The 138,842-nt window shown below is 40.0% G+C and overlaps 16 protein-coding genes, 2 long non-coding RNA genes and 1 pseudogene across 34 annotated transcripts; 12 read left to right on the top strand and 7 right to left on the bottom strand.

Annotated features, from left to right (window-relative positions):
• Positions 1-4,369: 4,369 nt before the first annotated feature.
• On the bottom strand, positions 4,370-5,340 carry LOC139192970 (uncharacterized). Its single transcript, XM_070815914.1, has 2 exons — positions 5,203-5,340; positions 4,370-4,801 (listed from the first exon to the last, which is right to left on the bottom strand). The coding sequence occupies exons 1-2, from the start codon at positions 5,338-5,340 to the stop codon at positions 4,370-4,372; spliced, it is 570 nt and encodes a 189-aa protein (XP_070672015.1).
• Positions 5,341-9,731: 4,391 nt separating this feature from the next.
• Positions 9,732-11,475, bottom strand: LOC103403008 (transcription factor WER-like). The gene is made up of 3 exons (XM_008341803.4): positions 11,171-11,475; positions 10,892-11,021; positions 9,732-10,261 (listed from the first exon to the last, which is right to left on the bottom strand). Exons 1-3 carry the CDS (start codon positions 11,286-11,288, stop codon positions 9,856-9,858), a joined length of 654 nt encoding a protein of 217 aa, XP_008340025.1. The 5' UTR covers positions 11,289-11,475; the 3' UTR covers positions 9,732-9,855.
• Positions 11,476-18,875: 7,400 nt separating this feature from the next.
• On the top strand, positions 18,876-27,661 carry LOC103403009 ((R)-mandelonitrile lyase 1-like; annotated as a pseudogene).
• A 2,204-nt stretch (positions 27,662-29,865) lies between these two features.
• LOC103403010 (2-methylene-furan-3-one reductase-like) lies at positions 29,866-32,355 on the bottom strand. The gene is made up of 4 exons (XM_008341804.4): positions 31,830-32,355; positions 30,877-31,200; positions 30,612-30,771; positions 29,866-30,259 (listed from the first exon to the last, which is right to left on the bottom strand). Exons 1-4 carry the CDS (start codon positions 32,310-32,312, stop codon positions 29,994-29,996), a joined length of 1,233 nt encoding a protein of 410 aa, XP_008340026.3. The 5' UTR covers positions 32,313-32,355; the 3' UTR covers positions 29,866-29,993.
• A 121-nt stretch (positions 32,356-32,476) lies between these two features.
• LOC103416545 (uncharacterized protein At4g28440-like) lies at positions 32,477-35,381 on the top strand. The gene is made up of 3 exons (XM_008354791.4): positions 32,477-32,670; positions 33,165-33,398; positions 34,858-35,381. The coding sequence occupies exons 2-3, from the start codon at positions 33,176-33,178 to the stop codon at positions 35,046-35,048; spliced, it is 414 nt and encodes a 137-aa protein (XP_008353013.1). The 5' UTR covers positions 32,477-32,670; positions 33,165-33,175; the 3' UTR covers positions 35,049-35,381.
• An 11,004-nt stretch (positions 35,382-46,385) lies between these two features.
• On the top strand, positions 46,386-49,008 carry LOC103403011 (polygalacturonase 1 beta-like protein 3). Its single transcript, XM_008341805.4, has 2 exons — positions 46,386-46,751; positions 46,910-49,008. Exons 1-2 carry the CDS (start codon positions 46,680-46,682, stop codon positions 48,746-48,748), a joined length of 1,911 nt encoding a protein of 636 aa, XP_008340027.3. The 5' UTR covers positions 46,386-46,679; the 3' UTR covers positions 48,749-49,008.
• Positions 49,009-57,393: 8,385 nt separating this feature from the next.
• LOC103431860 (protein NONRESPONDING TO OXYLIPINS 2, mitochondrial) lies at positions 57,394-59,944 on the top strand. The gene is made up of 3 exons (XM_070815532.1): positions 57,394-57,663; positions 57,977-58,095; positions 59,598-59,944. The coding sequence occupies exons 1-3, from the start codon at positions 57,488-57,490 to the stop codon at positions 59,615-59,617; spliced, it is 315 nt and encodes a 104-aa protein (XP_070671633.1). The 5' UTR covers positions 57,394-57,487; the 3' UTR covers positions 59,618-59,944.
• A 773-nt stretch (positions 59,945-60,717) lies between these two features.
• Positions 60,718-63,218, top strand: LOC103431859 (uncharacterized). Its single transcript, XM_008370030.4, has 4 exons — positions 60,718-61,646; positions 61,826-62,038; positions 62,127-62,218; positions 62,309-63,218. Exons 1-4 carry the CDS (start codon positions 60,879-60,881, stop codon positions 63,030-63,032), a joined length of 1,797 nt encoding a protein of 598 aa, XP_008368252.4. The 5' UTR covers positions 60,718-60,878; the 3' UTR covers positions 63,033-63,218.
• A 1,751-nt stretch (positions 63,219-64,969) lies between these two features.
• On the top strand, positions 64,970-68,489 carry LOC103431858 (uncharacterized). Of its 2 annotated transcripts, XM_070815455.1 has the most exons (2): positions 64,970-66,972; positions 68,173-68,489. In XM_070815455.1, exons 1-2 carry the CDS (start codon positions 65,207-65,209, stop codon positions 68,177-68,179), a joined length of 1,773 nt encoding a protein of 590 aa, XP_070671556.1. In that variant the 5' UTR covers positions 64,970-65,206; the 3' UTR covers positions 68,180-68,489. The 2 variants fall into 2 exon arrangements, with proteins under 2 accessions (XP_070671556.1, XP_070671557.1); XM_070815456.1 differs by lacking the exon at positions 68,173-68,489 and having other exon boundaries at positions 64,976-66,976.
• Positions 68,490-69,101: 612 nt separating this feature from the next.
• On the top strand, positions 69,102-72,118 carry LOC108173010 (uncharacterized). 2 transcript variants are annotated; one of them, XM_017331341.3, is made up of 9 exons: positions 69,102-69,452; positions 69,556-69,632; positions 69,779-69,881; positions 70,013-70,110; positions 70,281-70,423; positions 70,524-70,632; positions 70,748-70,939; positions 71,051-71,187; positions 71,387-72,118. In XM_017331341.3, the coding sequence occupies exons 1-9, from the start codon at positions 69,209-69,211 to the stop codon at positions 71,673-71,675; spliced, it is 1,392 nt and encodes a 463-aa protein (XP_017186830.3). In that variant the 5' UTR covers positions 69,102-69,208; the 3' UTR covers positions 71,676-72,118. The 2 variants fall into 2 exon arrangements, with proteins under 2 accessions (XP_017186830.3, XP_028951305.2); XM_029095472.2 differs by having other exon boundaries at positions 69,103-69,452; positions 69,559-69,632.
• A 1,350-nt stretch (positions 72,119-73,468) lies between these two features.
• LOC103431856 (uncharacterized) lies at positions 73,469-75,155 on the bottom strand. The gene is made up of 2 exons (XR_003769810.2): positions 74,799-75,155; positions 73,469-74,187 (listed from the first exon to the last, which is right to left on the bottom strand). It is a non-coding gene; the product is annotated as an uncharacterized lncRNA (long non-coding RNA).
• Positions 75,156-75,640: 485 nt separating this feature from the next.
• On the top strand, positions 75,641-81,535 carry LOC103431857 (uncharacterized). Of its 2 annotated transcripts, XM_070814986.1 has the most exons (20): positions 75,641-75,791; positions 75,913-76,056; positions 77,220-77,257; positions 77,347-77,369; positions 77,701-77,807; positions 77,895-77,943; positions 78,030-78,114; positions 78,425-78,515; positions 78,765-78,803; positions 78,959-79,026; positions 79,130-79,192; positions 79,399-79,454; positions 79,538-79,611; positions 79,717-79,809; positions 79,893-79,994; positions 80,128-80,208; positions 80,302-80,393; positions 80,532-80,547; positions 80,990-81,109; positions 81,202-81,535. In XM_070814986.1, exons 2-20 carry the CDS (start codon positions 75,943-75,945, stop codon positions 81,301-81,303), a joined length of 1,413 nt encoding a protein of 470 aa, XP_070671087.1. In that variant the 5' UTR covers positions 75,641-75,791; positions 75,913-75,942; the 3' UTR covers positions 81,304-81,535. The 2 variants fall into 2 exon arrangements, 1 of the variants encoding a protein (XP_070671087.1); XR_003769809.2 differs by lacking the exons at positions 75,641-75,791; positions 80,532-80,547 and having other exon boundaries at positions 75,798-76,056.
• Positions 81,536-81,572: 37 nt separating this feature from the next.
• On the top strand, positions 81,573-93,823 carry LOC103404817 (serine/threonine-protein kinase 54-like). Its single transcript, XM_070814987.1, has 7 exons — positions 81,573-82,274; positions 82,371-82,492; positions 82,618-82,805; positions 82,929-83,103; positions 83,329-83,463; positions 83,574-84,023; positions 93,445-93,823. The coding sequence occupies exons 1-6, from the start codon at positions 81,953-81,955 to the stop codon at positions 83,754-83,756; spliced, it is 1,125 nt and encodes a 374-aa protein (XP_070671088.1). The 5' UTR covers positions 81,573-81,952; the 3' UTR covers positions 83,757-84,023; positions 93,445-93,823.
• Positions 93,824-96,641: 2,818 nt separating this feature from the next.
• Positions 96,642-101,884, top strand: LOC103404818 (RNA-binding motif protein 25). 6 transcript variants are annotated; one of them, XM_070814982.1, is made up of 8 exons: positions 96,650-97,291; positions 97,639-97,721; positions 97,914-98,800; positions 98,942-99,094; positions 99,277-99,688; positions 99,792-100,466; positions 100,573-101,174; positions 101,300-101,884. In XM_070814982.1, exons 3-8 carry the CDS (start codon positions 98,588-98,590, stop codon positions 101,549-101,551), a joined length of 2,307 nt encoding a protein of 768 aa, XP_070671083.1. In that variant the 5' UTR covers positions 96,650-97,291; positions 97,639-97,721; positions 97,914-98,587; the 3' UTR covers positions 101,552-101,884. The 6 variants fall into 6 exon arrangements, with proteins under 6 accessions (XP_070671085.1, XP_070671081.1, XP_070671083.1 ...); XM_070814984.1 differs by lacking the exon at positions 97,639-97,721 and having other exon boundaries at positions 96,642-97,291; positions 98,355-98,800; XM_070814980.1 differs by lacking the exon at positions 97,639-97,721 and having other exon boundaries at positions 96,649-97,291; positions 98,562-98,800.
• Positions 101,885-102,058: 174 nt separating this feature from the next.
• On the bottom strand, positions 102,059-104,166 carry LOC103404819 (equilibrative nucleotide transporter 1-like). Its single transcript, XM_008343787.4, has 2 exons — positions 103,409-104,166; positions 102,059-102,915 (listed from the first exon to the last, which is right to left on the bottom strand). Exons 1-2 carry the CDS (start codon positions 103,947-103,949, stop codon positions 102,185-102,187), a joined length of 1,272 nt encoding a protein of 423 aa, XP_008342009.3. The 5' UTR covers positions 103,950-104,166; the 3' UTR covers positions 102,059-102,184.
• A 1,113-nt stretch (positions 104,167-105,279) lies between these two features.
• Positions 105,280-123,728, top strand: LOC108170676 (wall-associated receptor kinase-like 6). 2 transcript variants are annotated; one of them, XR_011577019.1, is made up of 6 exons: positions 105,280-105,961; positions 106,147-106,424; positions 106,508-106,626; positions 120,131-120,332; positions 120,415-120,975; positions 121,062-123,728. XR_011577019.1 is itself a non-coding variant. In XM_070815192.1 (5 exons), the coding sequence occupies exons 2-5, from the start codon at positions 106,346-106,348 to the stop codon at positions 120,669-120,671; spliced, it is 657 nt and encodes a 218-aa protein (XP_070671293.1). In that variant the 5' UTR covers positions 105,280-105,961; positions 106,147-106,345; the 3' UTR covers positions 120,672-123,728. The 2 variants fall into 2 exon arrangements, 1 of the variants encoding a protein (XP_070671293.1); XM_070815192.1 differs by having other exon boundaries at positions 120,415-123,728.
• Positions 121,314-123,662, bottom strand: LOC103403006 (U-box domain-containing protein 19-like). The gene has a single exon (XM_008341800.4). It carries the CDS (start codon positions 123,660-123,662, stop codon positions 121,602-121,604), a length of 2,061 nt encoding a protein of 686 aa, XP_008340022.3. The 3' UTR covers positions 121,314-121,601.
• A 4,583-nt stretch (positions 123,729-128,311) lies between the features above and the next one.
• LOC103403007 (probable xyloglucan endotransglucosylase/hydrolase protein 33) lies at positions 128,312-130,098 on the top strand. Its single transcript, XM_008341802.4, has 4 exons — positions 128,312-128,778; positions 128,888-128,988; positions 129,172-129,380; positions 129,620-130,098. The coding sequence occupies exons 1-4, from the start codon at positions 128,553-128,555 to the stop codon at positions 130,005-130,007; spliced, it is 924 nt and encodes a 307-aa protein (XP_008340024.3). The 5' UTR covers positions 128,312-128,552; the 3' UTR covers positions 130,008-130,098.
• Positions 130,099-130,863: 765 nt separating this feature from the next.
• LOC103403309 (uncharacterized) lies at positions 130,864-133,429 on the bottom strand. 8 transcript variants are annotated; one of them, XR_011576910.1, is made up of 8 exons: positions 133,259-133,429; positions 133,067-133,146; positions 132,491-132,972; positions 132,088-132,353; positions 131,856-131,996; positions 131,621-131,747; positions 131,479-131,525; positions 130,864-131,385 (listed from the first exon to the last, which is right to left on the bottom strand). It is a non-coding gene; the product is annotated as an uncharacterized lncRNA (long non-coding RNA). The 8 variants fall into 8 exon arrangements; XR_011576908.1 differs by having other exon boundaries at positions 133,067-133,428; XR_011576904.1 differs by having other exon boundaries at positions 132,491-133,146; positions 133,259-133,428.
• Between the last annotated feature and the right edge of the window lie 5,413 nt (positions 133,430-138,842).

Here is a 138,842-nt window from a genome sequence, read left to right as displayed (position 1 = left end):
TGTAAGGGAATGTGTGTTGTTATCCCTCCTACATTGTGCCTTTATTTATAGTAATATAAGGAGAGAATATATTCCTTCATCCCCAAGGAATACAAAATACAATAGGAAATGATAACTCGAATCAATCTAATTTAGGATTTACACAATCACATTTAAATCAGGAATGTTTACAACACTCCCCCTTAAGTGTGTAAATACCCAAGGTAGATTTAGCATCATGCAGAAGTTGAGGAAGTCGACTCATTGGTACTGATTCTAATGAACAACGCTTATTCTCAATAAGGTAGGAACTTACATAAGTAGTAAGTCTCACTAAATAACCCTAAGGCTATGGTAAAAACCTAAGTAGGGACAAAATCCATAGTCTAAGGAAAAATGCGTGAGAAATGCAAAGTCAAAAGAAATGTCTAGATGACGTCATCAGGGATATGACCAGCCCAATGTGGGTGCCTCGTTAAAACCTAGTTAGGTAGCAAAAACTCAGTGGGAAAAATGCTTCTAATCGTAGGGAAAAAGAGTACATTAAGATCAAGCAAGTATCTGCAAGATACTCCCTCTGAGTTTGACATAATTCCAAAGAGAAATAACAAAGTTACAATTCAGAAAGTTTACGCATACCAATTTCATGAACAAGCTTTTGAAACGTCGTCTTCAGTAGTGATTTGGTGAAGAGGTCGACCAGATTGTCTTGTGAACGGATTTGCGTGATTTCAATATTCTGATGCTCTTGTTGTTGATGTGAAAAGAAAAACTTTAGCGCAATGTGCTTGGTGTTGTCTCCTTTGATGTAACCCTTCTTGAGCTGTTCGATGTAGGTTGCGTTGTCTTTAAAGATCGTCATTGGGACATCAATGACAGGATAAAGATCGCAAGAGCTTCGAATATGGCCCACTACTGCTCTCAACCAAAATCATTCCTGATTTGCTTCATGTAAGGCGAGAATTTCAGCATGGTTAGACGAAATGGCAACTAAGGTCTATTTAGTTGACCTCTAAGAGATTGCAGTGCCTCAAACGGTAAAGACATAACCCGTTTGAGAGCGCGCCTTATGCAGATCAGATAAGTATCCTATGTTAGCATAACCAACAAGGCGAGAATCGACTCGAGAAGCATAGGGTGTGGCACCATTCGAGGATTCGTAGGGATAGAACAAGCCCAAATTCGTAGCCCTTAAGGTAACGGAAGATGTCTTTCATGCCAATCCAGTGTCTGCGTGTTGGCGCATTACTATATATTTCCAAAATATTAACGGCGAAAGAGATGTCGAGTCTAATGAATTAAGCTAAGTACAAAAAAGTGCCTATCGCATTTAGATTAGGAACTTCAGGCTCCAAAATCACTTCATCATTCTCCTTCGGACGGAAGGGATCTTGTTTTGCATCTAGCGAACGAATGACTATAATACTCAAAGACTTCGCTTTATCCTCATTAAAGCGGCGCAACACCTTTTGGGTGTAGTTCGATTGATGTACTAGGATTCCATCTGAACAATGCTTTATCTTGAGACCGAGACAGTATCGAGTTTTACCTAGATCTTTCATCTCAAATTTCGACTTCAGGTGCGCAACAGTTCTCTGCAACAATCGCAAATCTGGAATGTAACTTCTTAATGAACACACAAAGGCATAATTCATTGTTCACATATCCTAACTAGTCAAATACTCACTCAGATGGTTATACCACATTCTTCCAGATTGTTTCAAACCGTAGAGTGAACGCCTCAGCCGAATTGAGAGTATGTTCTGGGGTTTGGAAATATTTGAACCAGTCAATATAAGTCATTCGGGAACTTTCATATAGATTTCCGTATTAAGATCCCTATAGAGATACGTAGCTACTACGTCTATCAGCTGCATATCTAGTTTTTCTGAAACTACCAAACTAATAAGGTAGCGAAAAGTAATCACATCCATAACAGGTGAATAAGTTTCCTCATAGTCAATCCCGGGGCGTTGTGAGAAACCTTGTGCAACAAGACGAGCTTTGTAACGCACAATTTTGTTATTCTCATTACGTTTCCGAACGAAAACCCATTTGTAGCCAACATACTTCACATATAGAGAAGTAGGAGCTACAGGTCCAAACACCTTACGTTTCGTAAGTGAATCGAGTTCGACTTGGATTGCTTGTTTCCAGTTTGACTAATCAGTTCTACGTCAACATTCATTAATGGAATGTGATTCAATGTCATCGCTCAACATGATCTTAGTAGCTACTGTAAATGTTAATGCATTGTCGACAATCATCTCATTTCTACGCCACACATCATCTAAGAGCATAATAGACTGAAATCTCTCGATTCTCTAGAGGATGATTTGTCTCTTCAATGACGCTTCTATAATCTAGAATTTCCTCATGAGTTGGGCAGAATCAGTAAGGGATAGTCAGATTCATGGTAGGTTCTTCAGGACCTTGTGCCGTGGTTTTGTTCTTTTGGGGGTGTGAATTCTTTGAACCAAGGGGTCTGCCATGCTTTTGTGTAGGGGCAGATGATTGGCTAGCCGCTAATGTACATGGATTACCAAGATTCGCGTTCTGAGCTTCTAAGAGGGCAGTCCGTTGTACATTTGGTACATCCATCTTTGCAGGCGTATTCGCAGCTGGAATATGTGATCTTGTCATGCGCACTAGATTGGTGAAAACATCTAGCATGCTCTGAGCTATGTTATGGAGATCTAATATACGCTTCACTTCAATTTCAAACTGAGCGGTGCGGGGATCTAAATGAGACAAAGTGGGAGTCATCTACGATAATTCGCGTCGTTCTTCAGGAACGGTGACATTCTTATCTCCCCTTAATGACGGGAAGACTGTCTCATAGAAGTGACAATCCGTGAAATGAGCGGTAAACCGATCGCCTGTCAAAGGTTCTAAGTAATAAATAATCGAAGGAAAATCATATTCGACATAGATTCCCATCTTTCGATGAGGCCCTATTTTTGTACATAAGGGCAGCGAGATCGGCACATATATCGCACAACCAAATACGCGCAAATGCGATATGTCGGGTTCGTATCCGGTAACCAACTGAAAGGCACTAAATGGTTGTGTCGCAGCAGGCCTCAGGCGAACTAACTTTGCTGCGTGAAATATTGCATGGCCCCAAGCAACGATCGGGAGCTTGGTACATATGACCAACGATTGAGCAATCATTTGTAAGTGCTTAATAAAAGCCTCTGCCAGGCCGTTCTGGGTGTGAACATGGGGTACATGATGTTCAACTTCAATCCCAATCGACATGGAATAGTCATCATAAGTTTTAGATGTGAATTCTCTAGCATTATCCAATCGAATATATTTGATTGGATAATCAGGGTGGTGAGCCTTGAGCTTGATAACCTGAGCCCACAGTTTTGAGAATGTAATGTTCCTTATGGACAACAAGCACACGTGTGACCATCATATGGAAGCGTCAACCAAAACCATAAAGTATCTAAATGGTCCGCATGGAGGGTGAATTGGTCCACAAATGTCCCCCTGAATCCGTTGTAGAAAAATTGGAGGATTCGAACGAATCTTGTCATAAGAAGGCTTAGTAATAAGCTTTCCCATCGAACATGTTTGATATGTGATTCCTTGGAGCAAACCTAAACTTCAGGTTAGTGGATGCTCGTGTGAAGATTTGAGGATACGGCGCATCGTTATTCGTCCAGGATGCCCTAAACGATCATGCCAAAGTGTAATTTAGTGTACGGTCCCAATAGTAGGGCCGGCCACATAGTGGCATTCTATGGGGCGCATGGTCGTAATATACAGACCACTTGGGATACACTCCATCTTTTTTAGAATATGTTTTTGGCCATATTCGTAGGAAGTCACAGAAATTCAACTCCATTTTCTATGTGGGTTTCAGCATGGTAATTGTTATCTCTAATGTCTTTGAAACTTAATAACGTTCTTCTGGAACGTGGAGAATAAAGTGCCTCATAAATGGTCAAGATTGTACCATTTGACAACATTATACGTGTCTTACCGTATCCTTCAATCAGGTTGGATGGGCCTGAGAGGGTTGTCAGAGGTGTATTCTTAGGTATGAAGTTAGTGAAATATATGCGTTCACGCAAAACAATATACGTGGTTGCACTATCTGTTAGACAACTAACTTTCCCACTATTCATACGTAGAATGAGAAATTAATTTGAATCGGTCACATGCATAAAAGTTTATAAAAACAAATATCAATTCAAAATAATTTCATTTATTCAAGGATTAAAAAACTTAATATCCAAAACAAATCACCAACTAATAATCCAAACATAAAGGAAAATTGTTCAAAAATCAACCAAAAACAAAGGAGGGGTTCGGCCATTAGGTGGAATTCGGCCCCAATTGTTTTATTTCAACTAAAAATAAGTCTATGTCTAAGATTCTAACCTTCCCTAGGGGTGCTATCCTCCTGAAAATCAGAAACCTCCATCTTTGTAGTCTCCGATTCGTCCACTTGCATGAAGTTTGATTCAAACTTCTTACGACGAGAATGATATTCATCTACAACCTTCTTGGGAGCTCGGCAAACATGGGACCAATGGCCCTTTGAACCACAACGATAACACATGTCCGCATCCATGGTTTCAAGTGCTTTGTCCTTATTCTTGAAGTTTGGGGCCTTGGGAGCGAGATTTGGGCGCTTATGGGCTTTGTTTCCTCCCTTAGATGGACCTTTACTCTGTTGACCTTGGTGGGATGGCTTCTGGCCGCCCCTACCACGCCTCTTTTGGCGTTGGTTGGTGCTATAATATGTTTCAGGTACAACAGTCGTCCTAGTAGGTCGAGCTTGATAATTCTTCATCAACAGCTGGTTCTACTTTTCAGCGAGAAGTAAAACAGAGATCAAATCCAAGAACTTAGTAAACTTCTGAGCTCTATATTGTTGCTGCATGACAATATTAGAAGCAGAGAAGGTCGAATATGTATTCTCCAGAAGATCCTCTTCAGTCAAAGTTTCATTGCAAAACTTGAGAAGTGATCGGATTTGACAAACTTCATAATTATATTCATTCACAGACTTAAAGTCTTGGAAGCGCAAATGATGCCAGTCGTGTCTTGCTTCAGGCAAGAATATGTCATTTTGGTGATCAAAACGATCAGCCAAAACGACCCATAATGCACGTGGATCCCTTAAGCAAGATATTCAATTTGCAGAGTGTCATGAATATGTCTTCGGATGAAGATCATAGTAATGGCTTTTTCAGCATTGCCAACAGGCTTGTCTGTTGCTTCTTCAATGGCAGGATGCAAGTTCTTTGCAGTGAGGTGGAGCTTCACATCTTGGACCCACTTGAGGTAGTTGTTTCTAAAGACCTCCAAAGCGGTAAAGTTGAGTTTGTTTAAATTCGACATGTTCCTATTACAAAATAGATGAATAAAATGTGTTTAATGTAATGGAGAAAAATCAATCAATTCACGTAAGAATATAACATACAGGTTCTAATAGACATGATTTGGTTTAATTTTGCATGAAAAAACTTCGAGTTTTCATGGGTGATGTGTTTAAATGAAAAACTTCAGGTTTTCAAACAAGGCATGTATAAGAAACTTCAGGTTTCAAAATAATTATGAACTTCAGGTTCATATATTCCTACAAGCAAACACAAATATTTATGCAAACAAATATGCAAAAATATAAAATTTAGGTTTACAATTATAATTATTTGGACTTCGGGCCAAATTAAAGTGTGGGTGAAAAAATATAAAATCCATTGGGCCTAAAATAATTAGGCAAATAAAGTTCGGGGCCTAAAAAAATAAAGGCCCACGGGTCGCTTAAAAGAAATTGGTTTGTGCTTCCTCAGGTTGGGTTGCTGCAGGCAAGCCCAAAATTAAAAATAAAAAATAAAAAACTAATACGGGTTGCTTCAAGCAAGCCCAAAAAATTGTTTTTTTTCTCTTTTCTTTCAGGCCGGGGGAATGGGCTAAGATAGGTGGGCCCAAAGGATTTATGGGTCGCTGCAGGTGAGCCTAAGGAGGAAAGAAAAACAGGCCGTGGAGGGTTCAAACCCAAAAAAATCATGGGTCACAAACCCAGTCGTGCTACATGTGTGTACTACCAGGGAAGAACGCCGGGTTTTGGTTGACGACGCCTCGTTAGGCGATTGACGTTGGGACAATGATGCTTAGTACGAGTCCGTGGATTGCCAAAAACCTTAAAAATAAGAACGGAGATTTGAAAAAAAAAATCTCGACATTGGTTGTGGAACCCTAGAAATTCTAATCGGATTTTCGGAAAAAAAATTCAATGAGTTTCAATTGAATATCGGTCAATTAATGTTAGGGACGAGCTTCAGGCTGTCAAACATGGTGACCCTAGGTGTGATGATGGGCTGCAGGCCATCCTACGATGGTGGAGACGCCATGAAGAGCGTCAGGTTTCTAGGTTATCGGTCTTGGAGCGCTCATGAGGACTCGATGCAGGCTGCAGGCCTGGTGGCGAATGGATTTTGATGTTTGGGTTGGGCCATCGTAGGCTGCTGGCCTGGTGGCTTGCGGCTTGCATAGTGCAAGGGTACGGGTTTGAAAAACCCTAGGTTTCCCGATTCCAATTTTTGCTTTTTTTTTTCTTTTTCAATTCAATTTGGTTATATGCATATAGAAAGCAATAATATGTTAAGTGAATTCAATTTTGATGCATATACAAATATATTTGATGCATTTCATGGCAAATATCAAATTCACATAATTCAACAATTATAATTATGAGGCATACACAATTTAAGTAATCTAAAATTCGTAAAACGTAAAGTTGGGTCATGCATCATGGTGAATGTTTATGCTATCATGGCTGTAAAAATATCAAGATAAAAACCGTTGTTTTGAAAGAACCTGATTGCGTGATGATATGGATGAACTGGTTTGATGCAGAAAAAAATTCTCTAATGTCAAATTCCTAAGCGCAGCGGTAGGAGCGTGCTGATAATGTTTTATGATCTATTTTATCTGATAAGGAGAGAGAGGGCCGACGGCAAGGAGAAGAAAGAGAGAGAGATGTATTTGTAGAATTTTAGGGGAATGTGTGTTGTTATCTCTCCTACATTGTGCCTTTATTTATGCCAAGGAATACAAGATACAATAGGAAAAGATAACTAGAATAAAATTTAATCTAGGATTTACACAATCACACTTAAACTAGGAATGTTTACAACAAATTTTTTAATTATTGATTTTTTTGGCTAAGAGAACAAAATTTGGTGTTGGGTTAATGTAAACGGCAATCTTGGAATTTTAGAATTAATTGAGGGTATAAGGGAGAGGAAAAATCCGTTTCGGTTCCCCAATAACCAGGAATTCAATTAACACCCAATTGTAGTGGGTCCTATCAAAATTTTGATTACCCAATATTTAGTAAACACCTAGTATCCCGTAATCAAAATTCGTGTAAACATGCCATTTAAGATTAAGTAGTGTTGTTTTATATCCATCAGCTGCAGTCGAGCTCGGTTTCTTAAGGGTTTCATGCGGCAAAATGATTCACGTTCAAAGTGATTGGGGCAACCATACTTCCATAAAAACCAAGACTAGAAATACAGCTTCAACTTCAAGACTAAGAGTCTAGGCATGCTTACATGGACCGGAACAAGGGAAATCATGAATGGGAAGGAAAAAGAGAAACATTGGGTATCAGAAATTGCCCCCTCTGGTTGATCCAATTCATGATTCTTAAGGTGAGGGTAAACATTTACTTGTAATAAAGCCACTTCGTATTACAGTTTAGTGATATTCTTATTCACTTATAAGTGAGAAGTTTTAGATTTGATTTTTGCCAAAGACGAATTTGAACCATATTATCGCTAGCGCATTGTGAGGCTTAGCCCACTTCCCCATCTATTGGTGTAGATTGTGTCGTTTATTAAAAAACAAACAGGTGGTAAACAAAATGGAAGTCACGATATTAGGATAGTTCAAATTCTCATGTTTTAGTAAACGTTGGAAAAAAAATTATGTATACATTCAATGCTCATACCATGTAAATAAACATGACATTGAGATTATTCAAGGATTAATGCAAACTTCTTGTCACAAACAAATCTATACAAGCGCCCTATATGACTTCAAAGAGAACCGAGTGTTGCCACAGATAGGAATTCAAGAAAACAATATGCGGGATCCCCTTGTGTACGTGATGGCACGACCACGTAATTCGGCTTTGGGGAAGGCGAAAGGCGCGATTTTTTTCCCCACTTTTATATATAATGAATAATGATGATGTATATTCAAGTGAAATTGAAATATTAGAGTTTTTTAATTCTTTTTTGTTTGTTTGCTTGTTTAAGATTGATCTACTTATGATTATTAAGTACAGGTTATGTTTATAACTATTTTCACTTATTATTTAATAATATTTGTAAACTCATAATCAGTGTGAGTATAGTTTATTTTATGGCATATTTTATTTAAGTTATTATTTTCTAGCATCAATACATTGTCTTAGTTTTTTAGGAATACTATACTAAAAGGGAGATCAATATCTTCTACAATCAAAAGGGATGTGGCAATTTTTGTGGCCCCAATTATTGTTTGACACACATTGATTTATGACAACAAAATTAAGAAAAGTTAAGTTCATAAACATGTGTCAATCAATGAATGATGCTACAGAGAAGCCACACACCATGTCAAGTGCAAAAGATTTAATCTCACTAAAAAGAGACCATTTGATAAATTTTGCATAAGACCTCAAAGTCTCAGATACCACATTGGATAATTTGACCAACAAGCTTTATAATTTGCCTAAAAAAAACTTAACCACAAAATATTTCAAAAGTGAAGCCAAGACCAATGAAAAATCAAAATTGAGAGCCGTAAACCAACCGTACATTTTGCGTTTTCGTTGGAAATTATGGTGATTTGGTGGCAAGAGCCCAAAAACACCCAATGCAACACAAGTAGCTTCAGTAAATGCATGGAGATAAAATCTTGAGAGTAAATTACATTTAGCATTTATTTATACCATTTTTTTAATCGAGATAAGACTCGTCAACGCATATGAACCCAATTTTTATTAAGAACATTGTATAAATATATGTTAAAAATAACATTTTTGAAATTTTAATGCAGCCAGAAACTATTTAAAAAGAAAACGTCGGTGCCTATGGCACGTGGACAACCCAAAACGAGTCCAAGCAGGACCTTTAAGCTTGAGTCAATGGATCACAGTTCCAAAAGACAAAAATCCTTAATCCAAACCATGTAACATATTGTAATGGACGGTACCAGATTCTAAGGATAGTTTCCAAGACTGTTTTCTTTATCATCACAAGTGCAACTCGTGCATTTTTTGGCAGACACTTCATTAGATTAGGTTCTATCCTGGGATGAGTCGTATAAAAGAGGTTTTGACTTTTGAGTTCAATTGTTTCCTCCATGTATTGCTTATATATAAAAATATATAAAGACATTATCTTACCAACACTTTTTAATTTCTTAGACACTCATTTTTATTCTTGTCATCATATTAAATAAATGAAACGAAAATATCAAAATTAAACAAAGGCATATGAGAAGCAAAAAGCTAGAAAGAGTGGGTTTGTCATTTTCTTTTTGGTCAATAGTTAGGTAGGTTTCCGTGGGGAAAATGGGAAAATGAGGTGGGAAAGCCTCCAACATGGGTGAAAAGGACCATATGAGTGCTTGATTTTCACTAAAACACTATCCCTCGTCGAGGATGTTTATCATTTCTCCTTAAATATATAAAGTTCATGCGTATGAAATTTCTAAATTTGGATGAAAGAGTCCAATTTATGTCTAAAATTACATCTTATTTTTTGTGGCACAAAATTCAGATAAGTGAAGATTATTGATCATAACAAATCATTTTGTCAACTCAAACTTGTGATCAACCAGAACAAGTTCGAATTCTGATTAATTATAATTACAATAGTCAAGAGGGTATCCTTGCAGAATATTGACCATGCCCCAGCTAATCAAATTATCATAATTAGAACAAGAAAGCGACTCGGTACAATGCTTGGCCATCCATTCTATCTTTTCTTCTTCATTAGAATCCAAATTTGCTGTTTGATTATTACTTTTCATACCGGAAGTTGAGTCCGAGTCCCGCGCTTTGAGCAGTTTGTGTTGGTGTACTAGTTTGTCTCCTGGCAGTTCTTGAGTAGCACAAGAGTGAGCTTTAGACGTAGAAACAACAAATTTTCTAGGTGTATGCTGCTTTTTTATGTCGCCAAGCTTTTTGCTCAAATGAGCGTTCCAGTAGTTCTTGACTTGGTTGTCAGTTCTTCCTGGTAAACGCCCCGCAATCAAAGACCACCTTTACACAAATTAAGTAGTTAAACCAGTGATTCCTTATCAACATCGATCGACGAAAGAAAAAAATAAATATAATTATGGAAGATTTCAGTTTTATCTTGTTCACCACATTATAAAGAAAATTAAGGTTCTACCATAAAATCAATTGGCGATATGGAGAAAGTTACTTATAGGCACATGCAATATCACTCATTTCTCCAATGTGGGATTGATACTCTCAACACACCTCCTCACGTGCAGCAAATTTCCAAGACTAGCTAGCACGTGGGTAACACATAGCGGGTGAAGTGGAGCACGTGTGGCCATTGGGCTTAACACGTGGGACAACCTACTTTAATACCATAAAGAAAGTTAAGGTTTCCTCCGTAAAACCAATTCGCAATAATATGGCAGTGTGATCTCAAGTACCACTAGCAGTACTAAGACACTGGACTCACGCTACCTTCTATGGACTAACGCTACCTTCTATCATGGGATCTACACAAGTAACACAACACCTCGTGCTGTGTTTTATCCATCACTGAGTTAATTATATATAGGTCTTACGAATACTCCAAAACACAAAGGGAGAAAAATGGAGAAATGAAGCTAAATAAAGTAGGGAGATAGAAGAAATATATATCTCTGAAACCTGTTTCCAAGGAGATTATGAAGTCTGATAATGAGGTCTTCTTCCTGCTCAGAAAAATCGCCGCGTTTCACATCTGGGCTGAGATAGTTGAGCCACCTCAATCTGCAGCTCTTTCCATTCCTCTTCAGGCCTACACAGATACAGTATCATCATTATTAATCACAATTAAGCTCTCAACTTCTACATATATTCTTTCTTCTTCATGAACATTATACATATACAATATAATATTGTATACAAATTTAAGTTACCACTACACTTTCGTAGCATATGTCTTACCGGTAACCTTAGGAATGCGGTTCCAGCGGCCACTTCCATGTACCCTTTTGTAGTCTAGCAGAATCTCATCTTCCTCCTTTGTCCATAACCCTTTCTTGTACTCATATTCTGCTTCCATTTTTTCCGTTGCAAACTCGCAATACACAAATTAAGAGACAAGCGAAAGGGCTCTGAGGGCTTGGATTTTTTAGGAAAGTTATAGCTTGCGTATTATATGTATATTCAGGTATGTATATACATACACATTATTATGTAGTACTGAACTTGTTAATTTCCTGGTTTGCAGTAGTACTGCAGACTGCAGTGGAAATCTTTTGCATTCTAGTAATAAATAAGCCCATACAAGTTCTATTCTCTCATCAATATGAAATTCATTCTCAACATGTCATTTCTCGTATGGCAAATTTTCAAGCCTAACACGTGGACAACACAACAGAATGAGGTGGAGCACGCGTGGCCGTTGGGGCTTCGTACGCAAGACAACCTACTCTAATAACATGAAGAAAAATGTGGTTCCACCATAAAATATAGAGAGTAGCCCAACTTACTTATAAGTCTATGCAAGGTTCCTTATTTAATTATAATATACATAATATTAGCTAGCTAGCTTGGCCGTGAGTGGTCCACCCACCCATGATCTTGTGTCCAAGGACCAAGAAGAGAGCTACCCACTTGGGTGGCCTAGCTGTTAGAAAATGCAGCATCTACAAACGCGTATGTTCTTTCTCGATCGTTGACCTTTTGCTAATTTTCAAATGATGTTTCTTGTTTGTTTGGATGAAATACCTAAACGAGTTTTGTTGATGTGCTCGATTGTTGTTTAAATATGTGAGCTAGCTAAGAGTCACGCTAATTGAATAACATGTGTCATGTAGAACATCATTGCCTTTTGGTCAAATTTCGTTTTTAGTTTGAAGAGTTTAAATAGTTTAGTGTATGTATCACAAAATTAATATTTCACATGCGTTCAAGTATGACTGCAAAAGTAGAAGGACAAACCGCAAATTAAGAATTTTTCAACCCTCCCGCCTTACGTGATGTGTCCCCTACGAGATTAGAAACCAACCGTGCAAGACTTATGTAGGATTCACTTCACACGAGAAAGTGGGGATATATAAGACATAAGAGTTGGAAAAGCTGTAGTTGCATATAGTATTATTACTTAAACTAGAACATAAACGCCATAAAATGTTTTCCAATATGAACATTAATTTGTTTGATTGTCTAAAATAACGCAAGTGCACAAATGAAATTTCAAGAACATGATAACTTAATTTGGTTGCTTAATCGTACTGCAGCTTCACTGAAATGACCAGTTTTCAGGAAGAAGCATCATGGCAGCTCCGTATATGGTCCATGCAAGTGGCTACAGATACAGAGGTATTATTGAAAATTTGAAATCGGGAAGAAACAATATTATTGTTTCAGGAAGAAACAATAATATTCAAGTCCCTACAATTCATTTCCACTGCTGCATATGTCCTTTTTTTCCTCAACGGTGAGAACCATGCATTGCATGCGAATACTTCACAATGCGCGGATATATGGGGACGTATTGGTGCAGTACACGACTGAATTTGCATGGCTGAATTTTGATAATTATAATCTAACAGTTCAAACATCAATGTATCTCATGTACCGTATAAAAACCCTAATGCATATAGTAACAATAATTGTACTGACCTGCTGGTTAATCTAAAGGGCAAGTTTCACGTGCTACGCCACAGCAGTTGTTTTCCCTCACCTCTGATAATAGTAGTAGTACTGTCTGCTCGATCTGTTTTTTCCACAGTAAAAAACTTGGCAAAAAATTTCCCAAGAAATCATAAATTCGTTGGTCGGGGTGCCTAGTTTTGGAGAAGTTTTTGCTACAAGGATCACATTTAGAAAGCATATATCATAAACCACGTAAACTAGTCCAAGCAGAGGTGGATGCACATTGGGACCTAGGTGGTCTCAAGATCATTCGGAGTTCATAAATTATACATGTGAATATCTTATGAGGACTCTCTGAATATTTGTATGAGTCCCTTTGTACCTACTAAGTGTTTGATGTGATACCTGCTAGGCATATCTCGATAGGTTGCATGGACAACACTCGAAACATTCTCTCGATATCACTGATCAAGTGTTCGACGAAATGCCTAATAAATTGAATTTTTTTTTCTTTGCACACTTCGCGCTCTGTTTCTATCTAAAAAATTGAACATTTAACATTGTGATCACTTATGATTCAAATCCTGAATCTACCACTAAGTACAAGGTGTGACTTGCTTGAAAATGTATTACAAATAGCTCTACCATTGAAGTTTAATTTACTGAGGCGAGACCAAATACCAATTAATTTTGGATTGATATTTACACGCGTAGTATGATTATTGTAGTCTAAGGATAATTGGCATCCGGTATTAAAGAATTTTTTCTCCCTTTTGTTGCTTTCATATGTTTAGTTGGTTTTTATTATTTGTTAACCTGATTTCTACAATCCACGCTAGCACAACCTTGAAAGTTGAAAGAGAGGGAGGAATTGCCAATCCAAATATGCTAGAGTCCTCCTCATAGCTTAATTATTGGTGACATTTCGAACCAATAATATAACACTTTAGAGCATTTATAAAGAAAATGTCAAAACTGTCATGTAAATATATAACTGTAAAAAATGGCAACGAACTCTTTCCAATTGAGCCTTCAATTTTTTATGTGGCGTTGAATTATTTGAAGGAAAAGTCTTTTGATGTCAAATTTGACAGCCGATGTCAAATTTATTAAATAATTTTTTATTAAATTAATATAATATATAATAAATTTTGTTATGTTTTTCAATTATTTGATTAGTTGCCTTAATAATTAGAATACATAAAAAGATAAAAAAAATAGTAAATGACATTATTATTATCGAATGGAACAAAATATTGTACAAAACATATAAGCCATCAAATATTATTTTGATATTTAAAATTTAGCACATCTTTTGGGAGTGCTCTTAAATTTCAAATTTTATACATAAATTGTGTGACTAATTAACAGTCACTTTTTTTTATTTGGTCGAAGAGATACGTCACTCTGGTTGGTAATGGTGACCTCATTTCATACATTCTTGTCAGATTATAAACTGCGATTGATATATATTGGATGTCGATCATTGTTAAGTCATGATCAATTAACGCACAGTAAATTGTTGTTCAAACAATTAGCTGGAGCATCATCAGGAGACTAATCATAAAGCCATATACCGTGCATGTTTCTGGTACAACATTTATGTTCTGCTGCCCAGAGATTGATTGATGAAACACCGCTGTAAAACTTCCACTGTTATATCGCAAAGGATTAAAAGAAAAATATATATAAATTAACTATAAAAAGCAAACTGTCCAGCTGATGTGGAATAATCAATCACCGTTTGAGAGGCTTCAGAGTAGCTATTCATGGAGGAGGATTTTCCCCCTTTTAATATTTCATTGCTTTTTATTCTTCTTATTGGAACGATTACGTACAGTTAAATCATATTAACGTTTTGTATTAATTTTTTAATAATCAGAAAAAGACAAAAATAATCTATAAGAAGAGAAGAAAGAGAATAAGAATAGAATAGGAGAAAATCTTACTCCGTCATTTATTTATAGCAACAGCTAACCGAAAGCATGCATATATTTCAATATCTATCTTACAAAACTACCCAGTTACAGTGGACCAATACGTATATAATATGTGGATATCATCGATCTGTTTTGGTTTCTGAATTGCAATGAATTCTCGTCGTACATCCCTTAAAGGCTAAAACACAAATCATTGTACTCGTCCTGGCCATGACTGTTGCCCACATTTTTCACAATGAATTCTCTGGCTGTTAAAACAGAACCATTTTAGTACCAAAATAAAATATAAAAAATTCACCATGTATTCCAGGTCTTATATATGATGAGAGCGTTCCAATAACACTAGTATTAGGAACACACGCGCGCACACACACAAAAGTTGTTTGCTTACCATTTTCGTTCTTATTTTTTACTAAAAATTAAAATATTGTTTGATGACTATTTGGTTTTTCGTTTATGGCGTTGAACTTTTGATTCTTCGTGCTTTAGATATAGAGAAAGTGTGGTTGAAAGAAGAGATAAAGAAGAGTGGAGGAACAATTTTAAGAGAGATATAGAAGAAATGTACAAGGCGGTACATCAAAACCTATTCCACGCTATTTTTACTTTCAACGTATAAGACCTGTCCTAGTTAAGCAAACATGTTGACGGTCCAAAAGTTAAATGATTTGGGTTTCTCCAACTGCCCATCCTAGTGACACGGCCAGACACTCAATGTAAAGTTGCACACCTTAGGATGTATTGCCACAAATGTAGGATTGATTGTTGGAAATTCAAACCAAAATATGCAAACCAGGGCATTTGTAAGAAATCCCATTTTCCAGTTGAAATATTCAGCAATCAGAGTGTTCTTTTTGGCATATAGTTTGTGAATTAAACATCAGCACTTGAGAATTTAAAATCAGAACAGTCCTGTAGGGAGTGAGAATTATAAAGCTGTGATATATATGCAGCTGTATCAAACGGACCGTAACATTCCAAAAGTTGTGCACATTTTCGATTATTATTTGATCTAAACCTTGTCAGTAATATGGTTTTGTAGTAACGGGGCTGCGTCAAGGCCAGATGGCGATTCTGGGCTATCGGGAACATCGGCGTATTCTTCACCTGCAGCCTCCTCTTCTTTTGTTTTTCCCCACATTGCGGTATAAAACCCAACAGCTATAATTGCTGCTCCAACTATGTGTATAATTAGAATCAAGGTTCTAAAAGGCGCTAGATGCTAGTCGGGCAATGGGATAGGGTCTAGCACCTAGGCGAATTTAAATAAATATGTTATATTTCATGTAAATAAGTGTCTGTTTATACTTAAAATATATATAATAAATTACAAAATAGAATGAGATATATATTATGAAGTATTGAAACATAATGAAAACATAGAGAACAAGCATATAATTTGTGTTCATTTTAGTATTTAACAAGTTTCTTACAATTTATTAAAAAATAATAATGCAAAATGAAAGTTATCTATTTTCTATCCAAGTGAGTTGCAGTCAGGCAAGTGTCTAGACGTGTTTGGGCGGGCTAGGCAGGTGCCTAGGTGGTCTAGGCGGGCGCCTCATCAGGTCTAGGTGTCATTTCTAAATTTTCAAACACCTAGTCATTAATCGGGGCGGTGGCCAACCGTCTATCGCCTAAATAGGATTTAGGCGGCGCTAGGTGGAGATTTTTAGAATAGTGATTAGAATTATTGAGGTTTGTGAATGGCAAATTTTTGATACAAAAATTTAGTAAATTAGAGCTTACATCCTCTGACGTGGCAAAATCTGAGACATCAAAAAGCCATCCAAAATTGTGGTCTTAGTTACACAAGGCTCGTACAAAAGAGTGAAAATTTTGCCTGTGGGTGGGTGTTCACTACTACGCTTTGCACAAGGCACCAATTTAAGAAATTATACGTACAGTTGGTAACAACGTTTTAGACGTATGACTACCTTCCCAGTGGCACTATTATAGTTTGTTTTAAGTTAAGAGAATGCCTCAACAATCCTGAAAAAAAGGGAAGGGCGCCCTTCGGGGTCAGTCACTTCATAGTGGTACTTCATTCTATTTGTTAAGATAGTTCGATATGGTGGCTTATCTATACTTATACATAACTTAGAAGAGATATGTACCTAAAGTTGGACTGGATCGTGGTACCAGTCCATAACAATCAAGGTCGAATCATGAGCCTATTAATAAAGCAAATACAATGAAGCAATAATTGATACCATTAAAACCGAAACTCCCGGTGGATGGCCAATAACCGAAGGAAAGGAAAGAATCGGTTACATATTTCATTTCACCATGCAAATAACACCTTTGGGAAGGATCAAAGTTTTTCTCCTCTGCAGGCAGGAGAGAAGTTAGTTTACGAGCCACCTCATGCGTTCGCCTCGCTGGACCTCCCCACTGAGTTTTGGCCAACTACCAAACTTCTGGATCCCATTAAAGACTCTCTCCTAGAGTTAGGCACCGACTTAGGCACACTTAAACTAGGAAAGGAACCGATAGGGATGGATTGTTAGACGGATATAGCAATTTAGACACATTTTTTTAAGGGAGTCTTAATTAAATATTTCTGGTACTGTTCACTTTTAACGTTAAGGACATTTTTACTCTAAAAAGTCACTCCTGAGCTATTCACTTACAACACTTTTTTGTCTTGGTTAAAACTCAAAGTTTTCAAGCTATTTTCATTATTATTATTTTTTTAACACCTACATCTTTTTGTTAGTTTTAGTTTTTTGATTTTTTTCAATTTATTCTATTTGATACTGAAAATTAAAAAAGTTGTATGAGAGGTAAAATTAGGTGTATGGATATATAGTACCACCATCAGCGGCGGAGTCAGGATTTTATGTGAGAGATGGCCTTTCATACACGTATGGAAAAAAATTTGAACTCATAACATGGGAATTGAAGCAATCTTCACAAAACTGAAAGACCTATTAAATTTAATGGAGAGAATCAAAAGAATTGTGCAATACAACTTAATAGGAGGTAGAGGGTTGGGTAACTAATAAAAAATATAAAAATATAGAAAAAAACATACAAAAAAATTCTGATTTAAATTGTTTAATGGGAGGGGGCAAAAAGGAGGTCCGCAAATAATAGATGATTAGGTTGGTTTATATGATATTGAAATCTACTTAAAAACTCCCATCTACAAACTCATCATTTTATTAAACTACAAAGATAAAACAACAAAACTGCTAGAATCATAAGAAGACGAAGTGGTCCAACTCAACTTCTTCACAAGAAACAATCCATCTTCCTCATGTCTCACAACAACTATAGGTTTAAAACTGCTGGAAATTTTCTTAACTGAAGTCAGGATAGGCCCAGAACCACTTTGGCTCTCAGTGGCTTTGCCCCTGACCACCCTTGTTGGAATACTAGAAGAAGATAAATATAAATTTTGAAATTTAGAGGTTGGCTTCAATAAAGTCCAGACTTGTTTCTATTCATTTTATGATTTGGTTGGTGTTTTTGAAAACTCAAGAGGCTGGCTCAAAGTTTAGAATAGTCCAGGCTTGTTTCTGATAAACCATGTCAGCAATACAAGTCGCAAAGTGTGCCAAGTCAGCAATCCGGGTTATCTATGTTTGAAATCCCAGCTCCCGCTATTCAAACAGATTGCCACAGTTCAAATATCAGTCAAAGGATATCTGAACAATCCTAGCTTATCTATATCTCTTTGTAATCTGCTTATCTATATCTCTTTGTAATCTGTTTAGTTGTTTTGTAAATTTGAATCCTTGTAATCTGTCACAAACGTATTCATGTAATCTCTATATATATGAAGTCAATGACTCACTCATATTAACTGAGTTGAGCTTATGCAATTCAGATTTTCATACCCTACTTTAGTTTCTTTCAGTTTCTAACTCTACACACTTTTACATTCCTACACACTATCTCATATATAGACAAAGCACGTGGTTGAAGATACTTTCAACCACTCTCTTCTTTTAGATGGCTTATTTACTTGGAGGGAGATTAACTCTCTCTTCCCAACTAAAGCTAGCAGTTGTGGCCTCTTTTACACCGAGCATTCGTCTTGGTGTTGTATATTACCATTAATACAACTTTGACGTTAATATTTCAATGTGGATATGGTTGGAGGCATTTATAGAGAGGGTTTAGGCCTTTTAAGTCCTTTGGATTTTAGGACCTCCATCCGTCCCCTTCCTTAGCCTCGCCTGGCCTTATACAAGTCGATGAAGATCAGTTGTAAACTATACTGTGATGCAAAATGAGTCGTTTGGCTATAGAAAACAAACGTTTCTGTTTGGTCTAAGGTAATCTCTCATTCCTTCATATATGTTTAATTATGCATGCTTCACATAGCGAATGTTATATCTCTTTCTCTTTTCAAACCTTCTTCTTTCTTTTTTTTCCTTATCAGTGACGATAGAGCATTCGAAAACATAGGGAAATCAATAATGTCAGCAATATCATCGGTGTTGCTCCTTCTTGTCCTCTATCTCCAATCAGAGGTTCATTCGTTGGCCACCCCTTCTGATCATGGTAAATTACTTCACCTATAATTCAAAAAGATAAAACAAAAAGGAAAAATGAAAAACGTGCGTAGGAAAAAAGCAGCCTACAAATAGACGTGGTGTGTGTGTGTATCAGGTCCTTTATGAAAAGGAATTCTCTTTTTTTTTTAATGGAGATTAGGTGTAGTGCTTACTCCACATCGAATTTCAACGATCCGAAGGTCTATTTTGTTAGTCTCGATTCATAGATCATCCTTGCAAAAATTCAATTCAATCCAAAACCATTTGTCTATTTAATTATTAAGATCAAAGTTCATTGTTTTTTATATAACAAAGTATTCATTCATTTCTTTGAACCCAATTAGAAGTCTTAAATATTTCCGATTTGGCTAATATTTTGCAAGGATGATCTATGAGGTACAATTTGAAAAATAGATGATTCGGACTGTTAAAGTTCGATGTGATGTGAACACCACAACTAATCCAATTTTTATAAAAAAATGGAGATCCCTTCCCTTAAAGGCCTCATATATATAATATATATATATATATTATCACTGCAGACAATTTATTCTCCATGTATGCGTGCAAATTAAAAGTTCATCTCTTCACATTTTTTTTCAGATTTTAGCTACTTGAAATTCGTACGCAATGCCACTGATTTTTCATTGGAAGATGAATATGACTACATCATAGTTGGAGGGGGCACATCAGGGTGTCCATTGGCAGCAACTTTATCAGCAAACTACTCAGTGCTCGTTCTAGAAAGGGGAAAGTCTTCCTACATCATATCCGAACGTCTTGACCCAAGACGGATTTGCATATAATCTCCAACAAGAAGATGATGGAACAACGCCGGTCCAAAGGATCATGTCTGAAGATGGTATTCCTACTGTAAGAGGCAGGCTCCTCGGTGGCACGAGCATGATCAACGCCGGAGTATACGCCAGAGCTAACATGTCATTTTATAATCAATCAGGAATTGAATGGGACATGGAATTGGTTAATAATACTTACGAGTGGGTTGAGGACACTATTGTATACAAGCCAAATTCATTCCCATGGCAATCTGTTATACGAGAAGCATTTTTGGAGGCTGGTGGATACGATCCGGACAACGGATTCAGTCTAGATCACATAAAAGGAACTAGAGTCACCGGTTCAACTTTTGACAATTATGGAACGAGACATGGAGCTGATGAACTGCTTAATAAAGGAAACCCTAACAACTTGCGAGTTGCAGTTCATGCTACAGTAGAGAAGATCATCTTCTCTTCCAATGAATCAGGCATGTTGCATCTTTGATAATTGTAAAGTTTATTTTAACCCAAAATTAAACCATTTGACTAACATTCCATGATAGGATCGAACCAAGGGGAAAGCTACAAGAGGAAAGGAAAGAAGAAATAAACTAATACATTCTGATTTTCATTTCATAACCTCCCCAAATGGTAGAAGCTGCTTCATATACAACCCTAAAGCAAGAGTGCGTGCGATTGTAACACATCATCACTCAGAGACCGTTGGATGCAACCAACATCATACAATTCAAAAGACCATAACACCCTAAGGATAAGCATTGTATTACTAATAACCCAGAGTCCTAACAACCCTCCCCCCTAAGAAACAGCTTGTCCTCAAGCGTGGAAGTCCGAAAAGCGTTCAAGGATGGAGTCGGCGTCCTCCCAGGTAGCATCGTGGTCGGGCAGGCCTACCCATTTAATCAGCCAGCGAGTGACGACACGGTTGCCTCGTTTGAACATGCCGCGCTGCAATATAGTTTCTGGAGTCCGTGCGACCAATCCTGTATCAGACAGGGGCGGAAGAATGGTGGATGGAATCACATGAGAGCCCAGCTTGGGTTTAAGGAGTGAGACATGGAAGGTAGGGTGAATGCGGGAGTTTGCGGGGAGGTCCAATGTGTATGCCACTTTACCGACACGAGCAAGGATTTTGTATGGCCCATAGAAGCGGGGTGCCAATTTGGGGCAGTTAGTGTGGCTGACAAAGGACTGGCGGTAAGGTTGTAGCCATAAGAAAACCCAATCGCCCACCTGGAACTCGCATTCCGAACGCTTCTTGTTGGTGAAGTGACACATTCGTTCCTGGGCAAGATGTAGATTCTCACGCAGCTGGCGGAGTAAGGCATCCCGATCACGGAGAGTAGTGTCAACCAGGTGAACTGGAGAGGAACCCGGTAGGTACGATGGAACCCGAGGTGGGGGATAACCATAGACAGCTTCGAAATGGGACATCTTGATGGCCGAATGGAAGGTGGAGTTATACCACCATTCAGCCATGGCAGCCAGTCAACCCAGGATGTTGGTTTGTCACCCACAAAACTGCGAAGATAATGTTCGAGGGTGCGGTTTAATACCTCAGTTTGCCCATTGGATTGAGGGTGGTAAGCCGAGCTGCGGCAGAGTTTAAAACCTTGCATTTTGAAGAACGAGTCCCAAAACTGGCTGATAAACACAGGATCCTGATCACTGACCACAGTAGCAGGCATGCCGTGAAGACGAAAAATCTCCCGGACGAAGATGTCAGCAACTTTGGCAGCAGAATATGGGTGTTTAATGGGTATGAAATGGCCATACTTGGAGAGACGATCGACCACAACCAATATGGCGTTACGACCATGAGTGGAAGGAATACCCTCTATGAAGTCCATTGTAATGTCTGTCCAGAGTTGAGTGGGGACTGGAAGTGGTTGTAACAAGCCTGCGGGTTTTAGAGTCTCATAGTTGATGCGCTGACAAGTGTCACAGGCAGCCACATAAGTCTTGACTGCCTTCTTTAAGCCGGGCCAATTGAAATTGTGAAGAACCCGTTTATATGTACGAAGGTACCCGGAGTGGCCTGCAGTAGGAGAAGAGTGGAATTCTGCCAAAATTTGATGACGCCAAGGAAACGACGAGGCCACGAAGATACCCTCCTTATAATATAAGAGATCTCCTCGAAGAGAGAAGTGAACACGGGTAGGCTGATGATGTTGTAAGGCTTGGAGAATCTGTGCAGCCTCAGGGTTCGTGTTGTACTCGGCTTGGATCTCAGAGATGGAGTCAAAAATCGGCTGGGAGAGACCCATGAGTGCCAACCCTTCATGTTGCCTAGATAAGGCATCCGCTGCTGTATTTGCTGCCCCCGGCCGATACTCCAGCGTATAATTGTAGCCTAACAACTTTAAAAGCCATTTCTGTTGAGTAGGGGTGGTGATGCGTTGGTTGAGGAAGTGTTTCAACGTTTGGTGGTCTGTAATAATCTTGAAGGATGTCCCAAGCAGGTAGGGACGCCATTTCTAGACAGCGAACACAATGGCGAGCATTTCTTTATCATAAACGGACAGAGCCTTATGTTTGTCGGATAGTGACATATTGAGGAAGGCGATAGGGTGCTGGTCCTGTGAGAGCACAGCGCCAATGCCGGCGTCAGAATCATCGCACTCCACGGTAAAGGGGCGGGATAAATCTGGCAGAGCTAAGACAGGGGTGGAGGACAGAGCTTGCTTGAGATCCACAAAAGCCTGAGCAGCCGCTGGAGTCCACACGAAATTATCCTTTTTCAGGAGATCCGTGAGAGGGCGAGCGAGATGGCCGAATGACGTATAAATTTCTGATAATAACCGGCAAGGCCCAAGAACCCACGCAAGGCTTTGAGAGTGCGGGGTTAAGGCCACTCCATGATGCAGTGCACCTTTTGAGAATCCACAGCGACACCGGCGGCCTAGATTATGTGAGCAAGGTAGGCCATCGTAGGTTGGCCAAATGAGCATTTAGATTGCTTCACTTTCAGAGCATGTGATCTCAGAACATCAAAGACAGAGGTTAAATGTGAGAGATGAGTAGGTAAGTCTGGGCTAAAGATGATGATATCATCGAAAAAAACCAAGACAAACTTACGTAAAAAAAGCTTAAAGATAGAGTTCATGAGGGCTTGGAACGTGGAAGGCGCATTACACAGGCCAAAAGGCATGACCACAAATTCAAAATGCCCATCATGGGTGCGAAAAGCTGTCTTCGGAATGTCCGGTTCATACATACGAATTTGGTGAAAGCCCGAGCGAAAATCTAATTTAGAAAAGACCTTAACACCCCTGAGTTCGTCAAGAAGCTCATCGATGATCGGAACCAAAAAAGGAAATTTGACAGTTACTTGATTGAGGCCCCTGTAATCCACACAAAAGCGCCAAGTCAAGTCGACTTTGTGAACCAATAGGGCGGGAGAATAGAAGGGGCTGGAACTGGGTCGTATGAGGCCTGCGGCAAGCATTTCCTCCACCTGTTTTTCCATTTCTGTTTTTTGAACATGGGCGTAGCGGTAAGGTCGAACATTGACTGGTGGAGTACCCGGCAGCAATGTGATGCGGTGATCAAATTCCTGATGAAGAGGGAGGTCCGTTGGAGCAGCAAAGAGATCTGAATAGTTGTCCAAAAGGGTGGTGAGTGGTGGCGGTATAGTGTGGACCACCTCGGCTGGGGAAGAAGCACGCAAAAGAGAGGCCAGAAGGGAGTCGATGTGTGGCCTGGAGGATGTAGACGGTGATGGAGAATCCGAAGAGTGGAGTCCCACCAAGCGATAATTATGGCCTCCAATTTGAAACTTCATGACTTTGTGCTTGAAATGCCATCCAATAAGACCCAATGTTTCTAACCACTCGGCCCCGAGAATCAAATCACAGCCTTGTACCGCAAGCAAGCGGATGTCAGAGGAAAATGTATAGTCCTACAGGTTGACTGTAAAGTTATAAGCGATGTCGTGGGTATAACATATATTCCCATTAGCAACAGCCACGGGTTCCACCAGAGAGCGATTGGTGCGCAGGCCCAGATGCCTCGCAATCGAGGGGCTGAGAAAATTAAGGTTCGCACCGGAGTCGACAAAGACCCGGATGGGCAACATGTCACTGTACCCCACAAGGCGCATAGCACGTCCTTGGGTACGTTTGGGTGAGACCAGGGCGTTGAAGGCAATGGGCTCCTCCTCGGCGAGCAAGGGTTCGGCATGAGCGAGGGGAATGTCGTCGAGGACCTAGTCGGAGGTAACTTCAGAGACGGCTGCAGCATCTAACAACAATAAGTGGGGGGTCGTAGAAGTGTGGCCAGGAAAATACTTCTCTGGGCAATAAAAACACTGGCCCCGAGAATGGCGCTCACGGACTTCGGCCGGAGAGAGGCGTAGCGGTGGTCGGCCCGGTGAAGAGGGATGTGGTTTGGGGGAAGAATGAGCCACCGGCGAGGAAGCTGCCGAGACCGCTGGGGAAGGGCTATGAGAGAATGGGCGGAAAGAAGTGTGGCGCCGTTGTTGCTTGTTGTCGTAGATACGGGCAAGTTCGATAGCGCGGGCCAAAGAATGAAGGCCCAGTGCGAGGACATCATCTTGTAAGTCCGACTTAAGCCCACTAAGGAAGACCCTCAGGAGCTGTGCATCAGTCCATCCTTAGGCGCGGCAAGATAAACAGATGAAGTCATTCACATAGGCCTCTAAAAAGCCTTTTTGGGCGACATGAGAGAATGACATGTTAAAGTCCAATTGATCACCCGGCCCAAAGTGTTGGATGATGCATTCGGTGAAGGTGGCCCATAAGGTTGACCCCACATGCATTTTATACCACTTGAACCATAAAACCGCATCACCCGTGAAATGGAAGCCCACCACTGTAACCCGGTTGTGGGGTTTGACCCCATGGAAGTCCATGTACTCCTCAGCCAACGTTAACCAGCTATATGGGTCGTCGCCGGAGAAACAGAAGAGTTCAATTTTCATGAATTTGGAGGGAGTGGAAGGGGAGAGTGTATCAGGAAGGGTGGGGTGAGGTGGGTGTGGGGGAAATGGAGGGGGGCTGAGGGCGGAGGGCGGTAGTGGAGGTGGCGAACTATGGAGAAACATGGGGGTAGCCGGTGATGGGGGAAGGTAGGTAAGGGAGGTGAGGGGATTTGGAATAAGTAGAGCCCCAAGTAGGGGGAGGTACGGCTGCGGGAGGGTGGGGTATGGGGGTGGATGCATAGCCAATCAGAATGTGGAGAAAACTGATTGGGATCTGAGAGACTGGGGTAAGTGGCGGCTGTGGTGGACAGGAGGACCGGAGCTCCTCCATAAGATGGGATTAAACAAGGCTGATGTTGGCCAAGGTTGCCTGAATATCCATCAAGTGGGATTGAAAGGACTCCTGGCGGGTGGCCAACAACGACACGGGGTCATGGAATCCGTTGAGCTGCTCAAGGATTTGGTGTTGTTGATACTCGAGCTCAAGATCGGCATCCGTGACGTCGGCCACGACCACGGAGGCTTTGCTTTTGCCCATGGAACAACACAACCTTGCTCTTGATACCAGATGATAGGATCGAACCAAGGGGAAAGCTACAAAAGGAAAGGAAAGAAGAAATAAACTAAGACATTCTGATTTTCATTTCATAACCTCCCCAAATGGTAGAAGCTGCTTCATATATAACCCTAAAGCAAAAGTGCGTGCGATTGTAACACATCATCACTCAGAGACCGTTGGATGCAACCAACATCATACAATTCAAAAGACCATAACACCCTAAGGATAAGCATTGTATTACTAATAACCCAGAGTCCTAACATTCCACGTAAGAAAACATTCCTTTTTAAGGATGATGAGTTGAGTAGGGCATAGTCAAAATTTGAGTGAATTTTTCATTCCTATTTTACCCTCCACAACTAGTAGGCACGCATTTTGCACCTCATTTATTGTATACATTTAATTTTCTTATTTATATGAGATTTAATGAAAAGCCCTTAAGATTAAAAAATAAAAATAAAAAACACTTAATAGAAATTTATTAATAATAAGGAAAAAAAAAAGCAGTGGCATTTTTATAAATAAGTTGAAGTTTAGTATCAGTATTGTAAATAAATTGAAGTTAAAAAATAGGCAATGACATTTTCATAAATAAGTTGAACTTTGGTGACACTTATATACTTGATATCTGAAATAGAGGTCAATGGACCTTCGATAGAGACAGTGGCTTTAACCTTGGTTTTCTTCTTGAGGTTGGTGCCGTGTGTAAAAGATGATGATGGACAACATTTTGAAAATGAATTACTTTGGCTAGGGAACTTACCATTTTGTATAGTGGCAATGCTTGTAATTCGATTAAAAAATGTTATCAAACCACCTAGTGTAAATAGGAGGGCTTTTCCTAGAATATATATGGTTGATTGGGCCTAAAATAAAAAGAATGGTAAGTTTGTCATGTGACTCATGTTGCACCTCAATATGTGAAATAATATTTCCTATTTCCATTCATTTTTTCGATATTAAGTATGCACTATTCTCTAATGCAGGTTTGTCAGCTACAGGAGTCATATACAGTGATTCTAACGGGACATCTCACCGGGGTATTTGCAAACGCAGAAGTTATATTGAGTGCAGGAACACTTGGGACCCCTCAACTTCTACTACTAAGTGGCATTGGCCCAGAATCTTATCTATCATCTTTGAATATCACAGTTGTTCGTGATCATCCTTTCGTTGGGCAATTTGTTTATGACAATCCTCGTAATTTCATTAACATTGTGCCTCCAAATCCAATAGAAGCCTCAATTGTTACGGTTCTAGGCATTACAGATTATTTCTATCAATGTTCTCTCTCGAGCATGCCACTTACTACTCCAGCCTACAGCCTTTTTCCCACTCCATTGGTTGTAAATTCAACTTTCACCCACATTCCTAGCAAAATTCCAGGACCTTTTTCTCATGGTTCTCTCACGTTGAATTCATCCTCTGATGTGAGAGTCGGTCCAAATGTCAGATTCAACTACTTCTTAGATCCAACGGACCTTGCTCATTGTGTTAGCGCCATGAAAAATACGGATGATTTATTAATGACAGACGCATTAAAACCATATAAAGCCCAAGATTTGCCGGGCATGGAAGGCTTCAACTTTTTGGGACAACCATTGCCAAAGAACCAAACAGATGATGCATCCTTCGAAACATTTTGTCGACAGTAGCCTCGTATTGGCATTACCACGGTGGATGCCTTGTCGGGAAGGTGGTTGACTGCAGTTTCCGCCTTAATGGGATCTACGGATTACGCGTTGCTGATGCCACGCTATTTCCTGCTGCACCAGCAAGCCACCCTCAGGGATTCTATTTGATGTTAGGAAGGTATGTGATACACTTTTACTTGCAGTTGTCAATATTTTTTTTGGTTGAATGGCTTGCTTAATAACAAACTCTATGCCACTGCTGCTCGATTAGTTCTTTCAATTTTTCTGCATTTGGGCAGGTACGTGGGACTTCAAATTCTGAAAGAAAGGTCAACTTAGGGAAACTCACTAACTCGGCATCATCCTGTGCCTTTTAAACTTAAGTAATAATAAACCCATGAGCTGTGGTTCAACTGGGATTGGGGTTTGCCTCTTTCCATCTCCCCATGCTATGCCATGCACCTTTTTATTGGATGCCAATTTACGATTAGGCAACTAATTATATCTTTTTTCTTTGGGAAGTGTTATTGGCACTCCAAAAATCTCATTATACAATCATCACAAGTGTATTTTTCTTTCTAAATATAGAAAGTTTGGAGTGTAGAATGAGAATTTTGGAGTGCCAATAACAATTCTCTTTTCTTTAAGTGGAAAATAAAGGGAACGACCCATGGTCTGTGCGCGTCAGCTGTCAGGGACACACCTGTGGTATGTGCGTGTGCGGGTCAACTATCAGGTTTTTCTATATATTTTATCATAGTAATGTTATTCATACCATGTTTTTGTACCACATTTTCATACCACCTTAGGTGGCATTTGATGTGGACAGCCATATCATTTAAATTAATCAGATTTTTAAATTTAGTTCATTATTTAATAAACTAATAATAAAGAAAAACTAGTTAATTAAATTATGATTGTGGTATTTGATGAGTTTTTCTCCTTCCTTTCTTTGGGTTTTGCAAATTTTTCAAATGATATAGTTATCCACATCAGATGCCACCTAAGGTGATATAGAAATGTGATATAAAAATATGGTATGAATAACATTATTCATTTTATCATTATTTTGTCATTATTGCTAATAAAAGTTAAGTAATTATATAATTTGTGTCCTTTTTATTATATTAAAATATTAAAAATTTGATTCGAACTCATATAATGACAAAAATTAAAACGCCCTTAATAATACGTTGCGGTTTAATCTGTTTTGTTTATTTAGAAAGTTATAATCAATATCCCAGTGGAAAATGGACCAACGGTTCGATATTGAGCTCAATACTGAAAAATTCGTTAATATATGCGTAAAAATCGATATTAATCTAGGTTACATCGGTGGTGAGAAGTTATATCAAGTTCAAAGACAATTGGCACCCCTCAACTTCTACTACTTAGTGGTGTTAGCCCAAAGTCTTACTTATCAATTATGAAAATCTCAGTTGTTCCTGACTATCCTTACACTAGGGAGTTTATATATGACAATCCTCGTAACTTCGTTAACATTGTGCCTCCACGTCCACTAAAACCCTTAATTTATTGTAATCGAACTAGGAACCTTAATATATTGGAGTGTCAAATGAGATTTTTGAAGTACTAATAACAATTTCCATTACAAATGATTTCTTCTATCTCGAGCCTGCCAAATTCTACTCCAGCCTATAGCCTTTTTACTTGTCCGATGGTAGTAAATTCGACCTTCGCTCACATTCCTACTCCAGGCTGTAGCCAATTTCTAGCATTGCTAATTGTGTTAGCGTCATGGAAAAAATTGGGGATTTATTAAGGACTGAAGCATTAAACCATACAAAGCCGGTGAACATTTGCCGGGTATAGAAGGTTTCAACTTTGTGGGAGTACCATTGCCAAAGAACCAAGCAGAAAATGTATCCTTCGAAACATTTTGTCAAGATTTAGTAGCTTCATATTGGCATTACCATGTTGAGAATGAGTTCTACATTGATGGGATGAGGGACTTTGCATGGGCTTATAAGAGATTGGACTACTCCACGTATTGCTAAATGGTAAAACTCCAACTTTCTTCATGGTATCAGAGCAAGTTGTCCCACGTGTGAAACCCAACGGCTACATGTGCTTCACATCACCCCATTGTGTTGTCCACGTTTTAGGCTCGAAAATTCGCCACACATGAGAGGGTGTGTTAAGAATGAGTCCTACATTGATGAGAGGAAGGACCTTGCATAGGCTTATAAGAGGTTGGGAAGGTGGTTGATGGTGATTTACGTGCTATGGGGATCAGAGCACTGCACGTTGTTGATTCCTCCACATTCCCTTCTACACCAGCAAGCCACCCTAAGAGATTCTACATGATGTTTGGTAGGTACGTGGGACAAAAAATTCTGCAAGAAAGATCAGATCAAGACGAAGCAGGCATATGGACCTCGTAATCCCGAATTCAGCATCATCCTTTACTTTTTAAGCGTAAATAATCCACCGGCTGAGTTCTAGTTCAAGTCGAATTTGGGACTTCGCTGGCTCTTTCTATTACTCCTGCTATGTGTGCCTCTTTATTTCACACACAATAAACTTCCCTTGTATTGTCAAGGGTATCTAAAGTCTCTTCACTTTCGACAGACTTTGTTAATTTTCTAATTGCTTCAAGCGAAGAGGGTAGGCAGTAATCTGCTTTGGAGTTGGATTTTCTGCATTGATAAAGAACATCTACTTATTTGCCAATATAATACAATACATATTACAAAGAAAGAGAGAGAGAGTACATTCATAATACACGGCAAAAAATGGCTCAACTTTTTTCTGTTTTCCTTCTCATTCAATTGGATGTATGACTACCTTTCCAGTGGCCCGATTTGTTTCAAGGTAAGAGAAAGCCTCCACAAGCTTGGAGAAAGGAAAGGGCCCTTTGGGGTCTATCACTGGCTTCACCTTCCCACTCTCCAAATACGGGTTTAATTTCTTCAGAACTGCACCGTTAGAAGTAACTACAAATCTGAAACCTGGAGGTGTTACTGCACCTGTTAAGGCAACCACACTGCCACCTTCTTTCACCACCTTCACTGCTTTATCACATTGACCTGCCATTATAAAACGGGGAATGAAGTTGCTTTCAGATCTAGGTTCAAAATGAACAACTATTGCTATTAGGTTAGTACACATTTTTTTCCGATCAAACTTCAGAAACAATAGCTGAGCTCGATGATTTGTCAACGGACCTGAATCAATGACCAGAATTATAAGGACTACTGTACTAGTAGCCATCGTTTTTTGGATTGATATCAAGTTATACGAGGAAAAAAATGACATTTTCATTTGAATGAACCGAACATTGTAATTCTAAATTTTTGTCATCTTTTGTTGTGGCCATAATCATGATAACACACTCATCTACTGCAATTAAAAAGCCCTTGTTGTTATGGAAACTCTTACCAATAGCATCATAGACGACGTCAAATTTTTCTGGCAATTCTTCAAAATTCTCTTTAGTGTAGTCGATTGCTAAATCAGCGCCCAAGCTCTTCAACAACTCCAGCTTTCCAGTGCTCGAAGTGGCTGCTATTCTTGAAGCTCCAAATACATGTTTTGCCAGCTGTTTCGAGTTTAAACCAACAAATGTGACTCAAAAGGAAACATATGATTTTGTCAAGCAATGCTTTCACTTTGGAATCACGGGCGGAAGAGAATGAATTGGTACCTGAATCACCAGGCTTCCAACTCCACCAGCACCATTTAAAACAAGCAAAGATTTACCGGCAGAAAACCCGGTCTTTTCAAGACCCTCATAAGCTGTCTCGATTGCAAGAGGAAGGGAAGCAGCCTGAGCAAAATCCAGATTCTTAGGCTTAAGTGCCAATAACCTCTCTTCAACAGCAGTGTACTCTGCAAGAGAGCCAGATTGTTTAGGCCCTTCCAAAGCTTTCTCGTGTATGTCTCCATACACTTCGTCCCCCTCTTTAAAGTCCTTCACTTTACTGCCAACCTTCGCCACCACGCCTGCGACATCATAGCCTGGAACAGTCTGCAGGGAAACAAAGTGAATTAGCCCTAGAGTTTATAGCGTCATTCGAATGAAGCTGACACAAGCAGTATCATATAGAAAATTAAGGGAAAAGTAGTAACTTTTCTTCTTTATCCACTTCAATTGACAAGTAAAAATAAACCATAATTCCAGTCACTCTTCCTCAGTATCAATCTTCCAATCTCAATAATCACAACAAACATTCTGAGAGCAACACAAATTCCAGATATCAAAACACACAACCACAATTCACAGCTTTATGGGATCTTCTGGTTCTTAGGATTGGATTGCCTAACTCATTAAATTCGAGGGATATTGCAGGTAGAGGAGAATGATTTTTCACTTTGTGAGAATTGAAAGTGATAAATTTCCTATGTGTGTATTCCATCAACTTCCTGCAAGTCGGACAAAGTTTATTCATTTCTTCCTTCGACATACCTTGAATATCGTGACTTTTCGAAATCCAGTCACTCCTAAACACCAAACCAACCCTACATACGTTAAAAAAAGTTTTCTTGTTCGTCAAACTTAACAGTCCAAATTCAAATTAGGATTCTTTCTCCCATATTTTCTCAGCATTCAAAACAGACGCAAATGAAAGAAAACCCACACCCAGAAACCGAAATTACCGGGAGCGGAGAGTCAGTGTTCTTGAATTTTCCCTGCCTCCTCTTGAAGTCAACCGGGTTGAGAGCCGCAGCGACAACCTTAACCAGAACCTGGTCCTCCAGCAACTCAGGAACCGCAACCTTGCTGTCGAATTTCAAAACATCAACACCCCCGTATTCCCCATATACCCACGCCTTCATCTCCGACGGCACAACCGCGACCTTTGACGCCTCTGCCGAAGCAGGGGCTGATTGGGAACTGGCAGACACTCTCAGAGCAGGAAAACCAGCAGAAATCTTGGATCTTTGGGTAGTCGAGCTTTTGGGTACCGCGATTCTGTTGTTATTTTCCCGGAATGTGAAGGAAAATTTGATAGAAAATTGATTTGGGGACGTGAGCTGAGAAGCAGTGGAACTGAGAGCGGAGGTGGTGGTTAACATTGTTGTTTCCGACCTCAACCTTAAACTGCTTATCTCTTTCTCTGCTCCCCTTCGTATGGCCATGTTTTTAACTTGTTTTTATGTCCGTGCTGGGTAAAACAGAGTACGGATAAGGTGTGGTCAGGAGCAGGATTTTAATATACAGCCCACCAATAACGTCGAGCCAAAAAGTACGGAAGTCGCGACTCGGAAACGCGACTTAAGGGAAAAAAGTAAACTACGTGGACGGCCAAGATATCTATTGATGGGATTAGAGATCGACGGTCAGGAACTCAGTGCTGGTAAAGCATAACCCTTTTTTACTTGGGAGTTTGTAGAGAGCCGGCTGAGAGTTGTGGCGACCGCGGATTTCTATTTAGTTAGATCTTCGCTCTTTTCTCTATCTCTCTCATTCGTAGGTTGTCTCTCTGCTTTCTCGGAGGTAATTTACCCGATCCTTGTTTCTCTTACGTTAGACTCAATGGATCGTTTGTTTTTTTTCCATTTTTTTGTATTTTTGTTTGAAAAGTTATGATTTTTTTAAGACTAGTGTGTTTCTGACCATTGTGGGGCAATTACCGTTCCGATCCGTTGTTTATCGTAGATATTCTCTCTGATCTGCTTTGCAAATCGAGAAATCTTGGAAATTTATGATTTATCTTTACTTTTTGTATTTTTTGATTGGTTGTTGAAAATCTAGACGAAAATAGGATTTGATGAAGCTTCATCTTTTCGTAACAGTAGATAATGAAAATAAATTAGCGATTTTTATTCAGATTGTTTGAAGGAAAACCCTTGTTGAAACCAGATAAGAAATTAATTGATTTGGAGTCATATGAATCTTGTTTGAGTCATATAATTTTCGAATTTAGATTATGCTTATTGAATGTGTTGGTTTTAGTGATTGAGCATTTTGTGGGTGTGGATTTTGGGTAGGTTGTGCTGCAATGGCCGAAGCAAAACCAGGATTGAGGAAACCAGTATTCACCAAGGTTGCCCAGCTCCGCCCAAGTACTTCTGGGCACACTCTGACAGTAAAGGTTGTCAGTACTAAGATGGTGTTACAGAAGGGTCGTGCTGATGGCCCTCAAGGACGCCAAACGCGAATTGCTGAATGCTTGGTTGGTGATGAAACTGGTTTGATTATCTTCACTGCTAGAAATGATCAAGGTGTGTATTTCAAGTTTACTTATTATTCTTACTGGTGAACACAAAATCTACGCACAGCGGTTGCTGGATCAAAATCCTTTGTCTCCTAATCAAAACCCGTAGTGTTTTTCCTTTCTTTTTTCTGAAAATATCAGAAGTTGGATTTGAATCTCATGGTTGGTAGGCATGGATTTTCAGTTCCTGGTAACTAAGTTGGCCAGTGATTGCTTGCATCACTCCGATATCAGTTTTCAGTTGATGTTTGATGATGTGATTAGGAAGTTAGTGGTGTTACTTGATGTCTTTTGACAATAGTGCTTTTGATCCTGGGTAACAATATTTTAGATACAGGATGGGGATACAAGTGGTTGCTAGCTGGATTAACTATAAATTGGGTTCCAAACCACATGCATATTTTTTTATTGAAATTGTTTTGGGGCAATATGTCTTCTTAGTCTTAAACATGCGGTAGATGGATATGGTTGTGATACCATCTACGAGCATATATTTTACATACATTTCAGTGTGTAGTTTTTGCTTTTGCTCTTAGCTTGTTTAGTCTTCATAATCTGTGGTTTTGGGTATTGAATTGCAATTTTCTTAAGATGCTAGAGTTCTGTACATTGAGAATTACGTTGATCCTCTTATACATGTGTAGTAGGTGATGGCCGTAATTTCTGAGTGTGCTCATTAAGACATAATGCTTACTACTTCTGCATATTTCAATGTTCCTCCATGCATATCTTGTGTCCTACTGGGAGCAATGGTTTGGATCCATGGAATCCTAAACGCATACCCTATGAAGTAGGGTTTGTTTCTTCAAATTATATTTTGAAATTTGAATTACTTACTCGATCTATATGTTTTTCTTAAGAATACCAAATTAAGATTTGAATGATCAACCTTCCTGTAATGTCTGAGCAGGGGTGAGCGTCCATTCAAAACCTATGCTTTTTGCTACTGTTTCAGTTGAACCAATCTTTTTGAGTCTATCTTGACATCGCAAATCTAATTCACTTTGTGATTGGACGGTGCCAGTTTTATCTTTGGTTTTGTTGGTTCTAGGTCTAGTAGTAATTCAAGAGTAAAAACTCCATTAAAAGATTTAAAAACTCCATTAAAAGATTTAACACAGCTCACTTCAAGAAAATTCTTGTAATGGAATCGAGGGAAATCCAGACCTAAGATAAAAGCAACAAATAAGCATGAAGGTGGCTGCCTGGGCGTTGAAAGAAATGACATCCAGGAAACTGAGAAAAAAAATCTTTAAAATTAGGAATAGTAACGTATATTTCTCAAAAGCGTGATCAGTGGTGAACAGTTTTGAACCCTTTATAAATTTTTGCACAGCGTACGTCTGAGAATTGATGTCTTAATGTTGGGTGTATATTGTATCTCCGCTCATTTTGATTTTGCCTCTGCATTATATACAGTACACATTACCTGTTATTAACTGATATGTCGTGATGATGTTGTGTAGTGGACTTGATGCAAGAAGGTTCTTCCATAACCCTGAGGAATGCCAAGATTGACATGTGGAAAGGATCAATGAGACTTGCTGTGGACAAGTGGGGCCGTGTCGAAGTTGCTGAACCTGCCAGTTTTACGGTTAAGGAAGACAACAACCTCTCCCTTATCGAATACGAACTTGTCAATGTTGTTGAAGAGTAACTTGTCTGGTGGAGTTCGGTTCTCTACCTTGTCTTAACCGAAAAATAAACACAACCGGAAGCAAAAAGTTATGTGCTTATATGGGGCATCTGATCTCCAAAATGATCCCGAAAGTTCACTTTTAGGAAGAGGAAATCTTTAAACTTGTAGCACCCGAGTCTTTTCTTACGTTTGCAGCTAATTGTGATGGAGCTTTGGTTGGATTGCCAATTAGATGGTGATGGCTGTAAGTTTATGATCATGAGGGAACTGGCTTTCTCTGTTTTACAATCTATTTACATTTGGAAAGTACATATGGGATTAATATTATGCAATGTCTAATACTTGTTGTAACTTCGCCTGGTTTCGCCGCGTTATTTCTGCATTATTTCGTATGTTTTAATTCGTGTATGCTATGCGTCGAAAATAATTTTGGTATTTGTGAAAGTCCTTGAAAACATTGGTTTTAGTCCCTATGATCTGAAGAAGTTATAAAACATGATGGATCTCCCTGGTGGGTTTCCGACAAGGAACGAAACATGGCAGAAAACACGCTCCTAAGATGGCGGGGGTTTTCGTTGTGACTTGTAATTGCTTTAAGAGATGGAATAAAGTGACGGCGATTATGATACATGTTATCTAATGTAACCCATGCAGAAATTTTGCACTCAGTACTTATAGGTTGTCAACTTCTGATGTTAATTGAAGTCGCATTTTAATTTGTTTTGTTACATTGGAGGGAATTGATACATGAGCCCGTCTTATGACACTGTAGACATCGAAATTTCGGTAAATAAATGTTGACCGATAAATCAAAGTGTCAACGCTCATGTATTACATAAATTTTACACGTAGCGTGTGACTCAACGAAAATTGAAATGAGTTGGAAAAGTCATCAAATATGACACGTGTCAACACCTGGCAGAAACGACTTATTTCATCTGGGATATTATATTCAAAATTAGGCCTTGATAAATTCTATAAATACAAGCCCATTTCATTCATTTGGGGGGGACCAATTCATATTACACCTTGAAGCTCTGAAGCTCTGAAACTCCGAAGCTCTCAAGCATCCAGGTTCCCGAAGAATCAAGAAAGCCTTCTTCGTTCTTCGTTCATCGTTCTTCCAAGATCAAGCCCCAACAGCCCTTTGGATCAACAATCATCCACCAATTCAAGATCAAGCCCCGACGGCCCTTGAAGAAAGTGTTCTTCGTTCTTCGTTCATCGTTCTTCCAAGATCAAGCCCCGACGGCCCTTGGATCAACCATCCACCAATTCAAGATCAAGCATCGACGGCCCTTGAAGAAAGCACCATCGTTCATCATCCGTTCATCCAAGATCAAGCCCCAACGGCCCTTTGGATCAACAACGTCGACAAATCCACACATCCAACCGTTCTTCAAGATCAAGCCCAAAAGCCCTTGAAGATCCGTTCATCACTGTTCTTCAAGATCAAGCCCAAAAGCCCTTGGAGATCCGTTCATCACTGTTCTTCAAAGATCAAGCCCAAAAGCCCATTTGAAGATCCGCTCAAATCCACCTTCAAGATCAAGTCCACGGCCCTTGAAGAACGTTCATCCTTAGATCAAGCCCAACGGCCCTTTGGATCAATCGCACATCCACAAATACACACCTTACGGAGATCGAATCAGATGATCAAAATAGAGAGAGATTGTAACCCAAAATCATCAAATACATAATATTTGTTTGTGCACGTCGTTCTTGTCTCTTTCGTTTCAGGAATTTTCCGTGTTCACAGACACGTTTCAATTATTTTAATTCTCGACTTCTCCTATGTTATGTCATGTACAATTCCGTAATGTAATATATAAAACATCAGGAATTAGATTATTAAGGGTAGTTGATCCTTTATTCTGACTTCTCGGATTCATAACTTCTTCAATTTTAACCAAGTAAAAATGCTAATTTTATATATTGCATTATTCCCTATCTCGTCATGCTTATTGAATCACATTTTTGGTAATGCTCAGTGTTTTTTTTTTATTTTATTTGATGAGGCAGTTGAGAGGCCAGCCGTGAGTCACAGCACATCACATGATTGGCATTAAACTAAACTAATGTTATACCAACATTTAGGCAATCAGAAGCAGGTGGATCAAGCATTAAACGTATCATTAACTAAACATAAACTTAGTTAAAGGTTCTTAATCCATCCATTGGATGACAAAATTATCAAATAGCTCCAAACAGAAGAAACCATGACAAAAGCTTATCCACCTTCTGATATTCTGCAGGCAGTTGGAGTTGTAACTGCCCTACAAATGCAACTAGAAGTCATTGGTCTTTAGTTGTTAGAGAGAAAACAGGATTTCGAGGATTACAAATAAGTGGGAATGAGTTGCCCGACACTTTAGGGGGATGTCCTACTCGGACTCCTACTCACAAATGGTTGTCTTTGCCTTAGTGGAACTTCGGCTACATTCCACATTCCAATTCCATCTAGTAATTGAGAGGACCACTCACATCACATGACACATAAATTAGGGTTATCATATGAAGATATAAGTGTGTGCATGGCATTACGATTGACAGACATCACACATGCATTTACACACACACACACACACACACACACACACACACACACACACACACACATACATACATACATACATACATACATATATATATATATACGTGTGTGAATTTTGGAAGATTTGGGGTCAGTTTTGACCAATAACTGTTTGATATTTGATGATCCTAAGAGATTTGTCCGTTGTTGTCTAGTTTGTTTGATGTTCTCACTCTTATCTTCTTGTTACGTGCAAGAGGAGGACATTTTCATTTATAATTTACAATTCTGATTCATAACCTAACAATATCATATATTAGATATATATCTTACACAAATAATAAGCGTATTTTTAGGATGTGCTAATTTCTGTTTAATTAAAGGATTGACCATGTACTTGCAACCTCAGCGATTGGAATAATGTGATCATTTTGTACACATTGGTCGCGTCCACGTCTAGTGCTTAGGATTGGATTAGGTAACTCTATCTTATTAGATATATTCAATGTATGTTAAAAGAAGAAATGTAAGGTGAATTAATTATAAATCCAACTTATCTATTTTGATCCTACCATTTTGTTGGATTTGCAGTTGGTGATAGTGTCGGTTAATTAGTGCGCCCATGTTTAATATATCATTCTTCTCTCCTCTTTAGACCAAAGTTATAGGTGGCCATTTTAAAATCTCTCAACGGATCATTTGGCACATTGAATCCACACAGATTTCTTCAATCCATCGTTCTTACAGAAGAAAAATAAAAAAGGCACACTCACGACGTCGTCTGGTCTTTAGTAAACCCTAAGGTAGTAAAGTCCATGAAACATCTTTAGCAAACCGAAGATCTTGCTTTTTCATAACCACAATATATCCAGATCCCATTTTGCATTTTTCATTTTAATGGTTCATATATCCTCAAAAATCATACACTCGTTGGAACGCACAAAAACTAAAAGCTAACATGTCTGTATATATATTGCATTAAAGTATCAAAGTTAGGTTTTATTGGGTTTTTTTGGCACTTTGATGTGAGTTTTCTCCTACCCTCGTTCTCGTTGTGCTTGTACGCATGCCATTTAAAAGACTTGTCAATTTGCTTTCTTTATGAGCAGAAAAAGTTGGCTCCGTTTCTGAGATCACTGCATTTGGGGAATCAGATCATGGAGAGAGAGAGAGAGAGCGAGTGAGAGAGGGTCCATGCATGCAAAATCAATAAATTTCAAGCCCTCAATTTGATCCATATGTTCACGGTCCCAACTGTTTATAGCTAGTTATTGAAATTTGTAAATTATCTTCTGCGATGGGTAGTTTGGCATGAGCATGCATATTGTTTTGATTAAGAAAATTTTAGTAACACAACATGATCACATTGATCACTTTCATATAAAAATATATTTTTTCTATATATGCAAATCACATCTTACTTTAATAACAATCAGACTACATATGTAATGAATTTTTTACGTCACGACATTCGCCACCTAGTGTGTAACATAATGTATAAGGTGACGTTTTGAATGTTCCACGCCTCTTGTATATTTTGTGGCTACCATTTGTCACGTTCTCCTTGCCCAAATGGTCACTAGCATTATACCAGTATATAACGTTCTACTTTTTATGAGAGTGCCTAACCTACCAAGTTATCATACTCCCCTACTGCAATTTTATGATGCCATTGTGAAGTCATCGGGATTCTGAAATTTGTTTTGATCTGTCAATTACATAGTGGCTGAACTAAAGCTTGGCCTTGGATAGACAACCCTCGCTTATTAAAATGGGCATGAGCTTTTTTTTCAGTCAAACCTCGGTACAGCATAATGTTTGGTCGAAAGAACAAAGAAAAAAAAAATAAAGAAAACTAAAGTGATTTGTCTTTTACAGTAGCTTTAGTTTTTCTTTTCAGAAAAAGAGAAGAGCAACTTAATTACAGAGACACTCTTCTTAAAAACAATATCATTATAGGTGGGGTGCAGCGCAGAAGCAGTTGGGTAGAATATCATACTTAAGATGACTGCCACTTTGACTTCAAACTCCCGATAACCATGAGTTGTTTTCTCTGCTGAAAATGTCCGTCCATGTGAGAGCACATGATGATCGATCGGCTCAAGAGTTTGAATTAGAGATCCAAATTTCTAACCATGATGCTGCTCTCCTTAATCCCTAATTAACAATGGATTAATATGAAAGTTTATGATTAATTTTTTCGTAATGAAAGACAAAAATAATCGTCAAGAATAAATTAATCTTCTCTGGAACTATATAAAATTGTCAGCCACAGTGGGAAAGTAGAAATATCTTTCTAATTTGATCTGCAGCTTTATTTTATAAGATTATCGCTCAACTGCAGGAGCATAGGTCAACCACTTCAATTAAAAAATGATCGCTTTCACTTGAATGTCTGTCTGATCCATGAGTATGGCATGTGGATCATGATTGACGGTAGGGTCTGAAGAACTAGGGTTTTTTTTTCTTTCCTTCTTTTGTTTTTGCTTAAAAATGTATGCGCGCGCGCGCACATATATATATATATGCGAACGGTTCTTCTGGGATTTAACAGAACATGAGTCTGCTTCAAGCCCTAGTGTACATTAAAAAAATCGTATTCAGTATACGATTTTCCTGAAATATGGGGCAATGAGAACGCAAGAATATTAAGGGTTATTCCTCTTTATCTCATTTTCATATTTTCATACCGATGCAAGAATATTATCTTGCGTTCATATTTTCATCACTTGTTGAGAAAGATAAATAAATGAGATCATGTATATCTAAAGCTCTACCCATACAGCAATTCGAGATATTGATTTATGACGTGGGACATATCATACACCATTTTTTTTCAAAGGAAAAAAGATGCAGAAACAAAGGATCGATGTCTGTGTAATCGTAATGCGGGAAGCAATGAATATTAATTCCACGTTTCTTACATCAAACACCGACAGAGACTTTGATCAAATACATAAATAATAGAAATAAAAATTTCCGCTAGGATCTGGCCATAAATAATTAGAAACCAAATGCGGTTATGTATGAAATGTCATCTGGTGCAGAAGAAGTATATACAGTAAAAGTCACACCAGAAAACCAAAGTTGGAACATGGATTAAAGTTAGCCCTGTTCTATTTCCCGATGGACTGAAATCAGATATTCGAAACCCTATTGTGTAGTGTAGGCAACAAAAAGTTGACTAGCACATGCATTTACCGGCTATTGATTAACTTCTACCTCTAGTCTACACAAGAGAGTTAGAATCAGTCGTCTCATGGATGCATGAGCGGATTATGTCCGTTCTTGTTTCACTAAGTATGGATGACCAGAATCGATCCACGTATGTTTGCAATAGATTCTATCATTTATCATGATCTATAATCTATAAATTAACTTTAAGGGAAAGATAAATAAGTCGTATATTCTAAGTATGTTACATCACATAGCTGATTAATGTATATTCTTGTTTTATAAAAATTTAAGTATGAATGAATTACAATAGTCCACGCTCGTACATGATTGATTCTAGCATTAGAATGTTATATTGCAGAAGCTTTCGGAGTTTAGAGAAGTGGTTCGTTTGGTGTAGTTTTGTCTATCATGTGTAAAACTAGGTTGACAAAACTAGGTTGACAAAACTAGGTCATAAAATTATAAAACTCAAGTAGAAAATCTTTGATGGAAGTTGTGCCGACTACATGTTACCACTTAAGGGTATCAAAACTACAAGAGTTTTCTCTATGGATTACGCGTATTTGGTCGCAGTCATGACTACATTTGCTCAAAAGCTAAAAACCGACAGACAAATTACAGACAGGGGTTAAAAAATACCCAGGATCCTCTCCAGATCTTCTTTGTGATGATTCTGGGATCTTCAAATCGTGTCCGTTCAACGTATATGGTGCGGCTAATTTTCGTCATATACTATTCATATTTAATTTTAAATAAAAGTATTTAAAATGATTTCTGGTTGCACGATGTACGATAAACGGACATGATTTGAGAATCCCCAAGATCCTCAGATAGAGGATCCTCATTCTAAAAATACTGACAAATTTTTTTGGTCGAAAAGTAAAAATTTCTTTAACCAAAAGAAAAAGGTAAAGTAAAAAAATCCTAAAAACAAGAATAATGCTTCAAGCATGCATACGCTAGAAAATGTAAAAACAAATTCAAAGGAGATTAAACTACGAGGAAATACAAACAAATAAATGATAATCAATAAGAAATTCATGTCAAATGTGTGTTATTCTAGTTACAACGACGAGACTTAACTTGTTTTCTATCATTATCTTTCATTCGAGATATTTAAACTCGTAATCTCATCTAATAAAATAAAAGAGAATCAAAACAATAAGGTTGTAATAGATGGTGGATATCGAATACCAAGCATAGAGTATGCATTGCATGATCACGACGATATTTCTATTAGTAACTGTAATTCGTAAGATTTGAACTTAAACCTCATTCAAAAAATAGAGTATGAATGGATTGCATTTGCATGTCCATCATGCAACCTATATCATCTTAAAAGCCAAACATACCATGTTCGTAGAATCGAATAGTACCACAAATGTCAATCATGCAAACGATATATACACATCCATCAATCATTCAAAATTTACGTTTCTTCCTACTACTTGATGAAGTTTTTGTAGGATATATTCTGAAAAATACAACAACAAAATATTAGAATACGAAAGACATGGCTCTTACAGATGAAAAATGAGTCTTCTACTCTAAGCAACTAAAAGTGTTATCGACCAAGTGAATAGGGTTTTGGTATTGTGTATGAGAATAATGATTGTGAGAGTAGAGACAAGCCTTTATATGACTAGGATTTCATCCTTTCCATCCATCCTATTATAGGACGGAGAGGTTTACCAAATCATAATCTAATTAATCAATGTCCCACTATGATACATATTATCTAAGCCATATTAAATATTTGGGTTTGACAAAATTAGTTGTATGATATTAAAACTTCACGGTTGTCACATCCCAGTCCGGGGTGGATCACTTTCCGGGCCCGTTCCACCACCATAGCACAATATTGTCCGCTTTGGGCCCCGACCACGCCCTCACGGTTTTGTTTATGGGAACTCATGAGCAACTTCCAAATGGGTCACCCATCATAGGAGTGCTCTAGCCACCTTCTCACTTAACTTCGGAGTTCCGACGGAACCCAAAGTTAATGAGCTCTCAAAAGGTCTCGTGCTAGGTAGGGATGGGAATATGCATTTAAGGATCACTCCCTTGGGCAATGTGGGATGTTACAATCCACCCCCCTTAAGGGCCCGACGTCCTCGTCGACACACTTCCGGCCAGGGATTGGCTTTGATACCATTGTCACATCCTGGCCCGGGACGGACCACTTCCCGGGCCCGCTCCACCACCATAGCACAATATTGTCCGCTTTGGGCCCCGACCACGCCCTCACGGTTTTGTTTCTGGGAACTCACGAGCAACTTCCCAGTGGGTCACCTATCATGGGAGTGCTCTGGCCACCTTCTCGCTTAACTTTGGAGTTCCGACGGAACCCGAAGCTAGTGAGCTCCCAAAATGTCTCGTGCTAGGTAGGAATGAGAATATACATTTAAGGATCACTCTCCTGAACGATGTGGGATGTTACAACGGTTCTTGCTCTATTAAAATTTTAAAATCACTTAAGTATCGAGTAACTTGGATCAAGCGACGTGATCAACAATCCATTGACATTGACAATGAGTTTTACAGATTCTTCCTTGCCTTTGTCTTCCATGCTTTTATATGGAAGTTGACCAAAGCACTCCAGCAGCCTAGCTCCATTCTGCACATCTTTTGTAGAGGCTAGCAATATTCTTTACTCTTCTTTATATTTATATGTTTTTTCTCTTCAGTATTATAGATGTGCCTAGGTAACACCAAAACTGATGAAAGCACATGATTTTCCACGTCGAAATTATAACGCGATATAATTGTTGAATTATAAAGTCCCACATTACTGATGTAGTTTTGTCACGCATGTTCGTTCTCTACCAATTAAAAATATTAATGGGGCCATCCTCATCCACTCTCATTTGTCAAAAACCCTAGTACCAGGTCCAGTTCAGAGAAAAGTCTTCATTGTTCACACAAAATTCATATCTATTAGTTGGAAAGCCTGTGTCCGTTCACATGTGTATACAGTGTATTGTTTTGAGCATGAAATACGAATAATTCAATAACTTATGAAGCATGCTGGAAATGAAAGATAATTAAATATCAAGTGACACAATCACGTACATTCTTGATAACGCATGTCGAATATTGTTGAGCCTTTACAAGACAACGTAGGTTTGAACTTTGTCGGTGGCTAATTTAACATCTAATCTAACAAAATCTATCGTTGTCACTTAGTATTGCAGTCTAGTGATATTCCTATACACTTGTAAGTGTAAGGTCTTAGGTTTGATTCTCGTCAAATACGATTTTGAACCACATTATTGCTAACCTATTATAAAGCTTAACCCAATCCCACCCCTTAGTGTAGATAACTTGTTCAAAAAAAAAAAAATATCGTTTGACAAAAAAATAACAAAATTACAAACTAATGATCGAGACACTGATTCACAAGCGATCATGATACTTATGGTTTGGTTTTCAGTATGGAATTACACTTCCATGTTTGTCTTTTCTCATCAAAAACACCAAATATGACATGCGTCGTATCTACATTGTTGAATTATCCCTCGTAATTAAGTTTTGACGTTAAATATATAAGTTTATTAAGTTAAAATAAAACCGAAGTAATTATTAAATAACTCCTGTTCAATTTCCATAAGACTCGTGATAGGTTAAACGTCATTATAGCTGAGACTAATCAACAAATTAGTGCAAAACATCCCCGATCACATTCGATCCAAACTTGTTTTCAAGTGCTAATAGCAAGTTAGACAACACTCTTTTGTAACTCCGAAAACACCCCTAGGACTCTTTCTGAAACTACAAAACGTGCCATCCTCACGAGCTTTGGCACTGTCCATGATGTAATGCGGCTCGTGTTAAATCAATTCTAATAATGCATGCATTCCCGTTGGAAAAAGATGGATCACGAAAAGATGCCGGATTACAGAACAAAAACTTAAGCGGCTAAACGCGTCAAAAATTTGTTTTCACAGCGACCCCACAATACCAATCTTGTCATGACACGTGTGGTCTTCACGGTTCTAAGCGCTGCCACACCACCAGTGCACTCACTCTTTGCGCCTTTTTCTACTAAAAAGTCAGAGCTCAGTCTGCAGCTCTGGACTCGTGGACTAATGACGTGGTCTTTCCTGATGTCGGTTTGTCCAATTAATTAGATGGATTTACATGTTATGAGTATACTGATTAAAAAATGAAAATTAATAAAAAAAATTGAAAATTTTGAGTTTTAACGATAATAACAAAATAAAGAGTAAAGTGAATAATACCATAATTGACTTTTTAATGTAAAAATTTGGTTTTTCATTAAAGTGAGTAGTACTGTGAGCTTTTCGTTATAACTCCCTAAAAAAAATTCGAGAGTGAGATTTGTTATTCTCACTATATAGTTATAGCATAAGTTGTTAGAGAAAATGTAGAAATATGGAAATATTCAACACACGTACAATCTCAAGTTGGAATAATTTATGTCTAGCATTTAACTGTCAACTGCTACTAGTATAAATTTACATGGAATTTACAGACCGTACAACAACGAGAATGCTGATAGCGGAATTCAAACCTTAATAGGACAACACACAACAAGAAACCCTGTTTTTTTTTTTTGAATTATTATATTACAAACAATATTGTTACACTGAACTATAAACCATAAGAGGAGAAAAAGATTAAATTACAAATTATATTTTTAGTTTTTTGAAGTGGGGTCAAATTCTGTACCGTCGAAGCTCTTGTATTTTTCAATTTTAGACAAAAGCTTTTGTGATTTATTTTGAATAAACATTTTAATATTGTTGACGTGTACATGTTATGCAAGGACAAAATTCTAGAATGTTTATTGACTGCCGTCTGATCAAATCAAATTAAAGTGGATTGTTATTGATTACAGCTAGATATTCTCCTTATGGGAAATTTAAGTTGCCCTAGTAAATTGTAATCTTTGTCTTTCGTAAATTTCACGGACAATTTAAGAGGAGAATGTAAAGTTTTGAAGACTTCAAGTCCAAGTCATGCCATAAGATTTTCTATTAAATATATGACATTCCTCCTCCTCAGCATTACACGAGAAATTTTTTATTATACAGAAAACACGGTTTGATATACTTATTGATTCAGAAGTGTTTTTGATGCGTTGAAAAATTTTTTGTAGAGTTAATTAATTTGCTCCTTAGGATTTTTAGGTACTGGATTTTACATTTTTGTATATGGAAAACCGCTTGTTTTTTTTTCTTTCTATATTGTAGGAGGAGAAATGTTAAGTAAACTCTCCATGAACTCTCTGACACTTCATATTTTTGCCACAATATTTTATAATGTTAGCATCAGAATTAACGTCAGATTGTGAGATGACATAATCTACAAATTGTGAGATGACATAATAACAAGTTGAAAATTAGAGTACACGACGGACAAACAAAATATAAAACTTTATTAACTAAAATGAAACAGAAGACTACAAATTGCTGAGACGGCTACATAAGCTGTAAAGACTACTGTTTATAATAAACTAACACTAAACCCTAATAAGTAAGGAAACGAAAACCTAATTCTAATGCGTTAAGTCCAAATCTAAACACTAAATTAAATAAATAATTATTTTCCAACATAACAACTACGTTGGATATTCATTTATGTTAAAGAAAAAGGGATTCTTTTTCATATTCATTCATCATGCAAAACTCATCGTGCCATATTTCGTGTGGTGTGTTAATTTCTATTAAGTTGTATAGCCCTAAAATTTTGCAGGTAGGCCATGGTAGCAGCCAAGCACAAAGCAAAAGCCCAAACCCTCACACTCTCTCTCACTCAGTCACACATCCCCTCCTCTTTCTTCCACACCAATATAAATACCTGCTTAAAACCAAACAAATCCACCAACATAACATTCTCAAGCCTCCCTCTCTTTCTCTCTCTCACACACATAGATCCCCCAAAAAAATAAAAAGAAAAATAAAAAATAAAGAAAAATGCAGCAGCACACACAACTCAGCCTTGTGACTCCTCTCTCTCTGTTCTTTATCTTCTTCTCATCTCTCAATGTAAGCCATCTATATTTCTCTACCCAGATAAAATTTAATCCTTTTATTTATTTATGAATTAATTCATACTATTTGATTAATGTTCGTACTGTCATTGTTTCTGGGTGCTTTAATTTAACTTGTTCTGAGCGATTTGCCATTGTTATGACACAATGCAGGTTGCTCTCGCCGCCAACGGTGGCAGCTCCGGCGCGGCCGAAAACCCATTTTCGCCAAAGGCGTATCTGGTTCGTTACTGGAGTAAGGAGGTCCGAAACGACGCGGAGAAGCCGTCGTTTTTGCTCTCCAAGGCTTCCCCATTGAACGCGGTGGACTCGGCGGCTTTCGCGAAGTTAGCGGCTCAGAACGGCCTCTCGACTCGGCTGCCTGAGTTCTGCTCCGCAGCCAATCTCCTCTGCTTCCCCGATTTGGCACCGAGCCTCGAAAAGCACGACAAGAACGCGAATTTCGCGGTCTACACAGACAAAAACTTCACCAACTACGGCACGGATCGGCTCGCTGGAGTCGACTCGTTCAAAAACTACTCGATCGGCGAGAACCTCCCAGTCGACTCTTTCCGGCGGTACAGCCGCGACTCAGTCAACCACAAGGACCAGTTCACCAGCTACGCCAACGACGGGAACGTGGTGGACCAGAGCTTCAACAGCTACGCAGGTGGATCCACCGGCGGAGCCGGCGACTTCAAGAAGTACGCCGACTCGGTGAACGTTCCCCACCTCGGATTCAACTCGTACTCGGACGATTCAAACGGGCGGTCCCACGGGTTCACGGGCTACAGTGAGAACGCCAACGCTGGCGACCAATCGTTCTCTAGCTACTCCAAAAACGCCAATGGGGCCCCGAACGAGTTCACGGGCTACGGTACTAGCGCCAATGTAGTCGGGTCCGGGTTCACGGGTTACGGCCAATCCGGTAACGGAGCAAACGACAAGTTCAATAATTACGGAAACGACCAGAACAATCCGACTAACAATTTCCGGAGCTACGGCGACGGAGGCAATGCCGGAGTCGAGACATTCACCAGCTACAGAGACAGTGCCAATGTCGGCGAGGACTCGTTTCAATCGTACGCCAAGAACTCCAACGGCCAGAAGATGGATTTCACGAATTACGGCAAGTCGTTCAATGTTGGGTCCGATAAGTTCACCGGGTATGGGCAGGGCGCCAAGGGGCAGGAAATCGGGTTCAAGATCTACGGCGCGAACACGACTTTCAAAGACTACGCCAAAAAGGAGACCGTAAGTTTCAAAAGCTACACCAAGGCCGGCGCCGGCTCTGAAAAAGTGGCTGCGACAATGGCGGCGGCTAGTGGCAGTTTGGTAAAAAAATGGGTGGAGCCGGGCAAATTCTTCCGGGAGTCGATGCTCAAGAAGGGAGTCGTGATGCCAATGCCCGATATTCAAGATAAAACGCCCAAAAGGTCGTTTCTGCCCCGGACAATTCTCTCCAAACTACCATTTGCCACTTCCAAAATCGCGGCCCTCAAGCAAATCTTCCACGCGGCGGATAACTCAACGATGGAGAAGATCATCGTCGACGCCCTCCAGGAGTGCGAGCGCGCCCCCAGCGCCGGCGAGACCAAGCGCTGCGTCGGGTCCGCCGAGGACATGATCGACTTCGCCACCACCGTCCTCGGCCGAAACGTTGTTGTTCGGAGCACCGAGAACGTCAACGGGGCGAAGCACGACGTTATGATCGGATCGGTGAAGGGAATCAACGGCGGGAAAGTCACGCAGTCCGTGTCGTGCCACCAGAGCATGTTCCCGTACCTGCTCTACTACTGTCACTCTGTTCCTAAAGTTCGGGTTTACGAAGCGGATCTTTTGGACCCGGTTTCGAAGGCCAAGATCAACCACGGTGTTGCCATCTGTCACTTGGACACGTCTGCTTGGAGTCCGACTCATGGATCGTTTATGGCTTTGGGCTCGGGTCCGGGTCGGATCGAGGTCTGCCACTGGATCTTCCAAAATGATATGACTTGGACTATTGCTGACTGATAGTGATGACGACGTGGACGGTTAGCCCGTTTGGTTAATTTGGGTTCGAACCTGAGGCTAAGAAAGGTTAGCCCCATGGCTCGAACTCGAGTTAGTTTTTCATTTTTAATTAACTATATTAAGTATGTAATTTTTTTTTTCCTTTTTTTTTTTTACATTTGGAATATGTCTTAATTATGATATATAATCCTTGGTAAATTGTAAGTGTTGCTTCCCCAATAATTGGAAGCCCAAATCAATGGAGCAATGAATTTCAGCTATATATACTATCAAATATCAATAATTGTTTATTTATTAATTTATTACATTATTGTGTATAACTTTGTATTAATTGTTTTAATTTGTTTGTTGGTGCTCTGTGACTTTGTCCATTTTCATTTGAATATTAATAAATTCCGCTCGAAAAAAACCAAAACAAAATAGCATTCAAACCAATATAAAACGATGAGAGAATTGCAAATGAAATTTTTTTAGACTTTTCAGCTAAATGGTCTCTGAAACTGTCGTAACTCCTTACTTTGGTCTTTGAGATTTAAAATCGATAGAACTAGTCTTTTAGTTAATCATTTTGGCTTCGTTAAAATTTTCATTAAATAAGGAATAAATCGCAAAAATATCCTCAATTTTTGTTAAATTATTTTAGCCCGTTGTTTATTAAATTGAGGCTACTTTTTCATTTGGTCCTTGTTTACATATATTTTTCACGAAATTATTAAAATGATTAATGGTGGACAAAGTCAGTGACTACTTTTATTGATTTCAAATCTCGAATAACAAAAGTGATGAATTATGCTAATCTCAAAGTCCATTTTGACTACAACGCCTTTTTTCTTTTTAATAAGAATATTGAGGAAGAGGCATTCGAACTCGAAATTTTGCTACAAGGATGAATGCTCGTAAGTTAACAAACTAAGAGTATGAGAGGAAATATAGACAATTTTAACTCCTCATGTGACTGAAAATCAGCTAAAAGAGATGATTTGATATGAAAATAAAGTGGCAATGTAGTAGCATACAAAATCACATAGCTAGGGTGATGCTATCTACGACTCTTTTTACACACACATTTTTTATTAATTTGAGTTCTTAATTCTCTTCAAATTTTTTAGTATGACGATCAAAAGTTAATAATGTGTGTGAATAGTACCACCCGATCTCATATGTCTTTGGTGTACCGCGTACGTATATACAACACAAGGCCGAGGCCGATTTGGCCATGTGTGTGGGTAAAAGATGAGGTGGTCCAAGGTGCTACGCAGTTTCTTTTCTTCTATGTCGCAAATTGTGGAAACGAGAAGGCTATGACCCATGCGGCAGTGTTCTTTCTTATTTTGTTTATTCGAAAGAGTCCAGATTTGCTGGTCATTCACAATTTAACCCCCCAACATCTTTAACAGGAAGTACGGCAAAAACTTTGGCTTTTTTAACCAACACAAGGTTTTGGTTTGTACGATTGTATGTGAAAAATCTGTAATATTTTGGGATATTGCCACTTGGAGTGTTTATATTCACTTCAATATTCGTAAAAAAAAAATAAAGTGACTGGAAAAAACGGGAACTTTAACGAAAAGCACCCGGTACTGTTCACTTTAACGAAAAACCACATTTATACACTAAAAAGTCAATCCTGGTACTATTCACTTTACCATTTATTTTGTCCTTATCATTAAAACTCAAAGTTTTCAAGCCTTTTTCATTAGTTTTTTTTTTTTTTTTAATTATTATTAAGAGGAGGAGAGGATTCAAAACTGCTATAATAATTTAGAGGAGATAATATGTACTAAAATATTGGACCACATGCAAAAGTTGGAAAGATAACTCATGAAAGCAAGGATATAATGCGCTCTAACTTTTTCCCAACAAGATTCTTTTCGAATCATTTGGGTGGGGATTCTAAAGATTCATAAATCGTGTCTGTTTATCGTATATCGTGTGGTCAATTTATGTCAAATACTGTTTGTGTTTAATTTTAAATAAAAATATTTAAAATAATTTCTGACCGAATGATATATGATGAATAGACACGATTCACTGATTCTCAAGATCCTTACAAAGAGAATCCGACTAGGATCCAGATTCAACTTTTTCACACAGTTAAGAATGACTCAATCTGTAAAACAGTAAAGACATCCACAGTAAAATTGTCTTCTCGGTGAATATGGTGAAACTAAATAAAGTAACAAAGAAAACATATATATAAAGATGTTAATTGTTAACACAAGGGCTTTTTTGGCCCTATAAAATAAAAGTGAAATTTTAGTATAATTAAAATTATAGTTTTGAGCGCTAGTGGTTTACACGTTACTTGAGAAAAATGAAAAGATTAAAATGAGAGTTGCTAACATTTTTTGTATAACAATACGAAACTCCACATATATATATATATATATATATATATATATATATATACATATATTGTGAGGGATTTTTCAAATATATAACCGACAATAATATTTGAAATGGTGAGGCAAGGAGCCTTGCTTGAGAATCAAATAAAGTAAACAACGAAGCTTAAAAGAATTTTGAAATGTGAAAAATGATGGTACCAACTTGGGTAGGTTGCATACAACGCACAACCAGTGGCATGGTGTGTGAGTGGAGATATTTTTAAGTGTGTTGAAAATATAATTTGGTACACTATGGTGTGTGAGTGGAGGGATTTTTAATTGTGCTGGGAATATAGCTCGGTACACCAAATGTTATAATACAAGTAGTTGAATATTTAAAACAAAAAATTTCTAACCAGTTGTATTATAACACTTGATGTACCAAATTGTGTTCCCCACACACTAAAAAGTTCTCATGTGAGTGTGTGATTCGTATGTGTCTATTTTTTTATTTTTTAATATTTCTTTCTAAATTTTTGTAGAAATCATTTCATATTTGTTTTATATACATTGTATGATTAATTATTTTGACATTTTAAAACCAATATAATCATGATATTATATTGCAAATAGTAATAAATTAATGGAAATATTAACAAAAAGCTTTCGGTACTGTTCGTTTTAACGAAAAATCACATTTTTACACTTAAAAAGTCAATCTTGGTACTATTCACTATATCATTTATTTTGTCCTTATCATTAAAACTCAAAATTTTCAAACCATTTTCATTAGTTTTCCTTAAATTAATAGGAACAACATGCAAGTTTGTCTCTAACTTTATCAGCCTAAATATTGACATTAGAATGTTCATTTAAAATTTTGAATATAGGTTTAATGGTGGATGCGCAACAACCATTACTTATCATGGAAAGCGAAAGTATGGCGGATGTAAGGCTCGTTTGGAACTGATATAAAATTGTTGAAAGTGTTTTTGATGAAATTATTTTTGGAACCAATCCTTAGTAAAAATCTAAGTGAATCCTGAAGATGCACTTTAAGTGTTTTCTAAAAGAAGTCCATGATTGGTGATTCTTGCAAAAAACATTTAAATGTTTTTGAAACCCAAAAATAATTTTACTAAAAACACTTTCAGTAATTTTAAAAACACTTTCAAACAAATTCATATACTTTATCAAGGTTCAAAATCAAATAGAATTTAGAGGTGGATAATATAAGATAAAAATATCGCATCCAATTTCAGTTTGGGCCTGAAGTTTGAAGCATGCATGGCTATTCATTTTCAAGCATGTCAAATCATTCATTTGGCTGGAATTGGATATCACCGTGGTCAAGGAACCTAATTAACAGAAGTTAAAGTTTCAAAATTTTTATTACTACACAAACGATATTGCGGGAGGAAGAATGAGCGCAAAACGCATGAGCGAATGTTATTAAGCAAATGAGTTACAAAGACTTTTGCTCACTACCCCTTTAAACTGAGGTAACTTATCGTTATTCCTACTCTTTTTTTTGTTGAAAAATGGTGGTAAAAGTGTGGTGCCAAAAATAATCAAGAGAAATATGGTGGTGACACGTGGATTTTTTGATAAAAAGACAAAATTACCCTTGAGGCACACCGGAACTCCAACACGCAAGCAGAGGACAATCACAACTCAATCAAGGTCAAAAGTAATCAAAAATAGGTATTTATTCAAAACCTATTTCATCCATCCTCATCAAATCCTTCCCATAAGGTAACCCTCAATTATTCATTCAAATTAGGATTAATTACCTAAATTAATTGATTAATTTCCTAATTAATTAATTAATTTCCTAATTGATTGCAAGATATTATTTTGACATAATATCTTCCAATTAGAGCCAAAAACCACCATAAGTGGCCGGACACCTTCTCTCCAAAGAGGGCCGGCCACACCCCTATATAAACACTCTTATTTCTCCAAAAACATAAGTCAATTCTTCTCCTAAAATTCTCTAAACACTTTTTCTCTCAAATTCTAACTTTGGCATCAGAGGTTCTTCGGCCAAAACCCCCCACCCTCATTCATCGTGGGTGCGTGATGCTCTTGGCCTTGAGCTTAGATGTTAATTGTTTTGCAGATGCATTTTCGTCCAAGAAGAAGAAGACGGAAATTTGCATCCACAAAAGCAAAAGCTCAAACAAAACTAACTGGGTCATACCAAGTAGATACTCACAAACAAGTAACTGAACAAAGAAGGAGGATTATCAAAGTAAAATTTGCCTAAATTTAAATCAAGAATATAGTTTGCTAAAGAGCATTATCAGGGTAAAGTTATAATGGCAAGCTACTACAAATAATTTTTAATGGACAACTCCGTACGTGTTTTATTTATTTATTTCTTTCATTTCATTTACATTGCTATTTAGCAAAGGACTTGTTCTTTAATTCGAGTACCTTCCTCGAGGACAGACGTTTAATTTGTTTACCTAATAGGGAGGCTCGATTATTTTTGTTACTATTATTTCAAGTTTCAACCTATACCACACACATTGCTCTCAAATGTGCATGACTCAGGCTTTATGACTCCACGTATATATGCATGCACAGTTAACCGCAGTAGAAATTAAACTTCAAGAACCTTCTTGGGTTCGATCAATTAGGATTTATACAGATAGGAGCTTCAAAGGAGGAGGTTGGGGTTTTCTCAACTACCTAGCTGCTGATGCTATTATATTGGTGGACCAACAAACATATCCCGGCATATCTGCTTTTCAGTTTCCATGCATGCACAAAAAGTAGGGTTCCTGGGTTCGATCGATTAGGGTTTATACATATAGGAGATTTAAAGGAGGAGGTTGGGATCTCAACTACCTAGCTGCAGCCTGCTGGTTCTAGTATGTATATAGCTGGACCACAGTCCACGGACAAGACAAATTAACCAAGACCATCACTATTATTTGCCTGAAATTTGGTAGCTATGATATATATGAAGCAGCAGCCCTTTAGGTTTAGGGAGGAAGCTCTGCATTTCCTTTGCCAACATGTCATAAAACCAATGTCCAGTTTTTAGACACGACATCAGACCAACCACTCTCTGCCTGTCATAAATTTCCAACATACATATGGTTAAAAACATTATTATCTTCGGATATATTTTATGGTGCTCTGAAGTATCTTTTCGAGATATTTAGTTGTTAGATTTTGATTATTGTGATATATATATATATATATTAAAAAATCCCTATTATCTTCTCTTTTCCTCTCTTTTTCATTTCCGATATACAATTTTGTAAGATCTATTCCATATCGTATTTCAATGAGCAGAACTGTCTAGCCTTTAGTTGCAGGTCTTTCCTAAAAAATCATACAAGAAATATATTTTTTGGTTGGGTAAACGCAAAATGCTGCATGCAAGATGGAGACGGGTAAAGATCATGTTGCTGCTAGGGTTCTGCAACAGTGCGCTTTGAAGTGCGAAGAGAAGTTGTTGGAGGGTGAAAACAACTTTATGGTTTTTGATTTTGAGTGTTGGGTCAATCTCAGCAAATTCTCAGAAATCTCGTTTAGGATTAAATGCAACTAGCTATAACTGCATGTTGCAGACTCGACCCCATAACTCTCTGGTGTCCAATTGTTATGACTGGCTTTAGACTGTAATGTCTTTAGTGATGTAACAAACAGTAAAACAAAAATGAATTCAAAATTTATATATTCCATATCATTTAACTATTGGTTTAGTCTGGAATAAAAAGCAAATGCTTTAAACACTAGCTCAAGAATATTTGAATGCGAATCAGTTTATTTTAAGCCTTTGTACTAAGCTTTTTATCCCTGTAGGTCATATATATTCCGACTATTCCTTTTTATAGAAGAAATTCTTAAGTCCGGACATCTAGACACATCCTAAATTGTGAGTATTTTTTTGTTTTTTGAGGTGAAACGATAATGGCTTTATTAGCATTTTTTTTTTAAAAGTACAAACTTCAAACAGGACATCTTGGATGAAATCACTTCAAAACAAAAAAATAAGGCCAACTTGGCCAATTTAACACATACAACACTCCAAAGCCAAAATAACTTCAATCCCGTCAATTAGAAATTCAATCACTTCATAATCCGTCTCGTGGGAGACTCTCCAACAAAATCGCCAACAAAACCAATAAGGGTACACTCTTCATACAAGCAACACCGACTCAAAAGAGGGACTACAAAAGAAACAAATAGTGACCACTACGATAAAGACTTTGAACACAAAACTACCAACCAAGTTACCGGTTGCATAAGGATAAACTGCACCAACGCCCCCATGAGACGTGAACAAAAGACACAAACCCAAAAGAGAAATCTAACACGAACAACAGCAACAGTATAACATACAAACCCCATTTTAGGAAAATTCAGCCCCATCTCTTTCCAAACCCACACTACTAGAAGAAGAAAAAAGAGGGAGTTTTAACAAAATACTCACGGTTTTGTTCACTTTTAACGAAAAACCACATTTTTACCTTTAACTTGCACTATTCACTATACCTTTAAAAAAAAGTTTTTTGGAAATTTTCGTTAGTTTTCCTATAAAAAAAAAAAAAAAAAAAAACCTAAGAAAGAGGATTTTGAGAGAATGATTGGATTGAAAAGGGACAAAAAAATAAGTGATGGATAACTCAAATCTAAACAAGTTTAGACACAAACTTAATCACCACAAAAAGGACTATTATTGGCCACAATAAATGAAAAAAATGAAAAAGAGGGAATGGAGCAGAGAGGAGGAGGAGGAGTTGAAGTGTTTCTCCTTACTCCTTCCCTACCGCAACTTTTGCTCTAAGTTTTCTATGGAGGCTTAAAAAATGAGAAATTTTACCAAATAGTAAAATACAATTTACAATAGATGGATTGGCAAAATGTCTTTAAGCTCTTATGCTAAAATAGTACAATTTTATTCTTTTAAATACATTATGCACCAATATCCTACTCTTTAAAAAGAAAGATTTATGTAGCGGCTGTTTCACTTGCTCAAAGTCAAAAGACAACAGTAAAATGGTATGTCTTCCATCTCAAAGTATGTTAGTTGGATTGTTAATCAAAAGGTCAAAAGGCCAATTTAGTATTAGGTCTAGTAGTATTTCTTTTCACTAATAATAAGTGAGAGATCTTAAATTCGATTTTCGTCAAAAGCGAATTTAAACCACATTATTACTAGTCCTTGTGAGGCTTAACTCACTCTTCACTCCCTAGTGTAGATAATATAGTTTGTTAAAAAAAAAAAGTAAGAAGGTACATGGTCAACAAATTATGATTGTATGTATACTTAACACTACTAATATAAAATGTCTAATTAGGATTAGCTTCTCTTTTGCAAAAGCAAATGAAAACGTGGTGTCCTTATCCAAGAGGCATTGTAATTTGCAGATGAGTAAATGAGGATCTATATAAAGTTATATACAATGTTTAAAAGCTGAAAGAAAATAAAAAGCTGAAAATTGTTCCAATATTTAGTTGTTATTATTTTAAAAATTCCATGCATTTGTCCTATTAATCATTATATCTTCTTTATTCCCCCGTCTTTATTACGTATATAAAACTCAGACATCATCATACAAATAACTTTAATTTATGTTTTCTATTAAAGAAATTTTCTTTTTGCTTTGGAATATCTATGTTCTTATCTCCATCATTCATTATTTTCTTAGGACTCATTTACTTATCGGTAATAAAAACAAAACAAAAAAGGAATGAATTCTATTTATGATTTCTCTTGCATTTAATTGCATGCAATCCGTAATAAAATCATCTAAAAATTCATAATGGAATAACTCAATTTAAGGAAGTTAATTAAGTAGGGGAGTTGTTAATCAAATTCCCTTTCCTCACTTTTTTTCATTCCAAAGTTATCCATTCTTTATTTCCCTATTTTCGATTAGAGTATCCCAAGAAAAATGTTAAAATGTCCAAATCAGCACTACTGTCAAAAAAGGTAGTAGTAATGTTTACCAATTGAAAAGTCAAATCTGATATGACATGACATAGATTGGCAGCCCTCACCCTTACTGCCAAAATTGAGAGCAACCTCAAAAAACTTTTAATTGATTATTAAACGCATTTTATTTAAAAAATTAAATATTTATTAAAATAATTTAATGTAATAAAATAATAATTGACACCCTAACTGCTACCCAAAAAAGAAGGGCCCAACTGAGATTGTGATCGGATTTTTCAAGTTCCAATTTTGTGCCAATTGTATAAGTTGAGGAGCTCAATAAAGGCCCATGGGCTCACCCACTCAGCCTTTAAAGTGTTGGGCCAATAGGCATTCGGTCCAGAGATGTTCAGACTCAGCCCACAAACAATCCTTTGTCTGCGAAATCGATTCCTTCCTTCTGGGTCCAGGATCAAAGCTTCGAGCTTTGGAAAAGAGTTGAGGGAAACAGACATGGCGGCTAACTGCGCGAGGCGAACCCTACAATTCTCTTCAGCTTCTGCAAAAACCCTACTCTCCCGTCCACCGTCTTCACCTTTCGCCTCCAAAGCTTCCAAGCTAACCGAACTCACTTCCCTCAAGCCCGCTTCTGCTCCTCGACTCGCTGCCCAGAAGCTCAAGTTCTCAAGGTTCGGTTTTTATTTTTGGAACTTTGATTTTTTACGTATGTTAGCAATTGATTGAAAAAATGCAATGGAAAACTGAATTTTGGGTCTTTTGGGGATCCGGGTTTTTTTTTTTTTTTTTTAAGTTTTGGTTGTATGATTAGTGATTTTTATTCTTCATTTTACTGAAATTTTGAGCATTATTAGGAAAACAGATGAATTTAATGTGATTTGAGCAAAACATCGTTTGTTTTCAATTCATGAACTTGTTATTTGTTGTGGGTACTAAAACATGTGTGTTGGGAGGTTTTAAAGAGTTTGTGTTTTTCAATTTTAGGCTTCCGGTGGAGTTGGGCGGTGCGCAGTCGTTGATCCCGTTGCACAGTGCTACCGCTTCTGCCTTGTTGACGTCGCTCCTGTCTTTGCACAACACCAGCTGGGGGTGCCTATCAGAAGGTACTTTTCTGAATTTTACGTTTGTTTTCATACAGTGGATTATGTAAGTGTCATATGTTTTTTAACGTTGTTGCATATTATCATTGATCATTTCCGAGAATCCAGCACGTCCCTCTTCGATAATCTTGTTAGTCAGAGTTGTACTCTCTGAAAATGAATAGGCGTTTTATGTTGGAACATCCTTGTTACCAACTTACCATGCCATGAACGGAAATGTATTTGTACTGCAGAAGAGGGTGTGAGTTATGAAATGTGTCTTATTACCTGTCTTTCAAGTGAGTTGAGATGGACCTGCGTGTTATTGATGTTTGATGCTGCACCTAGTTTTAAGGGGTTGCATTGTGCTTGCAAATTACAAGTCTCATCATGCCTTTTAATATTGGTCGGTTGGAGTTGTGCTTTAGCAAGATCTCTTCTTGCTGAGCGCAATGTCTGCCTATCAATTTTGCAAAACTACTAAATATGACCTCATTGTTTACTCTGTTGTTTATTTTTCCGTGGGAACGTTAACCAGAGAATCAATATAGTAACTTAAGTTATAGCATTTCTTATATTCGATACAGATGGCTAAGTTGCATGGTGAGTCAGATTTTTTAGATCTCTGTAAATCTTCCCTAGGAGAGGGAAAATAATGCTCTAGAGCATCGAGCTCAGCAGCATGTAGTATGTTAAAAATTGCTGGAGCAAAATAAGTAGCTAAGAATGCATTGTTCTTAGTATTCGTCATACATATTCTTGTGACACAAGGAAGGAAGGGAGACAAATATCTCGACTCTGGAATTTGTTCTATTATGTATAGGTAGAATGAAGAGGTCGCACTTGGTGCGATGGCAAGTGCCTTCACCCATGAGCGGTAGGTCTCGGGTTCGAGACTTGGGAGCAGCCTCTTCATAAATGGGGGTAAGGCTAGCCGACATTCACCTCTCCCAGACCCTGCGTAAAGCGGGAGCCTTGTGCACTGGGTACGACCTTTATGTATAGGTAGAATGACATTCCAATTGTTTAATATACATCATTTTGCTGCTCTCGTGGTTTTTTGAATGTCATCCATTTAGTTTCCTAGACATCCTTATATTAGATGCTCGAAATCTACTACCTCATCTGGATGATGGGGGTTGGTTTTACCTGTACTTATCGATGAATCTTTATGTGATTGATTGAGCTCACAACCAGAAAGTATGAAAAAACAAGAAAATACAAGGGTGAGTAAAAAAAAGGTGTACTTCGATGCTTTTGTTAATTGATAATACGTACCAAGTTAATTAAGGGTTCTGTTAATATGGCAACTCATCTTTTAATTTGGTAACTCTGGTCACTTTCCCGTATTTCCCGTTGATAATGGTTTCTTTACTGATGGGTGTTTGCTTTCAGAGAGCGTTGTCTGTAACCATGTCAAATAATACTATCTCACTGAGGCTTGCTTACCAGATCTGACGGATCATGATTCTATGTCCTCTAGGTTCCCTTCATTTTCTCACCTTGCATATTTTCATCAATCGCAGGTTTCGCTACTCCACTATAGCATGGCCTGAGCTGTTTCTAGGTACACACGGGATCGCGGAGTTTGTTTCTTTACAGGTTTCTGTTTGCAATTGAACTTTAATGTAACCTTGAAAAGTAGATTATCGTTTCATTCTTTCTCAATGTTTTTTCAGACTGTAGTTACGATGACCTGACATTCTGCATGTCCTCGTTCGAAATTTTGAAGACAAGAGATCGGGAATAGCTTGTTACAACTCTGCGACTAGCTTACTGTTGTTTTTGAAACAATTGGTAAATCGGCTGTTATGCTTATCGGGTTTATTGGCAATAAAGTTTGCAATACATTATTGTATCATGACAAACAAAATCTTTGAACTTTCCGACATGGTCGATTTCCTTAGAGCTCGTTTGATAGCCATTTTATTGTTAGATTTCAGTTTTCATTTTTTATAGCGGGAAAATATTGCAAACTTTGTAGTATTAACTTTTCAATGTGACAAAAACACAGTCCGGTACACAAAGTATCGTAATACAAGTGGTTGGATATTTGAAAAACAATTTCAATCACTGATATTATAATAATGGGTTGTGTTCTCGGCACGTTGAAAAAGTCTCCCCAACTGGGTAGTATAGGTGTAACTTATATTTTTCATATCCACAAAATTTTCTCGTACTGCTGAGGTTCTTTAAAAAAAATTTTGTAGAAAATCAATTGTAAGAAATTTTTTACAAAAGTATGAGATCTCTTATGTAGTTAAGTCTCGTCCGAAGGCATTCAATGTGAGAATTGCACTAGTCGGACAACTTTACCAAATATCTTCTCTTCTCAAACATTTTTAGACACATTTTATGCCCCTATAAAAATTCAAATCAAATCCAAACAAAAATCAAATTAATAAATAAACAACTTTCCCCCACCCCTTTTTTGGATCTAGGTAAATTTAAATTTAATGAAAGGAGAAAGTCGTGATATTATTCATTTTTGGCGGTGTCAAATATAGTTTTATCATTTATTGATCGACTTTTTTTCACCGATAATTCAAAAACATTACGTGACGCACCAGCAAAATCTGACCGTTGCCTCAACGTTCAAAACTTTCTGAATTTTAAAAAAGTAACCTTTTGGCACACATAGCTCCCGTTGCTAACGGTCAACTTAAACGTCACCTACTTCTTACCCTCAAACCCTTGAGAACTAAGAACTATCTTCAACTCCACAAAATCGAAAATCGCCACCTGGGTTTTCAATTTCCGACCACGATCGTCATCCTCCCGATTCTCCAACCTCGAAAAGGCGAAAAATGGCAGCTTTGGCACCGGGAATTCTACTGAAGCTCATGGACGGAATGAACACAGGGGTCAAGCCCACCGGCGAGCACCGGAGCGCGCTTCTGCAGGTCACTGATATCGTGCCGGCGGACCTTGACGAGAAGAGTCTTTGGCCCACACAGGGCTTCTACATAAAAGTCTCCGATTCTTCCCACTCAATCTACGTCAGCCTCCCCGCCGAACACAACGACTATGTTCTCAGTAACAAAATGCAGCTGGGACAGTTTATATATGTCGACAGATTGGAGCCCGGGTCGCCAGTGCCGGTGGTGAAGGGAGCCAAACCGCTCCCTGGCCGGCATCCTCTGATGGGTACACCGGAACCTCTAATGGGGCTGAGGGAGAAGGGAGAGAGGATCGAGCAAATGTCGAATTCAAAGCCTACTAGAAGGGGGTCTTGGGGAACAGGGCTTAATGGAACTGATGGGGTTTCGTCTCCCATGGTGTTAAAGCCGGTTCCTTTGGATTTCGACCAGTGCACTCCGGTTAAAGAGCGTGGTGGAAGAAACGGGTCGATGTCTCCGATGATTAGGGGGAGAGTGGGAAGAGATGGAGGGTTGAATTCAGGCATTCGGTCTTCGTTTGGTGGTGGACTTTTGGCTAAGATGGCGGATTCGAAGGGAGGCGAAAGCCCTGCATTGCGAAAAAGCTGTGCCATGCCGTTTATGTCGAAATTTCCTAGGAGTAGAAGTGTGTCTGATCAAGAGCCAATGATCCCAATTAGTCCCTTCAACTCAGCTGTAGGTACATTGCTCCTCTTTAGTAGTATTGTCTGAGATTCACCAATTGATTTTTCTACTAATTAGAATTTTTGTTTGTTGAAGAATGTTTGATTTTGTTTGTTGAAGACTTTTGGATTTTGTTTGTTCAAGTATGTTGGATTTGGTAGCTGAGAGTGTGAATTCTTGTTTTATTGTAGGAAAAAAAGAAGACCTCAACTCCACCACCGCGAAATGCAAGAGTGGGAACTTCACTCAGTGTGGCTGGAGATGCTGCACAGAAATCCTCCAACTCGAAGGACATGAACACGAACTCTCAGCAGCAGCCTCAGCCTGGTAACTTGTGCAACGAAAACAGCACTAGCCTCTGCCTCCCCATGAATTTACCAGGAAGGCTCAGCTTGCTCGGCAAAGTAAGCACTTTCATCTCCAAGTGTTCCTTCTAGTTTATGACCGAAACCAAAATTTTTCGGGTTTTGAGATGAGATTATGTTTATGCAGGAAGCTGTGCAGCATAGAGAGACTGCTCAGAAGATTGCCCTTAATGCACTCAGAGAGGCTTCAGCAACCGATACCCTTGTTCGATCTCTCAAGTAAAGCGAATACCCTCCTTTTTCTTATGGTAGTGCAAAATTTAACTTTGAGATATTTGTTTGCTAAGATACCAATGCTTGCTTTTGCAGGATGTTCTCAAACTTAAGCAGAACAGCTAAAGTGGATGCCCCATCAGCTTGCTTTGATAAATTCCTCGAATTCCATCACCAAATCGTCCAATCAGTTAACGATATGGTATCGATTCAAGCAGCTACTTCAGCTTCTGAAATGACTCAGACTACTCCAAAAGTTAAGCAGCAGAAAGATAAAGATCAAGATGATGAAGACCATTCCGTCTTGCACGAAATTGTTCAAAACTCCGTGAACTCAAAATTGAACCTATCGAAAAGAAGGTGCGCTTTGTACAAATCGGTTGCAGCCGTTCCTGAAAGAAGCGAGCAGAAAACGACAACGTTTGAGAAGCTCCTGAGAAGCTCTACACATCAAAAGCCGAAAGCACCATCCACTCCGCTTGGAAAGCTGAGCCTTGAAACCATTGGTGAGAACGACGAAAACAAGAAACCGGCTTCTGCTAGTTTAAGCAGCTTAAGCAACACAATCAGGTTGAGTGAGCAGATAGAAACAGAAGCTGGGAACTGGTTTATGGAGTTCATAGAGAAGGCATTGGAGACGGGGATGAAGAAATCAAAAGGCACGACAACGGATAAAGATATCCGAAAAGTGCCTCAATCTCTCATTCTTAGATTGATTAATTGGGTGGAAGTAGAACAGTGTGACAGCAGCAAGCGGCCTGTGCATCCGAAAGCAGCGCAGTTGGCTCGAAAGTTGAGGATCAAAGTGAAGAATCCTTGAAGTGTTGGCCTTGGTTGTGTTTGTATTAGCAGTACCATTATTTGTTGAATTGAATCTCTTATTTCCATATGTTTACTAGCATGTACTCAGGTGGTTAGTAGAGGGTGTAGTGTATTTTACTTGTGGAAGAATACACGTGAATAAAGTTGTGGAGGGAATCCTATTCCCTAGTCAATTTGGCATCAACGTTAAGGGCATCTCCGCATTTGGACAATGCATGTATCCCGCTTCTTAATAATAACGTAGTTTTATTTAGATCGTTCAATTATTTAATATTCATTTGAAGATCATCATAAATAAAAAAATCATTTGAATCACAAATCATTTATGCATTCTGTTACAAACCGACTAAAAAAAAAAAAAAAAAAAGTCTTTCACCCTCTTTTGGTTGACAAAATAGTTTTATTAATATGTAGTTTAGAATTAAATAAAAGAAAAATTAACAAAAAAAATGAAGTTCAAATATCTTTAAACTAAGGTATTAAATTGTTGATTATAAGTATTTAAATACGAATTATATTAGATTTTGCATGGAAAAATATATGTTGAAGAACATGAATATGATAGTTTGTTGTAGTGGTAAGAAAAATAAGTTTTCTTTTATTTCTCTTACCACTACAACAAAATATCATATTCTTGTTCTTCAAAATATATTTTTATAGCCGTGGGGCCCGACTCATATTATGAGCATCCGGGAGTTTGCCTTGTTATGCGTGTGCGAAGCCCACCTCGTCTTATGTGCCTGGTTCACGTCGATTTGCATGTAAGGTGTATGCATCATTTTGCGTGCCAGAAACCCACCCCCTTTTGCATCAACGGAGCTCGCATTGTTTTAACATACACAAAGCCAGCATTGTTTTACATGCGCATGGCTGACCTCGATATGTGCGATGCATCCCTCCTCGTTTTATGTGCACAAAGCTTGCTTTCTTTTGCGTGCCAGAAGCACGCATCGTTTTCTTTTAGCGGAGCCTGCCTTGTTTGGCGCGCCATGTTTCACCTTGTTCTGCGAGCTAGGTCCGCCTTGTGTTGCGTGCATCGAACCCACCTAACACTCATGTTTTTTTTTTGACAAAAATGCAGATATTTTTTTTATTTTCGCTAGATATTTTTCTTGAGCATTAAGTTAAACTTTTTAAGGAATTTGGAAGCAATTTTATAATTTATTGAGTAACATATGTATATTTAGTTGAATATTTGAGCCGAAAACTTAAAAAATAAGTGAAAAACAGAGTTGTGAGGCCCAGAACATTGTCAAATGGGGTTCTACACTCAAGAATCTCAACGGAAAGTCTTATCTTAATTTTCGAAACTTCATAGTGAGGCAAAAGTGAAAATAAATAGATTGAACGGTGATTTATGTAAGAATTTGTAAAACCAACTGAAAATCGTGATCCACGTTTTTTGTAAAAAATGCAAATTTTTATTTTATCTAAAAAATATTTTATAGTGAGCAATAAGGAAATCTTTATAATGTATTTGAAAGCGGATATACGATTTATTAAGCAACAAGTGTATATTGAATAGAATATTTAAGTAAAAAAGTATAAAAATAAATGAACAATATAGAGTTAAATATATATTTAGTGTATATTTTTTAATTTTTCTTTTTCAAATTAGAGATGTTAAAATCATCTGTAAGTGAGGTTTAAACAAAAATTAGTAAATTTTTTTTTTGTTAAATAGTCTTTCACCCTCTTATGGTTGACAAATAGAGTTATATTAATAAGTAGTTTAGATTTAGATAAAAAAAATTAACAAAAAAAATCAAATATCTTTAAATTTAGATTTTAAACCGTTGATTACAAGTGTTTAAATACGAATTATAATAAATTTTACACAAAACATATATTTTAAAGAATATAAATATAATAATTTGTTATAGTAGTAAGAAAAATAAAAAATTGTACAAAAATGATTCAAATTATTGCAGATGCCAGAAAGTCACGCGTGACTGCCATTTGGAAGCGTTTTACGGTTTATCGAAAACCCCGAATTTTTCCAAAACCTGAACCCCGCCAAGAATCCTCCTGTGCCCGCCCTAGCCTCCGCCCTTTGCCTTCTCCAAGCCGCCGCCGGTGAGTAACCTTCTCGATCCCAATCTTATTTTTTATCTCAAATTTTCAACACAGGGACCAAATTTAGGGCTTAGGGGGTCGTCTTTGTTTCTATGAATGGATCTTCTCCGAGCATACTCTGATCAAAACGACGACGAATTGAACGGGCCTGAGGAGCAGAACCAAAACCCTAAATCCGCACCATCGTCCCCAGACGCGTCGCCGCCTCGCCTCCTCCCCACCAAGTCCGCCGCGCCCAATGTCGACGACACTATGCTGGCCCTGACGGTAGCCGGGGCCAACCGGTCTTCCACCCGCCCCATCGACCCGACCCAACACATCGTCGGCTTCAACCCAACCTACGAGCAGCTATGGGCACCAATCTACGGCCCGTCTCACCCTTACGCCAAGGACGGCATAGCCCAGGGGATGCGCAACCACAAGCTCGGCTTCGTCGAGGACGCCTCCATTGAGCCCTTCGTGTTCGACGAGCAGTACAACACTTTTCACAAGTATGGGTATGCTGCTGACCCTTCGGCATCTGCTGGGTACAATTATGTAGGTGATTTCGAGGCCTTACACAAGAATGACGCCGTTTCTGTGTATAACATTCCCCAGCACGAGCAGAAGAAGCGGAAGATTGAAAAGAGAAAGGAATTGGAGGAGAATGAGGGTGGGGATGAGGATATGGACCCGGAGGAGGTCCAGAACCCGGCTAGTGACGTGTGGTTGATGAAGAATAAGAAGAGTCCGTGGGCGGGAAAGAAGGAGGGTCTGCCGACGGAGCTGACTGAGGAGCAGAAGAAGTATGCCGAGGAGTATGCGAAGAAGAAAGGTGAGGAGAAAGGCGCTGGTGATAAGGGCGAGGCTGTGGCTGAGAAGACTACGTTTCATGGAAAAGAAGAGAGGGATTATCAGGGTAGGTCATGGATTGCGCCGCCGAGAGATGCTAAGGCATCTAATGATCACTGTTATATTCCGAAGAGGTTGGTGCACACTTGGAGCGGGCACACGAAGGGTGTGTCTGCTATTAGGTTCTTCCCTAAGTACGGGCATTTGATTCTGTCTGCCGGGATGGATACCAAGGTGAAGATTTGGGATGTTTTCAATACCGGTAAGTGTATGAGAACTTACATGGGTCACTCGAAGGCAGTTCGGGATATTTGTTTTTCTAATGATGGGAGTAGGTTCTTAACTGCTAGTTATGATAAGAATATCAAGTACTGGGATACAGAAACCGGGCAGGTGATATCTACATTCTCGACTGGGAAGGTTCCTTATGTGGTTAAGTTGAACCCGGATGAGGATAAGCAAAATGTGTTGTTGGCTGGTATGAGTGATAAGAAGATTGTTCAGTGGGATATGAATGAGGGAAAGATCAATCAAGAGTATGATCAGCATTTGGGTGCTGTGAATACAATTACATTTGTGGATAATAACCGTAGGTTTGTTACTTCCAGCGATGACAAGTCGCTTCGCGTATGGGAGTTTGGGATCCCTGTGGTTATTAAGTATATTAGTGAGCCTCACATGCATTCCATGCCATCAATTTCGCTGCACCCGAATTCCAATTGGCTTGCGGCACAGAGTATGGACAATCAGATTCTGATTTATAGCACTAGGGAGAAGTTTCAGCTCAATAAGAAGAAGAGGTTTGCCGGGCATGTCGTTGCCGGGTATGCTTGCCAAGTCAATTTCTCGCCAGATGGACGGTTTGTTATGTCAGGTGATGGTGAAGGTCGATGCTGGTTTTGGGATTGGAAGACATGCAAAGTCTTCAGAACTCTCAAATGTCATGAAGGGGTATGCATTGGGGCAGCATGGCATCCCTTGGAGCAAAGTAAAGTTGCAACATGTGGCTGGGATGGCTTAATCAAGTATTGGTAAGTAAAGTTTCATTTCTGTAACACTTTTAATTCGTTTTATATTCATTCGTATGTGCAATATTTGGTTTTCTGATTTACCTGTCTAAGCAGTTTCAACATTTGATGCCAAAGGTTATGTGCCTATCGTATCTGCTAAAAACTAAAAAGTTTAAAACTCATGCCAATTTTAGATACGCGACAACTGATATAGCCAAGTATGGTTGCTTGATGTAGTACTGTGCTCTGAACATAAAGGTGTATTTAGTAAAAATTTAGGATACCAAACATGACCTTTTTCACATCCAACCTCTATGTTTGGGACTAGAAATGTTGGATACTAGACTTCAGATAGTTTGTGTTTCTTCCTCTCCAGAAGAAACTTTCTTTACTCCATCCATCTCATGGATATAGGTGGAGCAGGGTTTGAAACTATTTTCTTATAGGGGAGGAATGGGAAGCAATAATTTGCCTCTCTTAGGATAGTTTTATATAAGGAGTTTTTATTTATTTATTGTCATTTCCACTATGAGTTTGCGGGGATGGGAGGAATTTCGTCCCACCAGTCTTGAACTGTTAGAGGGAAAGCGTACACTCTCCCTTCTTCCTCACCCATCCATCTTTGACCTAACCTTATGTAGGAGGAAAGAAGTCCATAACTTTTCTTTTTAAGGAACTTGTCCAATATGTATATCTTTCCATTTGTTAATGGTACCAGTTGTCTTTTACCTGTCAACGCTTAAGTCTCCATACATAGTCAATATTTCTTTTAACAGCCTTGTCCAATTAGAACCAGCATGATAATGATTGGAAGACAAGTTTCGCATCTTTTCTCTCTTTCCTTCCTGGTCGTGCTTCAATGTCTTGGGGTCAAATTCATTAGTTCTCTGTCTGCGCCGTGCTGTGTCTTTGATTTAATGTCTTCACTTTATCTTATCAAACCTAAATGGATAAATGCTACTGCGGTGAAAGGAGTATCTTTTTATCGAGCAATATATTGCTTAAAACAAGTTAATAATGGTAGGTTTCATCTTCCGATGGATCCTTTGGTTTCACGTATTGAGCTATTTATTATATCGGGGATAGTTTTAACAAAAACCAAGTGCGTCAATTGTTTTCATATTTCGTTGAGAAATGTTGCAGTTGCTTTACATGCATGTGCACACTTGCATTCTCCTTCTAGTATATGCGTGTCTGATTAATCATTTGTCTGGTTTGCAGGGACTAGCCGCATTTCAGTTCAGTTTGGATAAGCAGGGCTATAACTTGATTTACCTGTTTCTGTTCCACACGGGTGTAGCGCATCTTCATTGGATGTACCCAATCTTGGTGATTGCCGGGCGTAAGGATACCTATAAGATTGCAGGACGAACTCTCCTTCCATCTTTGTCTTACTACAATCGACTACGATCACTGATATCATCTGGTTACGCTGGATATGTACTTGTAATACAATTCTTTCCTTTCGACGTTCTGTTCTTGTAGTTTTGAAGACTCTGAGAAGTTTTACAGGAGTAATGTTTTTTGCAGATGTCTCATTAATACTTGTAGTTTTTCAAGACTTCGAGAAGTTCACCGCTAATTAATCTTGTATCCAAAAACTGCACCTTCACCACATGGCACAATTCATGTTGGACATGAAAGCTTTTGTGGTAGTGAAGGACACTCTTTCTAAACACGATTTTGCATCTCTTTTTATACACTCGACATTGGGGGAGTGCATATTCAAACATATGACCTCGGGTGCATATGATGTGAACGGTGTTAACCATTTAAGCAACATGACCTTGAACAATGTGCACGGTTTTATTGAAACGTTTAATGGGTTTGGAGTGATTGAAATATTCGATTTTGCTTAACATTTTTGTCAAACATTCTTCAATGTGGGACATTGCAGAATAGTAGCGAGATGTGAGCGACCAGTTACTAACTAGTTATTCACATCTTGCAACTATTCCTGTGGATAAACGGGTTCTTGACCTGCAGGTCGATGAGCGTTTATGCGGTCCAACACGGGGAGGGGGCGGGTCCAAATTGTAAACTCAAATCGGGTAAATCTTTGTGGGTCGTGTGACATAAACAACTCTTCCCTAGCACTGCAAAAGTCCCGAGAATTGAATACAAGAGAAATATTCAATTCTTTTAGACCAAAAATTTGCCTACATTAATTAGTCCTCAAAACGGTGTCATTTTAAGTCTAATTTAAAGGTTTTGCATCCCGGGAACCTACTGGTTTACCGCTATCGTCCCGCGAGAGATGGGCTGTATGTGGTTGAGACGAATCCTGCTCAGACCAACCTCTCTGCCGCCGCAGAAGCCTCCCATGGCCGCCTTGTTAACCCCTGCCACACTCCAAAACCCCGTCTCCTCTCCCTTTCTGAAACCTTCTACGCCATCTCTCACTCCTCTTGCCTCCTCCCACCGCCGCCTTCTCTCAACAGCCGCGTCCTGTTCTCCTCCACGTCCTCTCGTCTCCGTCGACGAAACTTCCTTCGATTCCGGTGAGCACACCTTTTTTTTTCTTCGAGCAGGCTCTTTAATTTCGATTTTTCTGTTCTGGGTTCATCTTCTTCTTAGCTCTGATTTCGTCTGCCCTCTGGTCAGCAGGTGGTGAAAGGAGTGGGATTACGAACCGGAGCTCGAAAGTGCTTCTCAAGGGCATGCGATACGATGAACTTGAAGTAATTCTTTCTCATCTCACTGTTTATTGCCTATGTCACTTATGAATATCGCTCCCAAGTTTGAATCCCGCTCTCCTTAGATTAGATTAGTTTAGAATATCGTCTTGTCGAAAATGTGTTGCTTATGATTTGTGATGCATTGACAGAAATGGGTTCAGTCACATGGGTACAGGCCTGGCCAGGCTCTAATGCTATGGAAACGTATATACGGGAATGGTATTTGGGCGCATCACAGTGATCAACTAGAAGGTTTTTCCTCCTACTTTTCCTTATCCTGTTAACCCAATTCCACTTGTTTGTGCTTTATTCAGTTTCCTCGTGAATCTTGATGTAATTTGATTTCCGGTCAATGAATTTCGCTCACCATCTTTAATGCGTAGGCTTGAACAAAGATTTTAAGAAGATGTTGAGTGAGAGTGCTGAGTTCAAGGCATTGGCTTTGAAACAAGTTATTACCGCGGCTGATGGAACTAGAAAGGTACATGGATTCATTTCCTTATGTCCCCTGTATTGCTTAACTATCATCGTACGTGGTCTTACTCTTCTCGGTTAAAACTGCTTTTGTGAATATCATATATGGCTTTAGAAGGTTACTAGCATTTCTTAGAGAACCTTCTCATTGATTATGAAACTCACAGGAGGTTTCAGATTCTGTTCACTTTGGAAGATGGATTGGTGATAGAAACTGTCGTCATACCTAGCGTCGCTAGCGATAGTCGTAGCAGGAATACTGTTTGCGTTTCGAGTCAAGTGGGCTGTGCCATGAATTGTCAATTCTGCTACACTGGCAGGTAAGCTTCATTCTTCTCCTCTAAGCTGTGAATTCTACGTTCTTTCAATTTCCGTAGCCCAGATAATCTGAATGTTGGTTCTAAATCCTTCCATTTGCAGGATGGGTCTAAGGAGGAACCTGACTGCAGCTGAGATTGTAGAGCAGGCTGTATTTGCACGGTCCTTGTTCACAAGTGAAGTTGGCGACATTACGAATGTTGTATTTATGGTAGGTCAGCAGTTCACGATACATTTTCACATGGATATACGTTTTTTTTTCATTAACCCAAATAAGAAAATCCTAGTTCGTTTTTCTGTTAATACGTATAAATTTAAATTTCTAGGGAATGGGAGAACCACTTCAGAACATTGACAATGTTCTTAAAGCTGCAGACATAATGCTACATGATCAAGGCCTATATTTCAGTCCTCGAAAGGTCACAGTTTCAACAAGTGGGCTGGTTCCCCAGATGAGGCGTTTCCTTAAGGAATCTAATTGTGCTTTAGCCGTTAGTTTGAATGCAACGACAGATGAGGTATTTACATTCATTTTATTTGAATTGGCAAACCACATGTATATGTGGATAGAACACACTTGTACACATTCGCACGGGGGTATAACCTTTGCACAAACATCGCATCTGCAGGTCAGAAACTGGATCATGCCAATTAACCGGAAATATAAATTAGACTTGCTTCTTCAGACCCTAAGGGAGGAACTTCGCTTCAAGAGTAACTACAAAGTTCTTTTTGAATATGTGATGCTTGCAGGAATAAATGACAGGTAAATTAGCTTTTCGACTGCCTGCTGTTTGACTCGAATATGTCGTATCTGAAGTTTCTTTTTTGTTGCAGTATGTCAAGCAAGCTCTAATTACTTGATTATGATTTTTCGGAACCAATACATTTACGCTCCCACAATCTGGGATCCCTCTTTTCTGTTTTTTGTTTTGGTGGTTGACTATGTTCTTTGCGTAATGCAGCATAGAGGATGCGAAGAGGCTTGCTGATCTTGTTCAGGGAATTCCATGCAAGATCAACCTCCTCTCATTTAACCCTCATAGCGGATCCCAATTCAGACCAACCAGCGAGGAGAAGATGGTTGAGTTTCGGAATCTCTTGGCTGAGTTAGGGTGCCGTGTCTTCTTGCGGTCGAGTAGAGGTGATGATCAGATGGCTGCCTGTGGTCAGCTTGGCAATCCCGATGTAGTCCAAGCTCCCTTGCTTCGCGTGCCCGAGCAATTCAAAATGGCAGTGGAAGTCTCTGCGTGATTCGATTATCTGGACATTGTATTCCTAAATCCTCTAGATGAAGCATGCTAAGCACGCGTTAGTTTGACTGCTCTGCCCGGGACCTATCTCTTGTGGTGCACCGCGATGTAACTTCGTTACCTGGCCTTCTTGTTATTCACGTTTCGTGTCACCTTGTCCGGCAGATTCAAATTAGCTTTTGCTTGTATGCACATCCGCCTGACTGCCCGTCTTATGGCTTACCGGTTTAAGGTATTCGACGTCTTCTCCGAACAGAAAATGTAACCTGTTTATTGTGCGAAACCCTTCTGAAGGAAATATTGAGTTTCTCCTATGAAAGTATGCCTCCATAAATTCTTGTAAGGCATTTTAGCCAAAATAGTACCGAGATTTGCATAACTCCTCATTTTGGTCTTTGAGATTTGAAATAAATGTAAGTAGTTCTTGAGTTTGTTCACTATCAATCATTTTGATTATTCCATGAAAATTTTCCATTAAATAAGGCTAAAATGACAAAAATATCTTCAATTTTTATCAAATCATTTGGCCCGTTGTTTATTAAATTGAGAATATTTTTATAATTTTGGTCCTTGTCTAATATAATTTTTTATGGAATAACTAAAATAATTGACGATGGACAAACACAGGAATTACTTTTATTCATTTCAAATCTCAGGGACCGAAGTGATGATTTACGTAAATTTCAGTGACCATTTTAGCTAAAAAGTCTTCTCATAATTATATTTTCGCATGCTAAATACATGGAATATTGTGTGTTGATGGCAGATATTGCCCTCAGCTCATTCCATACCTTCTCCATTGCCCTGCACCCTTAATCCAAGGGGTATGTCTATGTCATGCCCTACATCCCCTAATCAGGGAAGCTTGTCTATTTTTTGCCTACTAATGGAGGTCCAATCAAGAATCCATTATCTCTCCACGATACTATCGAAGTACAAAGACCAATTTTATCAAAAATTACGAGAGTATGTGGGAGGTAAAAAAAGATGTGTAGATAACACTGCCCTTATTATAATAATGAGTTCATATGAGTATTAGTCTGTGACTTTACCCTCTGAGTGACGTTGATCCAGAAAACATTACGCAATATATAAGGCTTAAGTTTGGTTAAATGAACTCTCTTGAGGTGCTAGATAGGTCGTTGTAACAGAATTATGAATGCAATTTTTATTTGATAAAAAGTATAATCTATAATATGCATTAAGATTAAATTTAAAAATTAGTTCATAATATGAGAGCAGAATTGTGACTCCATTTTTTTTATACAACTTTTGACACATTTTTGTGGAGTCCACTTCATATTGTATTTTAACAATTCAAATTGTCTATCTTTTAGATCTTCCTCCAAAGGTATGTCTATAAAAAATCTCCGAAATTTGAAACCATATAACTATTGGATTAAGGGTTTAGCATTATTTGTCCGTACTCGTCAATTTTTGTTATAAATAAATGTCTTAATTGATTTGGATTTGTCTAATTTTTTGTAAAAATGACTTATAAATGATGTTCTAAAAATTAGACGGTTTAGATAAAAAAATATATTATGAAGTGGATCTCACAAAAATGTGTAAAAAAAAAAAAATGGAGCCACGTATCTGCCGTTTAATACAACCACTAATTGGGGTAAACCACGAAAGCTAAGTTTAAATTTAAACTAGAAATTACGCCCACGCGTTGCTGCGGGAACTAACTATTTCAAACATAACCAAATGTATAAAACACATTTAAGTTGAATAAATTCAAGACAATTATGAACAAATATAGGGATACATGAGTGAATGAGACCGGTAAGATAATCAATTTTGCTTTTATACACATTTAAGTGAGTTGGCATATAAACACATTGCACCATGAGTGGGAAGAAACTATACGTGTTTGATTACAAAGAGATGATTTCCAAAAAAAATTTGTTTACTTAAGAAACAGAAGAAACATTTAGTTCACACATATAACATGTGTCCTGCAGTGTAGGCAGGTTGTTCAACAGGAAATATAAAATATAAAGTGTTGAAGATTTGTTGAAGTAGCCGATAAGAAACTGAAGAATCAGAAGCAAGCTGCAGTTTACACATATTTTGAGCATGCAGTAAAGACTGCAAAATATATGTTCTGCAACCTACATACCTCACTTAGCAGTTAGCAAAACATAGGAAAAGTGGTGTTTGAGCAAGTAAGTCGTCAACCATAGATGTTAAAACAAAAAAAATATGCAGCATGGTGTGCAACATTTGATCACGGAGAGCATGGCTGTTCACTTTTTCTGGGACCGAACATCTTCGACACTTTAGCAAAAAACATCAATTATAATGTAACAAAGGCAACCATTATGAACGCTATTCAAGCATGCATGCAAAAAACAAATTGTAATTTATCTATCTTTGGTTTTTTTGTTCTTAGGGCGGCAATTGGAACTTTGTCGGTAGATTCGATCTTGGGGTCAACCAGATTGTGGAATTTTGTAGCAATTCTGGCGGCATTTGTTGTGCCTGTTTGCTCTGTGTGAGGTTTTTTGCTATGAATGAAGGCAAAATTGATAAGGGTAAAGATAATCGTGATAGTTATGGAAAAAAAATTAAATACTTCACTTAAAAGGAAAGTTAACTCCAGCGACAGAATGAAAATCTATATCTTCAACATGAAAATCAATGGAAAAATTAAATACCTCACAATATATGCAATAGTTCAATGAATTAGAGACTTAAGACCAATTAAAGTTGCCATTCTTCGAAACACAACAGCATAATCATTCAAGTTGATGCATATTTCAATCAAACTGATGTATATTTCAATCGAGCCTCATTAAAAATAGAAAATACATCAGCACAAAGCATAACAAAAGCTTGGAAGTGGAAAAGGAACCTGCAATTAGGTTTATTTGAGAAGAAAAAATGGCAGAACAGAACCCGGAATCACAAAGACAGAGGCAGAGTGGAGTGAGTCGGAGGATACAGCAAGACTAGACCTTTCTACCAGAGAAAACAATAGACTGCCGATGAACTAAACCACCTAAAAAAATCTATGACAACTTTAAAGAAGGAAAAAAAATATCTATGACAATTTGAAGAAAGCAGATGGCAAATCAAACAGTAAACAATGAATTAAAAACAATAAACTCATACATACCTCTAGCTCCCATCTCTCTGCAATCTGTCAGTCCCTCAAAGTCACCCATACCTCCCTCAGTCACCCCTTCCTGACCGGCCAACCCCACAAACTGCACACAACCATGCCTTCCCCGTCATTCTCTCTCTCTCTCTCTCTCTCTCTCTCTCTCTCTCTCTCTCTCAAATCAGAGGAAACCCCATAGGTCCTGGCAGAGGACCTAGATAAATCTCTCTCTCACTGAGTCGAAAGCCCTAGCACCCATCTCTCTTCAATATGCCAGTCCCCCTGTCCTCCCCCAACCACCCGAAGCACATCCATCTCTCCCCGAGTCAAAATTGGCGGCCCTCACTCTCTCCATTTTGTCAGCTCTCATCTCTCCATAATCTGCAGGTGACTCCTCTCTGTGGGTGATTGTGTGCCTAAACCCCATTTCCATCCGCCCAATACAATTCCAACCAAGCAAATAAAACCCCATCCGGAGCCCAAACCCACAAAGCCCATTTTTTAAAGGAATGGCATGCCCGTAAATAAAATGAAATTCAGACCCAAACACTATTCATTTCTACCGTGCCAATTCCAATGCTTTCTTTAGACTAAAATAAGATGCCACGGCTAAGTAAGGAGCACGTTAATCACGTTTGAAAAGTAATTTCTTTAGACTAAAGTAATATGCCACGACTAAGTAAGGAGCAAGTTAATCACGTTTAAAAAGTAACCTCCTTCCACAAAGTACGGATTAGACGCTTCATTCCTTTTCCTTTACTTTTATGAATAAAGTAACGTTTCCATTTACTAAACAGCTGGCCAGTGTGGCCACCACAGAGTAGATTACATTATAAACAAAAAATCAATAACAAATTCATAATTGGGCCGTCCACGCGCCGAAGAAGGCCCGTAGGGGCACGAAACTGGTTTTTGGCGGCATCTCCTTTTTCACTCCAACACTCCAAGAATCTTGTAGCCATAAAATCTCCTCCAGTCCGTTCCCTCTTCCATTTTCGAATTTCCACTGTAACCATCTCTCTCTCTCTCTTTCTCTCTCTGCTTTCTCTTCAAATCCTAGCTTGCAGTCCGGATTCGAAATCGTTAGGTTTTAATTTCCGAGCTCCGGTGCTCTTCTTTCCTCTGTCAGCGTTCGAAGTACAGTAGCGGTGAACGAGCAATGGGAGCGCGTGCGAATGAAGACTTGGTGCAGTTCACCGATAGCATCTATCAGGACCGGAGCTTGTCGAAGCATGTTCGCGATAACGTCCATGGAATCATCTATCTCGAGCCGGTATGTGCCTCGATTCCGCCGCTTAGTTTCGTTTTTGCGATTTCGCGTTATCTGTGATGATGTTGTTTTTCGTGCATCGTCTCTGTTTCGTGCCATTGCTCTCGGAAATGAGAATAGTAGATTTGAAATGAATGCGAGAGCAGTTTGTTTTCGAATTTTGTGTTTTAAAGCCGCTGTTGTATCGAATAATGCGATATCGAAATCTTGCTGTAAGAACTGTTTGTTTTAGTTTTAGTTTAGTTTTCAGCTTTGATTTGGCTCGTAGTTTAGAGGAATGCATATTGTTTAATTAATTTCATGTTCATATGTTTTGAGACTGTTAATTGCGATTTTAAGTTTAAAGCGATCGTATGCATCAGCTTTTCTGAAATCGCTGGCGTTGATTTCTGCTGTATCTAGATCATATTTCAGAGCATTAGGAAATTGTTTGATGAATTTAGATTGCAAATCATCTCGAGCATGTTAATCAAAACTTTTTGTTTTGGTAGATCGAGTTTGAAGTGAGTTATAGCTTTACAGGTAATATATTTGGACCTAAAGTTCTGATTTAAACTGATTGAGGTAAATTATTGGTAATTTTCTTGTCAAATAGTTGTTTTGTTCTATTTTCTGCTTCGGTTTAAGTTTCAGAGAAGACAGATTTTAGAACTGCTTGAGGATTTTAGGTTTAGATGCTTTGGTGTAGAAGTAGAACTGAGACTGAAGATTTTGTATTCTGAGATTGATGATTTGTCAGGGGATTTGAGTAATTTGGCTTGAAAATTCAAATAATAAAGTTCAAAGTCGAAGAAGCATAAATTCTCACATTAATAGTTAACAAGTGAAATCTAACTTTTGATAAATAATGGAAGTCGATAAATCATAGCGGATATGGAACACAAGATATGGAACAAATTGTCTTTTGTTGAATTTGAATTAGGCTTGGATTTGAGGTAATGATGTGTTAAGGCTCATCATTTGAAATTCAAATTCTCAAGTTTATTGTGATTTTTCATTTTAATTTCTTGGGTAAAGTATTTAAATATGGATTTCTTTCACATTGACTTTGTACTTTTACTTACCGTAAACATTGTACATTGCCTTCAACTGAGAATGTAAATTAACGAGTCATGGAAGTTATGTTAAATATCGTATCAAATGAATCTTTCTGTTGTTTGTTGCAGCTTTTCTTGAAGTTCATCGACACTGCACAGTTTCAGAGGCAAGTTTGATAATATTCTATGCAAGGGTCATTTTCTCTTGAGTAAATTTTTGGATTTCTTTTCCTGATATTGCTGTCATTTTTTGCAGGCTCCGTGATCTTAAACAACTTGGTGAGTTGAACTTACTAAATGAATTAGCATTAACAAATGTTAGATTTACAGTTAACGGGGATATTAAATTTCTAGATATTAATTGTTGTAGATATGCTGACATAACCCATCTCTTTCCCCAACTTCTTGAAATAAGTTGAGTACCAATTTCATTTTGTTTGTGACCAACGGGTGTGGGATTGTGTGTCTGTGTGTGTAAGTACACATATTACATGTTATCTAATATATCCTCATTGTTTGAAATCACCTTACTACATTCGTCTGTACCTGTTCTACCGATGTATTTCTATTCAATACTTCAGGTTTGATTTTAATCTTACTTCTGATCCAGGTCTGGCACACATGGTTTACCCTGGGGCTGTACATTCTCGGTTTGAGCATTCACTCGGGGTGTATTGGCTGGCTGGTGAAGCTATCAATAAAATTAAACTCTACCATGTAGGAATTTGTCATCACAGCCTAATCATTCTCATTCTGCAACTTATGAATAAGAACTCATTCCTCTTTCATCTGCCATCCTTGTAGGAGGACCTCAAAATTGATTCTTTTGACAGGACAACAGTAAAACTTGCTGGTAATGAATCTGTACCTGCTGTAATAAATGCTTTTCTTCTTGTAACCTGGTCCCACAGATCTATTTTTTGTCAAATCTCTTTCTAGGACTACTGCATGATATCGGCCATGGGCCGTTCAGCCACATGTTTGAGCGCGAGTTTCTTCCTCGGGTTATTAACGGGTGCACATGGTGATTCTTACAATCTTCAAGTGAATTTAGCTCCATTTTCTTGTACAGTAGAAGAAGATTGCATTTTACAAACTTAAACCTTTCTGAAGCTAATATCACTGCTTTTCTGTTTCATTTATGACTTGCATATGCAACATGTCCATGTTCTTTAGGTAAGAGATACAGCACACGGATCTTTTCACTTTCTGTGAAATTAGTTTGTGCAATTTTATAGGGATACTTCATGTTTGTTTGGTGGTTGTAAATGGTATATGTTTTTAGTCAGGAGATCTAGTCCACTTTTAGGGTTATAACTTTGATTGCTTTCTAGGTCTCATGAGGAGATGTCTGTGAACATGATTGACTACATTGTCGAAGAGAACAATATTGATATTGATTCTGCAGTGCTTAAAAGGGTGAAGGTTAGTTTGTTTTGCCATTACCATTATTTAGTGAATAGCACTTGTTTAATGATTGCATTGTGATATCCTTCCATGTATTCCTCATTGATGTCTTCATTTCTTTGCAACCTTTAACTGCTGAGATCACTTCAACTTCTGTACGATTCTTTGTTGGCTCAATATGTGTAAATGTGAATGCTGATGGATGCTTTATCGATAGTAATAATGGATTAGGATTTAATGTATTGGGAATGTAATGTATCTTTACAGGAACTGATCCTTGCTAGCTCCAACCATGGGGAACAGAATGTAAGTTATCATAAAGTTTAAGGCTCAAATTTTGAGATTTCTTCAAGTATCTCAGAACACCTTACAGACTACTTTTTCCGCTTTAATGCTCGCACTCTACATTGGATTCCTTTAGTATTTTATCCTTAGCCCTTTGCAATATGCTAAAAATGCAGAGCATGACAAAGAATCGTTTCTTGTATGATATTGTTGCAAATGGGCGAACTGGAATAGATGTTGACAAGTAGGTCACTTGATTTCCTTTTATAGAAGGTCTGGCATTTCATTTGGAAATTGCTACTTGTTATCTGACAATGCTAAGTGATGCGTATGTCATTTCTCTACAGGTTTGATTACATGGTGCGTGACTCCCGAGCATGTGGTATAGGCTGTAGTTTTCAGTTCGAAAGGTATTTATAAGTTAACAATTCACAGAGCACTTAAATTCATTGAAGATCCATGACGTCCAGTACACTCAAATTTTTGAAATTTCCATTTGTGTAGAAGTTTAAACTTGGTGGTTGTGTTATTTATACAGACTTGATGTTTAGAAACTATTACTTTTCCCATACTGACGATTTTTGCTGGAACATATTTTTGTTCTTTCAAATTGTAGGCTGATGGAAACTATGAGAGTTATAGATGATGAGATATGTTATCGTGCTAGTGATTGTGAGTATATATTGAATATCTTTTTGTCACTCTAGCAACACAATTGTTATGGTTCTTTAAATTTTATTTGATATCTTGGGCAGATCTGACAGTCCACAAGCTCTTTGCCACTCGTGCTGATCTGCATCGAACCGTGTACACACATGCTAAAGTGAAGGTCAGAGATAGAACCAAAAAAATTTCGCTGAAGCATCAAAATTATCATGGTACTATAGATAAATTAACTTTTCTGATCTGCCTCTGGACATCTATGTTTTCACAGGCTGTTGAACTCATGGCCATTGATGCTATGTGCCTTGCAAATAGTGCTTTTAAAATTGCAGAATCAATTCAAAGCGCAGCTGAGTTTTGGAAGGTGCAAGTGCTTTATCATTTAACAGAGTTTTTGACTAAGGCTTTTATCATTGTAGCACTAACGTTATTTGTGTTAATCTACAGTTGGATGACACAATTTTGAAGAGGATTGAAACTTCTGATGACCCTGAACTCAAGGAAGCTAAGGATTTGATCCATCGCATTCGAAGAAGGGATCTTTACCAGGTACCCTTATATGTCCACCCCACAAGAAATAGGTCCTGTAGTATTACATTATTTGCGTGTCTCAGATCTTAGCGTTTCCTAGCGTAATTCATTAGGCAATCCAGTTTGTTACAATTCTTATTTGCTTTGGCAGTTCTGCAACGAGTATTCTGTTCCAAAGGAAAACCTAGAGCATTTCAAAGACATCACGCCTGAAGACATAGTTTGTTCCCAGGTTCCAAATATATTATTAGTTTCTTACATCTTCCTCTTTACGTTATGCTTATCAAGTAGATACATGATACCTTGTGCCTAATTTTCCGTCCAGAAATCTGGTAGTGTTACACTCAAGGAAGAGGATGTTGCAGTATGCACTGTTAAAATTGATTTGACTCATGGAACCAAGAACCCTCTTGAAAGGTACCTTATACTCCTAAATCATATCATGATTATTATCAAGCCACTGCTCGTCTTCGTATAACATTTATTAAATTTGCTTTTGGTAATTTTATTTGACAAATAATTTGCTCTCCTTTATGCATGCACCTGCTCCTCCAGAATCAATTTTTTCAAGGTACTTTCGACCTATATATGGCTTGATGCCCCGTACTTTACTCATCTTTCAAGCCGCTGATTTAATGAATGAATAAACCTCGTAAACTGCATGATCGCTGCAATATGTGGCAACCGCAGTGCATATATACTGTAGAAGCAACTATCGAAAAGATTTTAGTGAATCGTCAAATTTAACCTGATCATAGTTTTAGCATTTGGACATACTGCTGATATTGAAATCTGTGATGTGTTAAACTGTGAAATAGTTGTGTACTTTTTGGCAATCATATTCTTCAGTTACTAATTTTCCATGGTAGAACGAACGGATCTGGATATGAAATTGTCCTTGAAACAAGTTAACAGCTTGAGAATCTCTGTTATTTTTCTGAAATTCTTGAAGTAGACGGTACTTTCTTCCGTAGGTGGTTGAATTTTACGGTGTATGGCTTGATTTTTATCAGGATTATGAGAGTGCTCTAAATGGTGAAAAGTTTCCGATCCAAGATGATCGCATAAGTCACTTGCTTCCAACATTCTATCAAGACAAGATAGTCAGGGTGTACGCGAAGAAGCCCGGAGTGGTTCGTTTCTTAATAAATGCTGTGATTGTTAACTTAATCGCGTATTCTGTATTAATTTCTTATGACTAATGAGCGATGATGTAATCAATCAGGTTGCAGCAGTTTGCGAGGCCTTTGAGAATTATCAGATGAAAACATACGGACGGACAGAACAGGTACATGCAACTCCTAAGAAGAAACAACGCCAAGCCTGATTTAGGAACATAACCACCGTGACCAATGTGTATAAATCCTCACCGTATATCTGATTCGTAAAGATATGTATTACGTATACCGGTATACATCCCGGCGCTACCACATATTTTGGATTTAGGAAATCTGCAACTTTGTAAAATCCACTAGAAATCTACATTTTAACAGCTCTGTAATAATCCACATGCTGAAAAAAGCCATGAGAAAATGTATAAATACAGTATAAACTTTGCATCTCTCTCTCCCCTCTAATTCATTTTATATTTTACATAGTAATTTGCCATATTAGTAGAGAGAATTGTTCACGGAAAAAAAAAATATATAAAAGTTTTTGGGCTTGGATAAAGTTTTTTTTGGCCCAGAAAGGACACTAAAACTCCTGATGGGCCGGAAGGGTTTCTATCAATCACAAACAACTTGACTTCTTTAACAAGAGAAATTAGATTATTTGATCATACATAATTCAATGGCTCTTATTTAGATGTGTAACCTAAATGTGAACGTTTAATGTGCATGGTAAAAGGAAAACCAAATTAGAAAGGAAAAGAAACACCACCGACGAACAACTCTATATATACACAACCAGACCAGAAAATCCAACTTTTCACAATTCACTAGGCTACTAGCTTTCTCAAACTACTTGAAACAAACATGGAGGGCAAACGAGCAGGCTTTGGAAGTGGAAAGAAGGCTGCGGGCAATATCGACATACGAAGTTTGGACCAACAGTTGGCGAGGCATCTCGACCGACTATGCTCAATGGAGAAGAAGGAGAAGACGAAAGAGTTGCTTGACGGCCAAGAAAGCCAAGTCATCAGAGACGACAACACCAGAGTTGTTGCGGCCATCAAGCCGGCAAAAGAGGAGGAGGAGTGGCAAATCGTGCCGGATAAACTCTTCGTGAAGCAAGTTTTCGCCCGTGGAACGTTTGGTTCCGTCCATAGAGGCCTCTACGACGGCCAACAAGTCGCAGGTATATATATGTCGTAATTACTGATTACATCTGCTTAATTACCTCATGTTTATATGTGCATGGCTTAATTAATCTTTTTCTTTCTTAATTAAACAGTCAAATTTTTGGAGTGGGGAGAAGAAGGCCAAAACACAAAAGCTCAAATAGCTTCTTTGCAAAACGATTTTAGACGGGAGGTTTCTGTTTGGCATAAACTTGATCACCCCAACATTACCAAGGTACAAAAACCATTCAGTTTTTTTTTTTTTTTTTTTTTCTCTTTTCCTTTTCTACAATTAAATGTAAATTTTATTTTAATTTTTGTTATGTTATTAAAAAAAATCTTTTAATTTTATTTTTCCAGTTCATTGGAGCCGCAACAAAAACATCAAAACTAAAATCCCACAGTAAGGTAGAGATAAGCCCTAACTCCGCCTGCGTTATCGCGGAGTATCTTTCCGGCGGTACGCTAAAATCTTACCTCATAAAGCACCGGGAAAGGAAGCTACCTCTCAAGACTGTCAAACAAATGGCACTTGATCTTGCTAGAGGGTATCACAACTTTTCCTACATATATATTTATGTAATTTGGCCTAACTTCCCGAGTGTAATTTTATTAATTATCTGCTATATTTGAGAAATTAATGGTATATATATGTGTTAATTTGCATGCAGGTTGAGTTACTTGCACAGCAAGAATATTGTTCATCGAGATGTGAAATCGGAAAACCTGCTTCTTGACAAGGACGGTAGGGTAAAGATAGCGGATTTCGGCGTTGCTCGTTTCCAGGCTTCGAATTCAAGCGAGATGACAGGCTACACCGGCACAGCTGGATACATGGCGCCTGAGGTAAGTTAATATTACCTGTATGAAAATTAAAAGATATAAATGTTTCTGGGAATATTACTATATTCTGAATGTCCAGCATTATTGTTCCAATAAATTGCTTTTCCCCTTTAAACTCTCTCCCTGGGGCCGAGTCGGTGTCAGCATTTTTTCTCATCCATTTCTAGACTTTGAGTTGTTGATTTGGTTTTGCAGTAAACTAACTAATACCAAATGTGTTAATTGCAGGTCATAGAAAATAAACCATATGACGAAAAATGTGACGTTTACAGCTTCGGAATTTGCTTATGGGAGATGTATCGCTGCGATATGCCATATCGTAACGTCGGATTCTCAGAATTGACTTCAGCAGTTGTGAATGACGTACGTGTGTGTACATATCATGTACAGAAGAATTTCAATAGCTCTATTTCTGTCTTTGTAATAATTCAAGTAACGTTAAACTTACAATGCTTTGTTTTATTTAACTGCAGAATTTAAGACCAGAGATACCGAAGGGTTGCCCTAGCTCCTTAGCTAAAGTGATGATCAGGTGCTGGGATTCAAAACCGAACAGAAGGCCAGAAATGGCAGAGGTTGTCTCGATGCTAGAGGCAATTGACTTTTCAGAAAATAAAGGTTTGGGTTGCTTCTCCATCTTCAGCTGCAAACAGTAAGGCAAATCAATGGGAAAATAAAACGGAGCTTCTGCAGACCAAGAACTACGAGATCGCTCTTCATTTTGGGGCAACGGAGGGATCATACCATTCGAAAGGAAGAAGGCGAAATTCTTTTTCCTTTCCAAACGAATTGTCAAATACACACATTATGTAGTAAAAATTTGTATCACTTGTATGCGAAAGGCTAAAAGTGGGTTTGAACTGACGTTGCTTATGTTGGTGGAGCAATTAGTGAAGCATAAGTTGACAAACTCACCAAAAATGGTCAGTGTTCGTCGCAGGAATCTCCTGGCGGACGAGCACACAGCTCCCCTGGGAGAATGGCGTCGGTTGAGGGTATCTGTCGTACTTCTGCTTTCTTCTCGGGCTCGCTCGGGCAAGCCTTTGTCGGGCAGATCTTGGTCGGGCAAGACACACTTCGGGCAAGGCTCGTCGGGCAGTTCTGAAAGAGAATGACAGAGTTAATTTGAAAGGGTGCCTTTGTGGGGCCTTAGGTGTAGGCCTTAAGGCTCACAATCAAGATTAACTTTGTCGTGCTCAGGCGTGCCACTGCCATCTTCAGTATGGCAGATGTTGAATGGGTGTTAAGCTTTGATTGAATATGTATACGCCCGAGAAACCAAGTTAGATATAACAGGTGCCTTTGTGGGGCCTTAGGTATAGGCCTTGAGGCTTCCTGTCAAACTAAACCAGCGCTTGGATGTATCATATTTGGTCTTTTATGGTTGCCAGAGTCTTATCACTATTATACCTTTGATTATCTGAATCCAAGAGGTAGGACGAACCCAAATGAGTGCCTTTGTAGGGCCTTAGGTATAGGCCTTGAGGCTTCCCATCAGAGTTAATCCTTATACTCGGACCAACTAGACCGCAACATGAAATGAAGCTAAATAGATGCCTTCGTGGGGCCTTAGGTGTAGGCCTTGAGGCTTTCTATCAGAATTCACTCCATGCTTAAGCCTTTTCTACGAATCAAGATATAATAGCAACAAAACGGAGAAATAGATTGATTACTTGCGCCCCAAGTAACTTCGGACTTCTCGCTTATCAAGGATTGTCGTGGATGGGTTGAGTCCACATAGAGTTCTTTTTTATGCCTTGAGGCCAAGGACTTTTAAACTGATCTTTAAATTACATGCCCGTCGGGCTTAAGACTTAGATCTGATTTGAACTCTGACGCGATTCAGATCGGATTCAAGTGCTGAAGACTCATTTTCATTATGACTTTGCTAGAAATAACTTGTATATAACTGGGAATATATAACATGTTATTGTGCTTTTAAAAGAAAGAAAAGACAAAGACAGAGCAAAGATAGTCGGGTAAGTTTGAACCTTATCGGCCAAGGCTGAACTTCTTACAAAATCTATCTTTGTGGCTCTGTCAGAGGTCTGAAAGCTTTTAGAGGGGTTGACGGGGGAGAAGAGGATACAAAATGAATCGATACCACCATGAACAAGGTAGCAGAGCTATTACAGGGGTTTGGGAAGGTTTATCCCGAATGGGATGAAGGCTTGTGCTGACTACAGCTTCGTTGAAGGCAAATCTGGCTTGAGCAGAGTTTTGGCTTTTGTTTGTTTGTTTGAGTGTCTCTAATTCTGTCTTCTCTTCCTCCTTTTATAGACGACTTCAGCTTGGGTTCCTGTAGCAATAGCGGTGCCCGAATGCGGTTTGGTGATGACTCACTAGCTTTTTTACATGAATGCCACCAATAAAGTACTTTATTGGGCTGTGTAGTTACTGAATAGCCTACCCCCTGTGGTCTTTGAGCAGGTAAGCAGGTGGCCTTTGTAACTTGTGCCCAGCCGAAAGCCTCTTTCCTGCCTCCTAAGTTTTCCTCTGGGCCTTGGGTTTGGGCCGACTTTCTCTCTGGCCCAAAGTTCAGATTTTATCCCAAACAGTGCCCCCTTCAATTGATGTTAAGGTTGGGATCCCAGGCACCAATATTAATTGAAAGAGACCCCTGTTTTAAACCCTTAGAACTCTTAGAACCCTTGTGAGTGAACTTCTCCGTTCTCTGTGTTTCGTAAAAAGAAAACCTTCTCTGATACAACAAAACTTCCCCAATTCTTTCATCATTTCTTTCTCGTTGTCCGATGAGGTTGCATCTTTACCGTTCTCCTTGTTTTTCTTCCCCACGGCCTTCATTAAATGGCCTCAGGATCCGGCCAAACCCTACCATCCTACGAGTTTGGTGAAGGAATTGCCACTCTACGCCGTCTGCTCAACGGGCTGCATCGTCCGCGGGCAGGTCTGCATTCTGAACTCTTCTTTGAGATACATGGGGTTCAATCTTTGGGTCCTGCCTGGATTCCTCGGGTTCCCTCAGTAGTAGAAAGTAATATGCCTAGGGGAAACTGGTTTACCCCAAATCCTTATTTGGCCGACTCGGGCATTTCTTCTTCTAAGTGGTCTTTTCATCGTCGAGGCTTTCCCTTGGTGAATGATCTTGCCTGGGCCCAGTGGATTGACGAATTGGAACCTTCCTTCAAGCAGAAATGGATGAGTAACGGCATCTACGAACTGATTATGCTTTCGAAGATTTCAATTACCCCTAAGCCCGAATTGCTTGCTTCTGCCCTCCTCTTTTGGAATACGGGCACAAACACCTTCGATTTCCGTATGGGTCCCATGTCTCCCACCATTCTTGATATGGCCCAAGTCTTCGGGTTGAGGCCATCGGGCAGGGTGATAGATGTTACTCAAGATTGGATTCCATCCTCTACCACCGGGGGCTCAAGTTCTTCCACCTACTTCCTTCATCTCAGCTATAACTCAGTTACTTTCAAAAGTTATGGGACCTCCTTTAAAGGATTCATCCCTTTTGTCAAGAAGATCTTCGGGGCAGGCTCTCCTCAAGCCGACAAAGATCAAGAGCATATGTACTTTCTTTTTTACTGGCTTAACAAGCACGTCTTCCCCAACAAATCCAAGGGGGTATGGGTAGAATGGATCCCCTTGGTAGAGGTTCTTCACAATTTTGATGATGTTACCACAGGTCCATTCTTTCTCTCCCATCTCTATCACCTTCTTTTTGACATGACCCGGGATGAGCCATTTGAGACCAATTTGAACGGCCCCATCTGGATGATACAGATTTGGCTACAATGGTATTTTCCAGAATTTCGGGCTATTAATCTAGAGTTTCCAGAGGGTGTGGCTCCTGCCCGAATCCTGGCTGAAGCTCCTCCTGTAGATCATTCCACCTTTGCATGCTTTTACTTTTTCCGAGTCTGTAGGACTCGGTCAGACTTGGAATGAGGTGCATCGGTCTTGAGGAGATATCCTTGGTTTTCTGACCAAGCCTTCCAAGATGCCCCTGGTGAGGATGCTGCTCCCTTCTGCAGGGAAAAGTTTATCAGCTGTATTCAGCCAAGAGACTTGGCCTGGGGGGTCCGGGGAAATCGGTATGATCGAGGCTTGGAGGTGTATCATCCTAACTTCTGCAGCAGGCAGTTAGGATTTAGGCAATCCATACCTGTCCCATTCTTCGACTCCATCCATTGTGGCACTTCATTTCGGTTACAGACTCCTTCTGAAGTAATATTTCGAGCTGCCCGCCGTAGTTTGGACGTGATGAGCCAAGCAGCCCGACATTCCGTTGTTCTTAATTTCGAATGTACCTCGCTGTTTTCCTCTTGGTGGGAGGAAAGGTGGACTAGAAAATACGGAGGAGATTTGAAAGTGAACCACGATCGTATTTTCAGCCAGCTTTCTCTTAAATCATATCCTAGCTCAAGCGAGCTTGCAAATTGGAAAGATATGATCCAAGAGAAAAACCGATTACTCCTAATAGGTGACTTTCTTCCCATCCGATTTTGCTTTCCTTGTTGTTTACTTTCCTCACTCTTACCTGTTTCTGCAGCTTCAGTTGATACTGAATCCGAAACCATCGAATCAGAGAATGATTCTGCTGATGCCGCAGTTCTTCATGGTGCTGCAGCAGAAGCTGAAAGGCGGGAAGCCGGGGAAGGGACAGACGTCTCAGAATCTCTTGGGGATTCAGGAGCCGAAGAAACAATTAAAGAAATAGCCAAAGATACGACCAAAGCATCTAAACGAAAGAGGGTGGCCATAACTAAAACCACAATCTCTGATCCGGCACTTCCTTCAGCAACCACACGACCAATTCTTACCCGAAAGAGTAAGCGGGCAAGAGTCACCGTGCCTCCTAAACCAGCAGCCCCATCTGCTCCTGTTTCTGAAGCGGGTAAAGAGACAGAACAATCTTCCAGTGAGTCTCTCCTCTTCTGGATCAAATGGCTACCTTTCTCCCTTATCTGATTATCCCTTTATCACTCAACAAGACCTCAAGCTTCTAAAAGGTCAACCCTTGCTTCTAAGAAGGAATCACGAAGGGCTGCTACGCTTAAAGAGGTATGACTTCTATCTTTATACTTTCTTATTTTCAAACCTTTCTGAATTTTGAATAATTTGGCTTAGGCTACAAGGAAAGAAAGTCTTTCTCCGCAACCTGCCCTAGATGCAACCCCTTCTTCTCAATTTGATCATTCCACAGGAATCATGTTGCATTTTGTGGATGAGGATGATACTTTGGTGAGTTACTCTTTCTTTTCATTTCAACTTTGCACATTGCTACCCAAGTGACTCCTATCCATGTTCTTTGCAGCCATCTTCGGGATATGAACCCCTTTCCCCGTCAGTGGCCTTGGATAAAGAACCCATAATTCCTGAGATCCCTGTAGCTTTAGACACAACTATTTCGCAAGCGCTTACTCGCCAGACGGTCGATGAACCTCCTTCTTCTCCTCAAGATCAACCTCAGGTGCTGGAATATTTTCTTCTTGTTTCTTCCTCTGGTGACCTTTTGCTGATCATCACTACTTTCTTCGGATACAACCAGGATGTAGGCACAGGTTCAGGCACAACTTTCCCATCTGTCGCTGGTGGTGAAAAATCTTCACCTCGACAAGGAGTTAGTGCATTCTCTGGTGAAACCCCGGGGTTAAGTCAGGTAACTTTCTTATCTCCAAAGCCTCTTTTGTTTTGACTTGTGTATAGTTCATCTTATCCTGATCCTGAAGTTTTGTAGCGAGCTTCCCCAAAAGAAACTTCCCCTCCTCCAATGGCCCGTAACCCAAGGTGCTTTCAACCTCCTTCTTCCTCTGGAGATGTTGACACCTCCTTGTCTAGAGATGAACCGATTGAACAGACAGAAATTGCCCCTTCCATAGGCATTATCTCACCAGAAGAAACTGTTATGCCGGACCCTTCTCCTTCCTCCTCTGATCCTGCCAAGTTGCCCAAACTCTTCGAAGCACTCGGGCGACTTGAGACGCGGTTGAAGTCTTCAAAGCAGGCTTCAACAAAATCTATGTCTTCGGAGCAACAACAAATCTTTCAAACATGGGCAAAGAAAGAATTCACTGCATCATTTAGCCTCAAGGCTCTCTGTGACCTCGAGAGAGTCATTACTGAGTTCTTTAAAAACGATCGCTTATCCAAGCCTCAGTATGATTCTTTCCTTTCTTTCTTTGAAAACTTGAGGGCCCTCAGGGAGCAACATCAGAGAGCAGACCGGCTGGCTAACCGGGCAAAATGCTTCATAGAGAGAGAATCGAGCTCCTCTACCCAAGTTAGTCGGCTGATGGAAGAGAGTATGCAGACCAAAGAACGGATTGAAGTTGTTTCTTCTGAAATTCAGAAGTTGGAGAGACAACTGATGATCCTTAAGGCGGAGCAAACAACTCTTCTGGATAACCTTGAGCAACAGATCGAAGGGGTGGAAAAAGCGACTTCAGAGTTAGAGCAAACTAAGTCTGAACTTGTAAACAGCCATACTGTCTTGGCTGAACCAAATAGGATTTTTACCATCATGCGAACATACCATTCTAGAATAATCACCTTATGTGAAGATGTAAAGTTTTTGGAATAGAATTACTTTGTAATCTCTTTTTGTTTTAGAATGGATATGTAACATTCCTCCTGTTCTGCTCCATTTGGATAGGCCTCAGGCAACTCTATGCCCCCTTGCCTACCTGCTTTTCTCCTCCATCTTTATTGTTGGCAATCTTAGCCCCTGCCCCGGGTCCTTTCAATGGCATTTTACTCTGTTGATAACCCCGACTCCTTGAAAACGAGGTCGATCATGCTAATAGGAGCTTCGGGGAAAGGGTTAGTATCCACCATCATACTAGCCTGAGGTGAATCGAGTAGTAACTTCCCCTTCACTATAAGATCCTGTACCCAGTCCCTAAACTGGACACAATTGACTATAGAGTGGTTGAAGGTATAATGCAACTTACAATACTTCTTCCCCCTGAGTTCCTCGGGCTTGGGCATCTTTTTGGTGCTGTCGGGCAAAATGACTCTTGCCCGCACAAATTCTTCATAGATTTCTGGCGCCTTGGTTAGATCGAAAGAATAACTTTGATACTTTGGGGGTTTCATGGGTACGAACCCACCATCATTCATCACGATCTTCTGGTCCTTGACTGGTTGGACTAACCCTTTGATCGTCAATGGCTTGAAGGGTGTGGTCATCTCAGCAGCACACACATCTATACTCTTCTCCTCATGATCATCTTTGCATTCGGGTCCGGCTTCCCCTACCTCTACATGGTGAATAGTAGCTTTATTTTTGTAGAACGGAGGAGTTTTGGAAGTATGTTTTACCTGCTGTTCCTCCTGTAACAGCCTCTCATACTTAGTAACAGCAATCACCAACTCTTGTAGCTCATTAAACTGTGCATCATAGAACCTTTTTCTCAAAGGTAATTTTAAAGCCCTTTGAGCAATGGATATGAGCTGTGCCTGGTTGACAGGGAACTGACATCTCATCCTTATCCTCCTGAACCTCATCATAAAATCTTCGGTGGACTCATGATCATATTGTTTCACTTCTACCAGATCATTAATGGTGAGCTCTGGCTCTATCCTGTAGAACTGTTCATGGAAAGCCATCTCCATTTGCCCCCAGTTAGCAATGGAATTGCGGGGTAATAGAGAATACCATTGAGATGCCAATCCTGCTAGTGAATTTCCAAACAACCTCAATTTGTAGTTTGGATTGTCCTCATACGCCACACAGTGATTAGAAAATTTGAAAATATGATCTCTGGAGGACACATTGCTATCTTCCCCTGTGAAAGTCGGGAATGCGGGCATCTTGAAATTAAGAGGGAATGGATTTAACTCATCGATATATTCAGGATATGGCTTCTGGTAGGTAACCCTGAATACTGGACGAACTCGAGGCTGGGCGTTTTGAATCACCGTTCTTCTTAACTCAGCCAATTCTTCTCTTAGTTGCTGAGTAGCTAAATTATCATTCTGGCCATGGATAGCTGACTCAATCTTCGGACTCCGGTCATTGCCCGCGTTTGCTTCCCTCCTGGTTTCAGATTTTCTCCAGTTAGATCCTCCACCTTTGTTGACCATCGGGGGTGGCCTATAAGGTAGAGGTTTATCTGACGTAGTAGTGGTTGTTTCTTTCCCGCTAGTTTCTCCAGCCGTGGCTGGCAGTCCAAACTTCATTCTTTCTTGTTCGCTCTGCCTCATATTATTAAATGATAATAATGGGAAGCTGGGAAACTCCTTTTCTGAAGCTGACTCCATCACTGCTTGACTTCCTTCAGGTATCACCTTCTTCTTTCCCCTATCATTTTCTTCTTCTAGTAGTGGAAACAAAGGAATGATTGGCTCACTTCTTATAACAACTGGACTCATTCCACTTCCTTGAGCACCCTTTGGAGTAGAGAACTCCAAGTCCAGCCTCATTTGTAGATTTCCTGTAAGCATGCAGAGTCTGCTTACTTCTCCCTTAGTCTCCAAGGAAATTCTTTCCATGCTTTTCAACACTTGGATCATTGTAGCTTGCAGCTCTTCATTAATCCCTTTCCCCTGTGATTTCTCAGATGCAGTCGAACTACCTGAGACCACCTGTTCGGATGGGGATAAAGGATTTTCTGATTGTTCTGTCATCTGGAAAAGATCCTTCTTGGCTTCTTTTTTGGCAAGTTTATAGCTTCTCTTTTTGGACATGTAAGATCTTAGAAGTGTAGCTGTTTCTTATCCCACCGGGCGTGCCAAAACTATGTTCGTCGCAGGAATCTCCTGGCGGACGAGCACACAGCTCCCCTAGGAGAATGGCGTCGGTTGAGGGTATCTGTCGTACTTCTGCTTTCTTCTCGGGCTCGCTCGGGCAAGCCTTTGTCGGGCAGATCTTGGTCGGGCAAGACACACTTCGGGCAAGGCTCGTCGGGCAGTTCTGAAAGAGAATGACAGAGTTAATTTGAAAGGGTGCCTTTGTGGGGCCTTAGGTGTAGGCCTTAAGGCTCACAATCAAGATTAACTTTGTCGTGCTCAGGCGTGCCACTGCCATCTTCAGTATGGCAGATGTTGAATGGGTGTTAAGCTTTGATTGAATATGTATACGCCCGAGAAACCAAGTTAGATATAACAGGTGCCTTTGTGGGGCCTTAGGTATAGGCCTTGAGGCTTCCTGTCAAACTAAACCAGCGCTTGGATGTATCATATTTGGTCTTTTATGGTTGCCAGAGTCTTATCACTATTATACCTTTGATTATCTGAATCCAAGAGGTAGGACGAACCCAAATGAGTGCCTTTGTAGGGCCTTAGGTATAGGCCTTGAGGCTTCCCATCAGAGTTAATCCTTATACTCGGACCAACTAGACCGCAACATGAAATGAAGCTAAATAGATGCCTTCGTGGGGCCTTAGGTGTAGGCCTTGAGGCTTTCTATCAGAATTCACTCCATGCTTAAGCCTTTTCTACGAATCAAGATATAATAGCAACAAAACGGAGAAATAGATTGATTACTTGCGCCCCAAGTAACTTCGGACTTCTCGCTTATCAAGGATTGTCGTGGATGGGTTGAGTCCACATAGAGTTCTTTTTTATGCCTTGATGCCAAGGACTTTTAAACTGATCTTTAAATTACATGCCCGCCGGGCTTAAGACTTAGATCTGATTTGAACTCTGACGCGATTCAGATCGGATTCAAGTGCTGAAGACTCATTTTCATTATGACTTTGCTAGAAATAACTTGTATATAACTGGGAATATATAACATGTTATTGTGCTTTTAAAAGAAAGAAAAGACAAAGACAGAGCAAAGATAGTCGGGTAAGTTTGAACCTTATCGGCCAAGGCTGAACTTCTTACAAAATCTATCTTTGTGGCTCTGTCAGAGGTCTGAAAGCTTTTAGAGGGGTTGACGGGGGAGAAGAGGATACAAAATGAATCGATACCACCATGAACAAGGTAGCAGAGCTATTACAGGGGTTTGGGAAGGTTTATCCCGAATGGGATGAAGGCTTGTGCTGACTACAGCTTCGTTGAAGGCAAATCTGGCTTGAGCAGAGTTTTGGCTTTTGTTTGTTTGTTTGAGTGTCTCTAATTATGTCTTCTCTTCCTCCTTTTATAGACGACTTCAGCTTGGGTTCCTGTAGCAATAGCGGTGCCCGAATGCGGTTTGGTGATGACTCACTAGCTTTTTTACATGAATGCCACCAATAAAGTACTTTATTGGGCTGTGTAGTTACTGAATAGCCTACCCCCTGTGGTCTTTGAGCAGGTAAGCAGGTGGCCTTTGTAACTTGTGCCCAGCCGAAAGCCTCTTTCCTGCCTCCTAAGTTTTCCTCTGGGCCTTGGGTTTGGGCCGACTTTCTCTCTGGCCCAAAGTTCAGATTTTATCCCAAACAGTCAGTAATGTAAACGACTATGATGTACGCCTTGTCCTGGCAAACTGGTATCCTCTCAGCTCTCGAAGAAACGGCATTTTAACCAGTTTTCCAGGCTACACAATGCTGAAGTCAAAAGATCATTTACACCATGTCTGAGCTATATATACATCGATGGAACACCTGATTCAATGCTGAGTTAGTTGCTACATCTGTGCACCGGATTCAAGTCAGTATCCCATCCGCCGATTCATTCTCCATAAGCACCAACGGCGCGCTGGAACAGATTCTTTTGAGAAATTAACCAGATATATGCATCTTGGAATTCTTGTCTAATAGAGTTTCATGTATTTAGAGAATATAAATGCAAATTCATGTCAAGAAAAACTACTTATACTTGATACATTGAGTTCCTTGTCATGAACATAATTACAAGTTAAATTGTAGATTATCTTTATCGTAAGTTCATTGAGTATTTCTACTCTTAATATGTAACTTTATGGATTGATATAGTTATTCACTTATTTGTGAAACTTGAAATTGCTTTATCCATTTTTCCAAATCTCTAGTTTTTTTCTTCATCATTTTTCTCCAATTTCAAAGTTAAAAAAAATACTAAAATCAAATCGAATGACCTCTGTTTATACTTTTTAAATTTTGAGAAAACCGAACTAAACCAAACCAAATAGTAACTTTAGTTTGGTTTTTTATTTAGCTAAAAACCAAATCATATTAAAACGAACTCGCCCCTATTATTTACGGTGGTCTCAATGTTTAAGAAATTAACATTTGAATCTTTACCCAAAAAGGGCTAGGGACATTTTTAACCCATCAAGTTTGAAATCAATTTCAAAAAAAGTTTATGAGATGTTACTTTGTTCACAGTGCACCTTAACCCTTTTTTTTTGTTTTTGGTAAAGGTGCACCTTAACCTTTTGGACATTGTTTAATTTGCCTACTGCCAAATTTTGCAGCTGCATCTTCATTGTGGACGGGTCACCTTGTTCTTTTGTTTTTTTTTTTTTAGTTTAGTTTTTATGACTGGTCTGTGTTGCTTCGGCAAATGGTTTCTGTTGCTTTTGCGATTTTGTAGCCTCACTGTCTTGTGATGGTTTTGGTAAGGGTTTCAGTGCTTGGTATGTAACGACTTGTCTATGGGACATGTCAATCTCGAGATTTCTCGTTTTAGTGGTTTGATTTGTGTGATGGTAGATTTAAAATTATTTGTAATTTGTGCTTATTACCTCCAGATCAAGAAATTGATCACTGGAGCATATGTACCCATCTAGCATCCTTGTGATTGGTTATGGTAATGAAATTCTATTGTTTCTGTAAAATAAAAATGCACAATTTGTTAGGTTGATTGTCTAATCAACAGGCCCGGCCCTATCCTAGGGCAGCCAGGGCGACCGCGCGGGGCCTCAAAAAATTGAGGGCACAAAAAAATTTAATTTCTATTATTATAATGTTATGTCCAGTAAGTGTATAAAAATATAAAACTGGATATTTTTCATAACTTGTCGTTTGCGGTAGTGTTTCGCTGCTTTCTTGCAATGGAAAGGAACATGGGTTCAAAACTGCCTAATTTTTTATACATTTATTTCATCTTTGGTTTAAATAAGTAGCTATATTTCTATATGTGCCTTTGACGAAAGTGGTTTTTACAAATTCATTTTCAATTAATTACCACCCCTTGGCAAATAATAATAATAATAGTAGCCACCCAAGTTCAGATCAAAATGAGGGCCTTTGTTTTTTGAGAATTTTAACAAAAAGCTTTCGGTACTGTTCATTTTAACGAAAAATCACATTTTTACACTAAAAAGTCAATCATGGTACTATTCATTTTACCCTTTATTTTGTCATTATCGTTAAAACTCTCAAAGTTTTCAAACCATTTTCATTAATATTTTTTTTTTAGCACTGATGTTCTGTTTCAATATAATGTTAGGGTTTAGGGTAACTTTTCTTTCTTATCCAAGAAAAATGAGTTATATTTTTAATAACATATATGTGGTATTTGGTTTTTCAATAATTTTTTTGGTTCATTCATTGTTTATAACATTATATATAAAAATTAGAGAGAGAAAAATATGACAATTCTTATGAGGCCCCAAGGGACAGTAAATTAGAAATTTGTCCCGATGGTTATAAGTTTTATACAAAAACACCTATCATACTTTAATTGATTTTTGCTTGTGAAATATTTGTGTACCCTTATCTAATTACAAACTAAAGTGTAATGTTATGGCTTAGATGTGAAATCTATTTTTTCTTCACTTATAAGTAAGAGGTCTTACGTTTGAGTTTTTTAAAAGACAAGTTAGACACCAAATTATGGCCAACCTATCTTGTTGCTTAGCATAATCCCTCACATCCTGCTATCGTTTTATCAAAGAAAAGTTACATCAGCATGAACAAATATGAACTCTAAAACAATTGATTTTTTTTTTCCTGATATGGAGTTATACTAGGGCACTTTTTTGGGTGCCTTGGGCCTAAAAAATCTCAGAACCGGCCCTACTAATCAACCATATAGTGTTCCTATGTGCCTTTTACATGTACCAATTGTTCCATAAAAATAGGATTTAGATCCTCTCTGAGGCAATTGGTCAGGCTCCTCCTGACCAGTGTTCGTGGACCGTTAGATTTTTATCCAACGGCTACAAATTGGGGGCCCTCTAAAAATTATAATAATTGTAGTAGTTTGATAAAAATCCAACGGTCCACGAATATTGATCAGGAGGATCTCGACCAGTTGCCTCGGAGAGGATACAAATCCCTTTTTTATACCCACATTTAATAGGTGTGTCTTGCACTTACAACGTCATTAGTTAATAGTTGTCTGACTATGAACCTAAAATGTGTACATTAATAGAATAGAATGTCAAAACATCACAAGTAACATGAAAAAATTGAAAATTCCTTGTTCATTTTTTAAAAATTGATACTTTACTATGATACGTAGACAGATTTTTTAATGTATTGAGAACACGACTTGTCCAAGTATTATAATACAAATAGTTGATAATTTTTGATTATTTATATTATGACACTTGAGTATACTGCATTGTATTTTCAGCGCACTGAACAATGTCTAAAAAAACATTCAAAAAAGGAATGTCACATTTAAGGCCTATTGGTCTTTTGAGTTATTGCCAACCAATTAGGGGCCGACACGTATGCCTATAATACAACAAATTTTACTTCCTCCCAAACACAAACTCATCCACTTCATACATAAACTCTCCCTCTCAGTTCTCTCAATCTGTCACTCTCCGTCTCCATCTTTCTCTCTCCTAGGGCACAAAAACAGTGAAAATTCACTCACTGATTTCAATTCTTTCCAGCCATGGCGGACGCTTCTTCTTCTCCCGCCACAAACGCAGAATCGAATCCCCAATCCGATAACCCCAATCCCCAATCTAACCAACCTGATCCCGTTCCCGCTGCTTCCACACCACCACCGCCACCATCACCATCATCGTCCTTATCTTCCACCCCTATCCTCGTAAACCCTAATTCGAATCCGCCTCTAGTATCTCCGCCACCTCCACCGCCACATCCTTCGATATCCTACGCGCCACAACAGGTTTCCGGCGCCTTACCACCGACCGCGCCTTCGTTCCGGCCGGTTTCGCAGTTCACTCCAATACCGAACCCGGGCGTGCCCAATCCGAATTATCACCTCCCTGGCGTCCAGCCGCCCGGTGTGAGCTCCGGGGCTCCGATGGCTCCTGGTGTGCCCCCGCCGTCCTCGGCCCCGCAGCATATGATGCATTATCAGATGCAGCCTATGAGACCGTACGCACCGATGCCTAATGGATACGCAGCCATGCCCACTGGTGCTCCTCAAGGCGCTTTACCTGGTGGGTTTTTGCTTCTCTGTATAATCCCTTAGTTATTTCGTATGGTTTTTTTTTTTTTTTGCTACTCAATTTCAATGCAAAGTGTCTGTATTTATCGTTGGTTCTCGTTTTGCAATTGCTTGGTGTTGTTTTGCTATGAGTTGTTCAAGAAATACTAGGGGTTTTGGTTTTTGTCTCGAAAAAGTGAAAAAAGTAGATTACTTGTTGAATTTATGGATAGCAATTAAATGAAGACTAAAGGTATAATACAGTGGGAAGCGTTTGTTAAGGCAGAGTTCGGAGTTTGATAAAAAAAAATCTAGTGTGGTAGATTAAGGGTATCCATGACAAGATGTTTTCTCCTACAGTGTCTTGATTGAATTCGGTGAGAAAGGTTGGATGGCCTGCTTCATATTGCTTTGAGAACTCCCCATCTACAACTCCTTTTTTGGTATGCACATATTTTAAAGTTTTATTCAAGCTCAAGTTGGTCATGGAGTTCAAAAGATGTTCCCAAAATTCGGAAAAATTACTGTTCAGTTTGTCATTCTAAAGTTATATTACTTCGTCATGTTTATTTTAGTAGGATGCTTTCTGTTAGTTTTAAGGATACTTTCCCTTTCATGGGTTTATGAATTGCCAGAAGCAGACCATGTTTGCAACTGAGTGCCCATTGCCCTTGTGTTCTAAGGTATCGCAATCCTTCCGACTGAAGTCTCTCTATCCATAGATATATATTTTTGTCCATCATCCATCCATCTATCAATCAATCTATTTATATATACATTTAAACATCTCATCATGTGTTTATTTGTGTGTGTGTTTTATACTTTATGCATGTTTGTTATGTTTTTGTTTTTTAACTAATATTGTTCTCGTGCTGCATGGCACGCTGCTAACTTTTTTGAGATGAATTAAACTGTCAACATATTAAATATGTATAATTCTCATCAATGCATGAGATGTTGGAGGTTTTATTTTACTTGAAAAGGCTACTTTGGTCCAACTGGGGTGCGCAAGGTAAGCACAAATTTACTCATTCATGGTTTATGAACACGATGTTCTTTCTTAATGTTTCCTTCAGGTTATCTGTTCAGCTGGTGGTAGTTGCTATGCCTGTGCTGCCATCTCTAATATGCTTTTAATGTGTGGTAACAAAAAATCATTATTTACAGTCATATTGTTTTTCATACATTTGTTTTGATTGGGGGAGGGTCACCTATTTATCATTGGATGCAGTTAATAAACGTTCTCTGACGAATTTGCAAGATATTTAATTTTGTTTTTGTAGGACTTCCTCGTTATCCTCCATATCCAATGATTCGGACCCCGTTTCCTCCACGCCCACTGGGAGCAACTGGTTTGCTTCAGCGTGCCCCTGTTCCTGGGATTCCTGGAGTTCGCCCAATTATCCCTCCTGTTAGGCCAATTCTTCCTATTGTCACCCCAGCGGAGAAACCACAAACCACTGTTTATGTTGGGAAGATAGCACCAACTGTGGACAATGAATTTATGAAATATCTCCTCCAGGTGTGCTGTCAAATTACTGCGATCTTTGTTGTTCTATATCAACTTTCCCACTCTTGTTTTATGTTACCCAAATTTATAAATAATTTCATATAAGTTTTTGGTGAATGATTTTGACTTCTGATGGTTTTACCTTTTGTGAAGTTGTGTGGACCTGTCAAGAGTTGGAAACGTGCTCAAGATCCCACAGATGGGACTCCTAGAGGCTTTGGGTTCTGCGAATTTGAATCTGCTGAAGGGGTTCTTCGGGCATTACGTCTTCTCACCAAATTGAGCATTGATGGGCAGGACCTTGTGGTATGTGTTGATTCTTATTTGATATCATTTGTCAGTTTCATTATGTGGTTTTTTATTGTCATTGTCATTATGGTGCAATGGAAATTTCCGTTCCTTAGTAATCATGCTATACATACTTCTCTACGCTTTTAACTTTGCTAATATTTTTCTCTTTTTATACTTGCTGTTGTAAACTTAAACAGCTAAATGTTAATCAAGCAACAAGAGACTATCTGGAGAGGGTTGTCCAAAAGAAGACTGAAAACTCAAAGAAGCTCAAAGAAGCTGAAGCAGCTGAGAAAGGTGATGGAAGTGCACCAGACGGTGAGAAGAATGTACCTTCAAATCCTTCTGTACAAGACCCAAAGGAGGAAGATAGTAATTCAAGTAACAAAGAAAATGACACTGCCAATTTTGGAATTGTGACTGATGAAGACAAGGAAGCTGACCAGGAGGCTATGGAGAAGCTTACAAGTTTGATAGAGGAGAGAATAAAAAACAAACCTCTCCCTCCACCACCTACACCAGCTCCTGGTGATGCTACTAGGAATTCAAACTCAACGCTGCCAGCTAAATCAAGGGATGGAGACTCTGATGTTGATACAATGAGAAATGGTAAGTCTCATGTTTGTACTCAGTAAGTGATGAAGTTGTTTAAAGTCAATTACTAGTGGCAGTTTTGCTGTCATACTTATAGTGGATACTTTTAACTTTTCAGATGCTTGTGAAGAAAAAATTGATGAAGAGATAACTGGTGACAACAAAACAAGTGACCAGGAGAGGCCTGAAACAAGCTCACCTGATAGGAGCAGAAGGCAAGATAGGAGCAGAGACAGGGGGCGAGATATGAAACGCGAAAAGGAGCGTGAGATTGAAAGATACGAAAGAGAAACAGAGCGAGAACGGGTGCGGAAGGAGAAGGAGCAAAGGAGAAAAATCGAGGATGCTGAGCATCAGTATGAAAAATGTCTGAAAGATTGGGAGTATAGGGAAAGGGAGAAAGAGAAACAGAGGCAGTATGAGAAGGAGAGGGAGAAAGAGAGAGAACGCAAACGGAAGAAAGAGGTAATTTATGAAGAAGATGATGAGGATGAAGATTCCAGGAAAAAATGGAGGAGAAGTGCATTGGAGGAGAAGAGAAAGAGGAGACTACGGGAGAAGGAAGAGGACATAGCTGACAGGCAGAAAGAAGAAGAAGAAATTGCCGAGGCCAGAAAGAGGGCTGAAGAGGAAAAGCAGCTGGAGCAAGAGAGAGATGCATTAAGGGTTTCATCTGGCCATGTACCAAATGGAAGTGACACTGTTGCTTTGGCTGAAGAATTCGGTGTGGAACTGAAAGATAAGGCAATTGAACAGGACGTTGAGGGTTATTCTGGTCCTGAGAATCGTATAGGTAAAATTACTCGTGAAATTATTTATTGCTTGTATTGTTCTTTTCTTTTGCCTTCCTTCCCTTTTGTTTTCATTTTTATTCACGTCGTTTGACTTTGACGTGACAGGTGATGGGGCTTTACAGAATGGTAACAGTGGTGATAAGTCAACCATGACATCTGCTTCTGCATCAGAACCACATCTGAGTGGCAGTGCCCCAGCAAAGAAGTTGGGTTTTGGCTTAATGGGTTCTGGAAAACGTACTGCTGTTCCTTCTGTTTTTAAAGAGGAGGATGATGATGCACACAAGGACAAAAAAATGAGGCCCCTGGTTCCAATTGATTATTCAACTGAAGAACTACAGGCTGTCCAACAAACTGTTTTTGGGACAGCTCCATCAAATTTGGCTGCAGCTGCAGAATTCGCTAAGCGAATATCAAATGCTAGTTCTAAAGAAGAGAAGCCAGATGCGGAGAAAGAAAGAAGTAGACGTTCTGATGATAGGTCAAGCCACCGGGATAGGGACCGGCATGGTGATGACTCTAATCGCACTAGAAATGAGCACAAGGAGAAGACTATTGACCGTGATACGGACCGAGAACATGGGATGAGTAAACCAAGGGCAACGGATAACAAGAAGCTTTTGGATGCAAAACAACTGATCGATATGATTCCGAAGACAAAAGAGGAATTATTCTCATACGAAATAAATTGGGCTATTTATGAACAGGTAAGCACGCCTTAACCCATGATACTAAATTCTTTTGTTTAAACTTGCACAATTTGCTTGGTGATCATTCATTCACGTAGTCTACTAACTGCTCGTAACTATGTTTGATGTGTCTGCTTTCACAGCATGCACTACATGAACGCATGAGACCATGGATTTCGAAGAAGATTACCGAGTTTCTGGGAGAGGAAGAGACTACGCTGGTAGATTACATTGTATCTAGTACTCAGGAACATGTCGGAGCAGAACGCATGCTCCAGCTGCTTCAATCCATTTTAGACGAAGAAGCTGAAATGTTTGTGCTCAAGATGTGGAGGATGCTCATCTTTGAAATTAAGAAGGTCGAGACAGGTCTGGCTTCAAGAACAAGAACTTGATAGATTTTAATGTCAGATGTACTTTTGCTTGCTGTAGACCCAAGTCTTGTTAGTATAATATGTCCTTTGCCCTCCGCCCTCGTTAACTAGGATGGGTCGCATAGATGGCTAAAACCAAATTCTTTCTGTTTCTATCGCTTCCTGTTACATTTTGTTCCATAAGCAAATAATGCCCTTTTTTGTCTTCGTCGATCTTGTTGGTTGTCTGTAGCTTTGGAATCTGTTAGATGTCCTCTCGGTGATTCTTTCCAAAATTTTACTTGTATTTATGTCCGGCGTTTTCAGTCAGGCCATAGTATTTTGAAATGCATGACAGGGAAATCCTTCCTACCATTACACTTGTGTTATTCTCTTTTAATTATTTGTATTTTCAAATTAGACTCTCGTTTTCTCGTTCTGTACTTCTCCCTTTGTTTGTGTTCCTTGATCTTCTTTTGGTTTAATGAGAAAACAGACGTGCGAAAATCACGTCTTTAGCAGTAGAACTTGGAAGCCCGTAAGCCAGAATTTGAGCTAGAATCGTTTCCCATCTTATTCAGATTTACAATTCATAATCCATGTTTAAGAAACAAACAGAAATACTATTAACAGTAGACTTACCAAGCTAAACAGGATTAGGATACAATTGAGGCATCAGATGACCCAGAACCAAGTTACAACTGAGCCAGCAGCCAAACCCAGAACCAAGAACAACACGATCACAATCCCTGCCGTCTCGGCATGTTGGAATTGGACAACTTTGGGAACCAAAATCATCAACACGCTAGTCAAGTAGCCGTTCGTGAGCCCCAAAAGGCATGTTAGTATCGTCACTGGAATCTCTGTTCGGAAGAATTTGGGGCCGTGCAAGCACCCATAGAAGAGAGGAAAGAAGAGCAATCGCACAACTGTACTGCCGATTGCAACCTTGGAATTTTTGAGGAGGCACACAGAAGTCAGAGACTTGCCAACGAGATCAAACACATTGTAGCCGGTGATAAGGATGATTGGGTACCAATCCTTGAGAATCTGAGAGTGCACGTCTTCAGTAATGTATCCTGGAAATATCGACAAAGTCACGACATAGATGAGGAAGATGCCGATTCCGTACCACTTGACTCTGTCGACTACGTGCCACAGAGTTGATCTCAACACAGTCAGAGTCGGAGGGCCTCTCTCTTCTGTCGCATCGTTTACAGCCTGAACCTTTAAATCTGCATAATACTTCATAACTGGAATCCTTGGTGCCACATTGTAGAAGACAATGCATATGACAATAATGACTATCCCGACAGCGAAGTAAAGGTTCGCACTTTTCCTCAGGCCTTCGGTATTTTGTGGATATACTCCCTTGGTTACGATCCTCAGAGCAGAAACAATGACTCCTGTAAAGCCATTCAAATTTTGGGGAGACCTGTTAGGAAACTCTGATGAACTCATAACCAGTAACCTAGAGCAGAAAAACTAATATGCTTCATAGTGTGTTTCGTTTGATACTTCCCTAGAGACCTAAAAGTGCTTGTGACAATTGAAAGCGTTTCTAACTACATTTGGCAGAAAAACATACTAGTGTTCTATGGAGAAGGTGGTTCTTCAGACTTGCAAGTGCTTTTCCAGGTTGCAGTTAAAATTTTAATAACAATTTCAATGTGTTTCCTATTAAAGCACTTCTAGCAGAAGCACTTATGACCAGAAGACTTTCCCAAACGGCCATTCAGGTTACAAAGAGACGCAGAAAATCAAACGAAGTCAACTGAGATTAACTAAAATCGGAATTTAATTCAGAAAATGAAACAATACCCAGAAACCAAAATCAAACAAAGAGTAAAACCCAAAAACTGAAATTCCAAATTCGACCGGAAAGGGTAGGAGTTTTACCTGAACCAGCAGTCCCGGCCACAACGGCTTGCATATAAGTTCCGGGCAACTCGCTAGCCGCCCCAATGAGCGAGCCTTGAACCAAAGCATCCGCCGCGGCGGAAAGGGCAACCGCCACAACCGTCACGTAAAACCCGTTGTACAACCCGACCCGACCCTTGATGTAAAAGACATCCATGAGGGGAACGACGAGCAGCGAAACGACGAAGAGGCCCAGGCCCACATTGATCCGGACATAGGCTTCGGACTTGTGGGAGTAGAAGATAATCAGGAGGAGGCAGAAGAGGCCCACCACCATGTAAACGACGGAGAATATACGGTCGACGCTGGCATCTGGGTAGAGGTAGGCGAAGTAATCGACGGCTGTGATGAAAGCGTTCCATGGGAGGAGGTAGCCGACACCCAGTGTGAAGTAGATTATGTAGGCGAAGTGGAAGGAGTCCTCTGGGATTTTATTGGGTACGTCGGCGGCGGGGGTTACGGTGGGAAGGAGGAGGCTGGTCTCGGAATTTTCGTCGGTGGTTTTGTCATTGAAACCCATCGGGAATAGGTGGATGTTTCTCAATGGGTTTCCGGGTTCGGTTCGGGGAGAATGGATCAGCTGAGAAAGTTCAAAGCTTTAGCTTTGATTTTGGATGTGCGCAAAGATACTTGGAGACGGAGGTTTGGTAGGACCGTAAGGTGAAGATGGAACGAAACGTTGTCGTTTTGGTCTCCAATTATTGAAAAGGAATGTCATCATGTGCTTTTTCCTTTGTGGGAGTTTGAAGGGATGGGCTTTTTATTATTAAGGCAACTAGGTTTTGGGTTGCAATCAGTAATCTAACTTCTTCTTTTTTTAAGAAAGTGTTGTGGCTGAAGAATTTGGACCATCTTCTAGTGAAGGAAGTGGTAAAAATTTTCTGTGCAGGACGTCTTTATTTATTGAGAAACGGATGAGTGTTAACGAGATCAAATATGCATGATCAATTAGTTCAAATAATATTTTGTCTAATAGTATTTCTCTTTTCAATTCTCGATGTTGAGAGAATTTCAATTTTCATTTTTTGGGTTAATAGGCGAATTTTACGTTAGAGGCAAGAAATTATTGTTAAGCCATACATTGAGTCGGCATAATAAATTAACATCAAGCTCGCTATTTACGATTATCAAACTCAAAACTTTCACTTAAAGTTTGCAAGAATGGGCAACTTGGGAGGGGCATTCCCATTTGGCACTCTGCATTGACTTGTTGTATTAAGCTATCCAAATTGCATAAGTGGTGTTTGTGTGGCATCAAAGTTATCACATTTGTAATCTTCATCAAGTCAAACGGTTCTTAACAGATTTAGAAGATACTGTGTTTTGGAATTGCGATTTTTACAAAGTAATTTCGTACTAATTAAAAATTAAATGATATTGTTTGGGTGATAAATATATGCTTGTCAAAACCATAGAGACATGATCATACACCAGCTCAAAGTCTCAATTTTCAAAATTGACCATCTACAACTGAAGTTAAGAATCTTAATCTTCAATGCTACATCCGTCCTTGAGGAGGAAAGCTTAGTAGGGTCGTAGAGCTTCCTGATTAGTGGAACTCTCATATTAGGTGAGATCAGCGTGAGGTCGAGTAAGATCAAAATACATTAGGTTTGATAGTTTTTTTTTAAAGCTGCCCTACAAATGACGTGGTCGGTATCCTTACATAGAGTTTTCTCGATTTTTAGGTTAAGTTTCTTGTATTCATTTTACCAGCCTCAATCCTTGTTTAGATTAGCCTGCATAAAGACATGCCACAACAAAGCTCTTTCACCTGCACCAGCTTTCTCACTTCTGCGTTACCTCACAGCCATTCGCCTGGTTTGCATTCTTCCAACTTCAAATCTCTCTCTCTCTCTCCCCCCCCCCCCCCCCCCCCCAACTCCATGGCCAAACTTGTGTTGAATTTCCATTGTCTTAATCGAATGAAGAACCGCAAACTGCCCCTTATGATAGTACTCTTCCTATTCCTTAGCGTCTTAACCTTTTCCTTCTAAAAAACCCCAGATATTGAGTGTGTATTTGATGTCCAAGACTCGTCAGCACGGCACGGCACGAGTTGTGAAGCTGGAAATTGGGGTGGATTTATCAGCAATTGTTGCGAGCAGCTTTCGATGATTACTTATGCACCTTGGGGGACAGGGCAGCTCTTCTTAAACTCGACAGAGCAGACAAACTGCTTAATTTCAATGAAGGGTATAAAAGATGATGTTTTGAGTTGTGGCATTGACAAGATAACAAGTGGAGCCGGCGGATGCTCTGACTACACGAAAGTAGATGTTTTTGATAATCTCAGATGAAGGTTGTAATCTTTTGGGACGGGTGACAAGTTCAAGCAGGATCAGGCTCGTAGTGCATGTCTGAGAAGGTGGGAAGAGATTGTAGCATTGACGGAAAATGAGGAGTCATCAAAGCTTGAAGCTGATATGTGTAGCTTTGCAGTTTCGGTAACTTTAACAAGCAGGAGGATTGATGATAAGAATTGAGTTTCAGCACTTCATGAAACCCTTGGGGACCAGAGACTTTCAGAAGGTATAGGCAGTCAAGAAAGGCAATTGATTCGATTTATTATTTTCGTATTTTTACTTCTGCTCATAAGCGCTTTGCTAGAAGTGCCTGAAGCAGGTGCTTTTCCAAAAAACGCTTCTAGGACCTAGAAGCAGTTGCACACAAACCCTTAAACTCCAGCTAAGTGATCTCCTTTCCTTCCATTGCAGATGAACAGCGAAGCTCGGGAAGTAGTGGTATAAACTTGAGCACAGGTACTCTAAATACATAATGTCAACTCAGTTTTGAGTCCTAAATTCTAGGAAGTTGCAGTCAGTTGTCATTTAGTTAGCGGTCATGGTGAAGTTCTGTTTCTTGGTAGTTTGAATCTTTTGATTAATTCATGAGAAGGTCAATTCTGTGGATTCTATGTCGTGGTCCAGCAGGAATTGCAGCAATATTACTCATTGCAACATGGACCTTATGAGATTTTCAGCACGAAAAGATGGTATTTATTTCTACAACTAGTTTCATATCTTACTACAAATCCAACAGTTGTGAATTGTTGCTACCCTTTTTTTTACTGGACAGCATCAGATGATTTACTGTCTGAAGAATCCGGCAGCCTTAAGATATCAAGCAAGGAAATCTATTCAGCGACCGACAATCTAAGTGCAGACAACTTCATTGACCAAGGAAGAGCTGGTAAGGTATTGTTGACCCTAGAAATTACAAAGCCTACGTGGCGCGCAGGCCGAATATATTCTAAGCTAACTACGTCCTTCGGTGATTGCGGGGCGTGCCAACTCGTCGGCCGAGGCTCGGCCGAGGAGTAAATTTGATGATGCTGCGTTGGGTCGCGCTACTGACTTCTGCGTCTTGCGATTGCGGCCGAGAAAGGAACGCGTCTCGGCCTCTTGGATTCTCGAGCCTGAAGACAAGGCTGCTATTTCTTACAAAGTTCACGAACCGAATTCGGCTTACAATGTGCCGAATGTAATAACTGTAACACCTCACCTCGCCGAGAAGGCTAATGAGATGACCTCGACCAACAAGGATTCGAAAACCCTTCTCGACCGAGACTTGGATAGGCAATCGACCGTTCTCGCCGCAGTGCTGTTGATGCCAACGGAAGATACTGCGAGACCGACCGACTCTACGGTGACAGAGCTATCTATGCCGACTTAAGATATCACCGGTTGCTTCCACAGTGCTGTTGATGCCAACGGAAGATGTGTCAGCGAAAAAGGAAAAGAAAAAGATCTCAAGTTGTGAGAGTTTGCGCAGGGCAATTTTGTATTGATTTTTGTGGGGCCTTTTCCATTGCTGAATGTCTTGTATTTATAGAAGCAGAACACCGAGCCCGAGTTCTAATCCTATTCGAACTAGGTTTCCTTCTCCGGATTAACGTTACCTCAATCAGTCCTACCTCTGCTAGGACTACGAATCTAGTCCTTAACTGAGCCGGATTCGCCTTCTAGTTTTACTGATCTCGTCGAGGGTCCCTATTGTATTAGGACTCGACTTGCACTCTGATTTAACCGATCTAGGCCTAGAAGCCCATGAGCTGAAGCCCCTATGACTTTCTCGCCGTAGTCTTCCCGGGCCGAAAGTGATACCTCCCTCGGCCCAAACTGCTATTTTGGGCCCAAACATTGCCCCCTCGCTTTTGAGGTCCTCGGCCTGAAACCTTCGGCCGAGTTTCGGCCTTGAAGAAGCGAATCTACCACTCAGGATCCCAATACCCGAGTTCCAAGGCGTATTTATTGAACATGCTCGCACGATCTTGATCCTGCTAAACCACTCGCCACGTGGCATCCCCTAACATGGCCAATCCCCGATAATGACGTCTGAAGCGTGCGCCTGCCCGAACCGTCTCGTCATTATGACCACTATCTCAATCCGCGAGCCATTTCATCAGTCCGTAAGCCCTCCTGTCATCGTGCAGGCGTCGAACCGTCTTTCGTCATTAACTTCGCCGTCACACGCGATCGTGCGCCCCCAAAACCTAAAACCGTCGGTCTTCTCAACCGCATTCCCCAAATGCTCATCATGATCAACGATTCCTCCGGTCGATTTTGCCCTTTGTTTTGAATTTCGAACGATTGCTCTTCCTCCCATTACTCTATAAATACCGAAATTTCCTCATTTGTACTTTACGTTCTCAAACTTCCTGAAATCCCCTACTCTTGCTCTCAAGTGCATTCCTCCATTCCAAGCTTTCGTCCTCAAATCCCCAACCCAAAAAACCTCCTTACGCTGTGCTTTTACAATGGCCTCCTTCATCTCCAAGCTTTCCCGGGAATGCGACCAGCATCAGAAGATCCTTGATCGGAGCTCGATCAAGAATATACGGTTCGAGAACGACATGAGCACCGTCCACCAAATCCTGGGTCCTCTCTTCAAGGCAACAATCCCGCCGACCATCACTGGTCTTCTCCAGGAACACTGCCTTACACCCTTGCTCCAAGGGTTTGAATGGTCGAGATGGGAGGCGGCAAAGCCCCAAGGCTCCTGGCCCTCGACGACCACCACCTGGGCGACCTGGGTTGTCCGAATGGAACGGCTCTTCGGCGAAAAATGGAAAATCCTGGGCATCTACGACGCCATCCTCCTTTCGTCGATGGACATTGTCCCTGACAAGGAGCTGCTCCTAGCCGCTCTATGCTTCTGGTGCTCAGCCACCAACACAATGGTCCTTCCCCTTGGTCCCATTGGTCCCACCATCCTGGACATCACCGCCATTTTGGGGACCTCGGCCACCGGGATCCCTATCGACGCGACCCTCTCCGGGCACCCGTCGAATATCGATCTGAAGACGCTCTTCGACCGTCGAGCCTTCGAGACCCTGAATAGTGACGGTCACATCCCGTCGAGGGATGAAATACAGAAGCTCCACAAGAACTTTCTCAACTACAACACCCTCTACCTTCACTTCGCCGGTCGAGGGGAAGAGGACCTGCGAGAAGGAGAGCATGAAGCCTTCCTCTTCTACTGGTACAATAAATACATTTGTTGTACCAAATCAAACAAATGTTTGGTCGAGAATATGCCAGTGGCCGAAGCCCTGGCCAGTGGTCGCGTCCTGGCGCTGAGTTCTAATATTCTTGCTCACCTCTTCCGTTGCCTGGCCGAGGCGACTCTCCACACGGTGGACCCCCACCAGAATGGCCCTCTCTGGGTCTTCCAGCTCTGGTTGCAGGTGTACTTCGCCTCCCTTCGGCCGGCTATAGCTGATTTCTCAGCAACAGAGGCTCTTGGTCCTCAGCTAGCCTCCCGACCAACGCCTCCTCATCAGGCCGAAGAGGTGTTTAGGTACCTCTTTGCCCTTGACGATCTCACAAGCGACGAATTCCTGATTTGTCGTCGTCGTGATTACCCCCCCCTCCATCAAACTGCCTACCTCTACGTGGGCGGCAGATGAGGACGCCGCTCTTCGCCGAACCTGGGGGTCGTTCGTGCTTGCTCGCGACCTTCCTCTCGGCTGCGACGGGAAACGGTCGGGGTGGGAAGTGTACCATCCGAACTTCCTTGCCCGTCAGCTCGGCTATCTTCAGGGCTGTCCCGTCCCCCTTCTCTCTTCCCGCACAGTATTGAGCCGCGGACGCGAGCCTCGCTCTTCAGAGAACGAGTGCAGGACTGCCGCGAAGGAGTTTCAAGAGTACTGCCAAAGATTTCGCCTACGACCGGCCACCCCAGAAACCCATTGCACTGACACCTTCGGTGAGTGGTGGGAAAATTACACTCAAGAGTTCTTCGGTGCGCCGGTCGAGGATGTACTAAACAGGCTCTTCGGTAACCGACCTAAGAAAGCCCCGGCCCCCCATTCTCAAGGTAGTTGTTCAATTCCCCCTTTTTCTTCAACCTTGCCTGTTGTACGCCTTACTGAATTGTCTTTATCCTTTTAGGTAGTCGGCCTTTGAGAAAGACAGAGGTAGTTGCCGCTGCTATGGCCGGGAAAAAATCGGTCGTGGCCAAAAAGGACAAACCTGCTGGTAGGGCCGGGCTGACCAAACGGCCTCGCCAAGAGGCCGGGCCGGCTATCAAGCCTTCCCCGCCTGCCAAGCGGGTAAAGCAACTGGCGAAGAAAGGTGCACGGGAGATCCACGTTATTTCCAGCCACACGACGACTCCCAGTGCTTCCCCTTCTCCCGCCGCCGGCCATTCTGGGGTCAAGAAACAGCCGGCTTCAGCCATAGAGACGATCCCAGCGCGGCCTGCTTCTGTGGCCGGCGAATCAGTCGTACCTCCCTCTGTCGAGAAGGCACCTGTCTCACACCAGGCGGTTCCTACGACCGAGGAAACCTCTCCCAATAATCCAAAGCCCACGGTCTTCGTGCTGGAAGAGAGTGAGGGGAGCGACGAGGTCCCGCTGGCGCGTCGTCCTCCTACTCGTCAACGAACTCCTCCAGTATCCGAGATGGCGGTTCAACCCGGCCCCTCCTCGGCTAATCGTGGCAAGCACACGGTCGAGGAACCGACCCCGGCGGCCGAACCTCTCGTTCCTTCTCAAGACCAGGACGTCCCTGCCTCCACTGAAGCAGCTACGCCAATCGGCCCATCGGCAGCCGACCGTGGCAAACGCCTGCTCGAGGAACCCGAGGCCACGGCGGAATCGCCGATCCATCCTCAAGACCAAGGCTTCCACATCCCTCCACAAGAGGTTACCTCGGCTTTTGTAAGTACCTTCGATTTTCCTCCTGATTGCTTTTCTGCTTTAGAATTCTAAACAAGGAAAAACTAAATGTCAGGTGCCTGTACATTCTTTTCACCGTCAATTCTATGCGCCGAAGGGCGTTATCTATATTTCCTGGCCGCCTCAGTGGCCATCAAACGTAGATAACCTCCATCGGCCTCGTGAAGTGAGAAGCAATCTGAGACACTGGGCTCGGCCATTGAGTTCTTTAGGTTCGAGCAACGACCCTGGGGACATGGCCGAGGTCTCCTCTCAGCAGGTTAAAAAACGACACCTTCTTGCTATTCTTGTCATGACTTCCTTTAAGCTTAACCTTGTTTATTCGTGCAGGCTTCATGGGAGGTTGAATTCAAAGCTCTCCTCTCCAGTACGACTGCAGAGTCTGGCCCTTCGGCCGCTCCAACTGAGGCTGCCGATCCAAGCGCCCTAACCCAGTTGCGAGAAGTCCTGTCGCTCTCTTCATCGCAAGTACTTGAGCGCAACGGTCTTGATCTGCTCGGCGTGTGTCTGAACGACCTTGGGGCCGACGGTCGCCTAAGCGGAGATGCCATTGTTCGGGCATCGTCTGCTTTGGAGCGCGTTCGGGAGACATTTGGCATCTTCCAGACTGCTCTGAAGGCCGAACAGGACCTGCAAGCCGCCACGGCCGTTCAAGACACCCTCCGTCCGAAGATTGACGATCTACGGGCAAAAGGAGAAGCGTTAGCCGAGCTCGACCGTCAGATGGCCGAACTAACAAAACGCCGGTCGGTCATTGCTTCTGAACTTGCGAGGGACTTCGAGTCAGGCGGGAAGGATCGCCTAACTGAGTATGCGGCGGCCAAAAAACGGGTCGAGCGCCTGAGGCTAGACAAAAAGAATCGGCAAGCCGAAGTCATCATGGCCGACGTGCGGTGGTTGGAATTGAAAGCTCTGCTCAGCACTCTTCTTCCCTCGTCTCCTTGAATGTATTTAGACCTACTCATTTTTGTAATACCTGTCAATTTTAATGGAATGACTTTTCCTACAACAAACTTTTTATTCACGCATTTCCCATGTGACCGGATAGTATTTCTTCAATAACTTCCCATTAATTGGTAATTTGTGAACTACTCCAGTCCGGTCTTTAAGATGATACGCCCCTTTACCGTATACCTTATGCACAATGAACGGCCCTTCCCAATTCGGCGACCACTTGCCGAACCTAGGATCTTTTATTCCTACGGGCAACACCGTTTGCCACACCAATTCACCCTCGCCGAACGTTTTCTGTCGTACCTTTTGGTTATAGGCTCGCTCGGCAATCTGTTTCTGTGCCACCAGTAAGTTATAAGCGTCAAGTCGCGCTTCTTCCAAATCTTCTAGTTCCTGTCTCATGGACTGATTATATTCGGCGCTAAACAAACTACTTTGTTCAATTAATCGCAACGAATTTATGCTCAACTCGACTGGTAGCACCGCATCGTGTCCGTAAGTCAATGCGTACGGGGTTGTTGCAGTCGCCGATCGGGACGACGTTCGGTATGCCCATAATGCCTCGTTCAACTTCAAATGCCACATGCCAGGCCTCTCTTTTATTATTTTTTCGAGGATGCCAATCAACACTTTATTACTTGCCTCGGCCTGCCCATTCGCCTGTGGATAATACGGTGTGGACTGTTCCAGCCGAATTTTCAAATTGGCCGTGTATTCCTTAAACCTTTCGGCTGTGAAGATTGTTCCATTGTCGGTTATGATCGTTTCTGGCACACCGAACCGGGTCACAATGTGTTCCTCCACGAAATCGCAAACTTCTTTAGACGTTAATTCGGCATATGATTTTGCTTCGACCCACTTAGTAAAGTAATCAGTTGCGACTATTATCCATGCATGCGTAGCAGCTCCAGAAGTCGGCGTGATTTTGCCGATTACGTCCATGGCCCATCCTCTAAACGGCCACGGCTTAATGACCGAATGTAGCGATTCGGCCGGGACCCTTTGTATAGGCCCATGGATTTGGCACTGCACGCATCCTCGTGCAAACTCGATACAATCTTTCAGTATTCTCGGCCAAAAATAACCGTGTCGTCGGAGTAGCCATCGCATTTTTCGTCCAGACTGGTGAGCTCCGCATACCCCTTCATGAACCTCTGCGATCGCTCGAGCACTCTCTTGAGGGCCGAGGCATAGCAATAACAAACCATCTTCACCCTTTCGGTACAACTCGCTCTGGTACGTGACATAGTTCGTGGCGTGAGCCCGTGTCCTGCGACTGTGTTTTCCGTTAGGATTGTCAAGGTACTGCATAATGGGCTTTCTCCAATCATCTGGTACTGCCTCGGCCGCGCAAATTTCTATAGAGTCCTGGTCCTGCCGATCCAACAACGAAGGCAAGGACATGACCCTGGTGCGTATCACATTGTCTCGACGGAGGATTTGCTGATCAACCAAGGCCGGGTATAATTGTTGTAATATTGGTATCTCCCGGCCTAGCTTGCCCCCCAGGAGTTGTGCACCGGAGGCGATTTGAGCCAACTCGTCTGCGTCGGTATTATGAACCCGAGAAATATGCTCGAATGTAATGCCGTCAAAGGACTCGGCCAAATAGCTGGCGATCATGTGGTAAGGCGCCAGAGTACAACTCATGCAGCGAAAAGACCCATTAATTTGGTTAATTACTAGTTCAGAATCTCCGCGGACGAGGACACGAGTGGCATGTAGGTCAAGAAGGAGGCCTAGACCAATGACCAGAGCCTCGTACTCGGCCTGATTATTGGTACAGTCAAAATCCAATTTGAGCGAAAAATACCAACGATCGTTGTGAGGAGACTGAATGACGATGCCTGCACCGGCCGAGGACGAAGTACTGGAACCATCGAAATACATCGTCCAATAGTTGTCGCGGGTCACCACCATGCCAATCTCAACATCAGCACCCCCGAAATCATAAGGCGAAGGGTGCTGGGCAAGGAAATCGGCCAACGCCTGTCCCTTCACAGCTTTTTGCGGCACGTATTGCAAACTAAACTCGGACAACGCCATCGTCCATTTCCCAATTCGGCCCTTCACAATTGGCCGGGTAAGCATGTACCGGATAACGTCGGTCTGGGCAATGACTTGGGTGACCGACGGGAGCATGTAATGCCTAAGCTTGGATGCAGCGAAGAACACGGCGAGACAGAGCTTCTCAACGGCGGAATAATTGATCTCCGGAGGACTCAGATTACGGCTGAGGTAGAAGATAGCCTGTTCCCGGCCGGCATCATTGTCTTGCGCGAGGAGGCAACCGATGGACTCGGCGGCCGCCGAAATGTACAGCTTGAGAGGCTTACCGCGCTGAGGAGGGACCAGGACAGGTGGGTTTGTAAGGGAAACCTTGATCTGTGTGAACGCCGCCTGGTGCTCCTCATTCCACATGAACTTATCGGAGTCCTTGAGCTTCAAAAGTGTGGAAAAGGCTTTCATTTTACCTGCCGAATTAGCAATAAATCGGCGTAAAAATTTGATCTGGCCGAGTAAGGACTGTAATTGTTTCTTCGTTGTTGGGGGTGGGGCAGTGATGATTGCGCGTGCCTTGTTCTCATCGACTTCAATCCCACGATGATGTACGAGGAAACCAAGAAAATTCCCGGCCGATACACCGAAGGCACACTTGGCAGGATTCATCTTGAGGTTGTGCTGACGCATACGGAGAAAAGCCTGTCGGAGATCGTCCAGATGTGTCTGTCGGCGTTTAGATTTGACGACAACATCGTCGATATAAACTTCGACGATGGTGCCAATTAAATCATGGAAGATGGTGTTCATCGCCCGTTGGTACGTGGCGCCGGCATTCTTGAGGCCGAATGGCATGACAACCCATTCGTAAGTGTCGAGTGCCCCCGGGCACCGGAAAGCAGTTTTGTGCACATCGGCTTCGGCAATAAATATTTGGTTATAGCCGGCATGTCCATCCAGAAAAGATAAGATCGCATGATTCGCCGCGGCATCGATTAACAGATCTGAAATCGGCATTGTATACTCATCTTTGGGCGTTGCCAGATTCAGATTGCGAAAATCGGTACAGATGCGCAGTGCACCACTTTTCTTTAATACAGGAACAATATTCGCCAACCATTCGACATATCGAGCTGTCCGAATGAACCCGGCTTTCAAAAGCCGAACTAATTCGTCCTTAACACTGAGTTGTACTTCGGTCGAGAATCGACGAGGTGGCTGACGGAAAGGCTTGAATCCGGGCTTAATACGTAATTCATGCTCGACCAAAGCACGATCTAAGCCGGGCATTTCATGATAACTCCAAGCAAAACAATCTTTGAATTCCGTAAGCAAAGCCCGCAACTCGTCCTTCATTTGTTGAGGAAGTAACGCACTAATAAACAAAAGTCGTGGGTCATCGGCCGTCCCAACATTAATCTCTTCCAAAGGGTCCTTGACAAGGGGCCGATGATCTTCGAGCTTGGCCGGGGCGGCTCAAATTTTATCAAAAGATAATACAGGCCCATTATCTCCCTCAGCAAGGAACTCGACGAGGTTGACACCCGAATTTGGTTGTTTGGATATCGTATACCAATGGGCCAGCAGTCGTTCCATAGTAGATGAAACCGCGGCCCTACGTGCTTCCCGATCGGCGTCAAACATCGGTTTCGGGGAGAAAGTTAGCTAATCCGAGTCTCGCCGAATCCTGCTGGACAGTCTCGGCGCCAACCTCGATAGCTTTCTGAACGGAAATCCGAGTCGGTCGTCCTTCTTCATTGAAGCCTTGCAACGTAATATAGCCGACGTGATCGTCATAATACCGTGCTTGAATCATGTTGGCTTCGAAGGGCTGGCTATCGGCCGGATGAACAGTGACCGATTTGCCGTCCCAAAAGACAAGCACTTGGTACAATGAGGAAGGAATACAGCTGGTTTGATGAATCCAATCTCGGCCGAGCAATACATTATACTCGGTTTTGGAATCAACCACAAAAAAGGCGGTCATATGGGTGCGACCGGCAATATTCACAGTTAACGGAAGCACACCTTTGGTGTGGGACTTGTCGCCGACAAAACTGCTCATTGTGATCCCTGACGGAATAAGTTCGTCATTGGAACGGCGTAAGGCCTTCATGATGTTCAGGGGCATGATATTGACAGTAGCTCCACAATCGACAAAAACCTTAGAAACCGGATATCCCTCGATGTGTGCCGTTACATACAATGGCTTTAAATGGTGAAGCTTGGCCGATGATAAACGAGGGAACAATTCGGCCAAAGCGGCCTTTAGGCTATCATCTCTTGCTGTTGACTCGCCTTCAGCAATCGATATAAAATCAACATGACCAGGTTCCTCGACAACCACATCTCCATCGAGGAAATTTGGTTGAGCCGTGCTTGATTGAAAATCGGCAGGTAATACATGAACCATACTAATTTCCATATTATCCAGGACGGACGGGCCCATCTGGTCGAGACCCTCCTCGTTCGGTTGGTTAGCGACTACGGACTTGGTTGTCGTCAGAGTCGGACAACGAGATTCTTCCGTCCCTTCAACAATGTCACCCGGCGGAGCTGCTTCGGCCACTTGTTGGCTCCGTGTGACCGCCTCAGGTAAGGTCGAGATTGACAATGAGCTTGGGGTCAAGTCCTGAACCTGCTCCTGGTAGTGTAGCCGAGCATCCCTAGTGTCGAGATAAGCATCAAGACGGGCAATACGGGCGATTTCATCGGTCGTAAGGCCGAAGAGAGAAACTGCTGAAAATACTTCAAAGTGATACCGTAAATACTGAAGGTCCTCTAGCGAGAAAGGAAGGTCAGCGACATCGATATCGGTATACGGGTCAACTTCAAATCCAAAGACACGAGCTTCTCGTATGTGCTGGAACCTTGCTTTCAATCCTGGATCTGAGGTCTTCTGGATGATCCGCTCAGCATCCGGACAAGCCAAGACAAGATCAATGGTGTCCTGACATGCCTTCGGCAAACCATACAAATCGTTGGCCGAATGTTCCTTATGAAATTCTCGCATATATTCCAAAGACTCCCCAAGGAACGTGGGGTGCAAATTCCGTCGAATTTTGACCAAAGGCTCTTGGATAGCTATCGGGGATAATTTACTTTCGGCCTTTTGCCTGAAATGTTCAACACGTGCCTTCATTTCCCCTGGTCGAATGAGAAGTTTGATCCGCTTATCGGCTTCTTCAAACATGGTCTCGACGTCTTGACCGACCAGCCGTTTTCCCTGAGCCAACTCTGTCATAATTGGTGGAGGTGGTCGCTTTTCATTAGTGGCAACTGTATCCTTCGGTCGCCACTTAGGGGCCGAAGTTTCTTGGGCTGCTTGTCGACGAGCCATGCAATCCATCCGTTGATGCCGGCGTTTCTGAGATTTGGACAACGCGGTATAGACGCCCTTCGAAGAATGGTACGTATACCAACGTTGATCTCTAGGCTCAGGAGGCTTGAAGGTCTTTTGACTCCGTGATGATCCTGAACTGCTAGAATTACGCTTATAGTAATCATCGTCATAAAATGAAGCATCAAAATCGAGGCGCCGCCTGACCGGGGGTGTCTCTTCCATCCGTACTTTAGGACCGAGCCTCCCAAAAACCCCATGATGTTGGTCTTCATTGGCTATCTTTTGCCGAGTTACGGCCACGGGTTGCGAAGAAGGTTTCTCTTCTGGTTCACTGTCGACATTCGCTTTACATTTCCTGCACAGAACCGCTGTCCCACTATCTTCATCGGCGCTATACTCCGTCAAAGATTTGACAATAGCGGGCCCCGTTAAGGCCGCAGATAGTTTATTTGAACGCGAATCGGCCATGAACCGTGGCCGAACATTCTGACTCCGCGGGCGTTGTGTCTCAACCACTTCAGCCTTGCCTTTCCCTTTGTCCTTGGGTAGGTACGCGTCGACCATATTTACTGTTGCCGTGGGGAACGGATCAGTATCAACACTCATCCTCTTCTCGGGGAACTTCAGTTTGCCATTATCAATCCAGCTTTGGACGTTATCACGAAATACGACGCAATTGTTTGTCGTGTGTTTGCTCGAATTGTGGTATTTGCAATACACCTTTCCTTTAAGCTCCTCGGCCTTAGGAATGTTATGACCAGGCCGAAGCTTAATGATTCTTGCTGATAACAGTTGGTCAAAAATTGCGTCAGCCTTGGTAATATCAAAAGTATAAACCTTTGACGGTTTCGATGTTCCTTCAGTGGCCGAGCGACTTTTGGCTTCTCTAGAATCAACCTGAGTTAATGCCTTGCAAATGTATGGTTTGTCTATTACTATCTCAGCCGCATCCACACTAACACATTCATCCTCGGTTGATGCATAATTGACAGTAGGGTTCTTGTAAATCGTTCCCCGGGTTGGAGTCTTCGAAGTCTTTTCCTCGCGGAGCAAATAATCGTACTGCTCGACATGCTGGGCCAATTCGTACATGTCCCGAAAATTTGCCCCCAAGAATTTCTTTTTGTATTCGACGTCAAGACCATTCAAAGCAGGTCTGACAAATTCGACTTCGGGTAAGGGCACTCGGCACCAATTCCTAGCCGATTTAAACCTAGTAAGATAATCCATTGGTGACTCATCAGACGCTTGAGCCATCCGTGCTAATGAAGAAACTGACATCTCCATCCCCGGCCGATAAAATTGCTCGTGGAACTTCTCGACCAACTCCTCCCAGTTTTGGACGGAATTAGGCGGGAGATTTATGTACCAGGCAAATGCCGAGCCGGTCAATGAAAAATTGAACAGCCGTAACTTGTGGAAATCACTATTCACATCTCCACATTGCGCGGTGAAACGAGCCACGTGCTCCAACGAAGACAGGGACGATTCACCAGCAAAAAGACTAAAATCTGGGATCTTGAAGCCCTTCGGGTATCCAAACGTCTCAACGTAAGCTGGGTATGGATGAATAAACTTGGGAAACTTCGGCCCTTTCTTCATAGCGGAGTCGATCATCCGCTGAACTTCGGTCATATCAACAGATGCTGCTTCGACCCTTTGGTCGGTCCCGTCTGACCTACTGTTCGACCCTCCTCCCTTCTCTAAGTTAATTGTTTTGAGCGGGGCAAGAATAGGCCCGGCCGGTACAATCGGTGCAGGGTTGTTTTCTGGCAAGCAAGTTTGGCGAAGATCGAAAGGCCTGCTGCCACCAACTTGGCTAACCAGCATTTCGAGCAGTTTGGTTTGCCGATCATTGGCACTGAGTATCGCGTCCTGCAGCTTGTCAATGCCTCGACTGAACGTCTGCTCGACTGACCGAGACTGCTCGTCCAGTCGCTTTCGGAGGAATGACCTCGTTGGTGGGTCTGTTCCTTCACCACCATCCTCATCACATTCCTCTATTATCCCTTCATTGAGAACGCATGTGTTTCTGTTTGGGATCTCTAAACCACGGAGTTGACCGCCGAGATTAAGTTCTCTCTCTCGGCGAGTCGCGCTCGTGGACTCAGGTGTACCAACGCTAAGGGGATTCTGCGCCTGTGGCACACTCTGTCCTATGCTCTGACTCGGTAAATCGGCTGTCGACTTTCCCATAGCTGTTTTTTTTTTTACCGATCGTGTTTCAATTGGCATGAACTTCGTAGTTTAGCACTGGGTCCCACTGGGCGTGCCAAAATGTTGACCCTAGAAATTACAAAGCCTACGTGGCGCGCAGGCCGAATATATTCTAAGCTAACTACGTCCTTCGGTGATTGCGGGGCATGCCAACTCGTCGGCCGAGGCTCGGCCGAGGAGTAAATTTGATGATGCTGCGTTGGGTCGCGCTACTGACTTCTGCGTCTTGCGATTGCGGCCGAGAAAGGAACGCGTCTCGGCCTCTTGGATTCTCGAGCCTGAAGACAAGGCTGCTATTTCTTACAAAGTTCACGAACCGAATTCGGCTTACAATGTGCCGAATGTAATAACTGTAACACCTCACCTCGCCGAGAAGGCTAATGAGATGACCTCGACCAACAAGGATTCGAAAACCCTTCTCGACCGAGACTTGGATAGGCAATCGACCGTTCTCGCCGCAGTGCTGTTGATGCCAACGGAAGATACTGCGAGACCGACCGACTCTACGGTGACAGAGCTATCTATGCCGACTTAAGATATCACCGGTTGCTTCCACAGTGCTGTTGATGCCAACGGAAGATGTGTCAGCGAAAAAGGAAAAGAAAAAGATCTCAAGTTGTGAGAGTTTGCGCAGGGCAATTTTGTATTGATTTTTGTGGGGCCTTTTCCATTGCTGAATGTCTTGTATTTATAGAAGCAGAACACCGAGCCCGAGTTCTAATCCTATTCGAACTAGGTTTCCTTCTCCGGATTAACGTTACCTCAATCAGTCCTACCTCTGCTAGGACTACGAATCTAGTCCTTAACTGAGCCGGATTCGCCTTCTAGTTTTACTGATCTCGTCGAGGGTCCCTATTGTATTAGGACTCGACTTGCACTCTGATTTAACCGATCTAGGCCTAGAAGCCCATGAGCTGAAGCCCCCATGACTTTCTCGCCGTAGTCTTCCCGGGCCGAAAGTGATACCTCCCTCGGCCCAAACTGCTATTTTGGGCCCAAACAGGTATACAAAGGCATACTATCAAATGGTAAGCATGTTGCAGTGAAGCACATAATCAATGATGGCTCTGTCGAGACATTCATCTGCGAAGTAACGAGCCTTCCCGATGTTAGACATCCAAACCTTGTAGCTTGTGAGGGTGTAGAAGAATATTTCCTGGTTTATGAACTGTGCCAAAATGGGGACCTTTCGGGGTGGCTATTTGGTAGGGTCATATTTCCATTCGTAAAATTTTCTCTTGCATTTGGATAATTCAGAAAGCCAATTCAATTGAAGCTGATTTGCAGGTAAAGATAAAAGTCTGCCATGGATAACTAGACTAGAACTTGCCATTGACAGTGCTGGAGGTCTGTGGCTTCTGCAAACTTATCCGAGAGGCTGCATTGTTCTCCGTGACATCAAGGTAGCTCTAAACTTTCTGCATTTCTTCTGTTTGCACCACCGCTGTTGCTTCATTTGCCACTTTTTTCATCAAACTTCTTTTCTTGCCACATTCCCAACTGGCAACCAACAAACATTCTCATTGACAAAAACTTTCAAGTGAAACTGTCACCATCTGAGGTTGAAAACCAAGGATTTAAGGGCCCGGTTGATCAGTGAATGAAGAATGCCATTAGGTGTAGGCGCTTTCCAGAGGTGGAATCTTCTAGTTCTTCCTATTTGACCGGAAACCGATCAATCTAGCCATGAGCAGGTTGAAGAGAACTTCGAGTTATCTAAAGTTATGGACTTGGGACAGTCCTATGTGAGCTCAGAAGTGAGAGTGACATTTAGTTCTTCCGCAACTTATCTCGGGCTGCAGGGTTATCAATCTAAGCTTAAACAAACCAATGCCTCTGAGTAAAATGGTAGTGAAGTCATATTTTATCTCCACATCTCTGAAAAAACTATTTCAATTTGCTGACTCGATTTCGTATGTTCCATGTCTTTGTAGGCAAGGTCCCTCAAGAAAGGCGGTGATGCAACGGAATTTGCAGATCCCAAACTTAACGGGGAGTACTCGGTGGAAGCTTTAGACCTTGCGTTCAACCTAGCTTTGTCATGCACAGGACTAAAGCTGCAAAGGCCAAGCATGGACCAAGTGGTATCAAAACTCGAAAAGGCACTCGATACCTCAACCCAAAAACAGTCAGCATTTTTTACCCTACCAATCAAGGCTTGAAATCGAAGAAACTCGGGCACATAGTTTTGTACATTGAAACAATAGTGAATGATTTATTACTGATTTTGTATGGCAAAAGAGTTTTGCAATACAGAGCAATACAACAATGATTTTGTACAAAAAAGCTTCATTGGGGAAGCTGATCACATATACTGATATAGTCATTAGCTCTTAAAAAAGCCGAGCCAATAACCAAACCAAACCAGACGAAAAATCAAACTAAAACAACACCATATCTACACAGGACCCTGAATTTACAGGAAGGCCTCAAAAGAATTAAGCAATGTAAGTATCCCCACAAATATTCGGGGTTTACCTAACGTGAATGAATCGCTCTTGTGGAACCGGAGACATTGAGCCGGATGACCTTCTTTCATGGAACTCATGCAGGACCCTGATGAGAGCACTGGCCTTTTTGCTTGCTCGAGACGTGCCTTCACTGAGTTGAGAATACAAAGGTCCCATAAGCGAAGGGCTCTTCACTAGAAGAGCAACCACATCTCCACTGCCATTTACGCAAAGAGCAAGCAACAAAGACACGCAGAACTCCTTCCCTGCCCTAGGAATGGAGGAATTCAGGATCCCTACAATCGTATCCAAAGCTTTGCAATTTGAAATTGCAACGGATCCATCAGGTTTCTCTGCGAGAGTTGAAAGAATTGCCAGAGCATCTGTGACGAGAGCTTCACTATCAAATGATGTTAAGACATTAACAAGCAGAGGAACTACCCCTGCTACTATCACCCTCCTATGATTTGCCGGGTGATTAATGAGCCCGAAAATCGCAACCAATGCGTTTTTCTTGGCCCTATCAGTTCCATCCTTGATCAACTCCACCAATGCCGGTATGGCATCTGCATTTTCTCCAATCAATCTCCTGTACTCCTCGACCGAAGAGAGGTAAAACAATGTGCCAGCAGCATGCTGACGAGCCTCTAATCTGAGACCTTTCTTCACCACACCTACAATCAAATCCAGACCACGATTTTCGACAATCACAGCCTTGCTTTTCAAATACTTCGAAAGATTCAACAAGGAGGCGATGGCATTTTCTTGAATCCCTGAATCTGCTGAACATAACAGTTTCAACAAATGTGGAACCACACCGGCTTCAACCAAACAAGACCTGTTAAAAATGCTTGATTTCGAAAGAAGCCGGATTTCATAAGCAGCCTTGTTCTGCTCTTCTACTGTCCCAAACTCAAGCCATCCATTAAGAAACTCGGCCACCATTTTCATGGCTCCCTCAGCTGCCAAACTCCCAGCAACTGCAAGCCTAGTCCTCCCGCTGTCGCGATTTCGGTGACCCGAATCAGTAAATGCAACACCATTTTCGTAACAATGCTGCTGGATCAATCGCTTTAGCGCCAAATTCGGCACCACCTCCGTGTTCTTGAGCTTCTCCCCCGTCTTGGGACAAATGGGATTGCCAGCTCTGAACCATTTCTCAATCGAAGACCGATCGTAGCTCTGCCCTGTTGCTATCGTGACCGGATCAACCATGATTTCCAGCGATATCGGGCAACGGAAATCTTCTGAATTGAGGCAATCCACCGCCACGCCGGCGCCGCTGCATTTGGTCTCGGGTCTTCGACCCGGTTCACCATCCACAACATCAAACAACACACATCGACAATAGCAAAGCAAACCCTTCAGGCTGCTCAACAATCCCACATCTCTCTTCTCCTGGCTCAAATTCTCGAACCCAATTTCCGAATCCAAGAACTTGACTTGCTTCTCACACCTGCTCCATTTCCTAATCCCGAGGAACTCGAGAACCCATTTCAGATCCCCCTTGCCCGGAGCAACTCCTTTCTCTAACCCGGCCAAAACGGACCTCACCGCCTCCACGACACGAATATCATCCGGGTCGACTTCATACCCCGTCTTTCGCGCTTGCCTGGCCACCAATTCCACGTGCTCCTTGACCTCAACGGAGGCGTCGACCGACGCGAGAGGCAGAACATCGAGAGCCGTGCCCATGGCCCGACTCAAGACCCTAAACTGACTCGCCACGCAACCCGACTTCATCAGCATCCATACCCTGGCGTCATCCCGGGCCAAGTCTTCCAGCAAGAACTGAACTTTCTGGAAGGCCAAGTGGAGCTCCGACAAGGTCAGAACTGCGGAGGCCGGAAGACCCGACGATTCATCTCTAACCGCTTCGAGAAAAACCCGGACGACACCAATTTGTCGGATGATTTCTCGGGCGTTTCGGGCGTTGCTGGCGAAGACTTTCGACTTGAAAGAGCAAATGTTGCAGGTGAGAGTGATGAGTGACGCCAGGAGTGTCTGCGGAGATATGGCTTCGCACGGATGAACCGCCGGGTACGTCAGAATCCGGCGACCTGACCCGTTTGATCTCTGAATCATTGAAAAGAATGGATAAAAAGGTCTGATCCTTGGATTTGGTGTTTAGTTTGTTTGTTTGTTTGTTTGGGTTCAAGGGCTCGACGTTCGTGAGTTTATATAAGGAGGATAGTAGGAGACACGTGTTGGAAGCTTATTCGATGCCGACGAATTCCAAAGATGGGCGCCAGGGTTTTGACTTGGAGGTTCAGCGTTCAACACGTGTCCTGTGAGACACGTGGGTGGGTGAAATGGCGGCTTCGCAGAGTGTTTCTGAGAAGGCTAATGGGAGCTGGACGCGTGTAGCGCCAATTATGGGAAGGGAAGGTGTACGTGAAGAGAGGTCGCCGACACTCGAGAGAGTGAGACTCAGTGTTCGGGGGAATTTAATAACGTGGAATTATTTGGAGGCGGTTTCGAAATTAACGTGGAATTTTTTATTTTTTATAATGAATTATTATTATAGGAGCAATAATATAATTTAGAATTGACTAATTATTTAGGAAAACTAATGAAAAGGGTTTGAAAACTTTGAGTTTTAATGATAAGAACAAAATAAAGGGTAAAATGAATAGTACCAGGATTGACTTTTTAGTGTAAAAATGTGGTTTTTCGTTAAAGTGAACAGTACCGGGTACTTTTCGTTAAAGTTCCCTAATTATTTTGGCGCTACATTTATTTTTTTTATGAAAAATGATTGTGTTTATTGGTTAAATTGTTAATTATTAAAGAAACGAAGATCAAATCCGTACTAAGGTATATAAATATTTTTTTTTTCTATCACTGCAGTCAAACGTCATCTATAATGTGCCATTTGATAGGGACACAAAATTTAGTAACCTAAATGACATAAAATTGATGAGTGAATATTTTAGTGGTAATTAACGTGCTCACTCCTTATTTTTTTATTTTGTTTTTCAATTGATTTATGTGAAGTCAAAGGTTGTTAATTGCTATGACTTGTGAACAGAGGAAGGGAAGGAGAGGACATGGATTTTCTTCGGATCCAATTGTCCTAATCCTAGGGATCCATCAATCCGGATCGTTGAAATTTGATTCAACGACTACAAACAGGGGTCCACTTTAAAAGTTATAATAACTTTAACCATTAGATCAAATTTCAACGGTTCGGATTGATGAATCCCTAGGATTAAGACAATTGGATTCGGAAAGAATGCATGTCCGGAAGAAGAGACTTCCTTTTTGTATAATTTTCTAGCAATTCTGGAGAATTCAAAGTATATTATTTATTAGTGGTTTTTTTTTTATGACGTGGGAGAATAATTACAGCGTTGTTGAAGTCATTGACTAGTGTAAAACACCAATTAGTTATGAGTGGCATAATAATTTCGATGTTCTCAAACTTTGGATGAGTGAAAATTTTTAATCATATCCGCTTGTTGGAGTTAATTCATTCTTTAGCGTAGTGTGAAAGGGATATAACTTAGATTCACATCACCTGACAGAAGTGTAATTTTAACGGATACTGTTTCTTGGCGGATATGTAAATTAAGTAGCATGTGTGAATGTTATAAAATAGACATGCATTGTCAAACTTAACTTGATCCCCGGCCTAGTTTTAATATTGGTCTAATCAGATAAATAGTCTCCGTGGTCATAAAATATTTGGAAGGTAGCCTATGTGGTAAAAAAATTCGGATTTAAACCATTATGGTCTAAGTCTGTTAGGATTTATACACGTGAGTATCATGCACGTGAGTGTCACATGTGAGGATAATATGGTCATTTTCCCTCAAACTCTCCATTCTCTCCCAACGCTCGCCATCTTTTCTTCTCTATGTTCACAGAGACGCCGAGCCCCAGAGAACGGCCATCACCAAACCACCACCACAACCGTGTCACTCTCTCTTCTTTTCTCCCTCAACGCTCAACTTCCCAGTTTCTCTAACCTCTCATCTTCTTTGTGCAACAACATAGATGATCTAAACCCTAAACCACCTCGTAGTTTTCAGATAAAAATCTGTCAATTCCTGGTCAGATTGGACGAGACTTGGACCATGGATCACTTCCCCTTCATCTTGAGGTTCGGATTCGAGCATGGGAGACTTGAATTTGCCTCGATTTCGCGAGAAACCAAAAAGCCCAGTTTTGGGCTGACAACCTCAGGCCGTTCTCAGGCATTATCCGGGCATGACTTGGTGTCAAAAGGGTATATTTCTATTCTTTGATCTGTGATCTTCATTTTGAGATAAATTCCATGTGTTTTGGTAGAGATTTTAGGGTGAATGGAGCAGAAAATTTTCCGGCTGGCCGGTGCGTGTTTTCTGGGGCGCGTTGGGAGAAAAGGGAGAGTTTGAAGGAGAGAGATTGGGATGAGGGGCCCAAAAATTATTTGTTTATAATGAAACGGGGATGAAACGGGGGATGAAATGACCATCTTATCCACACATGTGACACTCATGTGCATGATACTAACGGAGGAATGACGAAAGTTTCAAATTTGGGTATAAATCCTAACAAATTTAGACCACAAGGGTTTAAATCTGATTTTTTTTTACCACATAAGCTACCTTTCGAATACTTTATGACCATGTGCATTATTTATCCGATTAGGCCTTTAATATTTGATAACATTAAGGGTAATGTTTCTCGTCGGACATGTAAAGTGACGTGTGCATGTCAAAGTTGTAAAACATATATACTTCTCTATGAGATTTCCAGTAGTAGCATACTAGGTAGATGGATTGCATGCTCAGACAAACTCCAACTTTTTTTTTTCTTCGAATATGAAAAGATAAGATCTCTATAATTTTAGTATATTTTCTTGTTGTTTTGCTTTGTCCACCTTTGGACTTTGGTGATGGAGAAGTAAAACCAACCATTTTTTTCTTGTAGCCTGAAGTCAACAAAGCTGAACTGCTCTGTATTTTACGCTTTGGTTTGGTTTGGTTGGATTTGGTGTTGGAGAATAGAGATTGAAATCCTCTCTGGATCTCACATTCTCAAGCCTATAGATCGAGCAATTTGGACCGTTTAAGAGAGAGATATATGTGCGTTGGAGTCTAAGATAATATGTGAGGTGAGGCAATGAGATGGGCTAACGGGAACCACATAATTTAAATTGAACGGTACAAATTGCTTGATCAGCGAGCTTTGAAGTATGAGATCCGAAGAGAATCTCAATCCAGATAATATATAGTTAAGTTGGAACGATATCGGTGATATATATAGTGAACCATGCCAGAAAAATGTATCATTTAATTTAGTCTGGTGTGGAGCAAATTAAAACTAAGAATAGAAGTTTTAACAACTTGTGGTGTGCAACTAGGAAATCAGACTCTTTGGCATCTTCTTCTTCTAGCAGCAGGCAGCAGCCCCCAGCCTTGAACAGTATTTGGCACATATTTTGATATCCTGTCCTTGCCCGTCATCTTATGCAACAGCCTGGCTTAGATTTTGATTCATTTGAAGGATTTTTGCTCTCTCAACATCCTACAATTTTATCTTCTCACAGATCACATCAATCCAATTATTCAGAATTTGAGAGACAAAAAAATGATTAATTCAGAATTTTAAGGGATGAATAGGGACTCCCTATAAAAGTTTGAAGGGCAACTTGCAAGTCCTTTTTATTGCATTATGGTATTATCTGATATCTGTCACATCTCAAAGCACCTCTCCGAGCCAGCTATAGACTTCTGGCAAATCTGGCCATTTTGTGAACGACCCTCAGACAATTTTAGGTCACCCTATACTTTTTCTATCATTTTGCATTCATCCCTTCTTTATTTTTTATCTTTTCAGTTTCCCATACTTCTTCTTTATTTTTAACCATTGAATTAAATAAAGAGATCTTTAATGAAAACCTCTCGGTATTGTTCACTTTAACAAAAAACCACATTTTTACACTAAGAAGCCAATCCTAGTACTATTCACTTTACTCTTTATTTTGGCCTTATCGTTAAAACTTAAAGTTTTTAAGCTATTTTCATTAGTTTTTCTTTAAATAAATCAAACAGAATCAACAATCAAGATTAAACAGGGGTGTGTTGAAACGAGAAATTTTAGTAGATCAAGTTTTAGCTCATTAACATTAGTGCTATTTGGGGTTTTGATTATTTGGGACAACTTTTCAAAAGTTTTTATTAAGCTGCTTGATAATATTGTATGGTGTGGAAAAGTTAATTTAAAACTACATTTCAGATGATAGAACTTGGCTGCTGAAAGAATCAGCAGCACCCCCTGCTGAAAGAATCAGCAGCACCCCTGCTGAAAGAATCAGCAGCACCCCTGCTGATCACCAATCATAACTTGGACACGTGTTTAGCTGTGATTGGTGATCAGCTGGAGGTGCTGCTGATTCTTCAGCAGCCAAGTCCCGTTCAATTTCAAAAGCAACTATAATAAGTACTATATTGATTAGTCCCATGATGAATCAAACATACGAAAAACGTATCAGCATCTACGTTAACGATACATTCTTAATAATATCGTTGCACGTCTGTGCGTTCTGCTAATATCTAGTTTCCATTAGCCAAGAACCTTGGTGAAGGCCAGCACATTTTAGATTGGCCTACTACATTTGCCTTCCAGAACACCTGGACCACATCAAGAAATAAAAATGGTGCATTGATCATAGGACGTTGCTGCCAAAAAACCCATCAAAACATTGAAGTGAATGTCCAAATCATGCAATGCCCTGACTTTAGGGCAGCCCCACAAAAGCTGTGACAAATTGCCAAACCTCTCAAAATCTCACCCCACATGAGCTCCCTGATTCTGTCTAAAAGGTGCTAAATTTAAAACATAATAAAATTGATTTTATCATACTAGGAAAGATATAACCATCCAGCTAATACACAACTAAGCAAAGATTATGAACCTCCCTAAAACCTCCCAATAAATACCATAAACTTGGAAGCATTTTTGTTCATCTACTGCATCTAATAAACAATGGCATTCTTCCATGGAAAAATACACTTCTGGTGTGTTTTGATCTTGTGTTGTATGTCTTTGTTGGTTTCCTCCGACAGGCGCTACACGAGTCCTAGCGTTCCTCGTTTAACCGACGTTTTTCCCCGTGTCTCGATTGATAGAGGGTTTTCCAAAGTTTTTGGAGGCTCAAATATTCAGGTCATCAATGGATCCATGGCCACTCTTGCTCTTGACAAAAACTCAGGTGAAGTCCTTCAAAATGATTGATACTTGTAAATTTTTAACTCTGATAAATGCTCCAAAAACTTTATTAAATGTCATCGGTTCTCTTTTGTTTTTGATTCAACACGCAGGATCTGGATTGGCATCGGTAAACAAATTTCACTATGGATTCTTCAGTGCTGCTATCAAGCTGCCTGCTGGTCTCACTTCTGGGGTTGTAGTGGCTTTCTATGTAAGTTCATTGGTCATATATCATAAATACACACACGCAGTATAACTCAAGAGCTAACCAGTTAGTAAATAAATAAGACGTTAAAATTTTGAATATATACATATATGTTGTCACGACCATGCTTGACATCTAGCTTTGCTTAATTAAGTGAGATAACAAATTGAATGCATGGAATTTTTGCAGCTGTCTAATGCAGATGTGTTCCCTCACAATCATGATGAGATAGACATAGAACTCTTGGGCCACGATAAAAGAAATGATTGGGTCATCCAAACAAATATATATGCAAATGGAAGCGTAAACACAGGAAGAGAGGAGAAATTCTATCTCTGGTTTGACCCAACACTACAGCACCATCAGTACAGCATCATCTGGAACAACCATCATACAGTGTAAGAAACCCAGAATCCCTTGCAACTTACGAGACAGAACTTACCTACACTTGGGGTGTCACGGTGGTAGTATCCCAAAGTCAATCACGCATTGTCATGTCTTTTAGCTTAACCGCATGACAGTCTGTGGTTCGCTTAGGATACATACCACCACCACATCTCAAGGTGCATGAAAGTTCTTCTCTACCGGACGTTTGAAATTGCCCAATACTCTAAATTTCCCATGAAAACATTTGCAGGTTTCTAGTGGACAACGTCCCAGTGAGGGAGTTTCAGCACAGCAGTTCATTTTTCCCATCAAAACCCATGTCAGTTTACGCAACAATATGGGATGCATCAGAGTGGGCAACTCATGGAGGAAAATATCCAGTTAACTATAAGTATGCACCATTTAGGGTTTCGTTTGCAGAGATGGAGATGAGTGGCTGCATATCCAATCCCACCGGAACAGTGACGTCGTGTGCTCGGAGCAATCCCTCGAGCGTGGACCCCGTCGAGGGGCCGGAGTTTGTTAAGTTGTCTAGCCAACAAAGTGGCGCAATGGATTGGGCAAGAAGTAAACTCATGTTTTACTCTTACTGTAAAGATACAAAAAGGTTTAAAGTTATGCCACCAGAGTGCAAATAATTATTTTTGAAACACTATTAATTTATCTTGCTGATTATACTGTAAACAATTGCACTATTATACAATTCCATATTCAAGGTGTTCACCTCTCTATCAAGTTCATTAATTGTTTTCTATGAGTTTTGCTAGCATCACGCGCAACTGACTGATGTTAGAATTGCTCAATTTTTGGTTTTAGTGTGTGGCACCAGCACAACTCTATTTTCGATTCTTCAATGGCTCTATGTATAGTCGCTATCTTTCCTTTATCTCTGTTTCCGTGTGATCCACTCCCTATTCCTTAGAATATGTTTACTATCGATGATATGAACAAAAAAATACAAATTGACAACTACAATTGAAGCTTTTTCAGGACCAATCAGCCAACACAGATGTTTTGGCAAAACCTTGGCATATTTTAATACTGTGAATGGCCCCATTTGGTCGATGTTACTTGCTTTCTCTTACAATGTGATGTCTAAAGTTGGGAAAGGAGACTTGAACTTGTGTGCAAGAGAGCGAGCACGCAACCCGCGTCTGCTTGATTCAATGGGGGATTCATCTTTGTGATATAGCAGTGGGTCATGGGGGGCAAAGATACAAGGTGGGCTTCAACCACTTCATGTCATGTTCAGATCCAGAAAAGTAGAAATATATTCCATGCCATCTATTTAGTAAACAAGCCACGAGCCAAATCTGGCATTATATGGACAATACCTAACTAATAAACAGTGAATTGGTTGCCAGTATCTCTGTAACTTGTTGACTTTGTGATACAATGAAACGGTAAAACGTTTGGGGTTTAATTGGCATCTGGTTCGATCAGCGAATCATAATTATCAGAACCTAACCAACCTACTATTAATGACAAATAGTGTAAGACACAAAATTCATGTACCTTGAGCTGTAAAATGTGATTGGAAAAGGAGAAAGTGATGCCTCAACAAACCACAGAAAGTTGATTGTCATATTAGACCAACCACTAACCTACTGATTAACTTAACCAGCAGTAAATTCAACGGAAAAATTTCTATAGTTCATCACAAAGAAGCAAAGATTTTATCATCACCACCCCAATGCCATCATGAGATCACAGCCACATATTCTGATGCAGTACTCTCAATTTATTTTTGGCAGTGACAACAGCCTTGACTTGCAAGTAATTGGAAAGACCGTAAATGCCCTTTTCTCTTCCAATTCCACTCATCTTGTACCCTCCGAATGGAATAGAGCATCAACGACATCGAAGCAGTTTATAAATACACTGCCAACGCACTGCGCAAGTCAATATGTTTCAGTGTCTATGTTTTGTGTAAAGACCCCTGCAGCAAGTCCATAACGAGAGTTATTTTCCATAGTGAGAGTTATTTTTTCCCTGCGTATCACCTCATTAAGATCCCTGCAATCAGCTGAAACGTTAGTTCTAACTTCTAAGTGAAGCACAGGACTCTGTAATCACAACAGGCATAGAGAAGAGAATTTAATTGCTCACTTTTTATTTCAAGATGATATGCACCGAACCAAATATCTACTCACGAGCTATTGGCATGTCATCCAACCCCATGAGACAACAATGTTTAGATCAATCATAATCATGTTCCGGTAAATATTATGGTTTTTATGTTGATTAGTACCTGAACATCTGATAATACAGTGGGCTTAATATGGATACCCTTTGTGCCAGGCCTCTCTCCTCCGCTTCCATTTTAGCTCCACCTTTAACACCATAATCTACGTACTTTGGGATCTTCTCCAATTGGTCTGAATCGGTATGATTAGAATACAAAACCGGAAATGCATGTGAGGCTGTGGAACAATTTTGGACAGCAACGTGTTTAATGGTCTGAGTTAGAGCTGTCACTTGTCTACCTGAGGACCTTGCTCAACGCCCCCCTTGGACGGGTCTCCAACAACGCGTCTCTCAGCATGAGCCTTTGCTTTCTCTATGAACTCGTCATATACTTTTTCATGTACAAAAAAAGTACGAGAACCAGCGCAGCAGCATTGACCCTACAAACAGAGGTGTCATGTAATCAGCAAATGTATTGCTTTGCCTCTTAGAATCAAACTTTTTCTTCGAAGCATCAGCATCCTCACGTACAATAATCTGGGATCTCCCGCCGAGCTCCAGTTACCGTCTTAAGATTGCCTTTGGCAGCCAATTCAAGTATTTTTTTTACCAGTGTCAGTTGATCTAGTAAACGCAACCTGTGGAGGGATCAACGATAACTTTTTAGCAGAAAACATGCATTCATATGAAAAATTGGTGCAAACTGGAACACTAGCAGCCCAACCACTATTACTCGAATTTGTTGCTGCCTCGAGCAACATTTGTTCCTCATGAGTTCAGAGAAGTTATGCTTGAGCCTAAATAAGGGATATGTAAAGAACAGGTTAAAATCGTCTTAAAATTTGAAATTGACCAAATAAGACCACATTGAAGAAAGTAAACAGGAAAATTAGCGAATACGAAAGGCGAAATTTTTTTTTGATTCATGGAGTACCTCTTGCAACAGAGTTGCTGCATATAGAGCAGACAACGTACGGTTTCTGCTCTGCGGTCTTCAGAACAATGGTGTTGCCGCATGCTAAAGCATAAGGTGTAGTTGTGTCGTAAAAAACGTCCATACCAGCATGGTAACGAAAAAAACGAGCAAGCATTTTTGCTTCAATTTCAGCAGCCTGTTCAAATGGCTTCCCATTATCCCAAGTCTCAAGGGCTGCAATTTCATCACTGTGCTTTCCATTCAAATCAGCGAAGCGGAAAAGGACGCGTGATCTTTCCTGCGAAAAGATGTTATATTAGAAAATTTGAATAAAACTCTCGTAAAATGAGTAGTTACATAAGCTGTCATCTTTGGCCACGGTCCTTCATCAAAGGCCTTGGGGGCAGCAGAAACTGCGCGGTTTACATCTTCAGCATCGCCTTCAGCAGCGTGAGCAATCACGTCCCCGGTCTTGGTGTCCAATGTGGGAATAGTTTTCCCTGAGACCAAATCAAAGCGTCACGCGAAGGAACCGGAAAATGATATGAATGCTTGAAAACATGCTGATTACTCCAATGTTGATGCAGAATCTACTTTGACGGATGGAGTGATGGGTGCCTCCATGGAAGCATCGGTGCTACATTTACCAATTCCTCTAACCTCAGAAGACCTCCCTGGTAAAAGTACGATCAAGTAAATGAGTGAAAACTATACCAGGGTAAAGTTACATGTCAAAAATCCAGTCAGAAAAAAAAATAACATTAGCACAAAATTAAAGAAAAGTACAAGAAGCTAGTCATTTATGATCATTTGCATCTTCTTATTAGCCGGTGATATTTTGAATTACTCTAATTTACAGAGTAGAAAAATTTCAACTTAAGTGCAAGGGAACTGACACATTGTGTCTTGACTAATTAGCCAAACTCGCGTATGCCTATTTAACAAATTTGAATCACCAAATAATGTGACAAATTGCATGATAGTTTTGTAGTTAACATACTGAGTATGATTTTCTCCCTTTTAAGTTCTCCTTCATTTCCTCTATTCTTATTTGAATGGTCATGATTAAGTTAATATGATTTTCTCTCTTCTAAGTTCTCCTTCCCGAACTTAGATCCTCTTTGGATCTAATAATCCTGAACCTAAGAATCAAATGATCGGGCCGTTGAAATTTGATCAAACGGTTACAAACAGGGGGCTTCCTTAAAAATTATAATAATTGTAGCCGTTGGATCAAATTTCAACGGTCCTGATCATTTGATCCTAAGACAAAGAATCATTAGATCCAGAGAGGATCTGAGTTCCTCCTTCCCTTCCTCTCTTCTTATTTAAATGGTCCTAATTAAATCACGTCATCTTTGTACTAACTTCATTATAAAGATGAAAAGACAAAGAAAAAAAAGTAAGAGAGAAAGGAAGGAAAAGGAAGGCAGAGAGTCATATTACAACATAGGGGTGTGATATCCACATCCCTTTTTACTTCTCTCACACCTTTTTGGTTTTGGTCATCGGATCAGATGAATTGAAGAAAATTAACGAACATAAATTAATAAGGAGTGTGTAAGAAGTAAAAAAATGTGTGTAGATAGCACACACCTATAACATACTCTCCTCAAAAAAGCAAGTTAGGACCATACACCGATACGGTGAGTGACTGAGAAAAAGCCAAAAGCCACTGTTGAACTACTATTTAGAAAAGCCATAATTCAGAAATAGGGATACTAGAAAAGAAGAACCAAGTGGTGTGATCGGTTTCAGAAACTTTTACCAAAAAATAAGAGAGATCCATAAACACATGATCTAACTCTCTTAAAATTTCAACTTAATCCATCTTATGCCAACCCACTGAGCTATTTCATCCAAATTTTGTTTGTTCATCTTACCCTACTAGAAAATGGCTCTAAAAGAGACCATTTAATTAGAGACATATATAAACGACTCATTTAAAAATGTTCTTAAAATATTTTTGGTGAAATTGATTTTTGAAGCATCAGATATGTGCTTCTTGTGAAAAGCACTTCAAGTGTTTTTACAAAATCTATTTGAATTTTAAAAATTAATTTCTAAAGCATTTTTACAAAACACTTTCCGTCATATTAAAAATACTTTCAATCAACTCAAAAACAGTCTTTTCAAAACACTTTCCGTCATATTAAAAATACTTTCAATCGACTCAAAAACAGTCTTTTCAAAATTCTAGAGGGGACAGATTAGTACAAATCCATGCCTAAAAGTGTAACGTGATTGACATCAGTACCTTATCTTTATTGGAAGAGACCCTCTCTTGAGCTCAGGATGGAGATCCTCCTTACCGGCCCATTTGGGCGGTTCAAATTTAATCCAACGGTTGCAATTATTATAACTTTTAGAGGATCCCTGTTTAGAGCCGTTGAATTAAATTTGAACGGCATAGATTGGCTGGTTATGAGGATCCCCATTATGAGCTCAGGAGAGAATCCTCTTCCATCTTTATTAACATGAAAAATGAAAAAGGAGGGAATGAAAGATGATGGAAAGAGGGAGGAAGATAATTCTAATCGAAAGTATTTGACATTTTGTTGTATAGGTGTCAGATACAATGCAAACTGGGCACTGATCAATGTGAAAAGTGCCTAAGCGTGTTACGTTTACCTACTTGCCGTGGCAATACGCACATGTCGGTGCTTGTTTTTTTGGGGACAAAGCACATGTCACTGCCTACTAAGACAAAATAAAAAGACAAAATAAAATAGTGAAATTTCTCTATATCAGTCCCTTGGGTATAAAACTTCTCAGTTCATAATACTTCATGAAAAATAAGGAGAAAATTAGAATTTTTTACAATTTTCATATCTTTTCGACTAAACTTTGTGCATTTTCATGATCTAATTTAACTGCTGTGACCAATAGCCAACTCAGTATTTTTTGTATTTACTTACATATATTACTATTGTTTTTTTAAATTAAATTGCTAATTATTAATTTCTAAATTTATCATTTTAATTGTTTGATGCATTTTTTTAGGAAACTTTAACAAAAAGCTCATGTTACTATTCACTTAACGAAAAACCATATTTTTGACACCAAAAAGTCAATTCTGCTATCATTCACTTTACTCATTATTTTGTCCTTATCGTTAAAACTCAAAGTTTTCAAGCTTTTTTTTATTATTATTTTTTTAATTTGGTGGGGATATTAGTTATTAACTCTATTAATCTATTATCTTTTTTTCCAAAAATGTTTTTATGATCAATATAAATTTTTTGTCCTAAAAATATTAAATTTTTTGTTTTCAAACAGTTTGTTTTTTCTTCCAAATGTTGGATTTGCTTTTATAAAAATCATTGGTTGGTACGTTTAATTTGAAACATATCAATATTGTTGTCCATCCTATTTTCTCTTAATATATTAAAATAAATTTTATATTGGTACGTTGGTTTTAAAAATACTTATAACCGTTTTGAGAACAAAAATATTTTAATTGTAGGTAATCATTGCTAAATTGTAGGAATTATCTAAAATTAAATTGTATCTAACTATGTTTTCTTTTACAGTTATCTCTAAAGGGTGAGAGAGGAATCAAAAGGAAAAATTTGAAAACTTAGGATTCCACCAGAATAAGAAAAATTAACCAAAAGAAGAAAAAATTGTTAACAAATGATTATCCCATTTTGTTCATATCAGGCACCACGTCCCAAAAGCAATTAGAAATCTAATTCAACCAAAAATTAAAATCTCTTGGATTTGTACATCAAACAAGAGAAAGAAACTCCTTGGTAGCAGACGTGATCCTCGATGGCAGATCCGTCGTGATGGACTAAGAGAAAGAATAGGAGGAAGCCGAGGTGGTGTTGAGGGGGAGCGAAATGTTCAATTGCACAGGGTCTTCAAATTTGAAGAGCCCGCAAAAATTTTTGGTATCTTATATTTATATGTAATAATGTTATATATTAAAAATATACTTTTATTAGTATTTTAAAATCTTATAGTGTACTTTTTATAAGTAATTTTTTTTCTTTCTAAATATAAAAATTTGAAGTGCACAATGAGATAGTAGGAGTGCCAATAACAACATCTTAAAAAACGATTTTCTTTTCAGTTTTATTATATAATAATGTTATATATTCAAGTGAAACTTTAAAGTTAGAGTTTTTGAAGCTTTTTTTTTCTTTATTTGGTTGCTTAAGATTGAATTGTTTTTTATTATTTAGTGAAGGTTATGTTTGTAACTCTTTTTACTAATTTAATAACATTTGTAAACTTACAATCAATGAGTCCTAAAGGTTGTTTTGATTTAAGTTATTATTTTATAGTACCAATATATTGTCCTACTTCAAAAAAAATAAAAACTATCTTAAAAATGGGCTATTTTATAAATTTCTCATAGAGCCCTCGAAATCTCAAAGACGGCCCTAGAGAGGAGACGGTCGCCACCGGGAGAAAGAAGGAGAGAGAGGGAGGGGAGGGCTGGGTTATTTCACAGAGAGAAGGAAAAGAGATGGTGATCTGATCATCTGAGAGAGTTTGTTTAAAATATTCACCGTTAAGATTGATCTAACGGCTCAAAATTGCAGCGCATTAGGCCTAGGGCACCTGAGATTTTGCGGAAATGATTTCAATTTTCAGAGGAATTGGCTATCGGACCCAAATTTGATATATATATATATATATATCCCAATCCTGCGTGCATGGCTGCATGCATATTGCATACATATGACAGACCAGATAACAGTGAAAGCAATCGCCCGCATGTTATCAGTACGCAACAATGTGTTCACATCACACGCATCATTGCCATCTGAGGCTGATCGATCTCGATCCAGAAGCTATCATTATCTGCGTAATTTAGGTACACTACCAATTCGGGGTTGTTTAAAACTGCTTTTAAAATGATTGAAAACGTTTTTTGAGTAAACATTTTTGGATTCTAAAAGTAAGTTATTTTTTAAAGAAGCGTCAGTTATCTGCTTCTTGCAAGAAACAATAAAATGTTTTTTCAAGACTCATTTGCTTTTTACTAAGAATTGGTCATCAAAAGTGCTTCTAATCATTGTAAAAGCACTTCCAAATAAATCATAAATTTTCAACACGTGTGGTTTACACATGAAAAAATTAATTGATTTTCTCAATAAATAAATAAATAAAGTTTTTTTTTTTAGTTATGACACATTACTTTATACAAAATCTTACTTTAGTCCATGGACTTTGTTTTGTCTAATTATAGCACTTGCACTCATTTTTCGTGTCTCGTTTCATCCTGTTTCGTTATCTTTGTCGTATAAACTGTTAAGAGAAATGTGAAGGAGATTCTCCATGGATTCATCTCTCAACTCATGTTTTACCACAATGTTTATAGTGGAAAATTAACGTTTAATTGTGAGATGACAGAGGATCCATGAAAGAGTTCCATTTTTTACAGAGTCGCCTTAACATTTCTCAACTGTTAATTGATGCTGTGGCCGAAAGATATGTAGGGTTTGCTTTTCTACTTTGTTTACTGAAACTGCACCACTCAACTTTCTACTCAAAACACAATGGCCAAACAATTTCTCCAACTTAATTATTCTCATTTAGTCCGCAAATTTCACACTTAAGTAGTTTCCAAAATCAAATAGAGACTGGTTATTGTATATATTAACACTCTAGATCATTGTATTTTTCTTCAAGTGAAAAAAAAATTAGAAAAAAAATTGCATGATAGTTATTTTTTAGCGTCCATATAACAATTCATTTATGTTATAACATGTGGATATGCTGGTTTTTTTTTATCTTTGATCAATGACATATCAACTTTATCATCCACTCGTATTATAATATAAGCATAACAAACATCGTGTGATTGTGTGATCAGCACACATAAAATTTTCCACCAAATAAGGTAACTATATTTTTTTCTTGTTTTACACTTGTGTCTTTTGTTCAAAGTCCATTAATAACAATTATAATTTTTCATGTTTTAACATTTTGTTTATTCATGCTACTTAATGTTACGGTTTAATGGTATTACTCTCTATTTATAAGTGAAATTATAGATTCAATTACGTATGTACCCTTAATGCAAGTAATATATCGTTGTATTAACAAAAACTCTACTATCCTAATCCTTGCTGCCCCCACACCTAATGTGTGCCCTGTCGCCCAATAACTAAAAACACAACCAAATCACAGCAACCAGCCATACAAAGCCACCGCCTACCTCAATTATTCGAATAATTTCTTCACTTTATATTGCAGAAAACAAAAAGTTAAAAAAAAAAAAAAAAAAAAAATCAGTGGCAAGATTGGTAAAATACCCACAAAAGAAGGACGTTTATTGCGCAAAGATCAAGCGCGTCAGAGATATCATATTCTGGGGAATATTTGTTTTTTCCAACAAAAACAAAAAGCCGAA

The sequence above is a fragment of the Malus domestica genome, chromosome 16 (assembly GCF_042453785.1).
Source record: "Malus domestica chromosome 16, GDT2T_hap1".
Lineage (NCBI taxonomy): Eukaryota > Viridiplantae > Streptophyta > Magnoliopsida > Rosales > Rosaceae > Malus > Malus domestica.
The sequence above is the reverse complement of the archived record's forward strand: the minus strand, read 5'-3'. Positions and strand labels throughout refer to the sequence as shown.

Bases quoted from the DNA above. Each gene is read 5' to 3' on its own strand.
- LOC103404818 (XM_070814980.1), top strand. From the start codon at position 96,775: ATGGCGGACGCTTCTTCTTCTCCCGCCACAAACGCAGAATCGAATCCC. The intron at 98,801-98,941 runs GTGTGCTGTCAA...CCTTTTGTGAAG, and splicing joins TTATGAAATATCTCCTCCAG to TTGTGTGGACCTGTCAAGAG. The intron at 99,689-99,791 runs GTAAGTCTCATG...TTAACTTTTCAG, and splicing joins TGTTGATACAATGAGAAATG to ATGCTTGTGAAGAAAAAATT.
- LOC103403007 (XM_008341802.4), top strand. From the start codon at position 128,553: ATGGCATTCTTCCATGGAAAAATACACTTCTGGTGTGTTTTGATCTTG. The intron at 128,779-128,887 runs GTGAAGTCCTTC...TTCAACACGCAG, and splicing joins TGCTCTTGACAAAAACTCAG to GATCTGGATTGGCATCGGTA. The intron at 128,989-129,171 runs GTAAGTTCATTG...GAATTTTTGCAG, and splicing joins GGGTTGTAGTGGCTTTCTAT to CTGTCTAATGCAGATGTGTT.
- LOC139192970 (XM_070815914.1), bottom strand. From the start codon at position 5,340: ATGTCGAATTTAAACAAACTCAACTTTACCGCTTTGGAGGTCTTTAGA. The intron at 4,802-5,202 runs GTTGGCAATGCT...GCTGAAAAGTAG, and splicing joins AAGAAGCAACAGACAAGCCT to AACCAGCTGTTGATGAAGAA.
- LOC103403006 (XM_008341800.4), bottom strand. From the start codon at position 123,662: ATGATTCAGAGATCAAACGGGTCAGGTCGCCGGATTCTGACGTACCCG.
- LOC103404817 (XM_070814987.1), top strand. From the start codon at position 81,953: ATGGAGGGCAAACGAGCAGGCTTTGGAAGTGGAAAGAAGGCTGCGGGC. The intron at 82,275-82,370 runs GTATATATATGT...TTAATTAAACAG, and splicing joins CGACGGCCAACAAGTCGCAG to TCAAATTTTTGGAGTGGGGA. The intron at 82,493-82,617 runs GTACAAAAACCA...TTATTTTTCCAG, and splicing joins ATCACCCCAACATTACCAAG to TTCATTGGAGCCGCAACAAA.
- LOC108170676 (XM_070815192.1), top strand. From the start codon at position 106,346: ATGTCGTGGTCCAGCAGGAATTGCAGCAATATTACTCATTGCAACATG. The intron at 106,627-120,130 runs GTATTGTTGACC...GGGCCCAAACAG, and splicing joins ACCAAGGAAGAGCTGGTAAG to GTATACAAAGGCATACTATC. The intron at 120,333-120,414 runs GTAGGGTCATAT...GCTGATTTGCAG, and splicing joins CCTTTCGGGGTGGCTATTTG to GTAAAGATAAAAGTCTGCCA.
- LOC103431859 (XM_008370030.4), top strand. From the start codon at position 60,879: ATGGCAGCTTTGGCACCGGGAATTCTACTGAAGCTCATGGACGGAATG. The intron at 61,647-61,825 runs GTAGGTACATTG...GTTTTATTGTAG, and splicing joins TTAGTCCCTTCAACTCAGCT to GAAAAAAAGAAGACCTCAAC. The intron at 62,039-62,126 runs GTAAGCACTTTC...ATGTTTATGCAG, and splicing joins GGCTCAGCTTGCTCGGCAAA to GAAGCTGTGCAGCATAGAGA.
- LOC103403008 (XM_008341803.4), bottom strand. From the start codon at position 11,288: ATGGAAGCAGAATATGAGTACAAGAAAGGGTTATGGACAAAGGAGGAA. The intron at 11,022-11,170 runs GTAAGACATATG...GTATCTGTGTAG, and splicing joins CCGCATTCCTAAGGTTACCG to GCCTGAAGAGGAATGGAAAG. The intron at 10,262-10,891 runs GTTTCAGAGATA...ATTTGTGTAAAG, and splicing joins CATAATCTCCTTGGAAACAG to GTGGTCTTTGATTGCGGGGC.
- LOC103431860 (XM_070815532.1), top strand. From the start codon at position 57,488: ATGGCGGCTAACTGCGCGAGGCGAACCCTACAATTCTCTTCAGCTTCT. The intron at 57,664-57,976 runs GTTCGGTTTTTA...TTTCAATTTTAG, and splicing joins CAGAAGCTCAAGTTCTCAAG to GCTTCCGGTGGAGTTGGGCG. The intron at 58,096-59,597 runs GTACTTTTCTGA...CATCAATCGCAG, and splicing joins CTGGGGGTGCCTATCAGAAG to GTTTCGCTACTCCACTATAG.
- LOC103431857 (XM_070814986.1), top strand. From the start codon at position 75,943: ATGGGAGCGCGTGCGAATGAAGACTTGGTGCAGTTCACCGATAGCATC. The intron at 78,115-78,424 runs GTGATTCTTACA...ATTGCTTTCTAG, and splicing joins GTTATTAACGGGTGCACATG to GTCTCATGAGGAGATGTCTG. The intron at 80,209-80,301 runs GTTCCAAATATA...TTTTCCGTCCAG, and splicing joins AAGACATAGTTTGTTCCCAG to AAATCTGGTAGTGTTACACT.
- LOC103431858 (XM_070815455.1), top strand. From the start codon at position 65,207: ATGGATCTTCTCCGAGCATACTCTGATCAAAACGACGACGAATTGAAC.
- LOC103403010 (XM_008341804.4), bottom strand. From the start codon at position 32,312: ATGGCCATACGAAGGGGAGCAGAGAAAGAGATAAGCAGTTTAAGGTTG. The intron at 31,201-31,829 runs GTAATTTCGGTT...GTTTCCCTGCAG, and splicing joins ACACTGACTCTCCGCTCCCG to ACTGTTCCAGGCTATGATGT. The intron at 30,772-30,876 runs GTACCAATTCAT...AACTCGAAACAG, and splicing joins TTGGAAGCCTGGTGATTCAG to CTGGCAAAACATGTATTTGG.
- LOC103404819 (XM_008343787.4), bottom strand. From the start codon at position 103,949: ATGGGTTTCAATGACAAAACCACCGACGAAAATTCCGAGACCAGCCTC. The intron at 102,916-103,408 runs GTAAAACTCCTA...ATGGCTTTACAG, and splicing joins GGCCGGGACTGCTGGTTCAG to GAGTCATTGTTTCTGCTCTG.
- LOC103416545 (XM_008354791.4), top strand. From the start codon at position 33,176: ATGGCCGAAGCAAAACCAGGATTGAGGAAACCAGTATTCACCAAGGTT. The intron at 33,399-34,857 runs GTGTGTATTTCA...GATGTTGTGTAG, and splicing joins CACTGCTAGAAATGATCAAG to TGGACTTGATGCAAGAAGGT.
- LOC108173010 (XM_017331341.3), top strand. From the start codon at position 69,209: ATGGGCTGTATGTGGTTGAGACGAATCCTGCTCAGACCAACCTCTCTG. The intron at 70,633-70,747 runs GTAGGTCAGCAG...TTAAATTTCTAG, and splicing joins TTACGAATGTTGTATTTATG to GGAATGGGAGAACCACTTCA. The intron at 71,188-71,386 runs GTAAATTAGCTT...TGCGTAATGCAG, and splicing joins CTTGCAGGAATAAATGACAG to CATAGAGGATGCGAAGAGGC.
- LOC103403011 (XM_008341805.4), top strand. From the start codon at position 46,680: ATGCAGCAGCACACACAACTCAGCCTTGTGACTCCTCTCTCTCTGTTC. The intron at 46,752-46,909 runs GTAAGCCATCTA...GACACAATGCAG, and splicing joins TCTTCTTCTCATCTCTCAAT to GTTGCTCTCGCCGCCAACGG.